Source organism: Zingiber officinale, chromosome 11A, assembly GCF_018446385.1.
Source record: "Zingiber officinale cultivar Zhangliang chromosome 11A, Zo_v1.1, whole genome shotgun sequence".
In the NCBI taxonomy this organism is placed as follows: domain Eukaryota; kingdom Viridiplantae; phylum Streptophyta; class Magnoliopsida; order Zingiberales; family Zingiberaceae; genus Zingiber; species Zingiber officinale.
The window spans coordinates 8,914,606-9,022,779 of record NC_056006.1 but is presented as its reverse complement, the minus strand read 5'-3'; the positions used below and the strand labels follow the sequence as shown (position 1 = coordinate 9,022,779).

At 37.4% G+C, this 108,174-nt stretch overlaps 5 protein-coding genes, 1 long non-coding RNA gene and 1 other non-coding gene across 12 annotated transcripts; 4 read left to right on the top strand and 3 right to left on the bottom strand.

The window, feature by feature from the left end:
* Positions 1 to 2,665: 2,665 nt before the first annotated feature.
* On the bottom strand, positions 2,666 to 6,067 carry LOC122031027 (serine/threonine-protein kinase STY13-like). 2 transcript variants are annotated; one of them, XM_042590077.1, is made up of 3 exons: positions 5,942 to 6,067; positions 4,693 to 5,812; positions 2,666 to 3,176 (listed from the first exon to the last, which is right to left on the bottom strand). In XM_042590077.1, exons 2-3 carry the CDS (start codon positions 5,601 to 5,603, stop codon positions 2,837 to 2,839), a joined length of 1,251 nt encoding a protein of 416 aa, XP_042446011.1. In that variant the 5' UTR covers positions 5,604 to 5,812; positions 5,942 to 6,067; the 3' UTR covers positions 2,666 to 2,836. The 2 variants fall into 2 exon arrangements, with proteins under 2 accessions (XP_042446011.1, XP_042446012.1); XM_042590078.1 differs by having other exon boundaries at positions 5,903 to 6,029.
* Positions 6,068 to 28,476: 22,409 nt separating this feature from the next.
* Positions 28,477 to 30,168, top strand: LOC122032180 (gamma-glutamylcyclotransferase 2-1-like). The gene is made up of 9 exons (XM_042591439.1): positions 28,477 to 28,616; positions 28,782 to 28,902; positions 28,983 to 29,059; positions 29,125 to 29,181; positions 29,256 to 29,312; positions 29,387 to 29,427; positions 29,511 to 29,582; positions 29,679 to 29,758; positions 29,833 to 30,168. The coding sequence occupies exons 2-9, from the start codon at positions 28,794 to 28,796 to the stop codon at positions 29,997 to 29,999; spliced, it is 660 nt and encodes a 219-aa protein (XP_042447373.1). The 5' UTR covers positions 28,477 to 28,616; positions 28,782 to 28,793; the 3' UTR covers positions 30,000 to 30,168.
* A 696-nt stretch (positions 30,169 to 30,864) lies between these two features.
* On the top strand, positions 30,865 to 32,473 carry LOC122032273. Its single transcript, XR_006126015.1, has 4 exons — positions 30,865 to 30,981; positions 31,150 to 31,400; positions 31,569 to 31,838; positions 32,206 to 32,473. It is a non-coding gene; the product is annotated as an uncharacterized LOC122032273 (long non-coding RNA).
* On the top strand, positions 32,002 to 32,107 carry LOC122033225. The gene has a single exon (XR_006126462.1). It is a non-coding gene; the product is annotated as a small nucleolar RNA snoR103 (small nucleolar RNA).
* Positions 32,474 to 35,422: 2,949 nt separating the features above from the next.
* Positions 35,423 to 48,352, bottom strand: LOC122032272 (pumilio homolog 5-like). 2 transcript variants are annotated; one of them, XM_042591556.1, is made up of 10 exons: positions 48,153 to 48,352; positions 46,028 to 46,836; positions 43,503 to 44,944; positions 43,259 to 43,400; positions 43,026 to 43,133; positions 38,231 to 38,443; positions 38,043 to 38,153; positions 37,079 to 37,273; positions 35,884 to 36,055; positions 35,423 to 35,793 (listed from the first exon to the last, which is right to left on the bottom strand). In XM_042591556.1, exons 2-10 carry the CDS (start codon positions 46,664 to 46,666, stop codon positions 35,774 to 35,776), a joined length of 3,042 nt encoding a protein of 1,013 aa, XP_042447490.1. In that variant the 5' UTR covers positions 46,667 to 46,836; positions 48,153 to 48,352; the 3' UTR covers positions 35,423 to 35,773. The 2 variants fall into 2 exon arrangements, with proteins under 2 accessions (XP_042447490.1, XP_042447489.1); XM_042591555.1 differs by having other exon boundaries at positions 46,028 to 46,833.
* A 1,929-nt stretch (positions 48,353 to 50,281) lies between these two features.
* LOC122032271 (DNA ligase 4-like) lies at positions 50,282 to 84,730 on the bottom strand. Of its 4 annotated transcripts, none has more exons than XM_042591553.1 (27): positions 84,305 to 84,730; positions 74,576 to 74,667; positions 74,234 to 74,319; positions 74,013 to 74,149; positions 69,545 to 69,619; positions 68,856 to 68,947; positions 68,587 to 68,658; positions 68,116 to 68,195; positions 67,991 to 68,028; positions 67,884 to 67,890; positions 66,917 to 67,045; positions 66,734 to 66,809; positions 64,865 to 64,989; positions 64,749 to 64,765; positions 58,992 to 59,050; positions 58,589 to 58,672; positions 57,327 to 57,419; positions 57,204 to 57,252; positions 56,908 to 56,995; positions 54,733 to 54,933; positions 54,424 to 54,549; positions 54,246 to 54,345; positions 54,074 to 54,179; positions 52,642 to 52,772; positions 52,366 to 52,524; positions 51,902 to 52,057; positions 50,282 to 50,980 (listed from the first exon to the last, which is right to left on the bottom strand). In XM_042591553.1, exons 1-27 carry the CDS (start codon positions 84,638 to 84,640, stop codon positions 50,410 to 50,412), a joined length of 3,285 nt encoding a protein of 1,094 aa, XP_042447487.1. In that variant the 5' UTR covers positions 84,641 to 84,730; the 3' UTR covers positions 50,282 to 50,409. The 4 variants fall into 4 exon arrangements, with proteins under 4 accessions (XP_042447487.1, XP_042447484.1, XP_042447488.1 ...); XM_042591550.1 differs by having other exon boundaries at positions 64,749 to 64,783; positions 84,305 to 84,729; XM_042591554.1 differs by having other exon boundaries at positions 54,733 to 54,876; positions 64,749 to 64,783; positions 84,305 to 84,729.
* A 3,384-nt stretch (positions 84,731 to 88,114) lies between these two features.
* LOC122032658 (F-box/kelch-repeat protein At1g51550-like) lies at positions 88,115 to 93,909 on the top strand. Its single transcript, XM_042591973.1, has 2 exons — positions 88,115 to 88,628; positions 92,151 to 93,909. Exons 1-2 carry the CDS (start codon positions 88,217 to 88,219, stop codon positions 93,107 to 93,109), a joined length of 1,371 nt encoding a protein of 456 aa, XP_042447907.1. The 5' UTR covers positions 88,115 to 88,216; the 3' UTR covers positions 93,110 to 93,909.
* Positions 93,910 to 108,174: the final 14,265 nt, after the last annotated feature.

Here is a 108,174-nt window from a genome sequence, read left to right as displayed (position 1 = left end):
TTGTACTTTATCCACATTCACGAGCTATTCAACTGCAGTAACAATTTCTATCGATATTTTTTGCATTTTTTTTTGTCTTGTATCATGCCCAAGTTAGGATTTAATGTCAATTTTTTCAATAGCATTTTAATACCTCCGGAGAAGTCAAAATAAGGAATGGAAATCATCGTTGGACTCCCTGAAACTTCATAAATCCATAGGACCTCAAATGGGTCAAATCGGACCAGTTTAGGTCCATCAGTAAATTTCGATCGACATCCATTGATGGACCTAAACTGGTTTGATTGGACACATTTCAGGTCTTATGAATTTTTAGGTTTCAAGGAGTTTAACGATACTCTCCATTGCTTATTTAGGATTCTCTGGATGTGTTAAAATGCTATTGGAAAAATCGACATTAAATCCCAACATGTGTCTGATATGATTTCATATCAGGCTCACGTTGGGCCTGATATGAAATTAAACCGTGGTGTTGATTTTTAAAAATTCGTACCACAATAGTTATGGGACAAAAGGTGATTCGCTCGCCCCTAGCGCCCCCACTAACCTGTCCCTAGGCCAACATAAAGGAGGTAAAGTACGGGTGACTACTAGCCATTAATATAAGTAGCTAAGATATGGGGGAAGGTATGCTCGGACGCACCGAGTTTTGACTCCAAGATCTCATGTGACAATACCTCATACCTTAACCACCGCACCACCCCGAGAGGACGGTACAATAATAGTTATACATGCATGCATACAAGAGAGAGGAAAGAGAAAAGAGAAAAGAGAAAAGAGAAAAGAGAAGAGAATTGAGTAAAGAGAAGAGATGTTGTATGCGCATGAGAGAGGAAAGAGAATAAGAAAAAGTCATATTTGACATAACGGTAAAATTGAAAAGATATGCGCCTTTTGTTAATTACTAAAGTATAGTATGCTTTTAGTCAATTTGAAAATATGCATGCATTCTTTGATAAATTATCGAATTTTATTGAGTAGTATAAATAGTCATTGTCATGCTTACCCCGCTGGGCATAACGCACGTTTGAAAGGATGAACCAACTAAATAGAACGCTAAGTAAGGTGTATGAAGCTACTTCATTTAGACCTGAAAATATACTTCTACATCTACTGGCACTGGGAAAACAAATGTTGCTATGCTATGCTTTCCATTTTACCATAACTTGGCTTAAATGTGAAGGATGGGTTCTTAGACACCAACAAGTTCAAGATTGTTTATGTTGCCCTAGTGAAAGTTTTGGTGGCCAAAGTTGTTGGTACTTTGTAACACTCATAGTTTGTACAATCGTGATATGTAGAATCGATTTGGGGTTAAGATCAGATCAATATAATCTGTAGGATTAGATCGGTTAGATTCAGATCAGATTGGATGGGTAGGAAGATCCAATTTAAAGTTGGTCAAATTTAAAGGTCAACTAATGTATCGAAAACTATTGATTTCATTGATTTAAACATGAATATTGAAAACAATCTTTTAAAGACTCATCAATTCAACATAATACAAGAAAATAGACATCTAAAACTTGTAATTTTAGGGAAAGGAACAAAAAAAATCTTGATAATCAAAATTATCAAACATCAACTAAACAAATGTTTTAAATAGTCTTAAAACCTTAAAACAGTAAAAGATGAAACCCTAACTTTGCAAAAGATGAAATAATCTTAAATAAAAAGTACAAGCCTTTGAAAAGGTTTTAAATGCCGTTTTTGGAGTCAAAACTGGGTTGTTATAGATTTTATCAGATAACAAATGTAAATGTCTAAACAAACTTCAATTTAACATATTATGAGCTCTATGATTCAACTCAAGTCAAAAGTCATGATCTCTCAATGTGTGGAATGTTTGGAACATACAGATCCTATCAATCCTATTCCCACTCTACTAAAAAATTGATTCCAAATGCTTCTAGATCGTATTGGCACTTTCGGATTGTAGGAGCGTATAATTGTGATATGATCCAAATCATAGGATCAAACAATCTTACAATCGAGATCGTATGATCATACGATCCAAATTGCAAGGTCATACGATCCTACGATTCATATCGTGATTTTACACATCATGATCACACCGTTTAAAATCCTTTAATATTGTCTGGAAGGAATTTAATGGCGATCAAAAACCTTGCACACCAATATGACCCCAATCGTAGGATCATACAATTGTACAATCCAGGTCATACAATCGTACGATCCAAATCACAGGGTCACACGATCCTATGATCCATATCGTGATTTTACAAATCTTGATCACACTGTTTAAAATTTTTTAATATTGTCATGAAGGAATTTAGTGGAGATCAAAAACCTTGCACACCAATAGATATCATGAATAAAGACAAAACTTTGGAGGAAAGTAGAGCTGATCTGGTAAGTGAATTACAAAATGCTGATCTGGTAAGTGAATTACAAAATGCTTTAGTATCAATGGATTACCCTTTTTATGTTCAACAATTGTTTGCTAATTGTGCTGCTCTTCTTTCTTATTCTATTTAAAACAAAATAAATGTTGGAAATTTTATGTGTATTCATGCTCAATTATCACATCGATCTTGAGGTTTGTTTTAGTATCGACAATTACTGTTGGAATTAGCATGATCACTTTGTTTAAGTGTGATAAAAGAATATGTGACACAAGCGTAAACACATTAAAACTAATCAATTGAATTTGTAAAAGGATATGTGAATGATTATGTGATACTTTTAACATGACAAAAGTGCAAATAGCAAACCAGATTTTTATCTGAAAATACCAAAACATCTCTTGCTTCAACCAGAAGTCCACAGTGACAACATAAGTACATAGGCACTTTTCATCATCCTGTTTCAAAACTCAGTCCATCGTCATCGGCTCCGACGTGCAACACCTGAAGCGCGCCTTCCGGACAGTGCTCACTATCTCTGTCTCCACGACCTCTAGCATCTCCACTACCTCGGTGAAGGAAGGGCGCACGTCGGGGTTTGCATCCCAGCAGCGTGTCATTATTGCCCCGAGAGTGGGAAGGCAATCGTGTGGTACGACTGGACGAACACCCTTGTTCACAACAGCGAAAGCAGCTTGTACTGCCGTCATGTTATGGAAAGGGAGCATACCGGTTATGAGCTCCCATAATACAATGCCAAAGCTATAAACATCGACTTTATGATCGTATGGTCTGTGCTGGATCATTTCTCTGCAAGCCAAAAGGAAGATATTAGAAGCTACAACAGCAGACAAGAATCCAAAAAGGTCAGACAGAATAGCGCCATTTCATAGTTCATGGATCAGTATCACCTCCCGATATAGTTCATAGTTCAAAGAAATGGAATTCCATTTCTCATCTTTTTAGTACATAATTCTTTCAAACCAAAGATTGCAACAAAAACAAAACACAAACTCTTTTTCAAAGGAATACATATCCATTCCATTTTGTGAAAATAGTTATTATATTTCTTGCCAAATCTACTCTACGAACTAAATGCACTATCATGTAAGAAAAACTACATCATGTTTTTATATTTCAGTTCTTTGTATGTGGTGCAATAGCAAGTACAATGATAACAGAGATCAAAGTTCTTACTATGGTCTTTTCTAATAGAAATGCTTCTCCAAGTAGATTCAGACAAGATTGACATGAGAAGATTGTGTGTTCTTGGATTTGAATTTTTCAATTGCCATATGATGGACAAAGGTAATGAAACATTATTTCTTCAAAGATAGACAAGAAACAACACTTTTACTTCAACCAATTGTGTGTAGCAAAACTTGATAGATCAACCACAAATTAGAGATTAACATCATTCCACCTGAGGCTGTCTAGGGTTTGCAGAATAACTAATAAATAAAAACTATTGCAATTGCAATCATTGGCTAACATTTATTGAAAATATACATAGTGCAAAGTTTTCCCATAAGAAGCATCTTGATCATAAGAACTTGCTCTTGCAAACATATTACCCATATGGTATATACAAAAATGGCATGTTGAGCGTTTTATTAATAACAACAGCTAGGTATCCAGTCTATCAGTCGAGAAATAAAGTTAAAACCAGCATGATCAGAAGTTACGAAATCATTCTAGTCGATTTCAGGCAACTAGACAATAAGAAATATTTAACCAACTTCAGAGGTGAAACGAGTTGATGCAATACTAGAGTTTGGCAGGATATCTTGTAAAATGTCTGAGGAAAGAGAACAATTACTAGATTTAATATGATGAATTTTACTTTAGCTCAAACCACAAACAAAAAATAAAAACTAAAATCACAATCAAATAAAAAAAATGTAAACCTTACCACACAGTTGATAGGTCAGATATTGTTTTGCTAAATAAATTTACTACTTCATGAAAACCCACTGATCTCCCATAAGCTGTAACACTTCTTGCTCTACGCCATGAACAACCCAAATTAAGAACATGAATATGGAAAAGTGTGCTTGTAGTGGGTGATAATTTAGCTCAATTAATTAATCGATATGATTCACATTTTTTGTCTTGTAAAAAAATCATTAATGGCAAGACCTACAAAGTAACTTCAAATCTCCTAAATGTTGGCCGCAAGAAAGTTAAACAAGTTTCAAGAAAGAGAAACCAATTTACAAGATAATAACAATTTTATTTTCTATCTAAAAACTATATCATGTAGCAATAAAAATTCCATAAAGAATTGAAAAATAAGATTCCAAGATAGGTAAAGTTATTGGCTTACGGAGCCATCCAACGGTACGTTCCAGTCTCCGGCGTCATCCCTTCAGTTTTCACCTCGATACGAGCCACTCCAAAATCAGCAATCTTTATAGATTTGTCTGTGAATATGAGAAGGTTATCTGACTTGAGATCCCTGTGTATAAATCCAAGCCCGTGCACATATGCCATACCCCTTGCAACGTCAAGAGCCTGTCTTACTGCCAACCTAAGAGGCACTGATCGATTCTGCCTCTTCATCAAGAACTGCCTAACAGAACCACCTTTCGCATACTCAGTAACGATGCACCAAACAACTGGCTTTCTACATGCTCCAATTAGCCTCACTATATTTGGGTGCTTCAGAATAGCCAACATCATGACTTCTTGCACAAACTGCTGTTCCATCAACTGTGCTCTCTCTGGGTCGTTCTCCGGCTTCTCAAGCAGCTTAATTGCGACATCTTCTCCGTTGTAGGTTCCCTTGTAAAGCTTCCCGAAGGCACCCTGGGCAAATGGCATGCCCATGTTAAGCTTATTGAGATCAAGAGTCCATTCCTCGTAACCCTGTAGAGTCTCGGTATGGTGTCGCGGATCCATCAACGCCTGCACCAATGCATCATCACTCAGCCCGGGATTCACCCTGCCAGAGCGCAGGACACTGCGGTCGACCGAGTAGTTCGGAGTGGCGATCTGGCGGAACCCAGGGTGGTTGAGCATGCCCGTGCGGGAGTCACTGGAGCCGACACTACTGGCATCTCTCGACATGGCCACGGACCCGCCATTAACGCTGGTCTGCAAGCTGTTCATGCTGTCAACAGACATATCGGAGCCTTCCCCGAGCTTCCGGTAGTACGCCGTGTCGTAGAAGCTACTGCCGATGTCGATCCCACCGCCGCCCCCCATGATTCCAGGAAATCTGGAACCTTCCAACATCTCTGCTCCACAAACACCTCTCAGGCGCAGAAAGCCCTAAACCCTAGGCAAGTCGAAGAAAAACAAACACCCAAGAACCCTAGAATCCAACTCAATCCTGACCAATTTCTATCAAAACCCTCAGCTTTCTGGAGAAGCCACACGCAAAACGATGAAGAAGGGAGACTGCCGAAGTTCTCGGGAATCCACGAACCCAAATCCTAAACAAACTTCACAAGAACCCAAAAAAAATAAAGGGGAAACAAGATCAGAATTGAGCTCGAATGCTAAAGCGAAAGAATTCGAGGGAAAAGGAATACCGATCTGAGAAAAGGAGTGGAGATTTCGACGAGACCTACCTCGATTCGAAGGGCCTTCCGCCATTTTTATCGGCTTCGGAGAAGTCGAATGCGGCGACGACGACAACGACGAGCGGTAAGCGGAGGCGTCGACTAGTCCCCTCGTTTGTTTTGGGTCCTTCTACAAATATATAATTACAAATACGCCCCTGATCGAGGACCGTATGAAGAAAATTTTACTGGATTTGGGGGGCTTGCTGAAACTTCAACCGCCCGATGTCGCTTCTCCAGCACGGTCGGTGCCTCGAACGTCTTCTGGTCAAAAAACAAACCCTTATTTTTCTCCTCTTTGGCGACGTTGATTATTCTCAGCGAGATCGCCGTGGATTGGATTGCGATTCCATTCAATTCGATTCGATCTTGATCACATTACAAGAAGATTTCTAGAATCTTAGAAAGTCAACGGGACTTTGACTTCCAGAAGAGAAGGGAAAAAAAAAAGTCGAATTTTCAAATTTTTCTAAGATGTTTCCTTTCCTTTCCTTAAATACTTTTTTTTTTGTTTTGAATCTGCTAGATTAGGGTGTTAAAAATGAATTGGACTCGTCAATCTCATCTAAATCGATACAAAAAAAAATATTAGATTTAGGTTTTGAGTTTTCAGTTTAGATTGAATTTGAATTAAGAATTTTGAATTGCATTAGAATCAGGTTGAGTTCGGATTGATCCGAATTAATCTAAATTTAAGATTTAAGTTTTTTTAAAGTTAAATTAAATTTTATTTTAAAAAATTAAAATATTTTATGTATATATAATAGCAGAAGGTTAGTAAGATAATGATAAAGAACTAAAATAAAAATAAAAATTATCAAAGAAAATTGTAAAAGAAAAAAAAATCTTTTTAATCGAGTCGGTCGAGTTATATGGGTTGGTCGAATTGTCTGAGTTCAAATTTAGGTTAGAATTTTTAAATTGTATTCGGGTTTGGATTCGGATTCGGATTCAGGTTAGGGTCAAATTCAAATTAAATTTTTTTTTATATAATATCATTACTTTAATCCAACCGAAATCCATCCGACCTATCCGAATTGACACCTCAAGTTAGATTAGCCTATTTTAGAAGATCAATTATGGTTCAGTCAAGTCAACTCAAATGAATTAGTTGAGTTGACCCGATTGATTAAGTGACATGGATTGACTTAATCAGATGGATTCATCAGTTCATCTAGACTTGGACGGAGTGAATCGGATAGACCTCTAGGTGAGTCTAATCACTCGAATCAAATGAGTCACTTTTGTCATGAATTATATATATATAGGCGTCCGGGGGTTGAATTAAGACGACTGCATTTAATGTAGATGTTTGAATTCAATCCAGGCACCCTAGATTCCATCCAAGCACCCTGAATTCAATTAGAATATTTTTTTATTTTTTGAAATATATTATATGTATTTAGGATTCAAAATTTTAGGATTTAGGAGTTAGTTATAATTCAGTAAGATTTTCTCTCTAGGCTAAGGTTTTCCTTTTGGATTATAGTTTCCAAAATTAAAAAGTTTAAATACTCATGTGTATATTATATGTATTTAAAGTTCAAGATTTTAAAATTTAAAAATTGAGTTATAATAGATTTGAGTTAATAAAATTTTTCTTTCTATAATTCAAGCTTTTCTCTTTGTTATATATATATATATATATATATATATATATATATATATATATATATATATATATATATATATATATATATATCCTTACTTTTTTAAGTAGATGACATGTTTATTATCCATTGTCCGATTCTCGAGGAATCGGGGCACCCAGACTCATATTTAGTCGCCCGTGAATATGCAGGGTAAGGGTGCGTCGATTATATATATATATATATATATATATATATATAATTTTGATATTGTGTGCGTCTTCTTATACGCTCCTGTGCGCATCTTCTTATTTTTTTTATTTATTTTTTTAAATCTAACATTTTCTCATCGATAAAACCTCTCAGTGTTCCTCTGCCTTCCTCGCTCAGTCGCTTGCCTCGGCGTTCCTCGCCCGCGACGCCGTGCTCCTCGCCCACGACGAACCGATTACTGAATGACAGTGCTGCCGGCGCAGGCAAGGTGCCGGTGGTCCTCGACTGGGCCATCGGCGGCGAGACGTGCGAGGCCGCAAGTCGCGACCTCGGCTCCTATGCCTGCATCAGCAATCACAGCGTGTGCGTCGACTCCTCCAAGTGCCATCGTTTGAGCATGGATTCGATTGCAGATTACATTCATCGATGTCTAAACTTGAAGTGCAGATTACAAATTAACCATCCCATGCAGTGCAGCAATTGAATTGAATTAAGCAGAATATATATAATTAAATCGATTGGTATTGATATAGACAGACCGACCTTGGCATCCGTCGGAGACGTAAGGGTTGCCTCGGTATCCCGTCGAACAATTGCAAAGATAGCCAGGGCCATTGGAGGAGTCGACGCACACGCTGTGATTGCTAATGCAGGCATAGGAGTCGGTTCGTCGTGGGCGAGGAGCACGGCGTCGCGGGCGAGGAACGCCGAGGCAAGCGACTGAGCGAGGAAGGCAGAGGAACACCGAGAGGTTTTATCGATGGGAAAATGTTAGATTTAAAAAAATAATAAATAAGAAGACGCGCACGGGAGCGTATAAGAAGATGCGCACAGTATCAAGACTATATATATATATATATATATATATATATATATATATATATATATATATATATATATATATATATATATATATATATATATGTGGTAAAAAAATATTTATAATGTAAATAATTTTTAAAAAAAAAATGAAACATGATGGCAAAATATAAAATGCTGAGATGCAGATGGTTATAGTTTATAATCTATATACTATATTTATATAGTTTAAAAAAATAATCGATCATCTTAGTGAAATTGATCAATATCACTTAAATACAAAATCTATTGTTATGATAAGACCTCTCCGATGTCTAAATTATCATGAGTGCTCTCAGAAAGAAGATAAAGAATATAGAAGATGAAGAACATTAGGATTAGGGTTAGGTTTAGGATTTAGGTACCTTACCAATCTTGTACAGAGAGTGATGCTTTGAAGTTCTAACGGATTATTAGATATGTATATATGCTTGCAACAAAACATTAATTTTATTGTTATTATTATTATTAAATTTTTTTGCAAACAATAGTGTATCTCTAGCTTAGTTTCACATTCCTCCCAGAATACTTGTTTAGCCAAGACAAGAAGATGGAATTGGCGATATTTGGAGCATATGCCTATTGCCGTCAAGGAAAGCTTGGAGGAACCTAGTGCAAAAAATCAATATTTTGTTACATGTATACATATCACGATTGAAATTTGATGTTAAAGAAGTTGAAGATGGAAATGCTAGTAAAATTCCACAAGATGGTGGCTCTTGTGGAACAATGTTGCATTTGCAATTCCATAAGATGGTGGCTACATCCTTTAAACATAAAATTCAAAGTCATGCAAGAAAGGCCTAGGGTTCATGTGAAAATGGCCTCCAAGTCACAAAGTCATGCAAAGAGGCCTAGGCTTAGGTTCATGTGAAAATGGCCCCCAAGTTATAAAGTCGTGCAAAGAGGCCTTAATGCCAAAGGGGCTTCATATAAAGTGGCCTCCGTTTGGTTGTTAGGAATTTCAACTCTAGTAAATAAAATTGAAAAAAAAAATAAAAAATAAAAAATAAAAACCCTACAGTAGAAATTAAAAAAAATATCTTCTATATTTTAATCATTTAAAAAAATATATCCTTTTAATTTTATTTTTATAATTAACATTATTATCATTTTAAATCCTTTTCCCTTCCCTCTACCAAGCTTTATGCTAAGTAGAACAGTTAAACGGATTAACCCATAATAAGACAGATTGACCTGTCACAAATACATTATTTAACAGGGCATGGTGGCTGATTCATCATCTTGACAGGTTAAGAAATTCTCAACCCAATTTAAAATGGATTGCAAGTTAGATGTACTATCCTGCCAAAAAATATTAAAAAAATATATAATTTGATGCGGTGGTAAGGAGGGGCCCACCACGTAGAGGATAGCTGTCACGATGGAGGTCAAAGTCAAGGCGGTCAATACTCAGATATTATCGGGTGGTCGGGCGATTAGGTCAACGCTCAAATATCATCGACCAGTCGGGCGATCAAGTCAACGCTCAGATATCATCGGTCGGTCAGGCGATCAGGTCAACGCTCAAATATCATCGGCCGGTCGGGCGGTCATGCCCCGATCAGGAGGAGAATGTTTCGGTCCGATCCCGCCTTTGACACGGGGAAGTGTTAAATGACCGACGCTCAATGGAGTATTGGACGCCGGACGGAGGAGACGATGTGCAAAAGTCTGGCCAAGCAGCTACCCCGCTCAGCCAGGCAGCAGGACTCAACATTGGCACAGTGGAGTTTTGCCCGAGTGGACGTGACACAGGCACAGTGGCGTTCCGGCCGAGCGGACATCACACAGACACAGTGAAGTCTCAGTCGAGCGGGCAGTACAGAGGAACAGATAAGTCCTGGCCGAGTGGCTATACTACTCGGCCTAGCAACTACCTCACTGTGTTATCCCTCGACATCCTTTTGGGAATTAGTACCGTTGACGCCGGGCATGGCCAACCAGAAGATCGTACGATGAAAGCTTCCACTGTCACATCAGAGATATGCTCGGCCTATTAAGCTATTATGTCAGGGACACTTTACTGACAAGTCTTTTCAAGGAAAATTTTGGGAAGCATGCTTGTCTTGGGGAGTGTGCACGCGCGCTACAGGAGCTCTATATAAAGGGGGGGGTCCAAGCATCGGCGGAGGTATGCAATAGATACTATTCATGCTACATTGTTCATTATTGTTGTTGCAATATCTTCTACTTCGTCGTCGGTGACTGACTTGAGCGTCGGAGGACCAACGTCGGGACCCCTTCCCTGGCTCGGCACTGAGGTCATCTGTGTTGCAGGGCAGAACGGAGTCTACAGGCGGTCAGTGGGAGCGTCACATCCCCAGCTTTCCATCTCATCGACTTTAGGACAGGATCATATTTGGCACATGTCTGTGGGAACTTAACCTGCATCTGAGTTGAGAATACGGAGGTGTAGGACCGTTAGGCCGGCTAGAAGGGGGGTTGAATAGCCCTGAAAAAAATAAATAAAAACCCTTCCCGACTTTTCAAACTAACACTTGTAAAATAATCAAAGCAGTAAATTAAAAGCAGAAAAGAAAGAGACACAGTTGTTTACTTGGTTACAACCAGGGAGGTTGTTAATCCAAGGAAAGGATGAAGCGCACTATCAATCTCCTTCAGGCGGAGAAGCCTCTTACAGCGTTGAAGGACAAAAAGAAAGTAGCTAATCTAAACAGTGGAAAGCGTACAAGCGTTTTTATAATTTCTGAATTGATTGAAAAACTTCTGAACCAAGGCTATATTTATAGCTTTAGTCAGGGCGCCTGGAAGGGGTTCCGGAAGCCCTGGGGGATAAAACTTTATCCCCCAATGTTCAGATCGCGTTTGATGCGATCTGGTCAACAAAGCAGGTTCGGGCGCTCGGAAGGGTTCCGGGCGCCCGGAAGGGTTCCGAGCGCCCGGAAGGGTTCCGAGCGCCCGGAAGGGTTCCGAGCGCCCTGGGCTGCTCCGGGCGCCCCGGACTGCTCCTGGCGCCCCGGAGCCAAAAGTCAACAGTGGTTGACTTTTTCGTCTGGGACCTTTGCTCCAGTTCGGTTCGGCTTGGTCCGGTTCTTCTATTCCGAATCTGTTCGCTTGGGTGATCTCTGCCATTCGGAAAAGGGCTCACCCGAACCCAACTTCCGGTCTTCTCGAGCGGGCTTCCCTCCGACTTCTCGTCCCTCATAATCGCCGCGTGTTTCCTTCTCGTTCGCCGGCGTACTCATCCGCAGTCTTCGTCCCTCGGACGCACCGCGTGCTATCCTTCTCGCTAGCTGCGTCTCTTGCTCCCCAAGCAATCTTCCGCTCCCGCTTTCGTCCCTTGGAACCACCGCACGCTTCCTTCTCGTCCGCCGGTATACTATTTCACAGCACCTCATCCCTCAGACTGTCGTCTTTCTCGCTAGCTGCGTCTTCTGCTCGACTACCTGTGCTCCTAAGCTCCTGCACACTTAGACACAAGGTTAGAAACATATAGGACCTAACTTAACTTGTTGATCACACCAAAACAACCTTGGGGTTCCAACAATCTCCCCCTTTTTGGTGTGATCAACCCAAGTTAAGCTAGGGTTAAAAAAGATATAAAATAAATTTAACTAAATTTGCAATTAAGTGCAAAAAATAAAACAAGTTAAATTTTGGTCTACCTCCCCTTAGACTTATACCAATCCTTCTCCCCCTTTGATCACAAAAAAATAGGGTTTCCAAAAAAAAATCTAAGGGTTAAAGACTTAGAAAATTTTGAGATCCTTAAAAATTTGCAATAAATTTCACATAAGAGTCTCTGACAAAAAAAATTTAAGTAAAATTTTCTAAGTGAAATTAAAAAAACTCTAACTTAGACATTTTTTGCAAAAACATTACAAAAATTTTTTTAAAAAAATTGAAGTAGAAATTTTCAATTTCATAACAACCTTTAACTAAAAAAAATCTTCTGAGAATTTTTCTAAGTACTTAAATTTCTAAGTCAATTTCATGTAAAAGTATTTTTAAAAAAGTATTTTGAAAAAATGATTGAAAAACTTTGAAAGCATTAATCAATTCTAATTTTAATACTTTGACAGAAAGTTAATTAAACATTTATTTCAATATTTTAGCTTCCAGGTCGTGGCGAGGCACTAGACCTTCTTGGTTATTGGAGCAACAACTACTTCCTTAGACAAAGCCTCATAAAGAAATTCATTGTTTAATTTTCTCACTGAAAAGCGCTAATTTTAATTTTAAAACTTAGACTAAGCAAGATTTAGGAACCCAATAAAGGTTCCAGCCTACTAGATTAACTAAAACGTTTTTAGGGACATACTTTCTTGAAATGTTCCTAATTTGTCCCAGGTGATATCTAAAGTACCAATTTAAGTTATTAGATCTTCTACAATTGGTTTTAGATGAACATGCATAATTTTTCAAGTGATCTATTTGAAGTTTCAAATTTTGATTTTCTAATTTTAATTTTTCACTTTCCAATTTTGATTTGTCTAATTCCTCTAAGGGACAAGATTTAGCCAAAATTATTTTTAAATTTTTTATTTCCTTTTCTAATTTACAGCAGTCTTTAGTTAATAACTTAACGAACTTAAAAAATTTATCAGGAGGAAGAGAACGTACCTGACTTACCTTGTCGAGTTCATTATCCGTGTCTCCCCCTGAACTGCTGCTTTCTTCTGACGAAGCTCCCCCTTCATCGATGCTCTCGATGCTCATCTCGGAAGAGCTTGAATCGCAGTCATTGTCTTGATGACTGGCCATCAGTGCGAGTCCGGAGAATGCCTCGACTTCCGATTCGGACGACGTATCGTCCCACGTCGCCTTTAGGGCCTTTCGCTTTTGGATAGGCTTCTTACCCTTCTCCTTGTTCTTCAGTTTGGGGTAGTTGTCCTTGACGTGCCCTTCTTCGTTGCAGTGGTAGCAGCGGATCGTTCTTTTCTTCTTTCCCTGCCGATGGTTAGTAGATCTGGATTTACAAAGCTTCTTGAATCTTCTTACCATCATTACCATTTCCTCGTCGTCGAGAGAGGATTCTGACTCAGGTTCATCTCTCGAAGCTTTGAGGGCGACGTTGTTCTTGGGCTCGTTCATTCTTGCACATCTTGACTCATGCACTTCAAATGTTGAAAATAATTCTTCTAATGAAATCTTTTCTAAATCTTTAGAAATGTAAAATTCATCTACTAATGATGCTCATTTGGTATTTCTAGGAAAGGAATTTAAAGCGTACCTGAGCGAATCTCGGTTACTTACCTTTTCTCCGAGATTCAAAAGTCCGGTAATAATTTCTTTTATTCTCGAGTGCAGATGCGCGACTGACTTGTCTTCCCCAAGTCGCAGGCTGGTGAGCTGATTGCGAAGCAGATCTCTTCTGGCAAGCTTGGCTTCGGACGTCCCTTCGTGCAGCTCGAGGAACTTCTCCCAAAGTTCCTTTGTCGGGTCATAGTGCCCGATCCTGTTGACTTCTTGAGGTGGAAGAATTCTTAGCAGATGGTATTCTGCTTTGTCGTTCGCCACGAATTCAACTTGCTCCTTTTTTGTCCATTGACATTTTTCCTTACCTTCTGGAGCTACAAAGCCAGATTTCATTGTAAAAGTTAATTCAAAGTCTGTTGTAAAAAATACCTGCATCAGCTTCTTCCAGGTAGCAAAGTCCCTTTCGTATTTCAGCGGGTGGATGCTTGGTCCGGCCATCTCGTTGCTTCGTTCGGCGGTTAGTCCTCCTGAAGCGCCTCGGCTCTGATACCACTTGTAGGACCGTTGGGCTGGCTAGAAGGAGAGGTTGAATAGCCCTGAAAAAAACAAATAAAAACCCTTCCCGACTTTTCAAACTAACACTTGTAAAATAATCAAAGCAGAAAATTAAAAGCAGAAAAGAAAGAGGCACAGTTGTTTACTTGGTTACAACCGGGGAGGTTGTTAATCCAAGGAAAGGATGAAGCGCACTATCAATCTCTTTCAGGCGGAGAAGCCTCTTATAGCGTTGAAGCACAAAAAGAAAGTAGCTAATCTAAACAGTGGAAAACGTACAAGCGTTTTTACAATTTCTGAACTGATTGAAAAGCTTATGGACCAAGGCTATATTTATAGCCTTGGTCGGGGCGCCTGGAAGGGGTTCCGGGCATCCTGGGGGATAAAACTTTATCCCCCAACGTTCAGATCGCGTTTGATGCGATCTGGTCAACAAATCAAGTCCGAGCGCCCGGAAGGGTTACGGGAGCCCCGGACTACTCCGGGCGCCTCAGAGCCAAAAGTTAACAGCGGTTGACTTTTTTGTTCGGGACCTCTGCTCCAGTTCGGTTCGGCTCGGTCCGGGTCTTCTATTCCGGATCCGTTCGCTTGGGTGATCTCTGCCATCCGGAAAAGGGCTCACCCGAACCCAACTTTCGATCTTCTCGAGCGGGCTTCCCTCCGGCTTCTCGTCCCTTGGAATCACCGCGTGTTTCCTTCTCGTCCGCCGGCGTACTCATCCGCAGTCTTCGTCCCTCGGACACACTGCGTGTCATCCTTCTCGCTAGCTGCGTCTCTTGCTCCCCGAGCAATCTTCCGCTCTAGCTTTCGTCCCTCGGAACCACCGCACGCTTCCTTCTCGTCCGCCGGTGTACTCGTCCACCGGTGTACTCTTCCGTAGTATCTCGTCCCTCGGACTGCCATCCTTCTCGCTAGCTGCGTCTTCCGCTCGACTACCTATGCTCCTAAACTCCTGCACACTTAGACACAAGGTTAGAAACATACAGGACATAACTTAACTTGTTGGTCACACCAAAACAACCTTGGAGTTCTAACAGGAGGACGCTGGACGACTCACCACCGTGACACTCACCAAAGAGGAGCTCGAAATGCTCGTGCAAGCCCGAGCGGCGAAGATGTTCGAGCAGCAGCAACAACAGACACTAGTTGATCGACTAGTACAACAGCTGACAACGTCGGCAGCAAGAGGACGAGCGGGATTAGAACACTGACAGAAAACCAGTTTCCATATTGGGGTAGAATAGAGGGTCGACCAACACTCAGGGGGAAGCGCCGCCCATGCCCATCCCATTTCATCGCGCCTTGTTCCAAACCCCCTCAGAAATAGCTCAGGCGAACCAAGAAAGGGGGTCATCTTCGGACGACACTCCCGTTCAGGATGCGCAAAAAAGGAAAGGCGCCTAGAAGTCACGCTTTGCCTGAGTGGATCAATCTACAGTTCTCTCAGGAGATCTTGTGTGACCCTCTACCCAGGCACTATACCGCACTGACAATCGTGGAATACAATGGAATGACTGATCCAGATGATCATCTGGATAAGTTTGATAACGCGGCCACGCTACACCAGTACACAGATGGGGTGAAGTGTCGAGTCTTTCTCACTACTCTCTTTGACTCGGCACAGCGCTGATTCTGAAGACTGCCGGATTGATCAATACGTAGCTTCAAGGACTTCCGAGCTATATTCCAACACCATTTTACCAGTAGCTGACGCTATCAGAAGATGAGCATCAACCTCTTTGCCCTGAAGCAAGGATCAAAAGAGGCGCTCCGAGCTTACATCAAACGTTTCAATCAAGTGGCCATGGATATCCCCTCGGTCTCATCAGAGACGATGATGAACGCCTTCACTCAAGGGCTGGTTGACGAAGAGCTCTTCTAATCGCTCATCAGGAAGTCGCCCAGGGACTTCGACCGCCTGCTCAGGAAGGACAATGAATACATAAATGTGGAAGAAGCCCAGGCAACGAGGAAGAAGGAAACGTCGGTCAAGCCTGGCCGGCGCCCGAGAGATGACCATCAAACAGTCACCAGCCGCCCAAGGGCTAAGGGCAGAGGGAGCAAGGCCACACCCGGAGGCCAGGACATATACCATGCAGCATGTGGCCTCCAGTCGGCAGAAGACGACAAGAGGCAAGGTATGTACGCCAATGTTCTGCTCCTTTCACCAGTCGACGATGCACAACACGCGCAACTGCTACAATTTGACACCGATCGACAGCCGACTGGTGCCGAGAGGATACCACCGCCGATCTCCAACTCCTGATCGTCAACATAGACAACGATCTACCGGGCGACGAGAGGACGAAAGAAGGGTGCCCGAGCAGCACTATCAGTACCAGAGGGATAACGCTGATCCCTCCCGAGTCCCGGCTGAGCGAAATAGATCCTCCGCTCGGGAAGAAGAAAATAGAAGTAACACCGTCCGAGGAGAACTAGGCATGATCGCTAATGGGGGTCGACCGACGGCGACTCCAACAGAGTCAAGAAGTCGTACGCTTGGCGACTGAAGATTCACGCCATGGGATGCAGTAGGGAGAAGGCCGAAGGGCTCGAGATCAGCTTCGGCCCCAGCGATTTGGAGGAGTGGAGATCCCTCACAACGACACGCTGATCATCCGGGCGGTAATTGGTAATTACACTATTCACCGAACTTTTATTGATACAAGGAGTTCGGTGAACATCATCTTCAAGAAGATGTTTGATCAATTACAAATCGATCGAAATGAGTTGCTGCCCATGATGAACCCTCTTTACGGTTTCATGGATAACGAAGTACTACCGCTCAAATAGGCATGACTGGTCATCTCGCTCGGGGAAGAGCCACTAAGGAGAACCAGGACCACAAACTTCATCACGATGGACGCACCGTCAGCCTACAACGTCATCTTGAGCCGACCGACCATCAACGAATTCCGGGTGGTGGTGTCTATATACTGCCAAAAGATCAAGTTTCCGGTGGACAACCGAGTAAATTATTATTTTTGGAAGTACCAACTAGTTTGGAGCCTCCCCCTTAATTATTAGATTTTTAGCTTTAGATTTTAGGTTTGTGTTGATTTATTTTATAGTTATAATAGATTTGGTTATAGTTTGAGTTTTAATTAATTTCGTATTTATTTAGTTTAAGTTTATTTGATTTGATTTTACTCTTTTGGTTTGAATTTATTTTCATAGGTTTAAGTTTAGAATCTAGAGTTGAGTTATTTGAATTTAGTTTAGAAGGTTTAAGGTAGTGTATTTTATCTTTCGGCGCATAGTATTGACTGAGTCCTACATGCATGGTTAGACATGCTTTTGAAACCCAAGCCTTGGTCATTTTCTTAGTTTGAGTCAGGGTTAGAAATGATTTGTATTTTGTGTTAGATTAGTATCCGAGTCCAAATTTGTTGTATACCGCTCTTTGGGATCCAAGCATCATATTTAGGTACTTGGTTCCCAAGGTAAATTTTTCTAACTGACCTTTGAGCTCATTGACTTGACTTTTCAGGACAGAGTTTTCTTCCTCGAGTTTTACAACTTGAGTTGAATCTTTGTCTTGAACTTGGTTAGTCACCGAGTTCATGTTCAGTTGTTCCTTAAGGATGTTACTTTCCTTTAGGATTAGTTTAGCGTGTTTCTCAGTTTTAATTAATCATTTATTTAGGTAGGCTTTTATTTTGAAAGAATTTATGTTAAAGAAGGAGTTTACCTCGCGTTAGTCTGACCCGGATGATGATTCATGGCTCGACTCATTTTTAGACTCATCGTCTTGATCCGTTTCACCTTCGATTGCCATCAGTCGAGATAGCTTGCTTGCTTCGGTCCATCTGCTCCCTATCCATCCGAGGAAGACTCGTCCCAAGTCACCTTTAGTGCTTTCTTCTTGATTTGGTCTTCATTCGGGCATTCATGTTTGAAGTTCCCCTTTTTTTTACAGCCATAGCACGTGATGTTTGCCTTTGGGTTGTTGGATGCTGACTTGAATATCTTGTTCCTATCGTGTTTGGTGAATCTTTTTATTGTGTCTGGTGAACATCTTCCTTACCATGTTCACCAGTTGCTCTTCTTAGTCTGATTCTGATTTGGATTCAGTTTCTACTTCGGGTCCAGTTCCTTTCGAAGTAACTGTAAGAAAAGAAATTCCTTTCTCGACCTTTGGACCATTAGTTTGTTCGTGTAATTCAAGCTCGAAAATAATTCATCTAATTTTAACTTAGAGAGGCTCCTTGAAACTTTACAGACATCTACAATCGATGCCCATAAGGAGTTTCGAGAGAATGAGTTCAGAGCATACCTGATAACGTTGCAATTCTCGATTTGGTGTTCGATCATGTGTAGGTCGTTGAGGATATCATTGCTCCTCGCATGTAGTTGGCTCGCAGTTTCTACATCCTGCATTTTTATATTAAATAAAGAATTAAGGAGTATGTCACATTTTGTTACATTCGAATGGGGAGTTCCTTCGTGTAGTTCAATGAGTTTGTCCCATAGCTATTTTGCATTCTCGTGCAGGCCGACTAAGTTGAGTTCTTCTTTTGTGAGCCCGCACTGGATCATGTTTAAGGCTTTTGAGTTGATCTATGCTTTCTTCTTATCTTTTGGACTTTATCTTTCTGGATCGAGTGGTACTTTTGTTGCTCGTCTACAGGTGCTCGGTACCCTGTCGAATGGAGAACCATTGCTTAATGTCCGTCTTTAAGTAAACCTCCATTCTCTTCTTCTAGTATGGAAAGTCATTTCCATTTAAGAGAGGGGGTGAGCTGTGCTATATCCCTCAAGTTGGGTCATTGAACACTGAGAATAGAAAACTAAAAAGGAGGTACCAAGACTTGATTTTGGATTAGCAGAGTTTGAGAAGAGAGAAAAAAAATATCGAAGAACTCGAGTGCTGTTACAGCAACTTCGAGTTAAAATTGAACGAAAAAGTAATTATATGAAGAGGTAAAGGTTTAACAATTCAAAAAAAATGCGAAAAACCAAAATTTAAAAATAACACTAGTTACCCTGGCTTGATTGGTGGTTGCACCAATTCAGAGCAGAAGCTAGCTCTAATATCACTTGTTGGATCGAGTCATACGTGAGGGGGAGGGGAGGGGAGGGGAGGGGAGGGGGGGGGGGGGGGTGAATCATGTGGTTTTGAAAATTCATTCTTGTCATTTTTGAAGTCAAAGTGCGCAGCGGAAAACTAAGTTAGAAAGCGAAGTAGAAAAATGAGCAAAAGAACAAGAACACAAGTGGTTTTACTTGGTTCGGAGCTTTCGACGACTCCTACTCCAAGACCTAGGTCCCGCAGACCTATCGATGAGTAATCCACTAAAATACCTCTTCTGAAACCACCCGAAGAGGGGATCGAGTATAAAGAAAGTCGAAGAAGTGTAACACGCTACACTTCCCATTTGTAGAAATTAAGTACAATAAAAGAACTTTGGTTACCAAATAATGTTTGAAGTCGGTCGGCTTGAGCTCAGTGTTTAGTAGGCTTCTCAGTGACAGTCAGGCATAGCAGAGTCTTAGTAGGGTAGCAGCAAGAGGTCGGAGCAGTTGGAAAGCCATTTAGATGCGTAGAAGTTTGTATCGAAGATATCTCTAAAGCTTGCTCAACCCCTCCTTTTATAGCCCTTTGGAGGGGTCTCCAAAGATTATCAAATCCCACAAATTTGGATCAGATGAGGAGAATTCTGCCTTATCCTTTACTGTTCGAATATGACTGATCCAAGGCGCCTCCATCAAGCTGGTTCAACACACTAATCTTCCGGAGGTCATATTTTTGACTCCAAGCTCGGAATCAAGCTCTGTCAGTTGCCATGCATGCAGAATTCGAAGATCTACGTTTGTCTCTACAACATAGAGTTAGAATATATTCATGAATAGTTTATATATATTTATGAGTTAGATCCTATTTTTCTAATACCAGGATATAGTCAGGGTTTAAATTTGGGATTCCGAAATCGACCTAAATTGAACTGATGTCTACTGTCCCTTTGAACGGGGGTGCGTCCTCACGTAGTCACTCTCCTTCAATGACTTACCTCTATTTACCGAGTATAGAGTGACCTTTCGGAATCACACATCCGGATTTCAGGAATCAAACATCCCAAACTACCGGAATCGCACATCTGGTCTTATCCAATCGGGAATCGTACATCCCGACCTACCAGATCGCACAACCAAACTTTGCCCATCAAGAATCGGACATCCCGACTATCAATCGAGAATCAAACATCCTGACTGGACTTTCTTCCAATCGGGAATCAAACATCCCGACTGTCAATCAAGAATCGAACATCTCGAAATCTGCACACTTAGTAAATGTATTAAATCATGACAACACCTAACTTAACTCATTTGTCATTCATCAAAACTTGAGTTAGACCGTTAGTACAAATTGTACCAATAGGATCATCGTCTACAAACAAAGATATGCGATGCTACATTTTTTGACACGCTTGTAGCTACTGTTCATTCCATTATTTATCTACTCGATTATTGACTTAAACATCGGAGGATCAATATCAAAAACCTCTTTTTTAACCTTACAGTTAACACTTTTTATGACACGCACGACAACTTAGAGCTTCATTTGGTAACCTTCATCGATTTTGAACACAATCATATTATTTGACCTATTTAGCGCTGACTTTTTAAGGTAGGCGGGAGAAGAAAGGATTTAGTAGAAGACATTCAAACTAAATAATAAAAATGTTCGACACTATGCGGTATAAAATTAAAATTAGTTCGCGATTAATTATTTTGAATAAACAAAAATGTTGTTAGATTTATGATAAGAAGATCTACAAATAAATATATTTCTGAGTGAAAAAATAATTCTTTTACATTTAAAAATTTGACATATTCATTGATCTATCTTCTTTGTCAATAATTTAAATGCAGCTCCTTTAATATCCATCTGATTTTGAAAACAATATAGAATCATTAAAATATTTTATTTTATTTTTTTAATATTTTTACATTCGGTAAATTAAAGAAAAATCCCTAATCACAATGTTAAATGTAATCCCCATGTTCAAAAAACTTTGTTTCCACTCCCTACATGCAAAGTATTACTTGTTTCAACTCCCTCATGCAAATATTGATACCTAAATTGCCCAGGTACAAAAATTCCAGAATTGAGTACAAAAAGTCCAAAAATGAGTATAATTCTTCTTAAAGTCAGTACTTTATATTTAAAATTGAGTATATTTTCTATCAAAATTGTCCCTCTTATTTTTTAGGTATAAAAAGTCTATAAATAAATATAATTCATGTTAAATTCAACACTTTACACTATAATCTAGTAGTCTAAATAAGATCGAGTATATTTTCTATCGAAATTAACCCTCATATTTTTCGGTACAAATAGTCTAAAAATGAGTATAATTCCTATTAAATTCAGCATATTAAACTAAAATCGAGTATATTTTGAGGTGAAAAAAAAATCGTACTCAATCTGATAGAAAATATACTAGATTCTAAGTTAATATACTCAATTTAAGAGGATTTATATTGATTTTTAGACTTTTTATACCTAAAAATATCATGGACAATTAGATAAAGATTTTTGACTGGGGAGTGAAAACAAGAATTTTCATGGATAGGAACTACATGTAAAGATTTATTTGTCAATAGGGACTACATGCAAAGATTTATTTGTTAATAAAGACTGCATGTAAAATTACCCTTCTACATTTGGTAAAATCCTAAAATAAAACTTGTCTTGTGAACTAACATAATATTATCTACTATTTGTTTTACGCCATATTTAATTCTTTTTAATTTATTATTTATTATTATTATTATTTATTTCTACACATTTAAATCTCCGCCTTAGAAGCATTTTTCACGTGAAACAGAATTTTACTCAAATCCTCGGGCCCCACCTTTCGATAGCGCCACGTAGGACGACAGCCGATCCGAACTTCAGGATGCGGAGCCGACGTGAGCGCAACACGACGAACCTGGAAGAGATTCGCCCACGCGGGTTTGTTTAACTTTCCGTTATTGTTGAACGAATTTCAAACTTTTTACGGAAATTTTCCTTAAAAGATGGAAAAAGTTGCAACCTCCACAAAAAACGCCAGGCCCCCAAATCCAATACAGATTCATAATTTTTACTAGATTTGGGGGAGCATGCTTAAACTTCTCCAGCACGGTCGGTGCCTCGAACGTCTTCTGGTCAAATAAAAAGAACTCTTCTTATTCCCAACCTCTTTGGTGAGATCGCCAGGATTGAATTGTGATTCGGTTGGATTCTATTTGATCTGGATCACACTACAAGAAGATTTCTAGAATCTTAGAAAGTAAACGGGACTTTGACTTCTAGAAGAGCAGGAGACAAAAGAAAAAAATAGGAAAAAGCTTAGATTTTCAAAGATCTTTCCTTTGAATACTTTTTTCTTTTGAGTCTAAGATTAGGAGCGTAAAAAATTGAATCCGACTTGTCAACCGGACCTTAAAAAGTATCAGATTAAGACGGGAAGTTTTCATATTTGAGTTAGTTTTGGATTGAGGATTTTTCAATTGTATTGTGTTATTAGGATTAGTTCGGATTGATTCTGATTATTGAGAGTTTAGGTTTTTTTAAGTTAAATTAAATTTTATTTTAAAAATTAAGATACTTTGTATACATGATAGTAGAAGATTAATATGATAATATGAAGTATCAACTTAAAAATGAAAAATTAGTAAAAAAAAACAATCTTTGTCAATCGAGCCAGTCGGGTTAATATGAATCAATTGAGTTCACCTGAACAATTAAACAACATGGATTAACTTGATCGGATGGACCCATCGGTTCAAATAGATTTGGACGGAATGAATGAGTCGGTTAGCTCAGATAGAGCTTTAAATGAGTCTAATTCACTTGAATCAAATGAGTCTAAGATTCTTTTTTAATATATAAAAATTATGGTAACAATAAAATCAATAATTAATAAAAAAAATATTTACTCGGCAAATATTTTTTGCTTTAAAAAAAATGAAATATGATAGTAAAATATAAAATGCTAACATGCATATGGTCATAGCTTAAAGTGATGATCACTACATTAATGGTTAATGGTCATTCATGATTTATCTTTTCCATGATAACCTAGGGATGAATTGACGGGGACGCTATGGGTAAATGAATCTTCTTTTACCATTTTAAAGTGATATTGATCACTCTCATTATGTTAGATCGAGACGCGCTAAAGAGGGGGGGATGAATAGCGCTCGTGGCTTTCACTCGATTCGGAATCGTAAAACCATCGGAGTTAAAACACGCAGCGGAATAAAGAAAGACAAATAGAAAGAACAAGAGGATTTACTTCGTTCGGGGTTAGATCGACTCATACTCGAAGGCCCGCGATCCTTGACCGCTTTCCGTGGTCAACAGCTATAAGCTCGTAAAAATGTACAATAAGATATTACAATTGAAAGCACTAAAACAAATTATACCGACAACAATAAAGTAGCAGAATCTGAAGCTCCGGGTTGTCGAGGGCTTGTAACAGCACTTCTGGATGTTTCTTGAGCAGCTTGTAGCATAAGGATTGCTTGGAGTTCGTTGTACTGAGCTGCTGGTCGAAACCCTCTTATAAAGGGTGTTCAAGGCGCCTTGAAAGTCATCCAAGGCGCCTCCATGCTGACCGAGTCACACGCTGCGATAAGGGCTGAACTGGTCGAACCTTATCAGGTTCAAGGCGCCTTCATGCTTCCTCAAGGCGCCTTCATCCTCCAGTCCAAGGCGCCTTGAGCCTCCTTCAAGGCGCCTCCAAGCCTGCTTCGCAGCCAGTTCATCTTTTGCACCTGAGGCGCCTCTAAGTTCCATGGAGGCGCCTCGGACACTGTTCATCCGAGGTAAACTTGTGCTCCTTTGCTCCTGCAAAAGTGTTAGTCCTAAACACATACCCTGCAACACAAAGTTAGCATAAAATAACAGTAAATATGATAACAGAATATAATGACAGTCTCCGGACTGTCCGGGTTTGACTTCGGATTTTCAACCGGAAACCCTAAGTCGACCCGACGCCTACTGTTCCCTCTGCGGGGAACGCGTCCTCACCTACTCCACTCAGGAGATTTACCTGATGTCAGTCCGGTCCTCCAGACCGACTTGACTTTTCGCCTAGGGTTACCACCCCTTTGGACCTAGGGTTACCGCCCCCTAGGATTTTTTTCCACCTAGCGTTACCACCCCCTAGGATCTAAGGTTACCTCCCCCCCCCCCTTAGGATTTTCTTCCACCTAGGGTTACCATCCCCTAGGACCTAAGGTTGCCGCCCCTTAGGGTTTTCCGCCACCTAGGGTTACCACCCCCTAGGACCTAAGGTTGCCGCCCCTTAGGGTTTTCCGCCACCTAGGGTTACCACCCCCTAAGACCTAAGGTTACCCCCCTTAGGATTTTTCCTTCACCTAGGGTTACCACCCCCTAGGACCTAAGGTTACCCCCCTTAGGTTTTCACCTTGCCTAACCGCAGCTAGGACTTTTGCCTAAGCATCACTTAGGACTTTCCTGTAAGCTCCATGAACCTTGTTAGTTAACACCACAGTTTAACTTTGAGCTCTTTGCCATAATCAAAACTTAGGTTCGATCATCTGGTACTCACTGCACCAATACATTATTCTTAAATGCAAAATCTATTGTTATGACAAGTGTTGGATATAAGTGATGTAAATGAAGAAGAGGTAGAATAGGAAAGATGCTTTATTGTGAATGAGACTTTAGTCTCACATTGGAAGTTTCATGTTAATTGATTTAAATTGATTTACATGCATTGAGGATGTGAACAAATACATGGGGAGAGGCTCTCTCTCATGCGTTGGTGCGTAGGGGGATGCAAATCCAGAGCTCGGATTGTATTGAATCATGTTGACTCGTGTGTAGGAACAACCTACGCGCGCCGAATGCTAGACCGATTGGGACAAAATTTGCTCAAGTGGAATAACCAACATTTTGTCATGTAAATATTTTGCTGTTGTGTAATGGATGTATTAAATTCGAGATTAATGCATAATCAAAACGGTGGGTGTTTCATTGCTCGGTGAGTAATAGTCATTAATCGTTCATTAACGTCGTCGTTGATCTGAGCTCTTATATAAGGAGGTTGCGATCACAAGCAGAGGACACACACAACAACACAAGCAGAAGTTCTTCACCTTCGTTCCCCTCCTCCTCTATTGTCCAACTCCTGCTTGTCGTGACCACTAGTGCTTGATGGGAATCACGGTCAACTGTTGTATCCTGGGAAATAGACGATCCAAGTAAGCCTCGAAGCACAGTCGAAGGTGGGTGAATCTGTTTCAAGGAAACTGCGACTCTCGCAGGCCTCGGTTATTTTTCCCGCTCGGGCGACACTGTTCACGAATTGAGCTTCCCGATCGGTTGTTCTCTTGCTCGGGCTCCTCTGCTCGTCCAACCGCTCAGTCGCTCTACTATTTGCTCGACCAACCACTATCCAATTCAACCTCTACGCCTACTCGAACTGCTCTATCCGATCGGCTGCACTACCCAGTCAATCCACACGGTCTCTCGCTCAGACTTCTCGGACAGTCACCCGCTCCAGCAGCCTCTCTGTTCATCCACTCTGTCTGCTCGACAGATCTATCACCTAGTCGATCCACTCGGTCTCTCGCTCAGACTTCTCGGACAGTCGCCCGCTCGGGATATTAGGCTGCTCGGGCTCTCTGCCCTATCGGTTACTTGGCTACCTCGCTCGGCCTCTGTGTCTGCTAGGCCAACCAATCACTCGGTCTCCTCCAAAAGCTGTTACTCGGCGACTCAATCCGCTCTGCTGCTTGGTCGATCTGCCCGCTCAGCAACATAGACCTGCTGCTCGGCCAATCTACCCGCTCGGCAACTCAAACCACTATGTTACTCTTCGGCACATAGCAGAAATCAACCCCTACTGGCAGCATGAGATTATCCGCTCAGGTCATCTCCACTGTAAGTTGAATTTAATTCAGTGTGGTTTAAATTCAGTTAATACTCCATAAATTTCCGATAACAGATTATTTTTATCCAATAATAAGACCCTTCAATGTCTAAATCAATGTGAGAGCTATGAGAAAGAAGATATGAAGAACATTAGCGTTAGGATTTATGTACCTTTACCAATCTTGTATAGAGAGTGATGCTTTGAAGCTCTCATGGGTTATTAGGTTTATTGGTTGCTTAGGTTGCAAGTGCTCCAATAAATTTCAATCGAGATATGTATGCTTACAACAAAACCTTGATTTATTTTTTTTCTTTTTTGCAAACAATTATGTCTCTCTATAGCTTGGTTTCACATTCCTCCAAGAATATTTATTTAGCCAAGATGAGAAGATCGAATTGGCGATACTTGGAGCATGTGCCTATTCTTGTCGAGGAAAGCTTGGAGGAACCTAGTGCAAAAAATCAATGTTATGTTACAAGTACACATATCGGGATTGAAACTTGATGTCGAAGAACTTGACGATGGAAAGGTTAGCGAGTGAGTCTCTTGTGGAACAAGGTTGCATTTGCAATTCCATAAGATGTTGGTGGATACACCCTTTAAACATGTAAAATTCAAAGTCATGCAAAGAGAGGTCTAGGGTTCATGTGAAAATGACCTCCAATTAACAAAGTCATGCAAAGAGACCTAAGGTTAGGGTTCATGTGAAAATGACCTCCTAGTTTGGTCAACAAGCAATAATAATAATAATAATAATAATAATAATAATATCCTTTATAATTTTTTTTAAATTAACACTATTATGATTTTAAACCCTTTTAATTCCTTTCACTCTATCAAGCTAGCCTCAAGCCAAGCGAACACCGTTATCGGGAGTTTGTCATTTAAATTGTAGCAAATGCGCCTCCTCACCCACTCGAAGTTGAATCGATCATCTTATAGCCATTCTACTCCCTCATTGTCCAACCAATTGTTGCGATGAACTATTGTGGCTTAGCCAAAAAAAATCATCTCTAGTGGTTAAGAAAAAGTGTTTAGCAATTCATAGGTAAAGTTCACTTGATTGTAAGCAAATTTGTTGATTAGGGTTCGGAGGACCTTGCTGATCCTCTGAACCAGTTCATAGAGCTGAACAAGACTAGCAGTTACAAAAGTGTTCGATCCATGCTCGATCCATCTAACTCAACTAAAAGCAATGTGATGCCATTTGCCTGAAGTTTCGGCTGCATCAATCCAAGTTTGAGAGACTACAAGGGTTTGTAGGGTTTTTTTTTTAAAAAAAATTGAAATATTTATCAACATATAGGTACTCAATATTTTTGCTAATACGAAATCCCGAGAAATTTACATTGGATCTATTATACACAGTTTTATATTGCATTACAAGAAATTATTTTATGAATCGAATTCGTAAACTCAAGATTAAACCTTAGTAACTTTATTGGTTCCGGATCCCCTTTCATTTAACCAAAATAAATAAAGGTAAATTATACCTTCTTTATATACAACAGAAATAAATATATTTAGATTTATACCAACAAGATATAGAAATAAATATATTTTGAGTTTAAAATTTTTTCTTTTACGTTAAAAAAATTGAAATATTCTATGCTCATCTTCTTTGTCAATATATAATTTAAATTTTATAAAAAAATTGATATTTCTACATTTAGTAAAAATCTAAAGTGAAACTTGCCTCGTGATAATATAAAATGAAAATGCCATAATTTTATTTTAAATTTTTTTACACCATATCTATTTCTTTTTCATTTATTATTATTATTATTATTTATTTATTTATTCACATCAAAATCTCCGCCTTGTTTTTCACGTGATGCAGACTTTTTTTCCTCAAACCCCGGAACAGGCAGGCCCCACCATATGATAGCGCCACGTAGGACAACAGCCCATCCCAACTTCGGGGAGGCGGAACCGACCCGAGCGCAACACGACGAACCTGGACGGGATGCCATCCAGATGGGCCCACGCGTTTGTTTAACTTTCCGTTATTTTGAACGGATTTCAAACTTTTAACGGAAATTCTCCATAAAAGATGGAAAAGGTTGCAACCTCCTCAGCCTGCACAAAAAATGCCAGGCCCACAAATCCCGTCCAGGTTCATCGTGCCTCGCTAAGCCGCTTAAAGTACGATAATGCCCTTCTACATGGCGACGAGGATTGAAGTTGGGAGAGGGCGATATCGTAATTTAACAAAGTAGGGCGACGGCTTATATAAAGGTCAGTTCATCGCCGGCTCCGAATCGGCTACGCAAACCCCGGCGAGGCTCTCGATCGGTAGCTCGATCTTTCCTGCGTTGATTCCGTGGTCGAAGGTCTTCCCTTAGGTCGCCGGTTCAAGGAGGAGCATCCGCTTCAAATCTCTCCTCGAATCGCTTTTCCCCCCTTCAGGTGAGCGTGCTCTCGCCCCTTTTGGAGTTTTCTCGATCGGGATCTGTAATCGAAATGGATGGTTTTTGCACAAAATGCCGTATCGGATTGCAATGTGGGAGAAAATGGGGCGAGATTTTTTTTTTTTTGGAAAAGTAACTTCGATTTCTGTTGAATGGAGTGTAGGGTTTCGGAATCATGGTGCTCTGGGTTTTCGGCTATGGATCTCTGGTTTGGAACCCTGGATTCGAATTCGATGAGAAGATCATAGGGTTTGTCAAGGACTACAGGCGTGTTTTTGATCTTGGTAGGGAGAAGATATTCATTTGTTTTCCTTCCTATGTTTTCATCGAGGCAAAGATTTGACTTTGGCGCTCCTTCTACTAGCCTGCATAGATCACAGAGGTACACCGGAGAATCCTGCCAGAACCTGCACCTTGGAACCTAAAGAAGGAGCAATCTGCGTAAGTAGACTCGGTTTTTAAGATCATTCATTGTGTTGAATCAATACAAATCGATTCCATTACAGTGGGGCGCTGCATACTGTATCAGAGGAGACATCGAAAGGGAACGAGCGGCAATGGAGGTAGAATTCAAGATCCATCACTGTGGTTTTTTGTTCAATCCCTGAGTCTGACCACCCTTCGTCTTACTTTTCAGTATTTGAGGAGACGAGAGTGCGAGTACGATATCGAAAGCCATTTGGACTTCTACAGGGTAAGCTTCTGGTTCTTGATCTCAATTTCTTCGACACTTTCTAATTCTTCATTGACAAATGAATTGTTCTTCAGGAAGGAGAGACTTCTGAACCAGCTGTAACAGGAGTCCTAATGTATGATACTCTCAGCCTGGTTCCTATAAAAATCATTACCAAATTGACAAATTGCATTAAATTATTAAATTTTTTTTCTTCAGATTTCTATCAACCATGAACAAAGTGGCCAACAAGTATTACTTGGGACCTGCTCCCTTGGTTGAAATGGCAAGGTGACATAAAAGAAGCTTCCTCTATCTTTTCCTTGTTAATTGATTTGAATGTTCTTATTGTTTTGACTCAATCTCCTCTAATTTAATTTTTATCAGCCAAATAGCTACAGCCAATGGTCCAAGTGGAAACAACAGAGATTATCTCTTCAAGCTGGAGAAAGAAATGGCAAATATAGGTAAAAAAAAATCATGATATTGAATGTTTTTGTAGATTAAATTAAAAGTTGGTGTGTGTTTGTTGAAATGGCAGGACATGAAGATGATTATGTTGTTGAGCTAGCAAATGAAGTGAGGAACGTACTTGATAGTATGAAGCAACAGAAATCACCGAATGTTCCTTTGCCTCTTCGATCGCATGCGTCATTTCTTCCCATCGAATCACGCTCGGAAAACCCTCTCATTGTGGATTCATCATGATGTTCATCTTGAACATGAAACTCATGTATTGTTTAACAATCGACTAATGTTTCTCGTTTACCATTCTATTCACACGAAGGAATTAGAGATTGATTGCGATTGATCAGCTGTATTACTAATTGAATTATTAATGGTATGAAACAAAAATTGAGCTTTGATTCGGCAAAAATCTGTCGCATATGTCTTCTTCTCGTCGTGATGTAGTCGACTCTGTTAGAATAACATGCGTCAAAGGAGCTGTGGGGAGTTGCCTACGTGAGGCCCGCCTTTGACGCCTAGATCATCATGGGTGCTCTATGAAAGAAATACAAAATATAGAAAATGAAATGAATTTAGGATTTGTATAGACATCATCCTACTTGTAGCAACTACTATCGATAAATTACTACACATTGTAGTAGCTACTGCGGATAAGCTGCTACACGTAATAGCTACTGCGGATAAGCTGCTACACGTAATAGCTACTGCCGATAAGCTGCTACACGTTAATGAGTAATGCCTATTATCATTTTAAAGTATTTTATTTTTTATTATTTTATATTTCATTGGATATAGGATTGGATATCCAAATAACTGATAATCCGTCGGATATCTGATACATAATAACCGCCGTATATAGGGCCGGATGTAGGTCCGGATGTAGGTCTTGATATTATATTATCTGATCTAATAGGGTCGGATAGTTTTTTATCCTAATAACCGAACTAATCCGATTCGTGATCGATGCTTCATTAAAAAGTGGGCCTGAATTAAAGCCTTTATAAATTGGGCTGAAATGGAGATACTTAAAGCAAATAATGTGATGTGTGGCCCATTAGAACCAGTTTAAAACAAATTGGGCTGGAATGAAGCGGCCTCCGTATTCCCTCGCCTAGGGTTACGGTTGCGCAAAATCTATAAGACGCCTCTTTGCTGTTCTTCCTCTAATTTCTTCGCCGTCAAGTGGGAGAGAGACCGTGCTGCTGATGGGCGATTTCCATAGGTCAGTGTCTCTTGCTCATACAAATTTAATCTTTCGATGCTTTCTTCGCCGTCGGTTCGTATTGTAACTCGATTTCTATGCGAAATTTACAGTTGCATTAAATTTCTCTGTGTTTGATTGGTTTTTCTTTCGAATTTCTTACATTTGCGACATGATTACGCTCTTTAGGAAGCAGCTGCCGTATTCCTTGTCTAGGGTTACGATTTCATGCCTCTTTGCTGTTCCTCATCATACTTCTCCATGGCGCCGTCGCCGCCGACTCCACTAAGGTCCCTGATCGCGGCTCGCCGTCTTCCAATCTTTATTGATCTCTTCCATACTCGAATCATGCTGCACTTCTTCCTCTAATTTGTACGCCGACAAGTGAAAGAGGGTACCGCGCTGCTGATGGGCGACGAATCCTGCACCTATTTCGATAGGTCAGTGTCTGTCGCTCATAAAAATCCCATCTTTCGACGCTTTCTTCGCCGTCGGTTCATCTTGTAACTCGATTTCTATGCGAAATTTACAGTTGCGTTAAATTTCTCTGTGTTTGATGGGTTTTTCTTTCGAATTTCTTACAATCGCGACATGATTACGCTCTCTAGGAAGCAGCTGCCACATTCCTTGTCTAGGGTTACGATTTCGCCTCAAATCTGTAGGATGCCTCTTTGCTGTTCCTCATCATACTTCTCCATGGCACCGTCGCCGCCGCCGACTCCACTAAGGTCACTGATCGCGGCTCGCCGTCTAGCAATCCATATCGATTTTCTCCATACCTGAATCATGCTGCTCTTCTTCCTCTAATTTCTACGCCGACAAGTGGAAGATTGAACTGCGCTGCTTTTGGCCGATGAATCCTGCGTCTATTTCGATAGGTCAGTGTCTCTCGCTCGTAAAAATCTCATCTTTCGTTCTCGATTTCTATGCGAACTTAACAGTTTCATTAAATTTCTCGGCATCTGATGGATTTTTCTTTCGAATTTCTTACAACCACGACTCGATTACGCTCTTTTTCATCGTCCTAATTCTTGGTGGGTCGCTTAAGTTGCGCACTTGCTGTAAATATGGACGAAGAACAATCGGTGGAAATTTAGATGGATCTTCCTCGAGATTTTGGAGGTCCATAAAGGGCCACTTTACATGCTAAAGAATTCCAGGAAATAATTAATGGAGCATTAGAACTCTTCCTCTTTTCATATTTTGCCCTAAACCCTAAAAATGATCTTTGTCGCGGTGGTGCAGATGTCGAGATCGCCGGAGGCGATCGGAGGTTTGTTGACGGCGCTTTTTGAGGCTGTGAAATCGAGGCAAGCCGGAGAGATGTTCTTCGAAGTGTCGAAGATGTCGCCGTCTCCGGCGATCTTAGTAATTAATTAAGAAATAAATTTTGATTTTGCTTTGGGTCTCAAATTAAAATTTTAATTAATATTATTTTTTTGAAAAATATTCAAACAAGTAGGATTGTCATTTGTCAATCAGTTGGATCTAATTTAAATATCTTACTCTTAAATGATGATATTTGAGATTAGGAATCTTTACTTTTATTTTAATATTCTTTATCCTATATTAATATTTATTTTACCTTTTTAAAATAAAATGTAATTTAATCTTAAAAAATCTATTAAATCCTAAATTGGGATTCATTTGAACTTGATTTAAAAATTGACAATTCGAAAATCATCTAATTTCAATTCTATCTGAATTTAAAAATTCATAATTTAAATTTAAGTTTTGTTTAGGAGATAATTTGAATTAGAACGTCTGATCGATTTTGATTTTAATTTTAATTTTAATCTAAGTTCAATTGTTCTGTTGTTATACGTTATGATTGAATATTGCAACTCGAATCGATGGAGTGTGTTCACTCAGTATCACACTGCATCCTACAAAAACTACTACAATACCGTTGTTGCTATAGAAATTGCTACAATACTCCAAAGCAGCTATGGTATTCTAGACATCTGTCTACTTCCTGAGTAATATTATCAAGTTTCAATATAGCTAAGTTACGCCGAGCAACATCATCAAAGTTCCACTGAGAAATATTTCACTGAACAATATAGTCAAGTCCCAGCGAGCATTAGGAGTATCATCCATCAAATATCAATGATATCTTTTGCTAAGTAGCAGTATAAGATTTGATTCCTTGGATTCCTTCCTCTAAACATATGAGGATAGGGAGGATAGGGATGAGCACTAGCAGAGAGGAAAGGTAAGTCAGAAAAAAGTTGGTCTTCTTATTCTCACAAATAAATGAAGACAACTATTCTCCGCCAAACTCTCCTATTTATTTTTCTTCTTCATCATTTGATTAGGAAGGGTTGTGCTTGCAAGCCGGCCCAAGTTCTAATTTATATTACATCTCAAGTCGAATCTCGTGAATTAAAAGGGCAATCCAAGCTTAAAAGGAGTCCGAGGGAGTGAAAAAAAAGGACTAATCTACGAGTCAAGTTTTCCAATTTAATTTTGAATTTTTTAAACAAGAAAGCTCACCATGAACCGGTCCACCTAAACTAACAACCTACATTGGTTATTATATTTAAATTCACTTTTAAATAGATTGATAAAATTTCTACTCAATCCGTTTAAATTATTTGATAAGTTGGGACAACTAAATGGATCCAAATCAAATTGGAAACTTTAGAGCGAGCACATAAGTACGTGCGCCATGACCGAATGTGCTTGAGTGGTTCGTTAAAAGTCGCTTGTTATAAATCATAATTTGATCTTCCTTGAAAGGTCTTGCCTCCGCTTGATTATGTGTGAAGTCCGCTTTTGATCGATACAAACTCATATGGCAAATGATAATTCCAAACCCCCCCCCCCCCCCATTCGTCCCTAAGTTAATATAGAGGAAGTAAATTACGAATGACTAATTATTGTGCAAATGGCCAAACTTGGGATAGGACATGCTCAGACACATTAAATTTCGATCCCAAGATCTTATGTGACAATTTCATACTTTAACCATAGTATCATCTCGAAAGGATTGATCAATACAAACTCATGCTCTTACTTGGAATAAGATTTAGTATTTCATTACAAACAAAAAAAATCCGTCACTCATCTAACATTTGAGATACATTTAAAATAATATAAAAATGACAACTTGATGTATGAAATTCTCGTTATACTGAATCCTGAGAAAAGATTCATTATACGCAACTTTATCCTACTTTTTACAAGAGACTACTTTCAATATTTGAACCTGTGACTTTTTGATCACATGACAACAACATTTAAAATAATATGAATATGAATTTAATCAATCATCCCAATTGACAATGAGAAATTATAATAAATTTACACAAAAAAGAAAAATAAAAAAATATTTGATAATAAAATAAAATAAAATTTATTTAAATATATACACATATAGCAAACTCTATATTTAAAAATAATAATTAGCCACCAAATAAAATGGGTTAGACTTTAGTTACTTCACTATACCTGAAAAATAAAGATGAAAAAACCAAAAATAAGAATCATTTGAAATTAACAAAATAATTGGAAGAGTCAACAGACAATTAAGTTACAAATTTATATATTTTTGTTTTTTTTTAAAATACATTTTGTTAAGCTGCTTCACTAGATAATTTAATTCTAGAAATAAATCTTTAAAAACAAATAAACCTTTAGTTGAGTCATCAGTCGACTCATAGCTAGGTTCCACATTCTAAAATTGGTAGGTAGCCTAGTTGATACTCGGATAGTAAAATTATAATATAAAAACAAGGTCCAAATCCTCTATTAGGAAATAAATTACTCCCACCTAGTAAGTCGTTCAGTACCGTAATTTATCATCCTTCCATAGACCTTAAGGTGAACTGTGTAAGGACGTCTGAAGTGAGCGTTGTCATCTTTACAACACATTCTAAAATTTGTGGCAAATTGGGATTTATTAAACTGTAATTTACCACCCTTCCAAAGACCTTAAGGTGAGTCGTGTCGGGACGTCTGAAGTGAGCATTGTCACCTTTACAACACATTCTAAAATTGGTGGCAAACCTTGATTCGATAGCACATATCCAAAACATCTATTACTCAGTGAAGAATAAACTAATACTAACCCTCCACTATCATATTTTATATGAACATAAACGAACTCTTATCGAGTATTAAAACCTCACACTAACACCACTCATGTATAGTCCTACTTTCCCTATATTACTGCAAACGCTTCCTGATTTATCTTGATAGTCGATAGAAAAATTCCATAAGACCAAACCAATCATCCCAGATATAGTCAATAAGACTAATTGGGTTTATATATACTTTCCCTACATTGCTAGAAGATTTCAGGGCGAGTAAGTGCCCTAAAAAGTTCAAATTTTCAGGCATATCAAGATCCACATCCTACATTATGCAAATGTCCACATGATCGTTATGTTTTTCGATCGCCTACTTGTCCAAGACAAATCATCTTTAAAGTCATCAAATTTTAAGCCAGAATTCAAGATAGGAAACAAACAGATCGACTAGGAGCTTAACCTACTCAAAGATATATTTGTAACAGGCATGTATACCCAAATCAGCATAATACTATCAAGCAAGGCTACGAAGAACATACGCCGTATGTACTATCAATATACACCTTCAGATACGCTAAGCTAGACACCTATAAATAGTTTAGATACACAAAATACCAAATTTAGGTCATTAAATAGATGCGATACACACCTGAAGTAAGAATCTACTTGTTGTAAGCCTGACCTGTGCATTGAAAAAGGTATGACAGAAGCCACCTCGAGGAGTTTCTTGGAATTCTCCTTCATTAGGATCACCGAGGCAAGCGGCTTCTCTTCTTGTTTTATGGTACTTCAAGGACATCTGGAACAACAAACTTATAAACTAAAGAAAGATCCAGTGGAAGTAGTTACTTGACAGATAATAAATCAACGAGTAAGCGTGAGACGACACCTTCGCCGTATACTTGTTCGATCCTAGAGACTATATGTTTCCCGTAAGTGTATTTCTTCAAAGCCGGCAGATGAACTTTGATGCGGTTGAGCAGGATTTCCCGATGCTTGTCGGTGCATGTTTCGAGAATCTTTTGGACCACATAATTTGCAAATTGATCCTTCATCATCACCTGAAAAAGGAAATGAACTCAGATGCAGAGGCACAGCATAAGAAAAAAGAAATCCACAATGTACTCCGCGGCATCATCTATATTTGAGAATTACAGAAATTACTCAAAATTCCCGCCAAGATATTCAACCTAACAAATGGAGGATCTACTTTGAGCATTTTAAGAGGAATTCCAGAATTGATTCGTGATTTACTTATACATGGGAGCATTTGCTACCTCAGGAAGGAAAAATACATCAAACTTGCTTATTAGTTAGTCGATATTGAAGTTTTAACGAGCAAAAGAAGAAATAATATTAGGATACGAAACTAGTAAGCTGGTCATTCATTGTTTGAACAGGTAATGCTTAACTCAACTGAAAGAAAAAGAGCAGATATGAGTATGACTGCAACCAGGGAAAGCACCATGTCCTTAACTTTTGAAATGGGCATGCCTCTATCCTAATAAAATGTCTAAGAAGTCTTGGAAATGCCGTGCTAGTTTGCAAGTATAACACTTAGTGTTCCGGCCACCAATTGGCACACAAAAACTATTCGTGATCATGGTAAAAAGCAATTTCTGCAAGTAGCCGTGAGTGTGAGAGCTTAAGTTTCTGTGTAGAGGTAAGTCAATTCCCTCTTCATCTCCCCTTTCCTCCTCTAGGTCATCACGCCCAAACATCGTATCATTCCAACCAGGATACAAAACTCCCAACTCTGAATGATATTTCAAACCTCGCCTATAAGGTCTTCTAGATCCAACTATTAGCATATATAATGAAACAAACTAGGATTTTAACCCCAACAATGTAAATAAGAACACAATTACCCGAAGATGCAGAAGCTGTTTATATCTTTGCTGATTAGAAAAAGTGGCAATCTACTAATTCTTCATCCCAATTATATTGTATTCTAAGTTATATGAACAACTAGATAATAAACAAGAACTTCAAAAAAATTATCAAATAACTTATCTGGGAAAGAAGAGTAATTGATCAGGATACTAAAATACATATTTAATAATTTGCAAAAGCTTTGAGCATACCAATAAATTGTCATTTTCTTCAGTTTGTCCCACTATTTCCTTAATCAAGAGATCCCTCTCTTCGGTACTACCATATGCTAAACACTTTTCAATAACATTTGAAGCAAACTTGTTCTGACTCATCTGTACAATCTGCCCAAATAATTTGCTGATAATCTGACTTCTTTCATGTGGTTTTCCCCTCTCCAAAACATGCTGAAATGATATAATCATGAAGGGTTGAGATGTGACGATAGACAATAAATCAGATAAAAAAATGTTATATATATATAAAAACATAATCGATAAATTATTCACAGCAAAATTAACTTATCGTGGGATGTAGCACTCAAGCACAATTGATAGCATACATTCAGTAAAATTTGACAGAGATCTATATTCTATGGTACTCTTGACAGACTTCTACAAACATAGATAGTACACTGACGACTGAGAAGAAACAAGGAGAATTGAGAGTGGGACATTCTATTATGCTATAAACTTTTTAAATAAGTTGGTTTACACAGCATGAATGTGAAATAAAGGGTTTGATAATAAACAATAATATGTTTATTCATGTCTAGTTTAAACCCTTTATGACTTTCATAATTGCAGTTTAAGACCTTTATTGCATTCATAATTGCGCACTGCATTTAGTAAAGCAAAACGGGGAATGACCAAATCCAGGTTAGCTATGGTTTATGGGCAGCCAAAATGGAAGGTATCATGTGTTTCTGCATACTTGTCAAATGAAGAAAGCAGACCATAAGTGCCCTCATTTTTAACTTCAGGTACAAGCCAATTAATTTGTTCTACAACAGATCACAATTTGAAGGGCAACATAAAGATCATTTATGAACAACTGTGTTTAAAATAGACTTGCCGACAGAGTGCACGTTTTGAATTTCCACTATCCAATGGATGACAAATACATGAAATACTTCATTTATTACAGAAATGAGACAACAGAGTGGAAATGTTTCACCTGTGTGACATAATTGCCATACTGATCCTGTGCAAGTAGGCAAGCTGACTGCAAAATCTCATCCACGATGAATTGGCTTTGAGATTCATCGCTACAATGCTCCAGTACTCTCTACAAACAGGAAATAATGTTTCAGGATCAGAACCTCAGAATCAGAATACTATCTGGAGAATAGAAACTTCCTTAACCTGAATCACACGGCAACCGTAAGGATGTGTAGAAAGTGTTGCAACTTGCCCATGGAAAGCAGATATAATGAAGCCAATTTTTTCTGTTGATATACACTCAACGCACTTCTGAATCACATGATTCCCATTCTGATCACGAACACATCTCATGACATTTCCATCAAGTTCTTGCACTAGCTGTGTTTTCTGACCAAGATCAATAACCTCCAGAGCCTGCAACCATAAGACAAGGGTGAGAAGACTTCAATAAAATCTAGCAGGAGTTGGATAGAAGGCTTAGGAAATCTCCCAGTGCAACTGAAAGTGTCACTTTAGATTTTTTTCCCCCTTAAAATAAAATAACTTGCAAGTTCTAGTATGCCCACATCTTCACCAGCTGGCACGTATCTTACAATCTATTATGATTTGAATTACACCCAACAGTTTATGAATCATGACTAAATACTAATAATTTTTTTTATTTTCTCTCTTCTAATAATCCAATGGCGTAAAATGATCCATATAGCCGACCCCACCTAGTGGGCTAAAGCTTGGTTGTTGTTTGTCTCTTCTAATAATCCATCTCATAATCCTCAACTTTTCTACAATTCTACATGTTTCTCAAAAGCCCATCGCCCTAATCTATTAGCATGGTAGGTTGTACAACTTATAAATTTTATTCTTTTAGCCAAAGGGACATACTATGATCACGTAAGCACGGTTTAAAATCTCAAACCATGCCAATCAAAATATATTGTGCTAGTAAATTATTGAGCCGTGATATTAATATGCACAATAATTTGTTGTGTTGCCCTTGTCAGTCTTGCAGTGTGTCATGTGTTGGGTTCTTCGGGCCGCGAAAACCGCTTTTTCGCGTCGCGGAAACCCCGAGTCACCCAAAGCCGTAGATCCGTGCAAAGATTCGTAAACAAAACTTTTCGAAAAACCTTTTCTTGTACGAGTTTGTAAAACCTTTAGATCTACACTAGATAAGGGTTATACTTTCGAAGCGTGCCTTTCGCTTATCCCGCTCGTCCAAAGAGTTGCCGGATCTCTAGACCGTCAAGCGCCGGTCCTCTAGAAGTATCCACACGGACACGTAGGTGGAGAAAACCTCACACAAAGGTGTGCTAGCACCTTGGTGAGATTCGGCCAAGCAAGGAGGAGAGGGAGAGGGAGAGCTTGAGAGGAAGAAGGAGGAAGATTCACCACACTTGAATGAAATGAATGAAAATCAATTCTAATTCAAAAGTGGCCGGCCACTTCTCATCAAGTGTAACTCCCCATTAAATGCAATTAATGTGAAGTTAATAAGAAAATGACTTTGTAACTTCCATGAGGTGGCACACCATGATGATGTGGAACATCATCATTGGCCCACCTAATGCCAACTCACCAATGAGGTGGCAAAAGGTCAAGTCAAAATTGACCTTTGGTCTTCCTTCTCTAGTCAAGTCAAACTTGACTCAATCTCTACCATGGTTGATCTAATCCAACCATTTGATTCGAGCCAACTTAATATAATGAATCTAATTCATTAAATTAAATTGATTTAATAAGTCATAATCTAAATTAAACTCATTAAATACATGAATCAACTTGAGTCAAACTCAAGTTAGCCCAATTAGGATTACTCTTAATCCAATTTGATTCATCAAATGAATCTAATCCTCTTGATTCATCATATGAACCTAATCTCCATCTAATTGTCCTAAGTGTGTGACCCTATAGGTTCTTGTAACGTTGGCAATGCCCTAAACCCATTTAGGAGCATAAATAATGAGCGGTATCTAGCAACACATCATTACTACCCAAGTTACAAGAATGTCGAGATCCGACATCACCTAGTGACTACTAATTGTGACTCCTCACAATATGTGATATTGTCCTTCTCTCCTAGACATCTAGATTGATCAATGTGAGGCATAGACCGTGTCATCCTCTAATCAATCTAAATCTTGAACTCCAAGTAGACTCACTCGATCAAATGAGCTCAACATCTAATATTGACTCATTTGGGCATGGCCATGCACTTAGTGGTCTCACTCTATCAAGAATACCGATGTCGCTCCCGTCATATGGGAGGGATAGATTCCATCTACATCACTCACATCCCTCTACATAATTCGTTATATACCCAGTAATCGCCTTTATAGTCCACCCAGTTACGGGTGACGTTTGACGAAACCAAAGTACATAACTCCTTATGTAGGGATCCATGGTGACTTCAGGTCTAAGGACTAATAGTCATACTAATAGCCACATGAGAAAGTATATGACACTCATATAACGATCCATGATACTTTCTCATGGCGGGTCATTCAATATACATTCTCTAATGTATACCCATGTGTCAGCTTGATATCTCTATATCCATGACTTGTGAGATCAAGTCATCGAGCTGACCTACATACAAGTCTTATTGTATTAACATTGTCCCTGAATGCTAATACTCGACTAGGAATGATTTAGAGTAGTGTTCCCCATATCATCTCACTATCGATTCAACTAATCGATTGATATAGGTATGAACCTTCTACTCAAGGACGCTATTATACTTAGTCTATTTGGCACTAATATAAATAAGTATAATAACCAAACAAATGCCTTTATTAATATACAAGAATATGATATACATGAGTCCATACAATCATCAAATGATTGGCTCTAGGGCTCTAACTAACATCATGTTGACACTCAACACACATAGTATGATCTTGATACATGTCAACGTTTAAGTAATGTTTGCTAATTTATTAACTTGTCTCCACACAACACAATACTAAAACTATACCATTCTAGTCAAAGGCAAAAACTACAACACGGAATGATAATTTAAACCTTGCAACTAACGGTAATTGTTTTCTCTTGTTTTTGTTATACTTCTTTTTCTTCATCCCTCCATCTCCAATTTGCCACCGACTCTGTATTAATACACAATTGTAGCAAAAAGGTGGAATCCGCCACCCCAACAATCCCACACAGCCAACTCCACGACCATCTGTGAGGAGGTAAATCGGGAAGTTGTAATTGACCACTGCAGGGAAAGCTTTTGTCCTTGGCTTCGCCGAGATTCGAATCCGTGCCCATTGTAGCAACTCTGTCCCGCACTAGCCAACTCAACCCTGCCTGGGAGCTACTCTATATTAATACACAAGCACAGTACCAAATTTGCACCATTATAATCAAAGATCGGAACTCTAGCATGGCTTAAGATTTTGAATCTGCATAGAACTCTATAACTCCATATTGACCATATGATTTTCGCACAAATTCACCTTAGGCCACCTGATAATTAACACCATAAACTTGAGTGTGACTTTTAGACACCAAATGAGTGCGTAGCTAGCCCAAAGTACACCATAGAGCGAAGTCTTCACAGTAAACACCCAATTAGAATCAACTGTGAATTTGTTAGGGAAAGGAGAACTAAATCCAAGTATCATTAGGATGTAAAACCACCATCTAAATTATCATAACATGCGTCCATATTGAACAGAGATTGCCTATGAATTAGTCTCAGTAGAAATACAGCTGAAATTGAGGAAGAATACGACTAGATCTCACGTGTATGTGCAAAACCTCACAATGAAACACTAAGCAGGGAACTGAAGAGGAGATTAGATTGGTCCTAATAGAAGAAATCAATCAGTAAGACCAGATAGGTCTTCAAGAGTGAGCAAAAAAATTAACCAACAAAGGAATCAATCAGCAAAGAAATTCTGAGCAGAATAACCATATAATGAAGAATAACTGCAAAATCAAGATTGGTGAAGAATAGTAATGGGAAACATAACACCTGCAAGTAGCGAAGAAGGTTCACACAGTTCAGCTTGGTGACTATGCTTGGAAGTAAAATCACATAGAAGAAGAATCCCAAGCCAACGAGGTTGAAGAAGGATTGAGCAGTGTGTGTGTGGTGATGAATCATGCAAAGTGAGTGTGGTGGCGGAAGACTAAGGTAACAATATCACTAGTTCCGGTACCATGTTAGCTGGGGAAAATTATTAGAGCGTAAAGGCAGTAGGTAGCCCCTCTGCATATAAGCTTATCATTGTTTTAGTACATTTTTATTATTCATATATTCACAAATATACCCCTAACTATTTACAATTTGATTCTTAAACCGTGCTTTTTAGAAGTGATGATCATGCAGAATCAATAATGGTAATAGAACCAAGTGCTGGACAATTTGTAAAGCTTGATATTACTCTGAATAAATACTGGTTCATTTAGTACAAGTCATGGCAAAATTGCATGTGGACTACTCTTTTTTCTGTTCTATGACCCAAAAAAAAAGGGAATGAATATTCCACCGTTCATAAGGTAGCTTACATGGGCTAAGCCATTAGATCATTCATCTTCTATTGCCTTAGTTTGCTTTCCCTATGAGGACATCCAGCCTTGACAGAACCATGCCATGTTGCAGAAGAATTCAACACATTTTATTTGATAATAGCCTTTAATGTGAAGAGGCATGATAGGGACAGTTTCACTTGAAATGGAAAACAAAAAGAAAGAAAATGATAAGAATGAAAAATATTGGCTCCTCAGGAACTATATCTGTTTCTACACATATATTCATTAAGTTCCTCGCCTGAAATTATTTTTAAAAAGGATAAAATGTAATAGCAAATACACTGCTTTGTCAGCAAATTCAGTATGGCAAATATAATTAGCATATTTCAAAGCTACCAATGTAACATGAGCATCATGGAATATTAAGTAGGTGTCAGATTTTGTGAATTCCAGTTCTGAAACAAATGAAATCATAGCATGGTGCAAAATGGACAAGGATAGCTAAAAGAAAGAGAACCTTCTGAATAACGCGGCAACCATACATTTGAAGACTCAATGGTAAGATATTGCCAACAAGCTTATCAGCAAGCTCTTTCCTCTGTTCAGGGCTCCCATGTTCAAAAAACTGCAAGAGCAGAGGAGTGAATATGAAAGATTGCCAAACCAGTGAAATTCTCGAGAGCACTTACACATTAAGAAGTTTATAGTGGGAATCAGAGAAGTAGTCAGAGACAACTTTAGAAGATGTACCTTTTGAATAACATAGTTCCCAAATACATCAATCATTAACGAAGAAGCATATGGAAGTACTTCACTGAAAACTGAAGCCTTCTCATCAACACTACAAATCTCTAACTTTTGTTGGATAAATCGACTACCATGTTGGTCGGCGCTGATACAAGAAAAGATACATCAACCAAAACAATATACAACACAATAAGATCCAACATTAAAGAGGTCAAATTTAGAAAACAAAAAGCAGAATAAAACTTGCCTAAATTCAACAACACGTCCAACAATGTCAGACAACTCATATCTATGAGCTTTGTTGGACTTGAGCTCTTCAAGGAAAGAGAAAGGCTTTGGATCATCAAACTTCTCGTGCCCTCTTTGGCTTTGCCACCCTGATAAAGAACCAGTATGTCTCTCAGAGCTGAATGGATACTTAATGTTGTCATTTTTCCTTCCTGAAAAGCTTGTTCCAGCCACTGAAGGTCCTTGAAAAACAGGACTGCCCATTGGAGAATTTGAAAATGGCATCATCACACCAATACTTGTGGGACTCCCATAGTAAGTAGGACTGACAGTGCCCCCTCTAGCAGTATTCAGGGTACTGACACTGCTACCTCTGGTGACTTGGAATGTTTGTTCAGATAGATATGTAGAACCCTGAGCTTGTTGTGGATCATAGAGGCCTGGTAAGCTTCCTACAGCATTTCCCCTGGATATCATTGGCTCATATTGAACAGCAGCTGTAGTACTATAAGCATCAACTGAATGATGTTGATAGAAAGGCATATATAAAGAGTCAGTAAAGGGAGGCTGCATAGGCAAACTCAATTGTCCATACATCTTATATAACTGCTGAACGTCAGCACCAGAAAAATCATTTCCTCCTGATGTAACTCCTGGAACTCTAGTATTGAATTCTGCTCCAACTGCATTCTCAAAAGGCACTGGAACAACATTCTGATGATGAGGATATGCAGTAACCAAGGATGGAACTAGTGAAGGATTTAATGTGTATCCGCTTATGCCAAACTGAGAAGGGAGTAGGCTAGTAGATTGCAGAGTATGGTAATATGGAGCTCCATATGCCATTGCTGTGACATACAAGGGAGAAATACTGGAAGATTGTGATAGTGGTCGCACCTCAACTGCAGATAATTTTGGTTGGCCATGAGAAGAATGACTCCCAGAACTTTGAGAATGTTGTATTCCTGAAGCAGTCATCTGAGACTGACCAAGCTGAGCACGAGCAAATGAGCTTTGTGAATGCAAATCACCTGGCTGGGTATGTCGCCTTTCATTGGTTGTGTAGCCAGCAGAAGATAACCTTAGCTTCTTCATTTCATCTTTGATATTACCAATACCTAACCTGACCATACCACCAGGTGAAACACCGTTCTCAAAATTGGTGCTGCCACTGCTAGTTTCAGTTTGAATTAGTGTCTTCTCAGTCGATGTTGCACATGAAATTGGCATGCCACCAAGATCACCACTTGATATGGATCCAACTGAATGTGAACCTCTGTGAGAAGAACGAGCATGAAGGCCTACACTGTTTTTTCTAGGCTGTAGCATAGTAATGCCAACAGAAGAATCATGTACAGCATTCGAAAACAAATTCTGGTTGGATTCTTGATCTAGCAATGTTTGTCTTGAAGTATGAGAATGGTCATGATATAAAGGATATGAAGTCTGAGGAAAATCTTCCTGAAACATGAAAAAATCAAGCTTCAAAAGAACTGTAAAAAAAATCATCAGTATCTTCAAATAATGTCTAAAATATAGTAGTAATCTACTCTAAGCCAGTCATAAATTTCAGAAATACTTTAAAAGAACTACGTTTAATCTATCTGGCTACTTAGTCTGGACAATCACTACGAAATCATTAAGAAATGTTCATGCAAATTACAGGGCAACATTCATAGAGCAGACTCAGCCAATTAGGGAATTTATTAGAAGTTAAAAGCAGTATTCTGAGAAAATGCTTACAGCATATGTGGACTCTCTGGCTCAGGTACATGGCAATACTGCACAAATGGCACATCCGTGCAACAAAAAGCATACTAGAATCAGTAGGAATGAGTACCCATAACAACAAATCTCAGTGTATTATAATGAATTTCCAAAGCAAGGCCTCCATCATCTTAAATAATTTCCCAAAGTAGTGCAGCAGGAAACATTGTATTAGCTGATGCATTAGGTACTTAATCACCTAGATCAGAGTATAACTAAAGTTATAAATTTACATGCCCGAAGAAAGAGGTTTGTAGTCACATCTAAGCTTAGACCCATGAGGTGTAAGATGATCTAGGTAACCAAAGGCCTTACCTGGCACAAGTTGGACTGTGCCTAGCATGATGCAACCCCAACCAGACTAAGCCACACCTACATGATCTGGGATGGTCCAGGCATGAACACAAAGTCAGCCCGCCTCAAGTCCAGGCCGATTAAATTTTTTTAATAATATTTAATGAAGATATTGCTATTAAATATCACCATATTAATAATATTTTACTATACAAATATTTAATAATAAAAATAATTTTAAGGAAAATAAAAACCACCCAAGCCTATGCTAGGACTGAAGTCTCGGCCTTCCTGTGCCAGCACACAGTACAGCCGGACCAACACAGATATTAGTAGGGTCGGCGGCTGAGTCGGGGCCTAGCACATTGCCATCCGTGCTTAGGCCATAAAAAATTATTGAACAGTAGCAGTATACTCAATGCACTAGGAAAAAAATGTTCAGAAGGAGAGGGGAACAGAAATTTAGAACAGTGAATAAATTACCTCCACTGAATCTACCATAGCATTATGCTGTCCTTCAGAAAGAGAAAAATTAAATGGAAGAACATCAGCTTTCTTATCCACCGATTTTCTAGGTTCAGTTCTAGGTGACCTATCATCCTCAGATTCCTCGTTATGAGTAGATAGGACAGGTCGAGAACCAAAGAAAGATGTTTTGCTGTTGTCATCAAATAAAGGCAATCTCCTACTCTGACCAATTTTGCCAATCTGTTGCATCATATGTCGATTCTCCCGAGAGATCAGAGGCTGAGGAAGCCTTGGTTGCAAGTTTACGTTAGCACAGTAGTATGCTAAATAAGCTGGATGGGCACGTAGTTCCTCTTCAGAATTACAATTTTGTGCTGCATTGTTTAGGTTCTCCAAACTACCATCCACATCAGCAATCTGGCCTTTCAAGATATCAAAAGCTGCACGGGAACCTTCAATACTCGGAGGTGCACTTCCACTTCGACTGAGACCATTAATTCCATTGCCTCCAAGATACCTTTGCCCCTCTAAAAGTGGACCCAAATCTTCTGAAATTAAATTACCAGACGATGTAAATTCTGATGGATCCTTATCAAGGGCCCAGTTCCCAGCTCCAGTATTCCCTATGAACCTCAATGGATTCTCTGTAGCCATTTATCTGAAGCTGCTTTTTTCCAGATAATTCATTTATGAAAGGCCAAAGTTTTATAGTTGTACTAGGAGTGATTTCCAGGTGAAATTTGGTGGTCAGCAATTCACAGGCAAAGTACCTTCTTCAAAGAAGCCAAGATCAACTCACAAACATACAAAGCAGTCAGTTCCTGCTAAAATTGAAAATATCATGTTCAAATTAAGACAAATACTGAAGAAGCAATTAATAAGGTCCAAACCAAAAAGATACAACTGCTCCAAATTCAACTTCAATAATAGAATTAGAAAACCATAGTCCAGAAACTACAAGCAGGAAGATAAACATATGTGAAGCATCACGGAGACAGGGACCTTTACAGACATGATGTATTTAGAACACAAGATGAAATAAAGCCTACTTCAAAAGCACCATCAATTCAAAGATTTTAAAGATCAAGCGGAAGTGTCACTGAAGAATGCAAAAGGCTCCAAAATCTATTGATAAATCAATGGAGGAAAATCACTATCTTCAGGTATCAATTCATCAATGTTGCCAATGTAAAATTATGGCCTGAAAACAACCACCACACATCTAAATAAACAGATAATACAGAAATAGATAATGTGTAAGAGAACGACTTCTATCAGATACTGGCAGATTGACTCCTAGGCAGACATTTTGCTGTAGGCCAACCACGCTCCTCCTTTATGACAGATTGGGCCAAAGCTGTTTGGCAAGGATCACCTAAACATTCGGACACCAGTTGATAGAGTTTGGCAATCTGGAAACACCAAGCTCGGGGATAGATATCCCTTAGATTTTCACTAACAAGGCTTCTAGTCTGACCAATCCAATATTAACACTTAAAAAGGGCTAAAACAAACTTCAGAATTGCAGTAATTAAGTGGCATTTGTACTTGTGGCACATTAAATGGAATGGCCAACAAACTTGAACTAGCCGGATGCATTGCGACACCTTACATGGGTCAGCCACTCCGGTGATAACTTCATCATTCTAATCTCTCTCTCTCTCTCATAAATAGGAAATCAATCACCCTATTCCTTACTTCTTTCTTGGAAGTGTACCTGGCTTGACCATTAAGTCACCCATGCACATTTCTGCAACCTTTCCTTTCTCAGGAACACTCCCCGCTCCGAACGCCAACTTATTTCCTTCCATCTTAATCTCTGATCGAACAGGCGCATCAAGACCAACACACTTCTTCGATAAGTAACTGTGTTGATATTGCACTAGCCATACAAAGCATCATGATCTTTACCCAACCTTTATATCCAAAAAAACCGAAATTTTCACAGCTAAATCTGTGGTCAAACGGAGATTTGCAAAAATCCAAAACTAAACCATTTGAACCAATACGAAACTTCAGGCACCCAAAAAATGCAATTTTACAACGACGTTAACCGAGACAAGGCAAGCCTAACACAATCCCAAGCTAGTTATCAAAATCTCACCGCCTGAAGGAGAAGAAGACCTGATAAGACCCTCACCTTTACCCAGATCACGAGACATTGACTTCCCGATCCCCCAAATCCAATGGTCAAACAGCAATCTTTAACAGCTCTGGCTCATTACGGAGGAGAAATCGAACAAGGCTGGCGGATGACGAACCAGGTCCCTCGCTCACTATCTTCCCTCGCCCACCCCCTTCTCTCTCCCCCTCTCTCGCTGCTCCAAGCTGTCGCTTCTAAAACCCTCGATCGCCGGGCTTTTGGAGATTTCCCCTGTCCGAGAATAAGATGAAATGACCGAAATAGCCTTCACCTTGCGAAGCACGTCATCGATCTGCTGGATTGTTACGCAGTTCAGGTTAGACACTGTTCTGACTCAAATGTTACACGTCATAATGGGCACTTTATTTTAATAATTAATAAATTAATGTTTTGAAAGGAAAATAAAATTAGTAGGAATTCTCTAATGCGTAAATTAATGATAAAGATCTTTGATTTAGATGAACTTTATTTTTAAATAGATAGAATTCATCTAAATTAATGATTAAAAAAATAAATCATCTTTTAATCCATAATTTTATGGATCAGACGATCCGTACTCAAAGAGAACATCGTTAATAAAATAAAGACACGGATATTTTTTAGATATTTTTTAATAAAAAAAGTGTTTTCCGATATTATTTTATTTTTATTATTTTATTTTTTATAAGGTAAAGTTGTAAGCTGTGGTTCCAACCTACCCGATAGACTTTTGGGTTTGGATGAGGGCCCACTGGGACGTATCATCCGATATTAAGGAAAAGAAGAGGGGTGGCTTTGTAATTACGCATAGCGTGGGGCCCAGCCCGCCGATGCCCGGAGACGATGACGTGGCACAATCCCAACCGCACACAGTGCGGTCCTACCGCCGCTTTCCCATTTTTAGTTGCTTCGTCTCGGGAGAGCACGTGGACGTCACGGGAGGGACCCATGTACACGTGGAAGGTTGATAGGCGTCCGTGCCGGCGTGCCGGCCGTCACTGACCCTTCGCCACTCAGCCAGTGGAGCACGTGTCGCGGATCAGGGGCTGAGACACGTGATGCTGCACGTGCGGCAGAGCTTTTAATAGTTCCCCACTTTCTTTTGTCATTGCCTGAGCTTTTTAATAATTAAATAAAGTAATTATTAGTTAATAAAGTCTGTTTAAGAAAAAGAATGTTATAGCTATTTATTTAACATTTCAAATAAACAGAAGGATCTTTTACTTATTCGTCCTTTAAAATTTAAAAAAAAAACACAAAATTTTAACAAGCATATAAATGAAGACAATTTCTAGTTCTAAGATAGTGATTTTGAGACCCTCAGCACTGTACGGTGCTGAGAGGAAAGGAGTTCATGTTGAATATTTACAAATGTCGAGATGTTATGCCAACTTTAGAATTAGTTAGATCCAAAACCTAGATACTTGGATTAATAAAAGAAAATTTGATTTTGAGTGATATGATGATACAAAAACTTAGTAATAACTTGTTATTGTTCATTCAAAACACACAAAATCTAATAAATAAACAAACTACAAACTTGAACAACTCATTAAACAAAATAACCAAACTTAAACACATGTATTCGGCTCGTTAAGGTTCGTAAATAATGTTCATAAATCATGTTCGTTAATAAAACTCTTATCAATATGCTAAATAAATTTTAAATTTTAAAATAAACAAACAAGTTCAAATTATCGAACTCAATAACCAACCAAATAAGTAAAAGTTTAAACAATCAAACACGTTTGAATTAAGAACTCGATAACATTTAAACGAATCAAACTCGAATCAAACTTAAATTGAAAACTCGATAACATTTAAATGAATCAAACTCAAGTCAAGCTTAAACCAAACTCAAACTCATCGAAAATAAATCAAATCAAACTTGAACAATCTTTTCAAAAGTTTAGTTTATTTTACACTCGATTTGATTCGATTATCTTATCAAACAAACTTGAATACCCTAAAACTTAGCTTAGTTTGACTTGTTTACAACCCCAAGTCTTGTTTACTATTCAAATTGAATGATACTGGTTAACGAACCAGCTAACTGCTACCATTCTAAACCACCACTAAAAACTGTCAAGCAAGGATACAAAGCAAACAACATAAGCAGCATCAAAATGGCCAGACAGAATCAATCATCATATGAACTCAAAACAACATACCTTTAGAAATTTCTTTCCAAGTAGCAACATGTTTAGAATCCTTTCTTTCTCGGCTTCAAATTTTATGATACATAAGCCGATGTTTATGCACAGATTACAGAATGTCACCAATCTTTGAGAAGATGGCCAGCAACTTCCTTATAACTTACTTTCTTCTTCTTCACTGGATTTGCATCATTATCTATCTGAGGTATCTTACCTTCTACGGCTGAACTCTCGCCTTCAACTTTCCTCTGGCTAAGACTCGGAATCATGTCTAGTAATATGGAATGCAGAGGATCTGCCATTTGTTCTAACTTCTCATGTTGTCCTGAATTAGCATCCAATTCGGGTTTGTTTTCCACACTATCTTGCTTATTAATCAATTCAAGTGGATATTTGTCGGGCAATCCAACCTGACCTAAAGAGTCACATGCTTTATGTTTGGTCTCATTCAACTCTGTGGCTTCTTGCTTACTTTCTTCAGAGTCACTGCTAAGGGATTCATCCTTATCTATTTTAGCAGCCCGGCGTCCGACTCTGGTTCGTTGTCGTTTAGTCTGTCTTGGTTTTGCTTTTCCTGTGATTCTATGTGGAGCCCTTGCTCTCTTCCGGGCTTCAGTTCTACTGACCAGATTTGTGGCATTGTAGTTCTTGGTAGTACTCGTAGAAGCAGGAAGTTGAACATCGTTCTCACTGAGAAGAAGATAAAAACATTTCAAACTAGTGTAGAAGTACCAAATGCTGAACAGAAAAGTATCGAACCTAAACAATTGGAGGCGAACAGGAATGATAAAACATTTGACTTGCAGATAATTTACTTCAGATCCAAATGACACAAGAGCAGAATTTTGTTTGTCCTTTTGTTAGATTCTAAATTCTCAAAACCATTAGTTCTACATGAACAATTTGTTTTCTCGTTTTCTGCACTTTACCTTGCAATGTTAGAACAATAAAATCACATTCATTAACAAGATCCCCTTGCCACAATCATGCATTCAAACATCCAATCCATGGAAGTATTTGAAAGAGATTAGTCATGAATAAAGTTAAATCTTCTAAGCTACTAAGTTCAGGTAATTCTCAAGATGCCATTAGATTCTTTAGAGAAGCTTTTAGGGTTTCGACATTATATATGTGATAACGGTCCCTACTCTATATAAAGGCCATGGCTATCGTCAAGTTATGGCATGAAGCTCCTTTATAACATAGATTAGAAGACCCCTGCGCTTAATGACATTGTTTGTCTTCACAACTCGATATTGGACAACCATAGTTCGAGGTATGATTTAGTTCCACTGCAAAATATGATTATGTTTTCTTTTAGAAGTCATTATATGTTTCACGGTCTTCATGTTTTTATCACCATTATAAGTTTGTGGTTTCCATGCTTGTTATCCATTTTACATGTGAAGCCGTCATAAACTGATTTCACATTTACTGAGAGCATCGCATCACATACAGAACATGTAATCAGTGAACTAAGGAGAATCATAGATCGTGTCATCTCTATCAACAACAACAACAACAACAAAATTACAAATTCTAGAAATTTAGATTGAAAACAAGAAACAAATTCTGTTCGAGCCACATATGGTGTTTAGATGATATACTTACCTCTCATCAATTTCTATACTTTCTAGAGATTCTGGTTTCAAACTATAGGCATCTTCATTCAGCTTCTTGCTTTCCTTCATGGAATCCTCCAGCCATCGGTGCCTCACTACGTGTAACTTATTCTGATGTAAAAAGCGTCTCTGGCTAAGAGGAAAGCTGACGAAAAGACAAAGTTAGACCCCACTAGTAAGAAATATATGATGGCACAGATACCAAATAATCCGACAAAAGAAGCTGGGAGTGACAATAAATCATGACCGACAAACAGGTACGAGGAACAACAGTGAAATTTTTTGTGACTACAAAAGTTCTTAGCAACATAAACATGCCATCAGCAATCTTTGTGGATTATGTTTCTCATAAGCAGAGCAAATGGCAGAGAAAAGGTTTATACGAAACACAATATTAAATGCTAGAAAAATATACACCATGAAAAGGTTGATTATGGAGTATCAGCTCTTTACCTGTTGTACAAGTCGTCAAAGTTATACCTCTCGTTCTGTGAATAGACTATCAAATGAGTAGCACGTATAAGACTATCACAAGCTTCTCCAGCATACAAGGTTATTTCGAGTTTCAACCTCCTCAACGCAAGCTCTGAAGTTGCCTTGCAGTCTAAATCTCTTTTAACAGAAAAAAAATCTCAGCATGTTACTAGAAGTCTGGAAATAGTGTTGTCTTGACCATCATTTTTCAGATTGTCAAATTGTACAGAAAACAGTACAAGACACAGAACTTACACGCTAGGCATCCATTCAACGACGTAAATGCAACAACCTCGAAAGAAGCACAAACGTTGCAGTGGACAGTATTTGTTTTTGTAATGCTCTACCTTGTTTGATTCCTCTGTGCCAACCATGTTGTTGAATATCTGGAAAAAAAGATAAGAGAAACCATATAAAGGTAAGAGAGAACTCAGATACCCAATATAACACCAGCAGCAGATAAACCATAAATCAAAATTCCACCAGATTAGTCGCTATTTGTATGCAACAGTGTGATGTACATTTTAAAGATAGAGAACTCAACCAAATAATGACTTCTCCATTCAAGATACTGGAGACTGAAATTTAGTAGTGTATATATAGGAAGAGACGATAAACTTAAAACTGCTATAGAACAGTAGCCTACAGCTTCTTTCTTGACAACCCCTCACTACTTTACCAAATTAAAACCCAGGTTGACTTGCAATGAGTTGGCTTGGCTATTTGTGACAGCAAAATGTTTTCAAATAAAACTGCACTTTTGCCCTCATTTTGTCGTTCTCCTGCTGACTCTCTATCGACTAACAGTGATGAATTTGAAAAAATGGTAGCAATCATATATGAGAGAACCCATGCCAATCTTGGAGTTAAACTAGTCCTTAGCTTCTAGTCTGTTGGCTTACTGAGAAAACTCAGCATCATCATCTTTAACAAAGCTAAATTATACACTTTGCTTTTTGGACACTTTTGTGATCCATATCAATATTATCATGTGACAATATTGCAAAGACATGGTGCATCTTAAGAACCCCAAGCTTTACTAGTACCCTCTTGAATTAAATTTACTTTGTCAGGTCAATGAATTCCCTAACGTGAAATTTTCCTCAAAATAAGGATTCTGGAAATTTCACGAGCAATGTAAGGTTTTAAATTCTAGCCATTGCTAATCAGCATGGAAAAAACTTATTGTTCCATCCATCAACCGGCATCGGAGCTTCAATACTCTTGGTATGCAAGCGGAGGTCAAAGGGCTGATTTGTGAGTAATTCTATGGCTCTTCATGAGCATCTTCTACAATTCCAACCATGAAAGGAGTTGAGAGGGTTGAATCACAGGCGGTCAATTGTGGTCAATTGGTTGATTTCCCAAGGATGGTCACTTTGGGTCTTCTGCGGGCTGCAACCACAAGATAGGGCAAATTCAGCAAAGGAAAGATTCATGTCAACGTGTCAACCATACTGCTCATCATCCTCAATTCCTTGCGGCTCCTTCCTTCCTCTTCCTAAACCTGGCTCATAACAATTTCAAACCTTACTGCAACCTACCTTTTGTTTATATATACATCAAAATTGTTAATTACATTATATTTGTTCTTAGCCATAAAATGAAATGTCAGAAAATCTCTATGTTTGATTATGTGAATTCTTCACCAAGGAGGGGTGAAAAAAGCTCCAATAAAATTTCTCACTTGCTTAATGTCTGTGACATCTATATCGATGTAATAACAGTCTGAAAAGGCATCAATCTCGCCAACGAGCTTTCCCCTCGAAGAACCAGAAAAATGCAGGAAGTACCTATCAGAAAACTTGAATCAGACGTGAGAAAAAACAAGTAACCCATTACAAAGAAACCATACTAACTTTGGTTGCAGATGTAGAAGGCGCTTTTGCTTGCAACAATCCAAGACCCAAGAATAGTGAATGACATCTCCATGGTGAACTGCTGCCTGATATCTAAACCCTTTCAAATTAAGAATCAAAATTTCAGCCATAAGACCATGTCAGCGGTTCTTCTTAAAATGAAAAAACAAAGGCAGACCTTTCTTTTCAGCGGCAATGCAATGAGTAACTGAATCATTAAGATTCATTGAGAATGCTCCTCCATTTTCAACCACAGCCTTGTGAAGATGGTCCATTGAAAGGGATTGAGGAGCGTTGATAAAGTCTAACTAGGTTAAGGAAGTGATTGTTAAAGGAATATTAGGAAACATGTTTGAGAAGTAGATGAGTTACTCAAGCACAAAATTACAAGTGCAAGGTTTCAACTGGTGGATTTGTATGAAATATATTCTGGAAAAGAAAAAACAATTTTATCCGCAGGCAAACATCCCTGTGAATGAAAGGATACAGAAAACCATGTTAGCAAATATGAAGGTTTCCTCTTGAATATTTGAGATGCCAGTCTGGATAAAATGAGCAGAGATCACAGAAACATTCTTCCTTGTTCCTCTCTTCGTGGTTTTTGTACGTTTTGGATTTTGACTTTGAAGACCTAGATGATTGGTTCGCCATGTATTCCCATTACTCGATTGGACCAATTCTACAAATGCTGGATTAGTTGAGAGTAACCAAGGACAAGTATCAGAATACTGATGGATTAACCAGAGCAGCGCCATCCCCTTCCCATAAATTTTTTTGTACATTTATATCTTTCTACCAAAAAAAGGGCTAGAGTGTTGCTCGCTAGTTACAACTAGAGCAAGACAAATCTCGTGAACAGCAGAAAAAATAAATAAATAAATAAATCCATGCGAGTACATGTACTATTTCAGGTGCCTTTCCTGTATTATTTAGTAAATTCATAGAATGCTTGTCTATCATTAAGACAAGCTCTTCCATCAAAACATTTAGTCAGTTAGAGTATGCCACTCACTAAATGCAACTACTAAGCAATGAAATAAAGGCCAGGAGCACTTGGATCAGATCATGTTTACAAGGATTTCTTCCATAGAAAAAATTCAAATTCTTATTCAAAAAGTTCAAGCTAACATGATGCATTGACAAATTTACAATATTTTCACCAGCATCAAGTTGGATTATATTTGTAAGAAAGTCAAAGAAATATGTAGTTCCAGATTAGGAGACCCACGATATTTTGAAGCCAGTTCAGGTACCATGTTGATGTGATAATATTGTTAGGGTTCAACACCAAACCTACTCTCTACCAATTTACTTTTGCAGCCCGAGTATATTTGTTTATTTACACACAAAACCTTGATATAACCATCATAACATTTTTTATTTGAATTGGATTTGGTTAAATTCTAAACCAAACAGAAACCAAATTTATTGTCCTAAATAAAAAATACATATTTGTCATTGAGTTATTTAGAGTAATTCAACATTTATAAAGTATATGTCAAAAATTCAAAATATGACATTAATTAACATATTCTTTTTAAACAATTTTTAGACCTCAAAAATCACATTTGATATTATTTTATTTTAAAAAATTGATCTTTGAATGCAAACTCAGTCCTCCAAACCAAAGTGATAAATTCAATTCATATTAAGTTTCCTCTACATGAAATTTGGTTTGATTTCCAAGAAATAGAAAAAAAAAAAAATCTGTATGATTGAAACCTGTAGATTTACTTAGTGAATTAATTAATATCAATTAAAATCTGTTAGTATCAATTAAAATCAATTGGTATCAATCTTTTTGATCTGATAGAATTTTAATTGATTGACAGAATATTTTAGTTTTGTATATTTGGTAGGATAATAGAAGGGGAGCCTTGACGCAATGGTAAAGTTGTTGCCATGTGATCAAAATGTCACAAATTCGAATCCTGGAAACAACCTCTTGTAAAAAGCAGAGTAAGGCTGCTTACAATGGATCCTTCCCCGGGACCCCGCATGGCGGGAGCTTCGTGCACCGGGCTGCCTTTTTTTTTATATTTGGTAGGATAATATTTTTTCCATGATTTGTTTGGATTGATAGACCCATTGTATCTATAAAAGTGTATTCTACTCATTATTGAAATGATAATTATTAGTCTCCACCTTTCTACAAAACCAAATAGAAATTTCTAAGTACCCCAAATCTCATTTTTAAGAATCAGATATAGACACAATAAGCTACAGTTTGTTCTTTTCAGGCAGACACATTAACAATATGTGGAATTCCTTAAGATATGTCTCCCTCAAGTGCAAAAACAGTAAAAAAAATGCATCTACTGCTAGGATTGAACATAGAGCCACACTTCACAATGTAAACAAAATGGATAACAGGTGTAAGAAGAAAATAAAAAAATATATATGTAATTCTAGATTAGGTGATCCACGATGCTATGAAGCATTGCAATGCACCAACCAATTTTAAAGAATATAGACATAATAAGTCACAGTTTATTCTTTTTAGTTTTTATTAATCTTATGAAGACCAACATAACTTGCATGTAAAATTCCTCCAGATATGTCTCCCACATTAGTTTAAAAGTAAAAAAAAACAGCTACTGCTACAACTGAACATACTATTCTGATGCAAGTCACAAACATGGACAAGAATCAAAGAGCTTACATTGCAAATCTAGACAATCATGCCATGGTTTGTCGTATCTCACCTGAGTAATTCGGGGGAACCTTAGACCATATGGTGCCATAAACACCTGAAGGATTGAAACAATTGTTGCAATGTTAAAATATATCTTGACATGATAAAGGCAAACCAAGTAGTATAGTAATTAAGATGACACTGCAGTTCATATACGTGCAAGATTCAGTTTGAAATAATGGGACAATTAGATATCTGGATGTTCCTACTTCCTACAACAAGTAGCATAACTGCACTTGCAAAGAAATCAGTAGCAAGAGTACCTCTGATTTTACTGTCCGGATATCACTATTTATAGATAGAATGACAGATCTGCATTCAGAAGAGGAACTCTTAAGGCAATTACTAGTTAACTCAATGAGAATCAGAGAGAAAGGCTTACTAACTTATCAGGGCTCTCTATCCACACATCTGGCCTCTCCTTCGAATTATTTGTAACTACATAACAATGTGGAGCACTTTTGGGGTATTCATTTTTCCTTTAAAGTGCCAGGCAGAAATTAGATTACAACCATGTTCAAATACAAAATAAGATAAATATATGTCATGTAAAGTGAATAGTTAATGAAAATAGTACATTAGGTTGGTTAATGAGCTGGAATAGGCCAAAAAGCAGATATCCTAATGCACAAGAATATAATTGATCCACTGTGCAAAAGATACCTGACGGTTCATGCAATCATTTGTCTGGAATCTAGTGAAGCATCTGATCAGAAAAGCCAATTGATTTACTTATGTGGAAGTGCAAGTTCTTGTTGAAAACTAATAAGAGTAATTGAAATTGGGAAAGCTCTTTTAACCAACATCATTCTTGTTGCACATCCAGCAAAAAATAATATCAAAGTGAAAAAAAACAACCAAGGAAGCTGATCCATTATCTCATTCAAATACAGCAGTGGGCTTTGTTGGTTAAAGAGTTAATACCAAAGAGCATATAATAAATTGAAATGGAGTAATGAACCCTTCGAAGGAAGTGTAGAAGTCATCTTTACTGAGCCCTTCTTGTAATCTGTTTGGCTCCTTGAAACAATAGGACAAGCTAATGACCTATAGCTACCAGAGGAAGAGAAACATATAGGATGAGGAAAAAGTGTTGGCTTTGGAAAAGCAGCAAAAAAGTGTGACCAAAAGGATAGTGTGGTCAAATTTAAAGGAGCGATCAATCTATTAAATATTAAGCTATTGGATTCTTTTATTTTATTAATTTTAAGTTAATCAGGAGTCAATGGTTGTGCTCCATTGCCTGGCAACAAAGTTCACACAAAAAAAATTAAAGAAACGAAGCATAACCTTATTAGCAAAGGTCGATAGTGATGAAATTTGGACATTGAGCTACCAATTTCCTATGGTGAGATTATGGCACTGATAATCAGATTAAGATCCACCAACATTTACAGAAGTAAAAGAGTAGAAAAGAGGAAAAACATCTGTTGGCCTGCTTTACTTTGTCTCATCTTCTTCTTTTGCAATTACAGTAGTAAACTGGTTATGTATGACAATACCATTAACACATTGGATAATAATTGGTTTAAGAGAAAAATCGTTATCTGCTAAAATAATGAATTATGTAAGAAATGGAAATGAGAATATATATCGCATTAAAAAATGGTACATAAACCCTATAGCAATATCAGCAAGTGTAAGATACCTGAAATAAGGCTTCAGCTTAGCAACTAGAGAATTTAACTCCTCATCCGCAAGACCACTGCCAACTCGACAAAATGATATAAATCTGCATATCAATATCAATATCAAAAAGTCATGTTAGTCCCAACTCCCAACAATATAGAGTATCCAGACACTTAAGATATATCATATATTATATATAATCATCATCTGCAACATAAAAATTAATCTTATCTACAACCTACAAGCAAGTGATCTTAATCGGCTGCCATAGTGAGGTGAAATATGCGCTCATGTGGAAAGAATGATCGATGAGATATTCCAGAATAAGTTCCAAGAGTAATAATCTCTCTGAGCAACAGCAGCATGATAAATTTACATAATCTATTATGTTCTATAAAAGAAAAATGCTCAAGATTATCCACCTCTTTAGGTAGCCAGCCGTCTCTGAAAGCTCAGCGAGACCCACTAGAAACTGAGACACCTGAAAAATAAACAAGGACAAGAATTCATCTATACAAGTTGATATGATAACACAGCCATTTGGAAAGTAGAATTTTTTGGAGTCAGTATCCCTATATTTTCTATGTCACTTACTTAGTCAGCAATAGTAAGAAAGATAAACATGGAACTATTAAAAGGCAGCAATTAGCATAACCTAACACATTTCTTCTGTTAGAATTGGCGAGTTTGGTTTGACACTATTGTTACTATAGTTTTTTAGGCTTAAGGGTCATACATAGAATATTATCACCAACTGATATTAAAAAAAGCTCTCACGTGACTAGGACAATGGCCTATCAAAAGAGGGTGGCAAATTGTTCATCACTCACCCATGCAACCCTGTTTGGGGTCCCAGGAAGGGTCTATTGTATACCGTCTTATCTTGCTTTGCAAGAGGCTGTTTGGCTCAAGTATATCCGCAGAAATTTTCGTTAAACATTCCACATATCTTTGACCTATAAACCACATCTTAACTGCAGTAACCTGAAAGGCATAATTTTTACCATTCAACTGTGGTGACGATCGCCAAGGGGAGAATAAACTATAGTTGTTGGGAGACTGGGGTGCACACTACAGCTTGAGTTGGTGATCACCCAGGGAAATTGTGGCTCACTGTGTAGTTCACTATATTATTCTGAATTTTCATTTTAATAATCAATATTTAGTATTTACTTAAAAATCCAATCAATATTTTTTGGGGGTTTATTAGAGAATTTTAAGGCTGTCTTGTACTTTAAAATCATTATAGGTGGACCTATCTGTGGAATTTTAAATTGTGTTGGATTCAAAAATTAGGATTTTTGAGTCAGCTTTTTCATGACTCAAGTTTGACTCAATTTATAATTCATTTGGTCGAGTTATGACTGAACCAAGATCCACAACGCCAATTTTGGTTCGGTTCAAGGCGGAAGTAGGGTAAACCTCTTCTGCCCATGCTCACGTACAGCCCTCCATGATCGAACACCTCTTCTTCTTCTCTATTTTTCTACTAAATTCCAATAGAAACCCAAGATTTTTCCTCCTTTAAACCTTCCTCCTCCTTCACTAAGGCCAGCCACCCTCTCCTCCTTCACCGGCAACACTTCCCTGGGTATTAGACAAAGCAAGGGCAGCAGCTATCAATTGCTCTGCTACGATTTAGTGAGTGCTCCCTCTTCTTCTTCTATTTAGAAGTATCTTTTAGTGCTTCAGGGGAATCAATGGAGGTTCCCTAAGCCATGTTTAAAACATGGGCTTGATCCATATACTTTGAGGCTAAGTTTTAATGTTGGATGTTCTAGAGCAGCAACTTGGAGAGGGATTTTGAGATTTCCATTGTCAAGGAAAAGATTTACTACTTGTGAGAAGTATCCATTTGGCTAAAGCTCCTCTTTGAATAATTAGAGATGTCCAAGCCTTAATTTGACTTCTTTTGTGTAGGGACGCTAAAGTTGGACTCGAGACCAATTCAGAAACATCCTTTCACAACATCTTATGAGTGAGTGACCTATAGTCTAAAGAAACATATAGGGAGTTGCAAAAGCAAAGAGTGCATACCTTGTTGTTGAGGCTCATTTGGGAAGTGGGGTTGTCCCATTTGTCATTTTGACAATTGGTAGCACTCAAATGAGAACATGAAATTAATACATGGATCTTGGATGGGAGAGTGACTCTTGAATCGTGGAGTAAGAAGGGATTCTGTATCTAGTTTGAGAGGCACGATGTGACATCATGTACAAGAGCTCTCATGCAAAGTAATGCCAAAAGAATGATGTGCAAGATCTCAAGCTTTCCATATAATGAGGGCACAAGGTGTAGGATCTCACGTCTTACAATTGGCACCCTACATAATATATTTAATTCATGTAATTACTTATATACTATTAATTTAATTAATATTACAAAAGTAAATTTATTGTTCAATTAAAAACAACAAAAACAACAACCAAATCTTATCCCACTAGATGGGGTCGGCTATATGGATCATTTTCCGCTATTGAGCTCTATCTCTAACTATATCATCATCTATATTTAAATAAAGTTTATCTTGGTTTATCGTGGCTAACCAAGTCTTTTTTTGTCTTCCTCTTCCTCGTTTGATATGTGTGTTTGTCATAGTTTCACATCGCCTAACTGAAGCATTTATTGGTCGTCTAATATATGCATGTATCATCTTAAACGTGTCTCTCGGAGTTTTCCCTCAATAAATGCAACTCCGATTTTTTCTCTGATGCTCTCATTTCTTATTCTGTCCATTCTCGTATGTCCACAAATCCACCTTAACATCCTCATCTCTGCAACTCTCATATTCTGCTCATGTGCTTGAGTCATAACCCAACATTAAGCTCCGTATAACATAGCAGGTCTAACTGCGATTTTGTAAAATTTTCTTTTAAGTTTTAGAGGTACTTTACGTTCACATAAAACACCCGACGTTCTTCATTTCAACCATCCTGCTTGTATTCTATGTAAGACATCTCTCTCAATCCCTCTATTATTTTGCAAAAATGATCCTAAATATCTAAACCTCTCGGTTCCGGGCAACTCGTCGTCTCCTATTTTAATAATTGTCTCATTATATTTAATATTGTTAAACTTAAATTCCATATATTCTGTCTTTAGTCTACTAAGTCTTAAATCTTTCCCTTCTAGTGTTTCCCGCTAAGTTTCTAGTTTAGCATTTATTCCTTCACATGTTTCATCTACCAAAATAATATCATCTACAAACAACATGCACCACAGTACTGTGTCTTGAATATGTGCAGTGAATTCGTCCATAATTAGTATAAAAAGATAGGGACTTAGAGTTGATCCTTGATGTAACCCTATCTTTATTGGAAATGTCTTAGTTGCTCCGCCTGAAGTCTTTACTCTAGTCGTTACATCCTCGTGCATATCCTTAATTAGTTCAATATATTTTACGTTAACATCTCTCTTTTCTAGAATTCTCTATATAATTTTTCTGGACTCTATCATAAGTTTTTTCTAAGTTAATGAATACCATGTGTAGATCTCGTTTTTGCTCCCGATATTTTTCAATTAATTGTCTAAGAAGATGTATAGCTTCTATTGTCAACCTTCTCGGCATGAACCCAAATTGATTTTCAGTCACCGGTCACCTTCCTTAATATTTTTTTATTACTTTTTCCTAGAGTTTTATGGTATGACTCATTAGTTTAATAACCCTATAGTTTGCACAATTTTGTATGTCTCCCTTATTCTTATATAAGGAAATTAGAGTACTTATTCTCCATTGATCAAATATTTTTTTCGTTTTCAATATCATGTTAAATAAGTTTATAAGTCATTCAATCCGTTGTTTCCTAGGCACTTCCATATCTCTATCAGAATATCATCTGATCCAATGACTTTTCCATTGTGCATCTCATTTAAAACTTGTTCTACTTCTTTAGTTTGAACTCTACGATAAAAATTTAAATTTCTATCCTCATTTGACCTACTTAAATTTCTATGCTCAATGAATGGATCCATTCTATTAAAATAATAATTATTTAATATTACATAAGAATTGTATGCACAATGATCGTTTACTATATTATTATATTAAAAACTTTACAATCATGCTATTTATTCATTATTAATTAATATTCGAATATATTATTTTGAATAAACTAACAAAAATTTAGATATTAAATTTTATTTTAATTACAGATTGTTTTGTCTTATCTTTATGACTAGTTCTAAGAGTATATAAAACAGAAGAAAATGTGAAAAACTGAATGTACCTAACAACTTGTATGTACAATGATCTTTTACTATTTTATTATATTAAAAACTTTACAATCATGCTATTTATTCATTATTAACTAAAATTCAAATAGTGAGTGAAGCAAAAAATGAAACTTTTGAACGGTTATATCAAAAATTGGATACAAAAGAAGGGGAAAAAGATATTTATAGAATAGCTAAAGCGAGAGAAAGAAAAACAAGAGATCTTAGCCAAATAAAATGTATTAAAGATGAATGTAATAGGGTATTAGTAAGCGATGAAGAAATAAAAGAGCGGTGGAAGAGGTATTTTCATCAACTTTTTAATGAAGGTTTAGGAGACCAACTTAACTTAGGTAATTTAATTAGGTCAAATGAGCATCGAAATTTTAATTTTTATCGTAGAATTCAAACTTCAGAAGTAAAACAAGTTTTAAATGAGATGCACAATGGAAAAACCGTTAGACCAGATGATATTCCGATAGAGGTATGGAAGTGCTTAGGGAAACAAGGTATTGAATGACTTGCAAAATTATTTAACATGTAATTGAAAACGAAAAGAATGCTTGATCAATGGAGGATAAGTTCCCTAGTTCCCTTATATAAGAACAAGGGAGACATACAAAATTGTGCAAACTATAGGGATATTAAACTAATGAGTTATACCATGAAACTTTGGAAAAAAATAATAAGGAAGAAGACCACGGTAATCGGAAATCAATTTGGATTTATGTTTAAAAGGTCGATAATAGAAGTTATACATCTTCTTAGACAACTAATTGAAAAATATCGGGAGCAAAAACAAGATTTGCATATGGTATTCATTGACTTAGATAAAACTTATGATAGAATACCAGGAGATAAAAGAGAGGTGTTAGCATAATATATATTGAACTAATTAAGGATATATATATGAGGATGTAACGACTAAAGACTTCAAGCGAAGTAACTAAAATATTTCCAATAAAGATAGGGTTACATCAAGGATCACCTAAGTCCCTATCTTTTTACATTAATTATGGGCAAACTCACTACACGCATTAGAATCAAGACACAATATATAAAATTTAAGTTTAGCAATATTGGACATAATAAGATAAATGTTAAGCTAGGAGATGATGAGTTACCGAGAAGCGAGAGTTTTTAAGATTTAGGATCATTTTTATAAAATGATGGAGGGATTTAGAGAGATGTTTAATAGAAACAATTGTTAAGATAGAAGAGGATGCCCAGAACCGAGAAATTTAATATTTAGGATCATTTTACAAAATGATGGAGGGATTGAGAGAGATGTCTTACATGAAATAAGCAGGATGGGTGAAATGGAGGGAGCGTCGAGTGTTTTATGTGACAGTAAAGTACCTCTTAAACTTAAAGGTAAGTTCTATAAAAGCGCAGTAGACCTGCTATGTTATATGGAGTCGAATGTTGGGCTACGAATGAAAGAGTTGCAGAGATGAGGATGTTAAGGTGGATGTGTGGACATACGAGGATGGACAAAATAAGAAATGAGAGCATTAGAGAGAAAGTAGGAGTTGCATCTATTGAGGAAAAACTCAGAGAGACACGTTTAAGATGGTACGGACATGTACTTAGACGACCAATAAATGCTCCAGTTAGGCGATGTGAAACTATGATAAACATGCATATAAAACGAGGAAGAGGAAGACCAAAAAAGACTTGGTTAGCAACAATAAAACAAGATAAAATTTATTTAAATATAGATGATGATATAATAGGAGATAGAGCTCAATGGTGTAAAAGGATTCATACAGCCGACCCCACTTAGTGGGAAAAGGCTTGGTTGTTGTTGTTGTAACTAAAATTCAAATATATTATTTTGAATAAACTAACAAAAAAATTAAATATTAAATTTTATTTAAATTACAGATTGTTTTGTTTTATCTTTATGACTAGTTCTAAAAGTATATAAAATAGACTTGGAAGAAAATGTGAAAAATTGAATGTACCTCGCCTCCACGACGTCCTGAACCAAAATAACCACCTACAATGAATCACTTAGTTTACATGACATAGGTATGAATCTAAGTCTGGCATATGATGACTAGAATAAGAAAGAACAAACCAATAATAAGAACATCAAGATCGGAACCAGCATGTATATAGTCAGGTTTTAGCTTTAACCATTTCCCACTCCGATCACTAGGTTCCCATTTAGATCCAAGGTCCTTCAGCACAATTCCTTCATCTCTGAAAATGATTTTAGACAGCACATCATAGGAAGATTATAGAAACAAAGTACAAATATGACAGGAAATCAACTATCATAATAGCTCAATGTAGCAGACTAAAGTCAACTTAGCATGGAAAACCTATCAAAAAAAATTTTACTGAACTTAATCCCTTCAGAAATCCTTTTTCATAATATATTATTTATGAAAGTTGGTCTTCCTATGCAAGCATCATACATTATGATAATTGTAGGTATAGGTAGGCCGGCTAGAGGGGATGAATACCTCTGAAAAGAAGTTAGAATAATCTCTTGCTACTTATTTAGCAAAGACACAATATTAATAAAAAAAATAACTAACATAAAAGAAAACAATGTAAGAAAAACGCTCAGAATGTACTTAGATTGGTTACAACATAAGTAGTTAATCCAAGGCAATTGAAAAGCTCACTTAAAAGACTCCTTTGTTGAAGGCGGAGTAGTCTCTTACAAGCTTTGAACGCTCAGGAATTACTTAAAAAATGAGTACAATAATTGCATTCTAATTCCTAGCTCCAGGGACTTTTTAGAGCCTCCAGGGAAAAAGTTATCCTTGGTTCACGTTAGTTGGAGGCGCCTCTTCTCAACGATAGCCTAACGGCTACTATTCCATGGAGGCGCCTCTATGGAAGCTTCAGGAGGGTGCTTCCAATAGAGGCGCGAGGGTGCCTCCAACCAGCTTAGAGCTACCTTCAACTCGTCCCGTTAACCTCCAAATGGTTAACTCTTCCTCACGCTTCTTTGGGTGATGTTTCGGTCCTTCGAAATTAAGCTCACCAAAACCCAACTCTGATCTTCTCCTCGAGCATACTTCCTCCCCGGCGAGAGATGCTCCGCGTGCATCCTTCTAGTCCATCAATGTACTCTTCCGCAACTTTTCATCCCTCGAATGCACCGATCCCGTCGATCTATTTCCCATACCACCCTTCTCGCTCGCCGTGTCTTCCGCTCAACTTCATGTGTTCCTAAGTTCCTACACACTTAGACACAAGACATCAATACAACAAAGAACCTAACACTCAGTTGATCACATCAAAATCAACCTGGAGTACAACTTCCAGTGTTCATCTTTTAGTGTTATCTTAATTTGTATGACAAACTTGAAGTATTAAAAAAAATTGCTAAGTTAATGAACATAAGTTATTTACATAGATCACTTTGAGGCCCAAGTTATTGTAACTTTTATAAAGATTGTAAAACAACCTGATATTTGAGTTCTGCACTTCGACTATTTTGACACAATCTAGATTGCTATGATGCTATCTTGAACATAAAAAAAAAAAAAGAGCAGCTTGGTGCACGAAGCTCCCGTCATGCGGGGTACCGGGGAAGGATCCATTGTACGCAGTCTTACCCTGCTTTTTGCAAGAGGTTGTTTCTAGGATTCGAACGTGTGACATTTTGGTCACATGGCAACAACTTTACCGTTGCGCCAAGGCTCCCCTTCATGCTACCTCGAACATACAACAGTAAAAACACATTAGGTAAACTAAATAACTTATGGAGGTGTGTTTAAGTCATTGAAAGCAAAAACATATTCATAATATGAGCAAACGTCTATCTAATCCATGAATAACAGAATAGATATACAAAAAAAACAGACTGATCCCAGAAAGTATCTTAAAAAATTAAATTAGCATAACTTGAAGTTCTTAATCACTCTTCATATAAGAAAAAAAAACAAATTAGAAGGGGAAAAGATGACAACATATGGATCATCAGAACCTATTCTCAACGGTGCCTTTAAAGAACCTCTCCACATCTTCCACACTGTTAGCAAGAACAGACCAACAAGGTTCACCTGAAAAGTATCATAGGCTCCAAACTTCTATAAGTATCATAGCATGAATTATTTCATTAAGCATGACGTCAAGGGGAAAATTGAACAGACAGATGGATGAAGATCACCATTAGGTACCAATATCTCTAGGCGTCCCTTCAAGGGTCTCACAACTTTCTGCATAAGACTATGTCGTTCCATCAAACTCTGATGAATCACACTAGTGTCTCCAACATAGAGAATATCAAATGCTACATCTGGGTCTGTTAAGCTAGAAAGCAGTAGCTATGAACAAAATGTTAACCAAGTTAAATTCATTCAAATTCAAGAGCCTAAGTCATGGGAAAATGACACGAAAATGCACTTGAGACCTGAAGTGACTTAAAAGGAGTGGAGAGGCAGCTATATCTTAAACAGCATTTAGTAGAGTACTAGGTCAATTTAGTTTAACAGTGCCGCTCACACAGCATCAACTGCCAAAAATTCAGTCAGTATTTAAGATGTACCAAACTTCACACGTTATCCACATCATGGTTTAAAATCTCGAGCCGTATCGGAGTCTCGGCTTATGACCGAATAATACGATTTCGGTACCGTATCGTGCCATGCCGATATGATTTTAGTTTATATATATATATATATATATATATATTAAATTAATGAAATAATTTTATTAGGCTTTGATTCAGCATATTTAAATTATCAAATATTATAGCGCCACAACATTGCAGCACGAGGGGACCTTACGAGGCCGTCGTGACCTCACCGCGACCTCGCAAGACCGTCGCAACCTCACAATCACAGTGCCGGTAGATATCAATGTCAATCCCGTGCCGAAATGGTAAATACCACCAGTTCCGGATGGCATGGCTCAGTATTTTAATCCATGATCCACATAAATGATGACAGAAGTGAAAAGTGACACAGAGCTCAAGGAACAAAAGTGTGCTAGCCGCTAGGTACAGCACTAAAACACTACAAAAGGAAAATAACAAACATAAAAATAACCTCATGTGAACTATATTATATAATCCAATAATCGTATCTCACCAGCAAGAAACTCATATTACAAAAATTCAGAAAGTCAAAGGATACAACATAACTGCATCCAAAATAAGATGGAATTAGATCAAGTTAGCTACACTTTGCATGTATACTGCAAAGATGGAGGTATATCATGAAAATGAAAATCCTCACTTTACCTGGCGATAACTCTCTAGCCCTTCCCTAGCAGCCTTTGCTGCAATGATAAAAGGTATTTTATAGATTATCTAATAAAAACATGTTAAAAATGACAAGAAACAGCTGGAGATAGGTATCCAAAGACCTATTTCTTGATTTGAACCAAATTCTGCAAAACGCTGAGCAGAGGTGTCCCAAACCAGCATTTCACCATCCAGTATACACCTATATATAGCATCAACACAAATGCATATTACAATCACTGTTTTAAATTTTTATTAACCTTTTGGAAATAGGCATATGCCAAAAAAACATGTCAACAATAACATTGCCAACAGAAGATGTTTAAAAGAAAATTAATTTTATTTTTAATTTTGCAAACAAGTTAAATGTCTGACAGGAGCATACGATAGAACATAGAACATTTGACACGAGAAGTTCCACTATGAGACGAAATTGTGGAAATATGAAAATAAGTATACGAGGAGATTTAGAGGTGAAAGGTCTCGTGAGATTCTATTTCTGATTTATTCTACCAATTGATCCTATTCACAAATAGAACATAGAAAATAAGGGTTAATGAAGCATACTAGAAGAGATAAAACAAGATGGTTACCTGTCAACCAGGACGTTTTGTATAATAATATTTGACATGCCATGTGCATATTCAGTATGATCGAGAAAGTTTCTGATTCATTGAAGAATAACAAAGTTAGAGATGCAAATTCTTGGTTTCTCTATCATTTCAAAGTGATGAGATATTAATCCATTGAAGTTAGACAACAATAACAAAGGTTCATATAGATATATAGTAAAATCCCATAACTGAATTTATTTAAACACAGGCAATAGTTATACAAATTTCTAAGACCTGGCAGCATCTACCTTGAGAAATAGTGGATTTCCTCTCCATTTTTGTGAATCTGAATGCGATCGCCATCAAACTTACACTCAACGACAACATTCTTTCCATGAAGCTAAATAAAGAAACAAAACATGAAACAAAAGATATCTAGATTGGAAAACAAAAACAGAGAATGTTTGCACAAGTCATTTCTTGGAAAGAATAAATAAAAGAACAGCTTTGATATGAAGAAAAATAAGAAATTGAAATGTGCTTCAGAATTGAACATCCAAAAGGTAAAAGAATAGGAATCCGCAGCAAGTAATAGAGATGTCATTTCAATGTAACTCCAAGTTAAAGAACTGATATGACTCCATTCAAGAAAATATAAAAAAGTGAATGTAACTATTTATAAGAATGGCAAAAAAAAAAGAATAGTCTACAAGAAGATTTTCAAATACCACAATGATCAATCTAGATGCCAAAACTTTAGTATTGTAAAATGCATGTCAATGTGCTCAAGGTAAACTGAGATAGTAAAAAAAAAGACTTGTAGAGATTCATATGTGACCAGAACACAAGAAAATCACAAGATTAGAAGAGGAAGGATTCCATGATGCATTAAAATACCTTAATTGCGCCAATAATTAAATGAAGATCCGGAAATAGCAAGGGAAGCAAAAGACCAAAGCATCTTAAATGCAACAAGAAGCTAAAGTTAAAAAATAACCTTTTTCCATGCATTCATAGCATCACTGACTCTCATTGCTAACTGAGGCCTAACAGGTTTCCCAACTTCAATATCCTGCACATAAGCAATTAATTAAGTGCCACGAATATTTTGACATCAAGTAATAAAAGATTCCGTAAAGTCATAAAATGTGAGAGTTAGGAGGCACTCAAAACAATATAAATTAAATATTTTGCCATGCAGCCCAAGAAAAGATATGAATACAACGAACCAAACTGTATTTCATCTACTGTGGAAAGGTGACAGTAGACAAGTAAAATATTTTAGCATTTGGCAGAAACAACCCCCAGAGTTCATTCAACCATGAGTCCATAATCTCTTAAGTAATTCCAACCACGAAGAGAAACAGATGCATAACTTCTTAAATTTTCATCACTGGTAACAAGCTACATGTTGCTTCCTGCTGCAGTTTCAAACAAAGCTTCCATACTAACAGCTACATGTTGCTTTCTGCCACAGTTTCAAACAAAGTTTCCAAACTAACAGCAATATATATAAACTTAATTGCGCTAAGGTTTTCTGCAAGATGCCAAAATGTCCAGTTTCATATGAGATTGTTTCTCTGATCATCAAGTACTTTTATGTAGCAAAATATATCATATCAAAAAGTTATTGAAATCCAGCATATCAATCAATGTTGAAGGTGAAATGGGTGGATAAGCTACAGCTATTTTGTGTGAGAATCGAGCACTGTGATAAACACAGCATACAAGTCAAATTGTGTCATAAAGGTATCATTATAACCTCATGAGTCATGACAATCCCTATTTCGGCCAACAGTAGTAGAAATCTTGTGTGAACTAATAAAGTAAGCAATAGGGCAATATATATACATCAAGAAGTTCTCATATAACTTGTAAATTGCCTTTCGAAAGTTAAAAACTAGTGAGCCACTAACAGGATTAGGTTTGTTCTTGACATATTTCAGCAAGAGATGTCAATCATTCAGACAAGGGAACAGACGTAATGGGTAGTTCAAGAGAAATTCAGACTCATATAAAACATCGAGTACTTTAAATGTAAGAGGCATCAAAAGAGGTGCTTCTGAATGAAAAACTCCTACTAAAAGAAAGCCTATGAAACAACCAAAATATCGAAAGTAGTATCAAAGAACAGGAGATTGTGAGACAAAAAAACTCTTATTCTAATGTTTTATCATTCTTTTTTGTATTCTACCACATTGTATATAGCAAGGATTGAGATTTCATGCCGAGTCGGTCGAAACGAGAAAAGCATCTCGTTCTGCACGCTGACCGGCACTGGCACAAACCCGGCACCAGTCCCAGCGGCTGCCACGATGCACGCGCCGGTACCAAAAGGGCGTCGCGACTCCGTGGCCTCGTAGGGGGTTGCGCGACCCCCGCAGCCGCGCCGAAGAGGCCACGCGCCCCCCAAGGCCATACAGAAGGGATAGCACGACTATCGCGACGACCCCGCGGCCACGGCCGGGAGTTGCAATAGCCGCGACGCGTATAGGTTTTTTAATTAAGATTTTTTTTAAAATTAAAACAATTCCCAGAAGTGATGGGGATAATTCAAAGAGACTTAATTAAATTCTAATAAAATTATCTAATTGATTAAATATTTTATTTATTTTAATTTTTAAAATATATAATAAAAATTTTATTTATTTATTTTTTTAGTTATGTTATTATTATTTTTAATGATCTAATTATCTCTAATTTAAATAAATAATCAAATATATTTTTAAAAATCTTAATTAAATTATCCTATTAAAATATATAAAAATTCTAAAAATGTTAATAAAATATTATATATTCCTAAAACCCTCCGCAGGGATTGCAGTGTAGCAATGGTCTCCGCTGGTCACCACAACCGTGATTTTTTTAGTTGTTTTATTTAGTTTATTTTTTAATTTTTAAATATCTATTTTTTAAAAATAAACTATTATAATAATAATTATAAAATATTAAAAATTATTTCAAAATTTTTAAATAATTTTGAATTTTAATAAATATTTTATAAAATAATTTTAAAATTAAGCATAAATTTAAAATAATCTAAAAAATTAAAAAAATATATATAATTCTTAAACATTTCAAATAATTTTTTTAAAATTAAAAATTTACAAATACATTAAAAAATAATTAAGATTTTTAAATAATTATAATTATTTTTATAATTTTAAATTTAGTTTTGAATTTTAAGAATTACTTATTTTTTAAAATATTTTTTTATAAAAATTTAATAGGCATTATCTTATGAGAAAATATTAAAATATAAATTCAGCATCTTAAAATATAAAACATAATTAATAATGAAATATTAATATACATTTATTTATATTTATATTTAAAAAATATCGAAACTATATCAGCACAGCACAATACGATATTGAAACTGTATCGTTCCGATACAAGACCGAAACCTCAGCACGGGTTGAGATTTTAAACCTTGGTATATAGCATGTCAATTACAATGAAGTACTATGTACTCTTGCAGTATACAGTTTGAAAGCAAAACATTTTTCTCAATTAATAAAAGAAGTGTCTTACTAATAACCAGCTACCCAATTTTCAAGTTTGTGACATAATTGTTTAAGAACAAAACAATAAGGTTGTTAACAAAACCTAGAGTGTCATAATCCAGAAACTGATTGTTAAAGTCAAATCAGACTTTGATGGTTTTTCAATGAAATTGGGCTAGTTTCGGGTTCTATTTCTAAAACAGAACAATTTTTTTTCGCCTAGCTCAACTTCTATTGAAGAATCCAAAAAACAAAAAAAAAAAACAATCAAGATATCAGAAGATAATAATATTTTGAAAAGAAAATTAATCATACCAACAACAAGAAAGAAAAAGTTAATTCCAAGTTTCCCGAGTCATTTCCAAGTGTTTTGTAATGAATTTAGGTCGGGCCATGAGTTCTTATTCTTTAAACAAAGCACAAAAAAACTGAAAAAGCATGATCGCACCACTTAGACCTATGAACTATTTATTTAAGTATGAACTGCCAAATATGTAACACAAGCATAACATTGAGAAATAGTTATATCTCAGTAGCACCATTAAATAATAGCAATTCTTCAAGAAAGTCAGATGTTCTTGAAAATTTTCACAACAATAGCATTTAATATCAATATATGGAAATAACTAAATGTTAACCTGGGAAGAATGGAAGGAAGAGGGGGAGGGTTCCTGTTTACATGAGGAAGAGAAGGGAAGGAAACTAGAGTAAGGAAAGATGTACAGATTGTCACTCTAAGTTGTTCCATTTACAATAAGACGAAACAAGAGAGAAAAGACAATGGAAACCTACAGACTAATTGGCATTTTTCAGCTATCATTCAAGTGGACAAAAAACATAGTTCAAGGGAAGACAAATAACAGAATTGCATTAACTTAATGTCTATTTCATTTATCTTGATTTGTTAAGAAGAGGAAAGGAGAACACATTTCACGATCCTCTTCCCCACCTACCTTAGTAAGGATTCTAGAGAAAGGATCTTCTCTTCCTCTCCACAGTGATTTGGAGAAAAATTTTGTTTGCATGGTCAATGGGTGTGGACTTCTCTCCCAAAACAGCAGCAAAAAAGTTTATTATGTGCTACATTTTCAGAGTTGTGGATGGTGCAATTGTCAAGGCCACAAGGTGAGGACAAGGAGTAAGCACTGACTGCTGCATGCAAGCGAGGCAATATCTGTAGCAAGCGGGTGAAGCGGCATCTATGACAGTTAAGCAAGGCAGTATTTGTAGGAAGAGAGAAACGCGACATCTATGGCAAGCAAAGTAGTGTCTATGATGAGGTAGCATCTCTGGAGAGTGGTCAAGGTGGTATTTATCGGGAGCCATGGGCAAGGTGAGATGACATGAGGTTGTTGAGTGGGTTTACAAATGAGACAAGCAAGGTGACATCTACAGATGAGGTGAGATAGATGAGGAAGACATTCAAGCTTACCATTTCCATTCACTCCACTCCTTTCACTCTACCTTTTTCCCATTATTCAAGGAAACAAGTTCAGAGTGATTCCTCCTCTCCTCTCCTCTCCTCAAGGGTAAACACTGTTTCCTTTGAAGTAACCAAGAGATATCAATAATTTCATCTCTTTTTTCTTTTCTTTTCTTTTCTTTTTTAAGGCAAACCCAACACAATGGAAAAAACTTTCTTGCCCCTTGAAAGATTAATATTTCTTGTGTAATTAATCATATTGGCATAAATTGCTCACTTGAAAGTTTCTAACTAGTATTAATCATCTATATCAGTTGTTTGAGTAAATGAAACTTTTGCAGGATCACTTCTTCGAAAAGTACCCAACAAAGAGCCTAAAATTCAAAATTTTGCTTATGCACTTCATAGAATAACTGTCTGCAACTCCATGCCCGTGTAAATTTTGCTAGTTAAAGCACATCTTTTTTTCTAATGAATTTGACATCTATTTAGGCAAATAGTCAATGTAATAAAAAATCATAAAAACCTAAAAATACCTGTTTCTTTTGTCGCTGTGTGCGATCTCTCAACTTTTCACATACTAATTTAAGGTCGCAAGTGACATTGAATAGATCTTCAGCATCAAGATGAAATTCATGAAATATGCTTTTTTCACTAATTCCCAGCTTTAAATCTACAAGAAAAATTAAATTTAAAAAAAAAAAATCCATGGGGAGAGACAAGTTAAGAGAATATTAAATACATGAGCTTATAATACCTTTAAGGATAATCATGAGAATCCACTTCATTTCCAAGGCATTTGTTTTCTTTATGAGACTTGACAGAACAGCAGCTTTTTCGCCCCTGTTTGGTTGGATAATTAACCACAACTTGATGGGTGAAAAAGACAAACAGAAAGAGAAATTGAGCAAACAATGATAAAAAAAAACTGAAATATACAAATTCTACATGGCAACAATAGAGGTTCAAGAATGATATATAAAAGTTGGAATTTCCTTAAGAGGAAAAGTATCATTTCAATAGCTTAAGTGAACAAAAGAGTCCAACATTTCTACAATATAGACAGATATCTGCCAACTAGTTTGCATATAATAGGTACTTGTTTTCCGTTGATGCTAATTGATCAAGCATATCATTCAGCTCTTTGATTGTGAGCCCTCCAGAAACCATCCCCTGCCTGCATTGAAGAACCTGAAAAGCAAGCAGCAGAGTTCACGTGAACAAGATATCAAGGAAAGAAATCCAACAAGCTTTTAGGATATGAAGACTGAGGTTCTCTAGAACCCCCATGAAGTTGCACCAAGCAATAAACCAAAAAGATACATTAGAAAAATGAAAGATGAGTAAATATTGACATGAATAGATCGGTTAAAATGCATTATCCATTTATTTGTCACAAGAACTGGCTGCACATTGCTCAAAAAATTGTAGGAGCAGCAATGGTTAGCATAAACAGGTTTTTTTGGTTATCATTGTTTAAAATCTTTACCTATCACCACTACTTGATTTAGGGTCAGCCTATGTTACTCGGACTTGGATAGAAGGAATCTAAAAATTTAGTGTCAGCCTATGTTACTGGGGCAACAAACCCTAAGATTTTGGTATACGAAAAGACAAAAGAATAGAGACAAGAATTTAAGCTAGAAAACAGAAGTTTGATCCAAAATTTATTAACCAGAAGGCTTCAAGTCTAATTTTGATGTAACTACTTGTTAAAAACATTTTGCAGTCAATGAAGCAATAAATTTTTCATAAATCTACAATCAGTCAACAAGCCAACTCTAATCGTGCAGTCTTGTCAGGTAACAAATCTTAGATAAATTTGAGTTGAGGTTTCTTTCAATGGAAACATAAGGAGAGGAGAGAGGGATTTAACAAACCATAACCCAATTCCTTCCATTACTTTCTTCAGTTCAGAAACCAGGGCATCTAAATACAAGGTTTAAGATTTTTATTATTTTAACAGCATAAGATATTCCAATCAAAGACAGATGAACTGTTCCATCTTTGTTCCTACGTCTCTAATACTCAACACGAAGATATTAGATGCAATCTAGTTGGAATCAACACGGTTTTGAATACTGTTCTGTGCTGCCTGAAACTCAGCAACACACATGGTTCTGATCAGCCACCATGCATAAAACACCTCAAGACAGCCAAATCCAGATCCTGAACAGCCACGAAATTGCAGGTAAGCTTCTTCTTCTTTATTGCTGTAACAACTTCTCCATTGCATCTTCTTCATTTTCCATTTCTTTTACTTCTCAAATGATGCCAACTTGAATAAACTGTACTGACCCATAATAGGAGTGTCGGTAGCAAAGGCTCTAATATTCTGGCAAGCCATTGATACCCAACACAGGAATGGTATTGTAAACCTTGTGGACTCAAATGGACTAGTACTCCAATGCATAAGAATACTTTACACTAGGAGATGGTATAACACTGGGGTTTACATCCACCTGTGGGCGCCTCTTCCAACTGATAGTAATTGTTTGTTTTGTTGGTGCAACATCCCTCAGGTCAAGGTTGACCTGGTTGACCAAGCTTGAGTCTTGGTTTGGGTTTCGATGTTTGACAATGCAAGGTTGATTGAAGAAGAGTCAAGTAGGTCAAGGATGACCGGATACTTGACTGGGAAGTCCTAGTGAGTGAAGCTAGGCAGGAGGAAAATCCTGGTGAGTGAAGCCAGGTGAGAGACCTAGTGAGTGAAGATAGGCAATTGGGAAAGTCCTGGTGAGTGAAGCCAGGCAAGAGAAATCCAAATGGGTCAAGGTTGACCAGACATTTGGTGAGAATCCAAGTAGGTCAAAGGGATTGATCGGATACTTGGCACGAGAAAGAAAAGTCCAAGTAGGTTAGAGGGACTGACCGGATACTTGGCAAGAAGAGAAAAGTCCAAGTGGGTCAAAGGGATTGACCAGACACTTGGTGAGAGAGTCCTAGCCGGTCAAGGGTGACCGGATGCTAGGTCTTATGTACCAACAAGTCATGGTTGACTAGATGTTGGTTTAGGGGGCTTTAGACTTGGTTTTGGACAAAAACCAAGGTTTGGATTGATCCGTGGATTGATCCAGCAGGTTTGGATTGATCCGTGGATTGATCCGTGGATCGATCCAGCAGATTTGGATCGATCAGTGGATCGATCCAGAAGATCCGGATCGATCCGCCGATCGATCCGGTGAGTCCCCGCGAACAGAACCCCTCTGGATCGATCCGTGGATCGATCCAGAGGTCCCAATCGATCAGTGGATCGATTGGGACGCTGCTGCTTCGCGCGATAAGCGCTGGATCGATCCGTGGATCGATCCAGGCATTTTTCCAGAGCACAGAGGCGCTCTGGATCGATCCGTGGATCGATCCAAAGCCTCCCCGATCGATTGGGAGCAATCCAATCGATTGGGATTCGACCGTTGGCGTCGTTTATAGCTGTTGGCGTGCGATTCCTTCAGCATCTCTTCACCGATTCATTTCAGATCTTCACCAGCTCCTCCACAACTCTTCTCAAGCTCGAGATCACCAGTTCTTGAAGGATCTTGGAAGTTCTCCAAGTCAAGAGGCGGATCTATTGCAAGAGGAAGAAGTTAGGGTTAAGGTTTTTATTGCACATCTTGTAAGCTTTTGCTTATCTTGTATTTCCCTTTCTTCTTCTTGTATTGAGAGAGTTGTAGGGCTTCTCCGCCTTTGGTAGTTACCATAAAGGAGTGTTATTCATAGTGGAGGGTGTGTGTGTTGGTGTGGATCCTTGGATTAGTCACCTCTTGTGAGGTGGATACCAAGTAAACCAACCGTGTTAGCGTTGTGTGATTGTTTCTTTGTATTTCCGCTGCACATCTTTGAAGGAACAAGCACCGCCGAGCACCGAGCGAACGCGACGAGCTATTCACCCCCCCTCTAGCTACTTTTGGTCCTAACAAGTGGTATCAGAGCGAGGCCGCTCTTCACCGGAATCATCGCCGGAAGGGTCAAGTATAACAAGAAAAGCTAGAGGGTGAAGAAGTTGGAGCAAATTCTTCAAGTTCAAGACTTTATCAAGCTCAACTTCAAGATGCAATTCCAAGATGGACTTGGATTTGACACAAGGGTGGCTCCACCATACACTTCCATGAGTTTCGATTCTTGGAAATCAAGAATCGAAAATTTCCTTATGATGGAGGTAGAGCAATGGTTTGCTCTAATGGAAGGCTTCGAGGCTCCAAGAAATTCAAAGGGCAAAGTTTTCAAGAGGAGCAAGTGGAGCCAAGAGCAAGTCCAAAGGTGCGAGGCCAATGACAAAGTGACCAAGCTCTTGGTCAATTTATTGCCAAGCACCATCCTTTGCAAAATTGGAGAATTTGAAGATGCAAAGGAACTATGGAGCAAATTGGCCAAGCTTCATGAAGAGATCCCCTCCACTGTACAAGAGCAAAAAGAATCCAGAGAGGGTGACTCTTTGGAGCAAGACCAAGAGGAGGACTCCGAGGTTGAGAGATGCTCAACCTCCGAAGAAGAGGAAATCCAAGAAGCTTCATCCTCAAGGGAATGCACCGGAGGGAACAAGGAGGGAGCATACTCCTTGTTTCATATTCAAGATGATGAAGCCTCCACCTCTAGGATTGAGGGGGAGCAATCCTTGGTGACGCCGGATCAAGAAGAAGGAGAAGCTTCTACATCCGGGTCGAGAGAAGAAGAGGAGGAAGAAGCAACTACCTCTACAAGTCAAGAAAAATCAAATGGAGGAGAATCAAGGTCCGATCAAGAGGAAGCTTCTACCTCCGGATCCAAAGGAAAAGATGTCACCCCTACACACAAAGGTATAAATGTTTCAATTAAAAATAAAAATCATATAATATGTTTTGAGTGTAGGGAAAATGGACACTACAAGAGCAAGTGTCCCAACTTGGCCAAGAAGAAGGGCCAAGTGGCACAAAAGGGCAAGGTGAAGCCAAAGGAGACCATTCCCGGAACAAAGAAGAGCAAGGAGCATATCATATGCTTCTCTTGCAATCAAAAGGGGCATTACCGGAGTCAATGCCTCAATGGGAAGAAGATGGTCAAGGCTCAAGGAGGCATTAGTCAAGGGGGAGCCTCCAAGGTAAAGAAGAAGGTAACATTTATTGAGCCTACTCCTTTACATTATGATAAAAAGCATGATAGTTCTAATTTTTATCATTTTAATCCGATTTACCATAAGAATAGGAAGCATGAGGGCTTTAAGGAAAAGCATGTGGCCCTACATGCCAAAACTACCCAACCTAAGGTTAGGAAGGTAGATGGGCACTTGGGCAAGAACACTAAGGATAATAGATACAAGCCCAAAAACAAAAATGCTCATGGGTGTAATGAAAATCAAAATCTAAGGATTTAATGATAGAAAATCAAGTCTTGAGGTCAAGGCTTGATAAAATGGAAAAGACCCTAAAAAGGATGGAAAATATCCTAAAAGGGCAACATGAGCATAGCCTAGGTCTAGAAGCACAAAGGTCATCTAATGACCATAGAGGGTTGGGATACAAACCCAAGGCTAAGAAGGATGTGCCCTCTTACCATAGGGTTCCATATAGTTATGGAACCAACCCTAGGTCTAGTGGTCAAGTCAAAAATACTAGGAAGGTTATTCCTAAGAGTATTTTTGCAATAAATGTGACTAAGACTTCTAAGAAGTCTAAGAAAGTCACTAACAAGGTCACAAGGGAAGCAATCCCTAGGGTTGACTTAGAAAAAGTGACCAAGGCTTCTAAGAAGCCAAACAAGGTCACTAGGAAGGTATCTAGGGAAGTTATCCCTAGTGAATACCTAGAGCATCCAAGGAGCACCAATAGATTTTGGGTTCCTAGGAGCATCTTCTCTACCCCATAGATGGGTTAGAGAGTGTCAACTCTAAGAAGAAGGGTAGTTAACCCAACTTTGAAGAAATTGACACTCAAGGAGCATTTTCAAGGTTATTATTAACCTTTGAAAATGAAGTGGATTTATGTTTACTCTTGAGAAGAGTAAAATGTGTCACAATTTGATAAATTGGATGATATTTTAAGTGACACAAATTGGGAAAATCATAAGAACTACCAAGTTGGAATTTTTGTATGTTCTTAGGAAACTTAAGGTCAATCTAAGCCTTAATTTAAAATGCTACTCTTGTGGAAGAACGAAATATGCCAACATTTGAGAAATAAGCTTAATTTCAATTGGCATAAACAAATCAAGAGAAATATAAATGTCAATTTAGGTTTTGGCATTTTCTTGAAGCATTTAGGGCAATCTAGGTTTAACCTTTTAAGGTAGCTAAGTGGTTAAGGATACTTAGATAGGGAATCTAGGTATATTTTTATTTATGTTAAAACTTGTCATGATTGCTTGCCCATCATATGCCATGACATCATATTTATTGTTGCATTCATATCTTACTATGAAAAATCCAAAAAATACCATGTCACGACACGCATGCATCATATAGCTATAGGGTACTTTCTTTTGAACATTATCTCCTTTTGATGTATGCCATAACATAATCATGCATTAAGTTTAATTCCTTGTAATTAAGGACAAATGACATTTAACAACACTTATTAACAAGTGACATCCTAGGTGGATGTCTAATATCTCTAAAAATGCCTAGATAGATATGCATGATCCCTAGAATAGGGCAAAACTAAAATCTCACATCTCACAAGGACTATAAGGTGACTTGTATGTGTTTTAGTGCACATTAGATACAAGTGAGATGTTAGAATGATGAACAAAACTCAACATGTTGATTTAGTGCATTCTTTTGAGTTTTAGGTTCATCAAAACACATAGTTATGTGTTTTCCCATCATTGGGAAAGCTAATGTACAAGTCATGTGCATTAAGCCCAAGGAATGTGATGGGATATTGGTTTTGAAAATTATTTCAAAATGCTTTTGGAAAACCTTGGTGAAGGCTATCTTTTGATAGTAATCACCATTGAATAGTTAGACACAAACTTGAAGAAAACGCTAAAGTTTTAGCAAGCTTTCAAGTTTGTGTCAATTTTGAAAATATGAGGTATTTTCTTAGAAAACTATTTTTCCTTGATAAATTATGCCCTAAGAAATGTCTACACGAAATTTCATGATTTTTGGATTTTTGTAGAATTTTCTAGGGATTTCTGAAGTTGGCTGATTTTGAATTTCAGCAACTATCAGAGCTCCAATCGATCCATGGATCGATTGGAGTGCCTGAATCGATCAGTGGATCGATTCAGAAGGCAATTCGATCAGCCGATCGATCCACACATCCTGAATCGATCATTGGATCGATTCAGATAGGTTGAATCGATTGGAACCCAACTCCAATCGATCCAGGATGCTGATTTTGGCTGGGAAGGCCTGATTTCAGCACTCTCTATTTTAGTCTAGGTAACCATTCTAAACCCCTGAAAATACATTTGTATACATACAAAGGGTGTTTTCGTGTAGAAAACAAGGATGGATTGGTTAAGGAAGGCTAAGTTGAAGTTTAGGTTGAGGTTTGTTTCAAATTTTGAATATTTGAACCTCAAAACTTCTAAATTTGGGTTTCCTAAAGTTTTGGGGATTCCAAGTCATTGTTGGTGCAATGACAGAAGTTACCACCATGTCTTTAGGGGGAGGGACTCTTTAAAGACATGAAAATTATTTTTCATGAACCTTGGAAGGTGGTCAACCTTCCGTTAAGAACATGCTCAAGGTTGAGCGTTTGAACTTTAATGGGGAGTGGATATCCTCATTGTTCAAGTGGCTTCAAGTGGATAATGCTCAAGGATGGGCATTTGCCTACATTGGGGGAGAATGTAGGGTTAAGGTTAATGAAGGGTATGGGACCTTCATTATCGTGTTGGTCACAACGAGTGAAGTTGTGAACAACGATGAGCAACTCTTCAGGGGGAGAGTTTTCAACAATGGGGCATTTGTTGAAGAGTGCCCAAAATTGAGGCACGGGTTGATGTGTGCTCAAAGATGGGTTGATGTGTGTCAATAGAGGGAGAATGAAAAGGAGTAAGTTAGGCTTTCATTACCTAGAGGGAGTTTGCCCTCTTAGGGGGAGAATGAAGGGCTTAACTTATGTATTCATTACCTAGTGGCATGAAGAAGGTTTAGGCTATGGGATTAGCCTAACTTACGTGTGGTATTGTAAGTGATAGTGTTGGTATTGTCAAACATCAAAAGGGAGATTGTTGGAGCATCCCTCGTCAAGGTTGACTGGTTGACCAAGTTGAGTCTTGGTTTGGGTTTCGATGTTTGACAACGCAAGGTTGATTGAAGAAGAGTCAGGCAGGTCAAGGATGACCAGGCACTGGGGAAGTCTAGTGAGTGAAGTTAGGCGGAGAGAAAATCCGGTGAGTGAAGCCAGGTGAGAGACCCAGTGAGTGAAGCTAGGCAATTGGGAAAGTCCCGTGAGTGAAGCCAGAGAGAAATCCAAATGGGTCGAAGGTTGACGTTTGGTGAGAATCCAAGTAGGTCGAAGGATCAATGATACTGCACGAAAGAAAAGTCCAAGTAGGTTGAGGGGACCTGATACTTGGCAAGAAGAGAAAGTCCAAGTGGGTCAAAGGATCGACCGGACACTTGGTGAGAGAGTCCTAGCCAGGGTGACCGGATGCTAGGTCTTATGTACCAACAAGTCGTGGTTGACTAGATGTTGGTTTAGGGGCTTTAGACTTGGTTTTGGACAAAACCAGGTTGGATCGATCCGTGGATCGATCCAAAGAGTTTGATTGATCCGTGGATCGATCCAGGGTTGGATTGATCCGTGGATCGATCCAGATCTGGATCGATCCGCAGACCGATCGATCTCTGGATCGATCCAGCAGATCCGGATCGATCCGTCATCCGGATCGATCGGTGGATCGATCCAGAAGATCCGGATCGATCGGTGGATCGATCCAGAAGATCCGGATCGATCCGCCGATCGATCCGGTGAGTCCTCGCGAACCCTCCGGATCGATCCGTGGATCGATCAGAGGTCCCAATCGATCGCTGGATCGATTGGGACGCCGTCCGCGATAAGCGCTGGATCGATCCGTGGATCGATCCGCATTCGAGCGAAGGCGCTGGATCGATCCGTGGATCGATCCAAAGCCTCCGATCGATCGGGAGCAATCCAATCGATTGGGATTCGACCGTTAGCGTCGCTTTAGCCGCGCGATTCCTTCAGGATCTCTTCACCGATTCATTTCGGATCTTCAGCTCCTCCACAACTCTTCTCAAGCTCGAGATCACCAGTTCTTGAAGGATCTTGGAAGTTCTCCAAGTCAAGAGGCGGATCTATTGCAAGAGGAAGAAGTTAGGGTTAAGGTTTTTATTGCACATCTTGTAAGCTTTTGCTTATCTTGTATTTCCCTTTCTTCTTCTTGTATTGAGAGAGTTGTAGGGCTTCTCCGCCTTTGGTAGTTACCATAAAGGAGTGTTATTCATAGTGGAGGGTGTGTGTGTTGGTGTGGATCCTTGGATTAGTCACCTCTTGTGAGGTGGATACCAAGTAAACCAACCGTGTTAGCGTTGTGTGATTGTTTCTTTGTATTTCCGCTGCACATCTTTGAAGGAACAAGCACCGCCGAGCACCGAGCGAACGCGACGAGCTATTCACCCCCCCTCTAGCTACTTTTGGTCCTAACATGTTTTACTAATTTCATACACAACTCGCGGATCTGATAGAACAAAGCAACTAAAAATTAACTTTAAAAAAAAGTTATCATAAGCAAATAGACACAAAGATCTTGGAACTAATGGTCAGTACCCAATAAGGGCATGTAAGAAGAGCTTCAAGAATCATCAAACTCTTGAATTTATGCATTATATTATAAATCTTGACTAAAATGGTCAAAGGTAACTAGAGTATAATAATTTGTTAGTGGAATGAAGCACTCAGCTCTTCGTTGCATTTTTCTCATTTCTCGTAAAGATTAAAAATAGGAATAAAGTAAAGTATAGGGAAAATAGTGCCGAATAAAAGGGGCAAAGCTGAGAGATAAACACCACTTTCTTCCACACCATAGCAAATGGGAATCAGATGGCAAATCTCACTTCATCCTACTTACCTTTCACTGTGTCAAGATTGTTAGCACCTCTCAAGATCATTCCATATACATCATGGGCATAACATTCTCGCCCATAACTTACCTAAATGCAGGGCAGCAAGACCTCAACACCTTCCATGCTGACACTTTTCACCAACTGGAGCCCCTCTTCTCCCCGAAGTAGACCAAAGTTTTTTGCAAAATGGGGAAATAAAAATCATCCCACAGTTGATGCAGGAGACCAACTTGATTCATAATTTTGCTTCGGCCCACCAAACTCCCTCCTCACACTGGCTTCCTTACTCCTAAGCATCAACCTTCCATTGGTAAACTCAGGAAAAGGCACTTCCTTTGGTTACTAAAGTGTCCACCCTTTTTGAACGTTTAGCTGGTTCTCACCCTCCCAAAATCCTCTCGTATGTAAATATAACGATGAACATGATCCGTTACATTTATCTAGAGGGTAGACTGTTGCCCTTCCTCTCCACTCGAGAAAATAACATCAGGCATGATGGATTCATTATGACAAAAGGCAAACATTTAGAAAGTAGTTCTACAGAATGAATTGAATGCGTTTATCATGAACAGCCTATAGTTTGAAAAAGCCAAAAAAAAAAAAGGAGCCTAGCTATACTGTGCTTGCTAACATGGCAATCCCTGGATGAAGATACGTACTTGCAAGAAATGAGAAACTAAATCGTTCACAGAACAATGAGGCATGTGGGAAGAAGCGAGAGTACTCATAGTGACTTTGGATCACAAAAAGGCAAGGAAACTATTTTTGTGTGTGCACGGCAATGCAAAAGAAGTGATTTTGGAAAGGGAAAAGGACCTCCGCAGCCACAAGAGCGAAGTTTCCAGCATTAGCGCCGGATCGGGCGCCACCCTTGCGCCAGTTGATGAGTCGGAGGGCGTCGGGGGAGTCCTTGGCGAGGCCTAGAGCGTCGACGAGGCACGCGGCGAGGGCGGATTCCTTGAGGCCGTAGGTGCCGCGCTCGCGGTCGAGGCCGGGGAGGATGAGGCGGATGGCGCTGAAGTACTCGCGGCCGGTGTAGACCCGATCCAGGAACGTCCGAAACCGTTTCCGCTTCTTGACTGCCGCCCGGTCGCGGAGCATCGCCTGGAACATGCTGACCAGCAGCCCGAATCTCACAGTAGCGTCCGTCATCTGCTCGATCGAAGCTCGCGGTTGCGGAATGAGCGTCTTGTCGGTGTTCGATCAATTCTCAGCGGTGGGGTTTTGACTTCTGGGGTCGAACATGCTTAAGTTGTCTAACTCAGATCATACAAGTGTTAAAATAAATAAATAATAATGATATAGATTTCAAATGAATTTGATGTGTCTAGATCATTAAAAACTCATTAATGATTATCGATTTTTTTTTCAACTCATTAATAATTGAAAATATTTGAAATCAGAAATTTTAGCAGGTTTAAACTCAAAAAAATATCATGAAGATAATGATTCAGTTTTAAAATGAATCTAAAGTGTTTTGTCCATTAATCACTTATTACTGAAAAATATCCACAATCTATAACCAAGCTACATGTAGAGCTATCAATTATATCTAGGATCCATAGTTTAATTTCTAGCTATGATTTATTTGTATAAATTTTTTTAATCAAGAGATGGTGGACTTTTAGGGCACCCATCATTGGTGCTTCCTGATTAACCCCTAGTAGCTAATAGAAATTTCCGTGAGGTCAGATCGATCGCCCTAGATTTGACATTACTTGGTTCAATATTTATCTCACGGGGGTGCCTAGCTGGCTAAAGGAGCATTAGTACAATATCAAAAGAGGTCAATTCCTGACAAATGTATACCTTTGGGGAAAAAAACTTATCCCATCTCCTAACTACTTGATGATCGACTATAAGTTTACTCCATGATTTACCTTCCTTTACATACTCTAGAGATGGATTATAAAAAATGTCTAGGGTGAGCATACTCACCTTTTATTATAATAATTAAGGTATTTGTAGAGCTGTTAGATGAGTTAAGCAATAATTTAAATGATGGATAATAGATGGATAATCTAATATGATTGGAGAATACTATAGGTGTGAAAAGGGAAAAAAAACATAATCTTTTGTAAGAAGAAAAATCCTATATAGAGTTAGCAAAGAATTAAGTCCTAAGATTATGTAAATAATAGAATGAAGTAATAATTTAACCCCAAAATTTAGAGAGTGATAGGGGAGTGTTATATTTCCTACCATTATCATAAAATCATATATGGATATTGGTAATAAATTGTAATTATTGATTGTCAAATTGACTACTGACTAGTGGTTGTGATGTACTCTTTATATAAGTTTTTGATAGTATTTCATCAATATTGGAGTTAGTAGTTCTTTGTCAAAAGGGCATGTAATGTACATTCATGACTATAGATATTCATGTGACATTTCACTTTAACATCTAAAGTTTTTCTAGAATTATAAATATTAAAGCATCCATACTAATTTCCTTATCCAAAATGTATAATTAAGGATAAAAAATTACTTTATTAAATTTAGATATCCATTTTTTAATACACCATATATTAGCTTCCCTATTTCTTCTCTCTTTTATAATATTTAAACAATGAAATTTATTCCTTAAATTTAGAGAAGTACTGTTCATAAATACATAATTTAGATAATATATAGGATGACTGATGTAAATGTTTTTTAGCTACAATATCTAAAATTTAAGATAAAACTTTTAAATAAAGTATCTAATGTGGATGCTTGAAAGGGAGAATTTGAAAGTTAACTCCTTTTCTTTTATCTATAACTTATATTATTCAATGGAACGGATAAATTCGATTAGTCCAATCTAATTTGATGACTTAGTTATTTGAGGAGGTTTAAATAAAAAAAAAAATCAAATAGGGAATGATTTAGGTTTTGAGTTAATTTGCACATAAGTAGCTATTGGACAAAATTTATCCATAGATAATTTTAAAAAAAATATATATTAGAAATTTAAATTAAATGTAATGTGTACTAGTTCATTAATTACTTTTGGCCAAAATTTATTAATGCTTTTTTCATATCTCACTTATGGATGAACAAAAGTCCAATCAAGGATTTTGAGTATGTTTAGACTAAAAAAATTTAGGTTTAAAGTAAATGTCTCGATTTATGACTTGTAATATATATATATATATATATATATATATATATATATATATAATTTTATGACTGCCTGATACATAATTTTAATAATAAGATTACTAAGTAATTATATAATCTGCTTCAACATTTAAAATATTTATTTTTGAAAAAAAGATAAAATATGACTTAATAAAAAATAATCGATGGATTTAACCTACTGATTTTTTTTTAAAAAAAATATGGATGAATTTAGAGATTTAAAAAATTATAAAAACTGTAAATATGTAGAATATATATATATATATATATATATATATAGAGGATTGATATGCTGCGCGTCTGTAAAGTGCGTGACTGTGCGCTACTTGCTCCTGATTGGTCTCTGGATCGATCAGGAGGTTCCTGATCGATCCAGAGACCGATCAAGTGCAAGTCGTGCACAATCGCGCACTTTGCAGGCGCGCAGCATATCAATCCTCTATATATATATATATATAAATGGATTCAAAAGATCTGTTATAAATTTAAAATAAATTTAATTGAACTCTTTAAATTTGTCAGCAATTGTTTATTATTATTATTATTTTTTAAAAAATATGAATTAGCTCTCAATCTAAACATAAATCCTAAACTTTTAGAGCCATTAACGACGTCAAGAAAACAGAGTTTTCTACATTTCTAGAATCATTAACGACTTTAGAAAAAATGTTTGACAAAAATAATCATATTAAATCAATTATAATTAATTTTTTTAATAAATAAAAAATAATAATTTTACTAAAATTTAAAATTTCCATTCTAATTAAATAAACATACATGCTACAATTAAAAAAAAAACTACACTCACGATCAAATAAAAACATCTAAAATATATCTACACCTGCATTATTATTATTATTTTATTATATCTTATTATTTTATTAAAAATCGCTCCTTTATTAACTAACTTTGGTGAAGCCTAAAATACATTTACGTTAATGTCCTTTTTTCTATTCACACTAAAAATAATTCCAAGATTTATTAGTAATTTTACAAGTGAAACAATTAGTGATCTAGAGTTCGAGACTCAACTATAGCGTATTATTATGAATTTTTCTCATAATTAATTTTCTCTGATTATTTTATATAAAAAAATATAGTTCTCTTTAGTCTCATATCTTAGAATTAACAACACTATGATCAAAGAAGTTTCTATAAATATTTTAGGCCGACGATGTTAAAAAATATATTTTTCTTAGTTTTTTTATTAAGACAAGTATAATATTAAATTAAAATAATTTTTTTCATAAGGAAGCCCTTGCTGGGATTCTCTAGTGTCACTAGTGCATGAGTCTAACGAATCTTACCCAAACAATTAATTCTTGATTTGTAAGGGTGATACTAGAAAATCTAAACAATTTAGATTTTTAAAGACCCAAATAGTTTATATATTAGTGTATATATATATATATATATATATATAATTATAATAAAAATATTTTTTCCATTTTAATAAAAAAAATTAATAAAAACTGGTGCCGTTAAGACAGCTTCAACGCGATCATGCGTCTGCCTTCTTCACGTAACTTTTATCCTCTTCCTTTCTTCTTCTTCTTCCTCCATGAATCTCACAGCTGAAACAGAGCACCTCATTTTCTTCTCATGGCCTCGAATCCTCCTTTTTCCTCCTCCTCCTCTCCCAGTTCCGCACCGCGTCTGGCCCGGATCAGCAGCGATCACATCATCTCCGTCCTCCTCCTCCTCCCCGTCGAATCCGTCCTCTCCTTCTCCATGACCTGCAGAAGGTTCAGATCCCTCGCCGCCTCGGACGCCCTGTGGTTGCCCATCTGCCGGCGTGAGTGGGGCGGCGTCGACGCCCTCATCGAGTCCTTCTCCCCGCAGGAAAGGCTGCGGCTTTCCTGGAAGTGGCTCTATGCTCAAGTCTCCCAGCTCAGTTCCCTTTCTTGCCGCCGATTGTCGTGTAAAAACGGCGATTTTCCGACTCCCAGGGCATCTCACTCTCTCGCCGTCGTCTCTGATTGGCTCGTGCTATTCGGCGGGGGATCCGAAGGAGGTTTGTGCCCTTTTTCTCCTTCTCTTTGATTTCGAATTGAATGTCGAAATGATGGAATTTGGATAGAATTGTCCCAAAAAAAGTTGAATTGGTACTTTTGCAGAGTATTATCATCTAATTTTAGCTTCTCATTCGTCGCATGAAGTTCACACCTTTTTATTTCTTTTTCTTTTTCTTTTTGTGTGTGTGTATAGATCTTTAGTAGAAGATGATAATATGAAGAGCATTCCTTTTGATTCTGCTGCGGCATATTATTCACTTTCACTTTAATTTTCCCTTTTACAGAGAAGTAAAGGACACTATGCCTACTATTGCATTTACATTGGCTGCTAAATTAGTTATGCTGAGGAATGCTAAACCATACACCATCAGTTGTTGGTCTTATACATGTCTGATTCATAAAGTGTATGCAAAAGCACTTGGCAGTTAACTAGATTTTTAGGACCCACTCTCAACCTTCATTTGTTTATGAGATTGATTAATGGATCTGAGATAATCCTAATAATATCAGTGATCTAGATAGAAAAATTTATTTATAGAAAATATCAAAATTGCTGTAATGACATGAGGGTCGAGAAGCCAGTTTCAGGTTAAAGTTTAACCAGTCTTACTACTTAAATGACACCTAACAGAACAAGTTTCTAAGAAGGGAACTCAAGTCTTGCTATTACTAGCATTCCAAAATTGGACAGTTTTTTTTGCTAGTTTACCTTTCTCAATGTAAACAGAGATGGCAATCTAGTGTTGTTCATGCAATCCATGCTCTAAAAGAATCTGCTCTGTTCCTAGTTATGTACTCCATGTATAGTCTATTAGACAAAATAATCTGTTGCCGGAGATATCTAGGATTTTGTCGAATTTAAATTACATGAAATTAAATCAAACTTATCTGTTGAGATGACATGAGCTGATAATCTCAGACTGCCAACAGGGGTTGGTTTTTACCAATTGCTGTCCGCGGAGTGGCTGAGTGAGCAGAGCGTCCGCGCAGCAAAGTCCGAGCGGCTGAGACCGAGTGCCCGAGTGTCAACCAGATAGTGCGGTCGGACAAACAGAGAGTCTGGCCGGGCAAAGTAGCCGAGCAAGCTGAACGACTGAACAGTTAGGCTGACCGAGTAGTCAGGCTGATTGGGCAGAGTTGCCAAGCGAGTTGGAGGTCGTCCGGGCAGAAAGACCGAGAGAGCGAACTAGCTGCCAAGCGAGCTGGAGGTCGTCCGAGCAGAGAGGCCGAGCGAGTGAGCTAGAAGCCGATCGAGTGACGCGAGCGGCCGGGCGAGCAGAGAGATCGATCGAGTGACGCGAGTGGTCGAGCGAGCAGAGAGACCGAGCGAGCGAAATGGCGACTGAAAGAATGCGGCCGACCGGGTCGAAGTTGAGCTTGAGACTGGTTGGGTGTAGAGGTTGGCCGGGCGGATGAAGCAACCAAGCGAGTGAACCTTTGACCGAGCGAATTGACCGGGCGAGCGAAGCGTAGAACTTGACCGGGCAAGCAAAAGCATAGACTTGACTGGGCATGCGCACTAAGCGAACCGAGGCCTGCAATGAACACAGTTTTCTTGAAATAGATTCGTCCAACCTCCGACTGTGCTTCGAGGCTTTCTCAGGTCGTCTGTTCCAGGATACAACGGCTAATCGTGATTTCCACCAAACACAGATGATCACGACGAACTGAGTGGTATCCGTCTGTTATCATGAGCACTCCGAGGGCGTAGGTGGAGAGCTTCTGCTATCTTTTTTTATGTGTGTAACTTTTTTCCCTATGATTGCAGCCTCCTTATATAAGAGAACAAATTAACGGCAACATTAATGATTCTGCATTAATCTTGCTTTAATGCATCAGTTACACAAGCAGCAAAAAGTTTACGTGGCAAAATGTTTGTGGTTCCACTTGGGCAAATTTTGCACCCCCCCCCCAACTGATCCTTGCACACAAGTCAACATGGTTCAATGCAATCCGGCCTTGGATTTGTACCCCTGCGCACCCACATGTTAGAGAGAGTCTCTCCCCTTGCATTTATTCATGTCATCAAAGCATGTGAATCAATATAAATCAACCAATTTGCCTTGAAGCTCCCAATGTGAGACTAAATCCCATTCACAATGGAGCTCCATGCCTCTTCCACTTCTTCTCCATTCACATATATTCAACATAGTCCAATTAGTGGGGTTCTATGTTGCTTACTCTTAAACCACATAGTTTAACGAAGCATTCAACAGAACTTTGTATAAAGATACTTGTGAGATACTCCTACAGCTGCACATTGAACATACTGCAGATAATATTTGGTATAACATACTCCTGGATGTTTATACGATGGTTTGCAAGGAAGATCATTTTCCTCTTGTATTTTTCATTATTTAAGTAATTTGTAAAAATGAGATGCTTATATGTTTCTTATACATTTGGCTTTCCATTTATTGAAACATAAGCAGATCTTACTTCTTCAATTTTGGATTCTTGTTACTTGATGTACATGTGTACATTTTTAATTAAATTACTGTTTTTTTTTCTCAAAATTTGAAGAGAGGTCATCATTTGCTATTAACATTGGATGAAACTTTATGTCAAAAAATGTTCATTGTTGCCTTATGATTAATGTATCAACTGCATGTTTTGATTGACATAATATAGAAAACTTTGAAGTACATGTTAGAACAACCAATTCACTTGCATAAACTTTTCTTTAGTAGATATTCTAAAGCTAGCAGCCATGATGTTCACAATGAAAAGAATTTAGATCACTAAACAATGCTAGTGGATTTGGTGGTATTGCCTTTGGCATGCTAACTTGAAGGTGTTAAAATAGTTCATTTGGAATTATCGCCATGTGCCACTTGTTAGTCCATCCATGAACTAGTTTTATGCTTTCTGAAGTTTGTAACTTGTTTGGTAACAAAATGAGTTGTTATAAGTTTTGAACCATCCTTGTCAAAGTTCAGCAGCATGAAAATATTATTTTGTTTACATTTTGAAGTGTATATAGTTCAAATCTTACATTATTTAAAAGAATCAAGAAAATCAAGTCCATATTACCTTATTTTGTCAGTTTGGATACCCATTTGAACTAGTCTAAAGCTTTCATCAGGCATCTGCTTATTTACTAGGAAACGAGTACATTTCCTTACTTCCTAGTCTGCCACTGAAGCCCTTGATATTGAATCTTTTTTTAACAACTATTATTCTGAAAAGCATAGTATACTTGGATGGAATATACTACAGCATTTACTAGTAATTCATCATTCTTCAGAGGAGTTTTCTGTTACCATCGAGTCAACATTTAAGGTATTGCCAATGAGAATTTTAAGAAGTTCCTGCACCAAATATTCATGGATTTTTTATAATGATTCAGTTTAGTTCCAACCGGGAATATAGAGCTAGTGTGCCTTAAAATAAAACTGCTGAATATTTACAAGAAATATGATTACCATTCTTGTTGCTGCTAAGGTATTTTATGCAATTTGTTCATTATTTTGAGTTGATTTCTTCTTAGCAACCTTAAGTTACACTTCTTTAATTACTAGGACGCCACCTTGGTGATACATGGATTGCATACATTGGAAACGGACGCAACAAGGCACTATCTTGGCAACACATTAATTCAGGCATCCCAAGTGGGCGATTTGGACAGACATGCACTCTCCTTAGCAACTATCTAGTTCTTTTTGGCGGCATCAATGAGAGTGGAGACCGTTTGAATGATACATGGATCGGAGAGGCCTTTTACGAGGGAAAAGATATGAGAATTGCATGGCGGTTGCTCAATGTGAGTTCTGTAGTTCCACCTCCTCGGGGAGCCCATGCTGCCTGTTCTGTCGGCAATCATAGGATGGTGATGCATGGAGGAATTGGGTTGCATGGCCTCAGACTTAATGATACATGGATTCTGGATTTGTCAGACGATCTCAGATCCGGCAGGTGGCATTGGGTAACTAATGTTCAGTCACTCCCTCCACCTCGCTCAGGTCACACATTAACTTGGATTGGTGGAACATACATGGTTCTGTTTGGTGGGAGGGGCTCAGGATATGAGGTGCTTAATGATGTTTGGCTTTTAAACATTGATAGCAGTAATCGTGAATGGAGGGAACTGAAGTATGAGCTATATGGTTTACCAAGTGAAATGCCCCTTCCGCGAGTTGGACATTCTGCAACAATGGTACTAGGGAGAAAGATACTAATCTATGGCGGTGAAGATTCCCAAAGGCATAGGAAGGATGATTTCTGGGTGTTAGATGTAGGTGCTCTCCCGAGGTTTCAAACAGTTGGTTTAACGAAACCACCAAGAAGATTTTGGAAAAAGTTGCAAGTGGAAGGCCACCACCCTTCATACAGGTCTTTCCATGGTGCTTGCGCTGACAAATCTGGCCGGTATGTCTATATCTTTGGAGGAATGGTCGATGGCATTGTTCATCCTGCTGAGGCCTCTGGATTGAGATTTAACGGGGAATTGTATCAGATGGATCTTGTGCTCCAGTTATAGCCATGTGAAGTGGTTCTTGCATTGAGCCTTTTCAACTATATGTTCAAGGGATACGAGCAATATGTTACGAAATCGGGAGCATCTTTACAGAGTGAATTTGAACACTTTACACTTATGCATTTGTTCCAAAATCGGCGCAAGTTAACGGTTTACTAAAGTGGCAATACTTCATGCTGGCATTCCAAAAGGCATCTTTAGGTCCTAAATGCAACATCTTGACATTGTTAACAATGGATGTGGAAGGACACATTCTTCATCCTCACAAGTCTCATAGTGTATCTTCCGAGCGGATCTACAGACAATAATAGAGCATGGAGCTTTGCCGGTGTGCTCCTCTTTATGTTTGGACTCTCATGTGATGTGGTCACTGGTCAGGCAAGGATAGGGGACCAACAATTTGCTAAGACAATCTGGTCCTGCAGCTAAGCATATCACCACCCTCATTTAGAATGTTCAGGAATGAATGCCGTCAGCGATTGCGATATGATTCGACCAGCCGACCGACCGACTTGTCATGTACCGGATGGCTCGTGGGCACGCCAACTTCGGTAAGACAAGACTGTGCCCTTGCAGTAAGAATATTAACCCTCTGTTAAGCTGAATAACTTGCATGCCTTCATTGTGTCATCTTGCTTTCTGATGCATTGTCTTAAACTCTATTTCTTTCATTTTCCTTTTCTTTTTCTTTCATTTTAGATGGATATAGGACATGGGAAGGTAAAATTTCTAAGGACTATAAACGAATTAAGTCTAGCTAAATTTTATATTATGCAAACTTGTTTGATGAAGTAATTCAAGTTGTTAAAGAAATATTTATTTAAGTTTGACTTGATTTTTTTATTAGCTTGATTTGTTTAGATATAGTCAAACTCTTAATTCAAATTCCTTAGATTGTTCAAAACTTTTATATTTTTAAATTTAATTAGTTGGTTAGTGAGTTTAATAGTAGAAGCTTGATTATTCATTTTGATATATTTTTATTTATTTATTATATTAATAAGGATTTTGTTAATGAATATAATTTACAAAGTTTGTTTGGCAATTTACCAAAAGGTGTAGCTTGGATATTGTATTTATCAAAAGGCGTATCGAAGTTTGGATTATACCAAAAGGTGCAGATTTAGAAATTTAATTCTTAGATTACCCCTCTAGTTACTTGGCAAACACCTTTTTCAATCACCATTATTCATGCATCCAAGCCACAAATAGAATTGAAAATTATATTGTGCTTCAGATGTACGCCCTCTCACTGTCTCTCTCCCTCCATCCCTCTGCGTGGTGTTATAAACATGAAAGAAAAATGAATCTCCTGCGCTTGCCATTCCTGCTCGTGCTGGTTGGCGGGATTGCAATAGTCGAGTTAGGGTTTTATGATATTGCCATAAGAGTTTTAAGAGGAGACCAAAGGACAACTGCAGTTAAGAACGTCAGCCGAGAAGGACAAACTTCTATTAAGAGGGAAATTAGTAGAAGGATGCATATAAAGATTTAGCCATGCATGTCATAGATTTATTACTAAAAAATAGGGTAGTGATGGTAAAAAAATTATAGTATTGTGGTAAAGGGTGATGGGAAAAATCATTGTTATGGTTTCTTTTGGTTGTGTGGGGAATAAATATTCAACAACACCTGCAATATGATGTAATCGAAAACTTAATTGATTTAAGTGTTGTTAGTTTCTGAGGTTGTTAGTTAAGTTGGGCTAATCATTTTTTATTTAGGCCTCGTATTCTGTCAGTGGTGGTCCAAGTTTAAAGCAACAATTTTCTGCTTCAATAGGGGCTTGATATCATCGATATCAGGCCCAACGTGATCTTTAGTTAAAACTTTACTTTTACATCATATAGATCTTTTCCTCACTCAACCCTTCCTAGTGGTTTGAATTGAGCAAAATTACAAATTAACAATAGCATCTAATTATATAGTTGCAAATTTTCTAAATTACTTTGTATTTTTTTTATCAGAAACAATCATATAACTGAAGAAATTCTCTCTGAGATATGAAATACACTTGATACAAATTGTAGCATTGGACATGAAACTAATGCAGGAAAATTATTCAGAACAAATAATCCATCATCTTCGCAGTATAGTTGTGTGTCTAACATAAATAAAAATAGAAACAGTAATTTCACATTTGATCTAAATGAAGAAGCTAGTATTCAAGAAGATGATGTTCTGAATCCTTGTACAACACTTGGTGATTACTTTGAGCCTACTTGGAGTGAGGATGAAGGGTATTATAACCGAAGTGGAGAGGAATTGCAATGTAATACTGATGTACAAGAATTCTTAGCTGATGATATACAGATTGAACAATATGAAATATCTCCAGAGTAGTACAATGACTTAGAGGAGGAGTTCCCAATAGCTGAAGAGCAATTTCTTGCTAATGAACAATACAAGCCAAGTATGATTATAGCAGATATAAAAGGTAGGTTTGGAGTGACCATATCATACAGAAAAACATACATAGCTCGAGAGAAAGCGATGAAGAAAGTCATTGGAGATTATGACCAAACATATAGAGATCTTCCACTATATCTGCATGAGTTAAGAGTCAGGGATTCTGAAACCTATGTGGCACTACACAGGAATGGGGATAATCAGTTCCAATGATGTTTTTGGAGTTTTGGATCTTGTAGAAGAGTATTCAGGTCTTATTTTCGTAAATTGATTGGAATTGATGTCACACACCTAAGAGGTAAATATCCGGCTATGTTGTTGATGGCTACATCAATTGATGCTAATGACAATGTCCTCCCAGTAGCCTTTGGAATCGCTGAAGTTGAATGTGGGTCTGCATGAGAGTGGTTTTTGGATCATACGAAGAGATTCTTTGATGTTGAACCAGAGTCAATGAGCATAGTATCAGATAGACACCACGATATTATATCAGCAGTTAGGAAAGTCTACCCTACCGCCCATCATACTTTCTGTTGCCACCACATGTCTTGCAATATGGTAACTGATACTGGCAGTAGGTCAGGTTTAGGCCTGTTTTCGGTAGCAGATCGAGCAAACACAATACTCTAATATGATCTCATAATGCATTTCATGCTTAAAAAACATCCAGATGTTCATAAGTGGCTTCAAAACATTGACCCTAAAAGATGAGCTAATGCACACTTTAGTGGCAGAAGATACACAATGCTAACCACCAATTGTATAGAGAGTTTAAATGCTTTGTTTAAGGAAACACGTGAACTTCCCATAAACAAGTTAATTGATAATACCAGAAAAAAGATAGCTCAATTGTTTTTTAACCGTAGGGAGGAAGTCTCGAAATGATATTTTGTGTTGACACCTCATGCTACCAAAGAAATGGAATCAAGGAGGGAGAAAGCTAGACGATATAAAGTCCACCCTTACTCTCAATCTGAAATGGAAGTAGAGACATGGGGTGCTTCATACATTGTTGATTTAGAGAGAAAATTTTGTAACTGCGGGGAGTTTCAAATTTTAGGATTGCCTTGCTCACATGCAATTGCCGTCATCATTCACCGGAACATGGATACACTCCCATATTGTGAACATTATTTCCATTTATAGAATTGAAATGCGACATACATGGATCGTATTTACCCCTGTCGAAGTAAGAAATTTTGGCCTAGGGGAGTAAACAACATCATAGTTCTATGTCCTCGTAGCCTTGTGCAGCCGGGTAAGCAAAAGAAGACAAGGATCGAGTCGAAACATACTAGGAAGGTAAAAATCAAATTCAACAAGTGTAAACAACTGAGTCATAATCGAAGGACATGTAGAATGTCGCCAGCCTCTGGGTCTTGACTTGTAAAGTGGAGGAGTTGATTCATATGTTTTGTATGTAGTACATACATAGAATTGTAAGAAAAACAAGTCTGGAAAGTGATGTTATTGTTATATCATTTTATGTAGTATTTATTTTATGATACAGTGTTATTGTATGTATGAGAAGTGTAAACCATCACATGTAAGACAGAACTAATAAATCACACAATATCTCCATTTAGTAAAATAAAAACGCGCTACCAGTTGTGAATATTCAGAAACATAATAGGTTTATTATGTCTCTGCATTTCAATTCAACAGGAAGGGGTTTGTAATTTCAAAGTCATGTAAATATGTTTTGAAATATAAATGAGTTAAAACTCGGACAAAGGGATTGTTGTGATCCTTGAAAAATATATTTGGACAGCGGTTGTCATTTATTGAAAAAGAAAAGAGGTGCACCGGTGCGTACCAAATGAAACAGAGCAAGAACTTCTTAGCCAGGGGGTATAAATAAGGTTTGACACCATATATAGCTCCTCCCAACTCAAACCTTCCCAGGGAACGTGGTTCCAGGTAAATCCAAGTAGGGGAGGATCATCAGTGGATTTTGGTCAAAACCCACTGATGGACCTAGACACCTCTGATTGGACCCATTTCAGTTCGAGTGAGATCCTGGAATTGTAAGGGCTCCATCGGTGGTAGCAAATCCTGAGTTACATCTCTGTATGCGTGGTAGCATGTATTGAAAAAACAAACAACCTCTGTTGGACCTGATATGAGACCATATCAGGCCAAACGTGAGTCTGATAGATTTCGTTTCAGGAAACATGATTCAATCTCAGCCTTCTATAAACTCAAAACGTGCTACCATATGGTTTAAGTCTACAACATTTCACTTACAAAATTGAAAACATGATTCATCATAATGTTAACCATATCGGTTATGAATATTCAGAAACAGAATAAGTTTATTATATCTCTGCATTTCAATTCAACAGGAAGGAGTTTGTAATTTCAAAGTCATGTAAATATATTTTGAAATATAAATGAGTTAAAACTCGGACAAAGGGATTGTAGTGATCCTTGAAAAATATAATTAGACAACGATCTCGTTCATTGAAAAAGAAAAGAGATGCACCGTTGCATGCCAAATGGCATGGAGCAAGAACTTCTTAGCCAGAGGATATAAATAAGGTTTGACACCATATATAGCTCCTCCCAACTCATACTTTCCCAGGGAACGTGGTTCCAGGTAAATCCAAGTAGGGGAGGGCTATCAGTGGGTTTTGGTCAAAACCCACTGATGGACCTAGACACTTCTAATTGGGTCCATTTCAGTTCGAGTTGGATCCTAGAATTGCAAGGACCCCAACGGTGGTAGCAAATCCTAAGTTACAGCTCTGTATGCGTGGTAGTAAGTATTGAAAAAAAAAGCCTCTGTTGGGCCTGATATGATTGCATATCAGGCCCACGTTGGGCCTGATAGGTTTCATTTCAAAAAACATGATTCAATCTCCCCCTTCTATAAACTCAAAACGTGCTACCATATGGTTTAAGTTTACAACATTTCACTTACAAAATTGAAAACATGATTCACCGTAATGTTGACCATATCAGTTGTGAATATTCAGAAACATAATAAGTTTATTATATCTCTGCATTTCAATTCAACAAGAAGGGGTTTGTAATTTCAAAGTCATGTAAATATGTTTTGAAATATAAATGAGTTAAAACTCAGACAAAGGGATTGTAGTGATCCTTGAAAAATATAATTGGACAGCGGTTCTCGTTCATTGAAAAAGAAAAGAGGTGCACCGTTGCGTGCCAAATGGCACGGAGCAAGAACTTCTTAGCCAGGGGGTATAAATAAGGTTTGACATCATATATAGCTCCTCCCAACTCAGACCTTCCCAGGGAATGTAGTTCCAGGTAAATCCAAGTAGGCGAGGCCCATTAGTGGGTTTTGGTCAAAATCCACTGATGGACCTAGACACCTCTGATTGGACCTATTTCAGTTTGAGTTGGATCCTGGAATTGCATGGACCCCAACGGTGGTAGCAAATCCTGAGTTACAGCTCTGTATGCATGGTAGCAAATATTGGAAAAAAAACAGTCTCTGTTGGGCCTGATATGAGACCATATCAGGCCTAACGTGGGCTTGATATGATAGCATATAAGGTCTAACGTGGGTCTTATTCTCTAATAAGTATTAGTCTTAAAAATAAAATGGTGGTTGCTGGTTCTCCTAAATTCAGATAAGATATGAGTACTAATATATATATATATACTAGTGTGATCGTGCACACGTGTTACGTGTGTAATATAATAATATATAAATTATTTATGCCCCAGCAATAAACTACTGTATGAGCTTCCATATGAAAAAAATTATTTTAATTTAATATTATACTTATCTTAGTAAAAGAAACTAAGAAAAGTATATTTTTTAATATCGTCGGCTTAAAATATTTATAGAAACTTCTTTGATCATAATGTTATCAATTCTAAGATGTGGGACTAAAGAGAACTTTATTTTTTTATATAAAACAACCAAGAGAAAATTAATGATGAGAAAAATTTATAATAATACGTCGTAGCTGAGTCTCGAACTCTAGATCACTCTGATTATTTCACTTGTGGAATTACTAATAAACCTTGGAATTATTTTTAGTGTGAATAGAAAAAAGGACAGTAACGTAAATTCATTTTAGGCTTCACCAAAGTTAGTTAGTAAAGGGGGGAGATTTTTAATAAAATAGTAAGATATATATATATATATATATATATATATATATATATATATATATATATATATAAGGGGTGTTATGAAAGTTCGCCAAAAAATTCTACCTCTGTTGGGCTTGATATTAAAGACTAATATTAAAAATTAATAATAATTAATCATACAAATAAATATGGGATATTAGGCTCACGTTTCAATCAAAGCAAAAGCGCACACTCTCCTGCTTCGACCGTCATCTTCTTCTAGAAGACATTCTACGTAGCTCCGTTCGAGGCGTGACTCTACCATCACCGACATGCTAGAATCAAGTTTGTACGTAGCTCCATTGCTCATTTAGTGGTTCTTTCTATAACGGTTGCGCCTAGGGTTTGTGTTAATTTTATCGGCATCTTAGAATAACAGTATAGTCGTTATTACGAAATCTAAGAGTAGTTTTCCTGTATGTGGTTATACGGTAGCTAGGTTTGCAATGACTTCAAAAGGGGTGTTGACAAGTGTGAGTGTTGATCGACCAAGTTATCCAAGTTACGTCAACAGAGGAAGAACTAAAAGAATGAACTGGAAAAGTACCATTTGTCACTTCATAAAATTTATTTCTTCTGTTAAACCGACTATAGAACAAGAACAGAAGATTCGAGGCATACTTTTTTCTTGGATCCTCGACCTCCCTAATAGTTCTTTGTAAGAGATCAGGTCTAGAATATGTTTGATAATTGGGATCAGGAGGAACAAAACTATATTTTCCATGGCAAGAAATTGAAATTTACAAAGGTAGATGTGACACTGATTCTTGGCCTACCCGACAATGGTGAGATAGTTCATCTCGATTTAAATAAGGCCTCAAGCGCTCTGTACATAGAGTTTTCCCAAGATTCAGATTGTTCTGCCAAACATTTGGAGAAACTGATTATGAAGTCAAGATCAAATGACAAACTGTACTGTCAGTTGTATATCATGTGTTTTTTTACAACGATTTCGTTTTGTGGTAGTAGTAGTGTTCTTAGAATACCTGTGCTCTCCCTAATTGACTGTATAGATGATTTTGACAACTTAGCTAGGTTTAACTGGTGCAATGCAGTATATAGTTTCATGGCTCCTCAATTAGACTCCTTTGACTTGGAGCTTACATTGAGATCAAAACCACAGGTTGTTGATTCAATAACCAAGGCCCCCTTGCTCAAAGGATTTCCAAATATTTTGGCTGTAAGTCCGATTACATATATATCACGATATTTGTAATAAATATGATTTATTTTTCTAATCATATTATAGGTATGGGTGTGTGAGCACATCAGCATTATTGATTCAGACCATCCTGATAAATTGCCTAGGATACTACGGTGGAGTTGACCTAACTATCATGTTGACACAGTCAAAAAGTTGATAGACCGTGTAAGTGCAGATAAAATTATAGTGGATTTAATTCCGACAGAGTCTGAGTTGGATTTACTACCAAACTGGGATCCGCCAGCTGAAGAAGGTATACTGCAGTGTGTAGATATAGTAGATTGTAGTCAGTGCAAGGAAAAGGGAAAACAAATTGAAAGTTTAAAGCAAGAATTACGTAAAGCTACTAAAAGTTTGGAGGAAGCTAATAAAAACTTGGCAACGGTCATAGATGAAAAGGATAGTCTCTTAGCGGCAAAGGATATTATAATTGCTGAGATGAATTCTATCCTTAAAGAAAAAGATCTAGAAATAAGTAAACTGCGTAAGGAACAAGATACGAGTGGCAACAAGGCTGCCACTATCAATTCTGACGTGGATAATAGAATTTTAAATGCCATGGACAAAATCATAGCCGATGCCGAAAATAAAATTAAAGAGCTCCAACAAGTCATACAAAGCAAGGTATCAAGGGAGCTACGAGCATCAGAAGACATAGCTCCTAATCTGCCTATACTTCCAACTGATTTCGTGTAGGCCCCAAAAGAAATAAAACTCATAGAAGTTTTAAATCATATGGTAAAAAAATAAAAGGCAAACAAATTATTCAAGATGTCCAATCAGATGCTCCTGCACCATCAAAGCCCGAAGATACAAGTTCATCACATATAGAAATAAAATATGATGAACTTAACAAGGTCAAGACCAAAATATTGAAGGTATGGGAGAGAGTAGGTAAGTCGTTATTTTTTAATCCTTAATGACAGCAGTATTTTAATTATCTCAGCAAGCTAAGACATTTTTTAAGAAGAGTAAAGATGGTGTGATAGCCGATGCATTATTGAAGCTCAATCAGTTAAGGTAAGATAGTTGGTAGCCTAAATGATTATTATTGAAGTTTAATAATATTTATTATACATTAAATTTATTAAATGTATAATGTTTGTATCTTTGTGTGTAAGGTGATAATGCATCCAATATGATTGAATGATACTTTCTCTTTAGATATACAATCTTTTATGACAATTTTTGATTGGGCGTAATACACAAATGAGGATTGTATTAATGTTTATTGGAATATTCTTGTTAATGAAGCCAAAAACTCTATCTCACCGTACCACCCATCCATATTTTTGTTAGAGTGTATACTAAAAGCCTAGCTTTTGGTATAAACATTTATCTAGAAATAAGAATCACATTGGTCAAATGTCTACATTTGTGATAAATGTAGTTGTTCAATTAATTTATATTATAGATAACATGGTGTGTGGTGTCACACACAGAAGATCATGTTATCAGTGCCTTATAAATTATAAACAGTAGCTCACGACCAAGATGGAAAGGAACAAACCATTGGAAGGTCGTAGTGTAATTAGGTATTAGTTTATCTTAACTATATAATTACACTAGTACATTTAGAGTGTATTGAGTAGGACCATTTGAAGTCGTTCCTTTTATACTGACTTTATGAAGGAACAAAGACCTCAGTTATTATGGAAGTGTGTGCTCTTAATCCTAATATAATAACAAGCACATATATTTGATATTTATTTTTTTAATTTATCAATGGGTGAGATTTAGTTCGATAAATCAATAAGCCCGATAAGTTGGGAAACGATATCACTTATAGTGTGTGTTGTTGATTATAGAAGGAAATCCTAGTAATCTAGGTTGAGAATGTCCCCAAGAGGAGCTCATAAGGATTGTCATGTTAAACCCTGCAGTGGATTTAGTCCGATACGACAATGAAGTTGAGTGGTACTACTTGAGCTAGATATTAATTAAGTGAGTTGTCAAGAACTTACTTAATTAGTGGACATTGTTATCTTAAACACAGGGAGACTAACACACCATAATAAGAAGGAGCCCAAATGTAATTTGGGATCGTGCGATAGTTCAATAATAGTTCTTTAGTGGAATGATTATTATTGATGAATTAAGTTGTGTGTTCAGGGCGAAGCTTAATTTCATCGGGAGACCAAAACCAATTCTTCCTCTCGGTCCCTATCGTAGCCTCTAGTATATAGAGATTTATACTCACCGCATACCCACCTTCTTACCCATCCAATGGGGCCGGCCAAGCTAGCTTGGAACCCAAGCTAGGGCTGGCCAAGATCAAGTGGATGAGTCATGTAGGTGGCCGGTCACTAGAATATTAAAAAGGATTTTTATTAAAATTATTTCTTATGTGGATATCATGATTTTAAAAGAAAATTTAAAAATTAAAAATTTCCTTTTATAGCTTTCTACAAAAGATTAAGAGAAGAGATTAATCTCTTTCCTTATGTAGTTTAAAAGGATGGTTTTAATTTTTGGTAAAAACACTTTCCTTATTTGTAAATCATCTACATGTTTAAAAGAGAGTTTAAAATTTGAAATCTTTCCTTATTTGTTGATTAAAGGAGGATTTTAAATTTTAAGAAAATTTTCCTTTTTAATCATGTTCATGATTTAAAAGAGAGTTTAAAATTAAATATTCTCTTTTATAAGTTTCTACAAAAGATTAAGAAAATATTTGATATCTTTCCTTATTTGTAGATTAAAAGAGATTTTAATTTTAGAGATAACTTTCTTTTTATCCACATGTTTAAAAGAAAGATTTTAATTTATTAAATTTTCTTTTTATAAACCAATCATGAAGGGATAAAAATTATTGGAGAAATTTTTTATAAATTTCTGGAGACAAATTAGGAAGTTTTAATTAATTAAAACTCTCCTTGCTTGTAGCTTTTATATGGCCGGCCAAATAAAATTGAGAAAGAAAATTATTTTTAATTAAATAAATTTTCCTTTTCAATGGAAAAAGAATTAAGGAAGTTTTTATTTAATTTTCCTTATTTTCCAAGACCAAGGATTATAAAAGAGGGGGTAGAGGAGGCTTCAATCCTAACGACTCTATTATATTTTTCTTTCTCTTTTCCTTGGTGGTGTAGCCGGCCCTTCCTTCTTCTATTCTTCTTCTCTTTGTGGCCGAACCTCTTCATGCTAATGGAGTTTTAATTGGTGGCCGGATCTAGCTTGAGGAAGAAGGAGAGAAAGCCTACATCCCTTGGAGCTTGGTTGGTGGAAAAGATCTTCATCTTTTGGAAGCTTTGTGCTTGGCCGAAATTTGAAGAAAGGAGAAGGTGCTTTGGTGGTTTCTCATCTCGGAAGATCGTTGCCCACACAACGTCCGAGGTTAGAAGAGGAATACAGTAGAAGATCAAGAGGTTTTTCTAAAAGATATAACTAGTATTTTTCTTTCCGCATCATACTAGTTATTTTTGGAAATAATACTAAATACAAGAGGCATACGATTCTAGTGTTTCGAATTTGTTTTCGATATAGTGTTCTTTTGTTTTTCTTTTCCTTGTGATTTGATTGTTCTTTTCGGTTAACCTAAAGTTATTTTAGGAAATTAAATATTAGATTTCTATAAAAGGTTTTGTCTAGTCGGTGGTGGTTGCTCCCATATCCAAGAAGGCCATGTGCCTCGCCACGTCAGTACTGGGAACCAATTATGGAAATTAATATTTAATGGAATTAATAACTTAAGGTGATTTGGGTCGAACGTGTTAAGTTCCGCAGGAGATCCAAGTCAAAACCTAAAAGAACAAATAGATTAAGTTTTGGATCAAACGTGTTAAGTTCCGCAGGCGATCCAAAATTTAATTTAAAAGAACACATGGTAGCTAGGAAAAGGTTCAGACCTTTGTACAAAATTTTTGTACAGTAGAACCTCTAGGCTTTCCGAGTAGCAACCAACAATTTTGTGGGGTTGGATTTCGAGTATGTCTCTTATATCATTTTAAATTGTTTTTACTATATATTGGTTGCAGTCAATTTATTAGCTATATCGTTTGCATATGAATTGTTTGGAATGATGCACGTCGATTCATTGAAACAAACTGCAAAAATTGATGAGGACAAGCCCATTAGATATATTTTCTGTCCTCTAAATAATGAAGATGATCATTGGCATCTATTGGTCATGGACCTGGAGAAAGGTCGTGTAATTCATTATAACTCTCTTAGCATCACAGAAAATTACACTGCTATTTTTGATCAAACTGTAAATATCACATTTCTTAAATCCAATAAGCGTTGGTTATATATTAATTACTATTGTCTTTTATAAGTAGGTGGTGCTTTTTAAGGAGTTAAACTGGTCATACTATCACATATGACATAAATGATTAGCACCTTTCTCCGGGAGAGAGTTTAAAATCATTCAAGTTAATGGCCCCACACAAAGCAAATCGTAAGTATTTATGTATGTTTCATCATCTTTGCCTAATAATAGACTCTCATAATTATAATATTACTTCTGTTTTGTAGGTTGGATTGTGCTTTTTTTATGATGCGCTATGCAGAGAGTTTGATGTTTCAGAGATCTGTAGACTTTAAACAAGCTGATATGAGAGCTTATAGATTTAGACTTGGACATAAAATCATGTCTGACAAAAACTTTATACTATAGAAAATGAAAATTTGTAATAGACTATTCTTGTAATGATTTATTGTTTGTGTAAATTAACATTATGGTGAATCATGATTTCAATTTTGTAAGTGAAATGCTGTAGACTTAAACCATATGGTAGCACGTTTTGAGTTTATAGAAGGGGAAGATTGAATCATGTTTTCTGAAACGAAACCTATCAGGGCCACGTTGGGCCTGATATGATCTCATATCAGGCTCAACAGAGGCTATTTTTTTTTCAATACATGCTACCACGCATACAGAGCTGTAACTCAGGATTTGCTACCACCGATGAAGTCCTTGCAATTCCAGGATCCCACTCGTACTGAAATGAGTCAATTAGAGGTGTCTAGGTCCATCAGTGGATTTTGACCAAAACCCACTGATGGAACTCGCCTACTTGGATTTACCTGGAACCACATTCCCTGGGAAGGTCTGAATTGGGAGGAGCTATATATGATGTCAAACCTTATTTATACCCCCTGGCTAAGAAGTTCTTGCTCCGTGTCATTTGGCATGCAACGGTGCACCTCTTTTCTTTTTCAATGAACAAGAACCGCTGTCCAATTATATTTTTCAAGGATCACTACAATCCCTTTGTCCGAGTTTTAACTCATTTATATTTCAAAACATATTTACATGACTTTGAAATTGCAAACTTCTTCCTGTTGAATTGAAATGCAGAGATATAATAAACCTATTATGTTTCTGAATATTCATAACTGATATGGTTAACATTATGGTGAATCATGTTTTCAATTTTGTAAGTGAAATGCTAGACTTAAACCATATGGTAGCACATTTTGAGTTTATAGAAGGGTGAGATTGAATCATGTTTTCTGAAACGAAACCTATCAGGCCCACGTTGGGCCTAATATGCTCTCATATCAGGCCCAACAGAGGCTGTTTTTTTTTCAATACATGCTACCACGCATACAGAGCTGTAACTCAGGATTTGCTACCACCGATGGAGTCCTTGCAATTCTAGGACCCCACTTGAATTGAAATGAGTCCAATCAGAGGTGTTTAGGTCCATCAGTGGGTTTTGACCAAAACCCACTGATGACCCTCCCTTACTTGGATTTACCTGGAACCACGTTCCCTAGGAAAGTTTGAGTTGAGAGGAGCTATATATGGTGTTAAACCTTATTTATACCCCCTGGCTAAGAAGATCTTGCTCCGTGCCATTTGACACAGAACATGTGAAGCTTGGAGTTAACAGGATAACAAATAATTTTTTAGTTTTCAGAAGATAGATATGATGTGCAATATAATGATTTATATAAATTATATAAATTATGTCTATTTTATCTTATAAGCACCGATATGACAATTTGGATATTGTTATTTTTAGTTCACTAATCACTATGCAATAATATTATTATTCTTGTGATAATTTAGTATACCCTTCTCATATCATACATACAACTGTATTAATCCACATAGACTACATACACAAATATAAAACTGCAAACACGACTGTAAATAGTACCTTTACATTGTCTACAAACTTTTGGCTTACAACACTATGCCTATTTAATCCAATGTTTTACAAAACTTATCTCTTAAAATTGATACAATTACATTAATTCTAATTTTTTTCATGTCTCGTTGCTTGAAGTCCATCTTCATGTCGTACAGAAGACATCGAATGTATTGTATCACAAAGAAGTCATAGTCAAAGTTGTAAATAACATTACCATTTTAATGTTCAATATTTTAAATCAATTTTTTCTGTTCAGACTATTTGCTCAACTTACCTGGCTTCTTGTTGTGGACCTTCTATTGTACGAAACATCCATTGATCAAAGGGATGATGCCTTTCAAATTTTGGATAAATAGCAACAAGATGCTCACGACTATTGAGTTTTAAATCTGATACCTGTAAGATTGAGGAGGAAATTTAACTTTGACATTAACTAGCATTTAGACTACAAAACAAACATACACATGAATATTAGATGCTCATCACTGCATCAAATTCATAGTTGTATTTTCTTCTACTTGCTAGAGAATTGTAATGATTGCACGTCAATGAATAGGTGTCGACCAACAACAAGTGGAAGTGTGCATTATCACTGCACAATGGTATAAAAATATACCTAACCTCTTCATCATCTGTATATGTCTTTATCACTTGTTAGAAGGCAACCTTACTTGAGAATTTTATTAATGACTATAAACAAGCAAATTCATACATACTTAACCATGATAAATTGTATTCAAATATTAACTATTCTCAAATAAATTCCTTACCGTGAAGAAGGTTGAACAATAAATAGACTTGTTGTATGTCCTACCAGATGAGGATGCCCCCCTAAATAGAATCTTATAATACGTGTCAATTACCTCCCCATTTGTCAACATCTCTCCATTCACACCAGAAAAGAGGGAATACACATTTAAAGCAAAGGGTGACTTCTCCCAAACGAATTCTTTTGTAAACCTACAAAGTATAACAATGATTATAATTCACAGAATTTAAATAGAGAACCATATAATCATCTAAATTAGAAAAGCATATAATTCTCTTGACTTATAAATTAATTAAATTAACTATGTAATTCACATACTTTAGTTTCTCCAACACTTTTAACAAGTACGCCATATCTTGATCTTGTTTTTTTTCTTCGAAGTCTTAAATTGCTTCTTCACAAACTATGTCTATCAACATAAAAGAATTTTAAATAGTGAATTAAATCAAACTAATAACTATTGCAAATA

What these genes read in the sequence shown, in the direction of transcription:
- LOC122032271 (XM_042591550.1), bottom strand. Translation starts at nt 84,640, where the DNA reads ATGACGGACGCTACTGTGAGATTCGGGCTGCTGGTCAGCATGTTCCAG. An exon ending in CAAAACGTCCTGGTTGACAG is followed by an intron (nt 68,196 to 68,586) that starts GTAACCATCTTG and finishes TGCTATATATAG; the next exon opens with GTGTATACTGGATGGTGAAA. An exon ending in CAGGACGTCGTGGAGGCGAG is followed by an intron (nt 59,051 to 64,748) that starts GTACATTCAATT and finishes TTTATTTTTCAG; the next exon opens with GTGTCTCAGTTTCTAGTGGG.
- LOC122032658 (XM_042591973.1), top strand. Translation starts at nt 88,217, where the DNA reads ATGGCCTCGAATCCTCCTTTTTCCTCCTCCTCCTCTCCCAGTTCCGCA. An exon ending in CGGCGGGGGATCCGAAGGAG is followed by an intron (nt 88,629 to 92,150) that starts GTTTGTGCCCTT and finishes TTTAATTACTAG; the next exon opens with GACGCCACCTTGGTGATACA.
- LOC122032180 (XM_042591439.1), top strand. Translation starts at nt 28,794, where the DNA reads ATGGTGCTCTGGGTTTTCGGCTATGGATCTCTGGTTTGGAACCCTGGA. An exon ending in CTAAAGAAGGAGCAATCTGC is followed by an intron (nt 29,060 to 29,124) that starts GTAAGTAGACTC and finishes ATTCCATTACAG; the next exon opens with TGGGGCGCTGCATACTGTAT. An exon ending in GAAAGAAATGGCAAATATAG is followed by an intron (nt 29,759 to 29,832) that starts GTAAAAAAAAAT and finishes TTGAAATGGCAG; the next exon opens with GACATGAAGATGATTATGTT.
- LOC122031027 (XM_042590077.1), bottom strand. Translation starts at nt 5,603, where the DNA reads ATGTTGGAAGGTTCCAGATTTCCTGGAATCATGGGGGGCGGCGGTGGG. An exon ending in ACGTACCGTTGGATGGCTCC is followed by an intron (nt 3,177 to 4,692) that starts GTAAGCCAATAA and finishes TTTGGCTTGCAG; the next exon opens with AGAAATGATCCAGCACAGAC.
- LOC122032272 (XM_042591556.1), bottom strand. Translation starts at nt 46,666, where the DNA reads ATGGCTACAGAGAATCCATTGAGGTTCATAGGGAATACTGGAGCTGGG. An exon ending in GGAACTATGTTATTCAAAAG is followed by an intron (nt 43,134 to 43,258) that starts GTACATCTTCTA and finishes CTGCTCTTGCAG; the next exon opens with TTTTTTGAACATGGGAGCCC. An exon ending in CGAACAAGTATACGGCGAAG is followed by an intron (nt 35,794 to 35,883) that starts GTGTCGTCTCAC and finishes TTGTTGTTCCAG; the next exon opens with ATGTCCTTGAAGTACCATAA.